This window comes from Rhinichthys klamathensis, unplaced genomic scaffold (assembly GCF_029890125.1).
Source record: "Rhinichthys klamathensis goyatoka isolate OS25496 unplaced genomic scaffold, OSU_Roscu_1.1 h1tg000222l_1, whole genome shotgun sequence".
NCBI lineage: Eukaryota > Metazoa > Chordata > Actinopteri > Cypriniformes > Leuciscidae > Rhinichthys > Rhinichthys klamathensis.
Genome location: NW_026606746.1, coordinates 804,354 through 948,532, shown reverse-complemented (window position 1 = coordinate 948,532; position 144,179 = coordinate 804,354). Strand labels below are relative to the sequence as shown.

Sequence of the window (144,179 nt, the reverse complement as noted above, 5' to 3'; positions counted from 1 at the left end):
GATTTTACAGTACTAAATATTTACCTCCGAGTCATGCACCATTTATCATCTGTAATACTGTCGTGTAACCAGTAGATGGCTGTATAGCCCTATAAACATTTATCCATGGCTGTGTATTCCCTAGTTGCTGGATGTTTTCAGTCATTATTACTTGCATGTATTAGGTTTTGCATTTGGACACATATTAATTATTAAAGACTATTAAAAATTCAACATTTTTCTCCGAATTTTTTTTTGTTGTTGTTGCATTATTATTGCTCAAATATGGACACAGAAAAAGCATTTTGTTGCATTTTGCAGAATAAATATTGCGCAGGGTGATACTTCAAAATAATTGAGTGTTTACATATTATGAATAGAGACGTGAAATGTGGTCAAGTCCTGTCTCTCCTCTTTTAAAAACTCTGCATCGCAAATTAATCAGCAATTGGCTTTACATTGCCAAAGTTGAATCGGGCAGTGATTGACAGCGCTCTTGTACAGATACTGTACAGTACTCTAGCCCAATGTTGTTTGGGGTGGCAGGGGGGAAATATGATCTAATCGAAGACTGTAATGAAACCGTAACGTTAGATAAACAAGTAATTTAATGATTGGGCTAACTTACCAATTAAATCAAGACGACACTGCTGTATAATGTTATGGGCTCTCACTGAGCTCTAATATGCCTCTCCAAAAGCAAGTACTGTATTATAAATAGTATTAGTTTAGTATTAATTCATAAAAAAAAAAAAAATCGGACTTACCACGAGTAACTGTTAGGCTATCCAGTATTCTGATATCGACGATGACAAATTATATCATTCGTCTGTACTATTCCTTCTATAAGAAATCACCTCAACAATATAGTGTAGCAGTAAATAAATACAGATATAAACTTAATATCACCTAAATGAAATAGAAAGCTGCGCTTACAGACGCTCACATCCACACAAGTAAACGCAACACTGACGTCTTCACTTCCAGGTCAAGAAGCTGTCAATCAAAAACTCAGTAGCCAATGAGAACACACTGCTACTAGCCCCGCCCCCACGAGAGAATTGTGTCAGAACAGCGAACGAAAACTCAGGGAGCGTCAACGAAAACTTCAGAAGCGTAAATGAAAACTTCAGAAGCAAAGGAAAACTTCAGAAGTGTAAATGAAAACTCTTGAAGTGCATTTGTAAGTTAAGATCAGTAAAAGAAATATGAGGAATAGTTAGCAAAACATGCAGTGTATTAAAAACAAAGTAAAAAAATTGCCTGCGATTCATTCTTTTTCAGTTTCAAAGATATTTTATTCAGTTTCAATTTACATTTTCATTAATTTCTTGAAAAGTTACGTTCATTTTTATCGGCACAAAAATAATTCCATAGTAGCGGCCATTTGAGGCTTCCGGTGTCATCCGCTTCCAGTAAAAAAAAAAAAGAAGTAACTTGCACTTGTATGTTTAACCACAGATGGCGATAGAGAGCTAGTGCACCTTTATATGACTAACATATGTTTACATACCATTTTAACCGTCATATTGTAACAATTATGTTTTGACATTTTAATAAATAGGCCTACGTTTGAATAAAAAGTTGTGTCCTTAATATTTTTATAAATAAGTTTATAAATGACGTAAAGGCAAATCAAGGACATACTGTAGGCTACTAGTTACCGTTTACTGTAGCATGTTACATGTCATTGTGGTTTGCCATTGCTGTGATGTCATGTGAGTGACAGGTTGTCCCGCCCACGCGCCAGTAAACACGTCATCAGAGAAGAGATGTTGTTGCAAGAGGTAGGGGGACGTTATTTTTGATTAAAGATTACAAGGGCACTTGAATTAAAAAAAAAAAAATGTGCATGGATAAATCATACTGCCCTACCCCTACAATGTGATCTTATGAAGTATCTTCATTTCAAAACATAGACTGTATAAACCAGTTTCAAACCCACACTTTTTTTGCTGTTAAATTATGGCCATACATTTTATGCATATGTGTATATAGAATTTGGTAGTGACTAGTGAGTGAGCAATGCCATGCAATGACATTATGAGACTTCAAAAGACAGTGACCCCTATTGCTGTTCCTTTGGTCCATGGGACAGAAAGACAGAGTGACAGTGCCACTGAGCAGTTACTGTGATACTGAGGCCAGGAGATGAGTTCTAATCCTATTTTAATCGTGGTGGGATTAAGAAGACACAGCAGATCCTAATCTGCTCAGATTACCCATGCTGCTTCCCAAAGGAAGAAGGAGGGTTGTATAAGCAAGTGCAATTAAGGTGATTTAGACATCGCGGTTTCATTTCCCAGCAAGGTCTCGAGGTGGACACACCTCTGAAATTTAGTTAAGTGTGTATTCATAATGTGCATTATGTGTATAGGCTACTAATGTTACAATTCATGTTTCATATTTATACTTTAATATTTGTTGGTGGATTTCAAGGAATAAATTAACTTGTAAAAGGGCATCAGTGAAATACAGCGTTGAATCATACCTTCTGAGATAAAGATCCACGCTTTGTACAAATATTCATAAACCACGAAGACTCAGGCAAAGGTTAATCTGTAGCCTAACCGTGTCACGTGAACCATGACTGGCACATAACAGAATAGTTGTTTGCAATGTTCTGACAGTTGCTGTACAGCTCTCTACTATGAGTAAATATTCATTTCTATGTAATTTTCACAGCTAAATCCAGACCCTCATCAGTTTATCTTTATAGGGCAGTTACCATTACACCTTGGGTAATATGTTCCATGCATATTTTCAAGCCTCTAGCGCCATCTAATGTCCAAACCTAAAACTGCACGAGGAATGTTTAGTCTTCAGATGTACAGGTAGCCACAAATTGACATTATCAAACGCAAAAGCTGTAACTTAAAAGTACATATTTAAATAAATTCCATAAAAATAAAATGTATTAAGTAACATTTAGTGTATTGCTGATGTTTATGATTAAATTGATAAAATGATCACCTTTAAGTAACTAATGAATAAGGTTTGTTATTGTTTTTTTAACACTCCAATGGTATTTTATTTTTTTTAAAGTATAAAACTTTAAAACACATTAAAAACATGCTGCACATGATCCTTATAGGTTGGTGATAATTAAATATTGGAGACAATTAATAACACTTTATTAATGAGTAGGGTCTAGAAAAGAGTCACAGACATAGACAGGCTTACCACACATACAAAAACATATAAAATTTATTGTTTCCAATACCACCATCTTGGAAAACAATGTAAATTGTTATTATTACATTTGTTAAATAAGATAATGTAAAATTAATATTAAGAAATGACACAGAAACATGGGAAAATTAGAATTAAATAATAAAAACAAAATAAAGTTCTGCCCAAATAAGATAAGCAGATCCAGTTAAAAATATTTGTTTTAACCATCCCCCCCAAGTACGCCATTATTAGATACATATTTACTCAGAAAAACTATACTTTCTGGTGATGACAAGATGATTGTGTGATTATGTGAATTTTCATTTTACCATAAAATGTCATTTTTACAACACAGTTTTCTGAGAAAATGCACGAAAATGCATTAAATATTTTTTTATGGCACTACTAGTCAATGATCGACCAAAAGTTTAAGCTATGTTTAAGCTGGGCTAAAATTCAGGCTAAATTACAAGTGCTAGAAAAAAAGGGAATCTTTTAGATCTGCACATTATCAATACTAAAGCTTCCCTGTTCTCCAGTTTCACTGTGCACATACTGCAAAACCAGTGAAAGCCAGTTTAAATGCAGTCTTTTGCTATTCTTTGGACTTCACCTTTCACAAAGACAGTCCAAAACTTAAGCCAACTGAAAACAAACATAATATATTAAGGTTATACACATCAGGAAAGTGTTAAGTGAAAAAGCATTATCACAGCCACATGGATTCATTAAATCAGCTTTCAAATAATCTCACAAACCCTGTTTTTACAAAAGTCACAAAACCACTATGTAACAGGCTGCAGATTCATTTCACAATCAGTCAAAACATTCTCCTCATCTTTCTGACAGACACTATGAGTTCAGAAAGATTTAATGATTCAATATCATAGATACAGGTGAATCTCATAATAACAAGCCCCAATTATAATCAAGCCCATTTACATTTGTGCATATGGCATATGCTTCCATCCAAATCAACCAGTGGTGTAAAGTATATGAATAAATGTAATTAGTTACTGTACTTGAGTATCTTTTCAGCTACTTTTTAGTTGTACTGAGTATCAAAGACATTAGCAACTTTTACTCTCTTCTTGACTGCATTTTTAAATAAGTATATACTTCTTACTCCAATACATTTGTAATTCACCCATATGACCCAGTTTGCTAGGTTTTTTTCTAAACTTGTCTGAGTCAAAGTATTAAATTCCACTGCTAATGTTTTTAAAACATTCTTGTGACACCATTACTTACAGTGGCTATAATTTCAAAATCATAAACAGAGCCATTCACAAAAATATCTTCATATAGCTGAACACACGGGGAAAATGTAGTGTAATTCCAGTAAGCATGCAGTGCATTTTCCTTTAGTTTCAAAAGCAACTGTTTTAATAAAATCCATTAAACAGGTAATATACACATAATTTGACAATGTGAACAAAATTAACAAATAGTCTCAATGAATTCTATACATTTGAGAGTCATAATGAGACTCATGTAGTGTTAAGTAGACAGTAACTCATCATTTAGCACAATCTGCCTCAACAGAATTACAGAAATCTGAAGGCCCAGGTATACTTCATTTTCCGTGAACACGGAAAGACGTGTTTTGCACATGCGCACTATCTATTTCTTAAGCGGTCAAGTCAGTCGCACATGCGCTTTTGGTCCTACTGATGACGAAAATGACATCACAGGGACAGAGTGGAAAGCGGACGGCCAAAGTATACTTTGGGCTTGAGCAGATTTCCACAGGATGCTAGTAATTCACAACATTTTAAACATCCCCCGCAAGTAATTAATATTTTCCCTAATCTGATCATGTTTTCAGCTACCAATATAACTATTCTCTTAGCACTGACAAACACATTTTATAATATTTATATTTCCTTTCAGCACAATTATACAGACCCATATGCAAGTGGCCTATAGTATTTCTTGTTACATTATGGATGGTCTTAAGGAAGACAAATTAGTATGTAGATTCAACATGTTAATACTGTTGAGATTTTCTTTGTGTGATATTTGAAGAAGGATTAAAAATAAATCTAGCATTGGACACACCATTATGATGGAAACGTGAAGATGTCGATGTACAATGTAATAAAGGAGGTATGTGAATGGAATCCCTCACTGGTTGCTAGGAGACTTTGATGACAATGCAAACCCTGTTGCTGAGTGACAGAGAGATGGAGGCTCTGTCTGCAGAACGGCTCAAGTGCTTCAGGTAAACAAACTGGAGGATGAAAAAAAAGAGAGAGAGAGAGAGACCGAAATGTTAGCAAGATGAGACACCCTCTACCTGCCTATTACCATCAAACTGAATGTTTGATTAAGAAAAGATTTCTTCCAGTGCACAACACACCAAAAAAGGTCTGAGAAGGCATTAAACTAAACAGATTTTTGCTGCCAGTCTGAATTAATACAAAAGGTGGTTTTTAGCCATAATTATATAGCCAAATTAGCCGTAATATATCTGCATTAGTCAGTATCATCATTGTTAATGCCCGTTCACACCAAGAACGATAACTATAATAACAAGTATGTTCACACTTGTAGTTCGGTTCTTTTGGTCCGAACCAAAAAAATAAAAATTTCATTTAGTCCTGGTTCGCTTAGTGTCCACACTGTCATTTTTAACACCAAACCTAAAGATACAGAAAAAAAAGAGGCTTTTATGATGTATATTTTGCAACAGAACTTCAAAACAATACTGAGTGCTAGGCTTAACACGCTTGCTGTATGTGCGTACAGTATATATGATGGTATATGATGGAGCTGACACCTCATGAGGAGCTTTTAAAATGTGTAAAAGAGTCATAACAGCGCAAGAAATCCCTCCGGCACACACGAAGATCTGCTGCGTGGAGACGCGGTTCTGATGCCTGAACTGAACCGTGATGGGCAAAATCTAGACTATGACGAAAAAAAACCAGGGTTAAGATGGCAGCGTTCACTTAATAAAATGAACGGCACTAACAGAGCAATCGCACCAAGGTTCGTTTTAATCGAACCAAACCTGCCAAGTGTGAACACACACTATATATTAGTGTCCCCGCCAGCGGATGAATTCATTCTGTTTATTCTAAGTTTTGTCGTCTGCCGCTTTGAATGCTTGAGCTCATTAAAGCAGAATGGATTCTGATTAGCTCTCCATGTTTTTATCGTTCATCAACTGGAAAAATAGCTGTGAAAGTGATTCCAGCAATATCATTTGTCTGTGCCTTTATTGTTATAGTTGTGGTGTGGACTGTGCTATTCTTTCATATATTCCTTGTTTCCCAGCCTTACATTAGGGTGTGTGGTGGCTCTAATCAAAATGCAGAGCTCAAGACAGTGTACTTCTTATATCATTGATGTTTCTTACCAGCTCTCCCTGACCGCTTCAATGTCACTCAGTAGATTCTGTGCCAGACAGATCCCAAATATCTAGTAGAAGCAGAGGATGGGTTAATGTCTCAGGCAACAAGACAACACAGAGTTACACATTACATAGCACAACAATTTATTAGGTGGCTTCCTGGACATTATTAAATCGGATCTAGGCTTAGTGCCTTCTAAAAGCTTTCCTGTAGCTCAAACAGTAGTGTTGGCGCTTGCAATGCCAAGGTCATGGGTTCGTTTCCCAGGGAAAGCAAGAACTGAGAATGTAAAATGAGTACCTTGAAATGCAAAGTCGCTTTGGATAAAAGCGTCTGCCAAATGCATAAATGTAAATGTAAAAGTATTCAATCACCCTAAAGAGCACACAGCTGTCAATAAATCAATAAAATAAGCACACTTGGCAGGTTGTTTAGGTTGTAAATTAGAAGGACAGCAGCTGAAATTAAAAAGCACTCACGAGAAGCTGGAGATAAACTAAAACAATGCATGAAATATAAAAATGGTAATCAACGTTGAAGGGTTTTGACGTTTCTGAAGGCCCCAATTATGTAATTGTCAGAGATTGTAAGTAATATCAAACCAGCTACATTTTTGTTCAAAAGTTTGGGTAGAATTAGTAAGATAAAAAAAAACACAAAAAAGTCTCACCATGGTTGCATTTATTTGATTTGATCAAAAAAATACAGTAAAACAGTAATATTGTGACATATTATTAAATATTTTATGAGTTTCTTTTTGAATATATTTTGAATAATTGTTAGGTTTCAGAACCTAGAATTAATAAATCACTTTGTAGCGTAAATGTAAAATGAGAAAACTGTATATAGGTCTTCATATTCTTGCAGAGCACTGTATCATGTTCAAGGTGCCTGAATTTTCCATTATCAGTTATCCATTATCTCTATTTCTGTTAACAGTGGCACATGCACAACATTAAGACACGTATAAATGCACACTGACTGTGTGTGTGTGTGTGTGTGTGTGTATTTCACTGATTGTCTTTGTTTATTCACCTGCAGAAGTGCAATTCCTATGAAGATTCCGGCAACTACGGTTAGATTCTCCTGTAGCCATTTTTCAAACTGCGGCACACATCCTTTCGTGTGTATAAACATCTTCTGTTCGTTGTCCTTCACACATAAAAACACACATTTACACTGTATCTACACCAACAGCTTGAGGCTGTTTGCACTGGACGCGACAAAATGACCACTGCAAATCTTTGCGTCAGAAGTAGCGCGAGCGCTTGGAGTATGTCAGGAATTTGTCATGTGTGTCGCATCCAGTGTAGACAGCATCAGTGATTATAATGGGTTCTAGTTGCTTTTGTCGCGTCGCTCCACTCGGGTCTGGTTCTGACACAGTGTTAGCCAAAGATAAATTAAATACATGCAAAATATAAAACAATTCTACTTATTAAAACACAATAAGCTGTCATATGGCTTCAGAAAACATGCAATATAGTGCATATGGATCACTTTTCTGTTATTTTTATTGGGATTTTGGGTAATTTTTAAGCTCAACAGTCCCAATATACTTCAATTATATGGAAATGTATATTCTTTAAATCCATTTGCGTTCCACAGAAGAAAGAAAGACAAACAGATTGTAGAGACATGAGTGTAAAGAAGGGTTGACTGAATTTTTGGGTGAATATTATTTTGCAGAAGAGTAGAGTACTTACACCTTTCGCTCGAATGTCATATCCACACTGAGTGTTGATCACATCCTCCTTTGGGAAGAAAAACAGGAAGAAATCTTAGATTTAGTCCTCTGAAAAACATCAACTTAACATTCCACATTAAATCCTAGAGTCTGAGTATTATAAAATAGAGAACTGTTGTTTTGTATGTTTGTGTGTAGGTGTATGTTCCCAGGTCTTCCGGAAGGAGACTATGACACATTCTAGGTGATAAGATGACTGGAAGTCATGTGTCTGTGTGTTTACTTACAGCAGGGTCCTTGGTGCAGCAGGAAAAGGGAACCCCACATTTCTCTCTGCTCAGATTAGTGTCAGTACAATTAAAGTAAATATTCAGATTCCAATCTTCAGGCCCAAAAGCTCCACAACACTCCCACTGCAGAAACATTCATGCAATGAATAGTAACACATACACTCACCTAAAGGATTATTAGGAACACCTGTTCAATTTCTCATTAATGCAATTATCTAATCAACCAATCACATGGCAGTTGCTTCAATGCATTTAGGGGTGTGGTCCTGGTCAAGACAATCTCCTGAACTCCAAACTGAATGTCAGAATGGGAAAGAAAGGTGATTTAAGCAATTTTGAGCGTGGCATGGTTGTTGGTGCCAGACGGGCCGGTCTGAGTATTTCACAATCTGCTCAGTTACTGGGATTTTCACGCACAACCATTTCTAGGGTTTACAAAGAATGGTGTGAAAAGGGAAAAACATCCAGTATGCGGCAGTCCTGTGGGCGAAAATGCCTTGTTGATGCTAGAGGTCAGAGGAGAATGGGCCGACTGATTCAAGCTGATAGAAGAGCAACTTTGACTGAAATAACTACTCGTTACAACCGAGGTATGCAGCAAAGCATTTGTGAAGCCACAACACGCACAACCTTGAGGCGGATGGGCTACAACAGCAGAAGACCCCACCGGGTACCACTCATCTCCTCATAATTGGACAGTTGAAGACTGGAAAAATGTTGCCTGTCTGATGAGTCTCGATTTCTGTTGAGACATTCAGATGGTAGAGTCAGAATTTGGCGTAAACAGAATGAGAACATGGATCCATCATGCCTTGTTACCACTGTGCAGGCTGGTGGTGGTGGTGTAATGGTGTGGGGGATGTTTTCTTGGCACACTTTAGGCCCCTTAGTGCCAATTGGCCATCGTTTAAATGCCACAGCCTACCTGAGCATTGTTTCTGACCATGTCCATCCCTTTATGGCCACCATGTACCCATCCTCTGATGGCTACTTCCAGCAGGATAATGCACCATGTCACAAAGCTCGAATCATTTCAAATTGGTTTCTTTAACATGACAATGAGTTCACTGTACTAAAATGGCCCCCACAGTCACCAGATCTCAACCCAATAGAGAATCTTTGGGATGTGGTGGAACAGGAGCTTCGTGCCCTGGATGTGCATCCCACAAATCTCCATCAACTGCAAGATGCTATCCTATCAATATGGGCCAACATTTCTAAAGAATGCTTTCAGCACCTTGTTGAATCAATGCCACGTAGAATTAAGGCAGTTCTGAAGGCGAAAGAGGGTCAAACACAGTATTAGTATGGTGTTCCTAATAATCCTTTAGGTGAGTGTATATATATATATGTATATATATATATATATACACATATACTGTATGTATACACTTTTCATGGTTTGGTTTTGTGTGCCAGTGTGTCCTTACATAATCTTGCGTGAAATCAATAAGATTCTGTAAGTCAATGTCGTCTCTGTATGCTCGAATATTGTTGTTGATGAAGAACTTGAGCTGGTCTTTAATCCAGTCCTTAAAGACAAACGCCAAGACTCCCGCTGTCAACTCCAGGAAAAATATGATTCCCAGAAAAACGGAAAACTGCAAGAGAGGACAGCAGAGTTTGGGTTACACAACTCATGATGGATAATATCTGCCCTAAGGGTCTCCAATGAATAAAGAACGTGTTACTTTCCCACAACAGATTAAACTAAGTTAATGTTCTCTGTTTTATGATTCCGAACCCTGCCAACATCCCTTGACACATTTACAGGGGAATGTTCCTTTTTTTTTTTTTTAAAGAGATGACGTAGTTCTTATTTCCCGTCTCAAAACATTCACATATTTTCACAACGCTCATCTCCAACTTCACACACAATTTTTTATACAAGAACAGTGAGCGGTGATTTGTCACTGTGACCGCAATGAATACTTCCAGAGTGACATCACAGTTAGTTCATCTGGTGTTTCCAGATGTTTTAAGAACCCTACAGAGGAAATGGGGCCTCTTGTAATACTTTTGCAATACCATTCTTGACATTCCCACAAAGCTCTCACAGCATCCTCTCTCATATTAAAGGAGTAACACAGACGACCAGAACCTGTGGGAGAGGAAGTTCACACACTTTCAAGCTCAGTCTATCCCACCCCTCCACGTAGTTACTCATGTCATATCCAGCCATTCAAAAACACATTTACACACCTGCACTCACTATTCACATTTGTCTGGACAGTAGGTATATTCTATGCAATTGTGTTGATAGAAAAAAAAGGAGATACATTTAGTTTCAACATTATTTGTTGTTCAGATATTCCTCTTTAATTAAATGAAAAAAGTACCTGCTGTAGGCAAAGTAACCCACATTTGGTTTTTGCCCACTGAAAATGTGTACAATTGACCAATTTACTCATGGAGCTGCATTAAGATCTCCATATCTCTGGGATTGAACCATATAGGGCCTTTAAAGTGAAGATACCAAAACAAACGTTTGTTAAAACCCAAAATCTAAAAGGATATTAAGATATATTTAATACTTCTTGAGTTACAAGCATGCTAACTTTGGGCAAAAAAAAAAAGCTTTCCCCCCATTTTTGACCTGTCACCATTGGCATATAATGCAACAAAGATTGCCAAAGTCAATAGATTTTACTAATAGACCCACCAATCTCTGTGTAAAAATAAAATAATGATGCCGCCATCTTTCTAAAGTAATTTTTACCCCCCCCCCCCCTGTAATTTGGCTACAAATCTCTCCAAATAGTCAATTTGACCCCGCTACAAAATTGTGTATTACTTAGTCAATATACATTCATTACATTTAATGTTTTTGGCTTTCATAATCACTATTTATGTGTCTTTCTTCAGAAAAAATATGAACAATAAAAATGAGCCAGGGAAGTTTCTGAAATTTGGTTGATTTGACATGGAATGACCCTGAAGCGTGTGCATAATAAACAGAAAGATATTGTGTGTTGGTGTGGAGGACACTAATATAGTCATTGCTATAGTTATCTTTCTTGCCGTGAAAGGGCCTTTTATCTGACAGGCAGTCATGACGTCAATGTAATAATTGCAATCATCCTACATTCTTGTAAATCTCTGTAACAACTTTCACCACATTACTTTGCAAAATGAGACACAGAAGCTGCATTTGGAGTAGAAAATTTGCACAGCAGACAGATAAAGATTACAAAATATATGCCGAGTGTCATAACAAGGAAATTAATTTATGCCAGCCTGAAAGCCTAAAACCTAACCGTACCTAAAACTTTAACACTTTTCTATAGACTATATAGAAAAGCAGGCTATAAACGAACGAACTCATTGGTAAAAACAAAATATGACATACAAACTTAAGAAGAAAGGAGTTTTCCCTCAGAGCACCGATGCATCCTGCGAAGCCGAGCACGAACATCACCCCTCCAACCACAAGAAACAGCCACACTGGGTCAAACCCACCCAGATCTGTGATGGAGGATATGTTGGAGAGGACACCCTGATGGAAAGACAAACAGGGACAAAACTGAGAACATTAACTTTATTTCACTTTAATTAGACCAAGATCTCACTTGATTTGTTAGATTGATATATGAAGTGCTCGTGAAAAGATGGGCTTCACTCACCTTCTCACTCCAGGCCCACAGAGCCACGGACAGAAATGCCACTCCCAGCAGCTAAAGGGTGTGTATTTGTGTGTCAGACAGAGTGAGAGATCAGGTCAGCACTATAAATTACTTTAGAAAATAAATTTAGTTTGTGGTTACATTCACATTCATTCCTATGGAAGCCCATTTCTGCCACATAAGAAAAGAAAATCTTGCTTTTGTAAATCATAATTATTAGAAATTATGACATACTAAATCTAATTCGGCATGTCGAAATTCTGACTTAAAAAGGCATAATTATGACACGAAGTGATCTTCAATTTTTTATCTCATAATTTTTTTAATCTCATAATTACGACTTACAGTAGTCATAATTATTAATTAGTGTGCCACACTTTTGACATTTTATCTCATAATTAATTATGACTTAGCCACAATTATGAGATATAGTCTTAGTTGACATAAAAAGTCTAATTCATGACATGAGTAGAAATTCTGACTTAAAAAGTCATAATTATGACATAGAAAGTGAATTATGACAGTTATAACTAACTTTTTATCTCGTAATTTTGATTTATTCAATCTCATAATTACAATTTACAGTAGTCATAATTATTACCTAGTATGTTATACTTTTTACATTTTATCTCAGATTTATGACTTAATGTTATAATTATGACATAAGTCAACATTATTTGCATAAGTTATTGCATAAATTGAAATTATGAGAGTCATAATTTAGATTTTTTTTAATCTCATAATTCACAAATCAAGTTTTATGAATGTACAGATGTTATTTACAGGTGTACAATTACGACCAATGTATTACATAATTATGACATAAAATTATGACTTGAATTTTTTTCTTATGTGGTGGAAATAGGCTTCCATAGATTGACCTCTTATACGGACAAAGCACAAACCACCTGTCACATGGGTTGTGTCTCAAAACCTACTGAGCTGCCTGCGTAGACAACATGTTTGGAAAAGTTGACAGCATTTTTGTGTCGATCATAAGCATGTTATGACCTTTAGAGCCGCATTTTTTTTAAGCATCATAGGTGCATATGCAAATTGGAATGCTTTAACAGCTTTTATGAATTACTTTTTATCAAAGAGTGTTTGTAACGTTTGGACATTATTTATATTACAATAAGTGCAGTCGGAGCGTTTTAAAAGCATTTCTGGAGTCATAAGCGGGTTTGGAAGGTCCAAGATAAGCTCCTTTCGAATGTACTTTAGTGTGTCATAGCATTTGAAAGATAAGCTAACGAAAATTCAACACAGGTTTGGGGCTTCATAAGTTAAATCTAGAACGTTTGATTCTGGCTGAAACGTTTGTCAATCCTGTCTAGGTAACAGTTAGACAGCTCACTAGGATTTGAGGTAAAGCCAATGTGTCAAACAGCTGGAGGTTGTTTAATGCAAACCCAGGGCGAAAAAAAAATGAAAAAGGAGCAGCACGCACACAATGTCAAAAATGGATAACTCACCCAAAATATAATATTAAATCCAAATATAAAGTATTTGATGCAACAGCCCACTTCGTGCACGTTAAAGTTTCCTGACATACTTGCGTTTGATAAAACAGAGAAATTCCTCCCGGTTTTACTAATGACGGAGAGAGAAAAATCGCCCACCGACTGGAAACCTGGCTCTGTCCTTTCACTCCATGTTTATGACATTTCTAAAGACTTGTAGGCAATGCCACACGGGGCTTTGCCTGTTTCGCCGGAACAATTAATTTGCCTCGAAAAATCTAAATAATTATTGATGATAATAATAATAACAGCGAATAACGGGACGAGCGCTCGTCTACAAATAAAGACTGGAGAGTCACTTCCGGCTAAATGAATTATGTCATAACACAATTCTTCAAAATAAAGGTTCCATAATTAGCTCTAAATTAAGCGTATGTGGTTGACAATGATGATATGACTTGTAAAATAACGAATTTTTATAATGATAATAGCTGCATGTCTATTATGATGTAAAGAAGTATTATGAAAAAGGAAAAAATAAATACAATATAATATACATATTTAAATGCTTTATGTTATTTATAGTGAAATCATGTAACATTATACATGGTTTCTTTTTATTTATGCTTTTAAATTGTGTGATTAGAAATTTCAAAGTCTAATTCTCGGTTGCAGCAGTATTTATTCAGCACTTCTGAATAAAATATGAAACTCAAAATCACATGGCTTGTTGGTTGAAAAAAAAATCTATGTGGGTAATTGTGCATAGAAAGAATAATCTTCAGAGGTGCATGTAGTTGTATTATCACGTTCTGAACTGTCCTTGTACCATCATGTGAGCATTCAATTAATCACAATTTAATTGTCACTGGCTACCACTGTAGAGATGCAGTTGTCACTACCACACCCATTTGACAAAGGCAAGGGTACAATTTCAAAATAAAAGTCACCAAATCTCGAGACCCAAATATGAAATAAACTGATTAGTATACTGATGCGACATAAACAAAAGCTACATATCAAAACTTAGTTGATGTGCCAATAGTACAGGAAAAGCATTGATTCTGTACTACATTATGTTTTTGGTGTACAAGGTGACTACGCAACAGAATACTTTAGTCAATTTTTGAAGAAGCAAAGTGCTGCCATAAGATGTGCTTTTTGATATAGTCACATTTTGTGGGTCACAAATACTAAATAAAATCACTGCAATGCTCAGCATCTATTTTGATTATGTCAATTCTCAGTGGCTTATAGCCTTTCCTTATCAGTGTGTGGATGAAATGTATATTGAATAAGTGGATTGAATTACAGATTCACTTTGACTTAAAGAGGTGTGTTTGATAAGCTTTGCTTTCTACAATATTTCATGCCATAAAACCTTTAGTTTGCAGAGACACTAAATGCAGGTAAGCTTGGGGGTCTAGTGTGTATTGGTTATTATGGAAGCTTATTTAGAAAGTCTCAGCCAATTAATTGGAATATCAGACAGCTGAGTGCGCTGTCTAGACAGGCTGTATCTGTGTGTCCTTGTGTGAGAGTGAAGCAGGCTGTAATATCCCCAAGGGCGGTGGAAATCCAAGGACCACCTCACTGTTCTGCATTAAGGTCATCCATGCACAATCACCTCATGAGTCAGCAAATCACTGCAGTTATCATACAGATCTCACCCTAAAATTCCCAGACACAGTGATACCAAAGATCACGTCCTTCATTAAATAAAACTCACTACATGCAGTCAATACTCATGATCTACATATAGTCAATTGAGTTCACAATGTTGATCTTTCTCTAAACTACAGACCATAAAAACTAATTTGTACACTGTAAAAAAAATAAAAAATAATTCATGATTTGTTATCACTACTTTTTTTAATTTGTCAAATCAACTTAGATAATTAATGTGGTTCAGATAACATATTATTTCGAATTTCTGTTTATTAAACCAATCTTCTTCATTGTATTACATTTTTAATTTCAATGAACACAAAATTAAGGCAACTTACTTGTTTTAAGTTAAACCAACAATACATTTTTACAGTGTACAAACTATCAACACTTTATAAGGGCCCTGCATGAACAAGATGTAGTGCAAAATGAATACAATTTGTAAATACTATTATGATGAAAAACATGTCAATTTACAGTGCACATTTTGTGTTTTCAAATATTTTGTTACTAACTTGCTCAACTTCAAAATTCTGATATTAAGCAAATAGGTGCAAATGTATAATTGTATATGAATTTAATTTTATCCTCATCAAATAATGAAATATCTACTTTTGAAATGATAATATGAAAATGAACTGCCCTGAGAGACATTTTCATTCATTTTTAACCCATTCAAATTGCAAAAATGTGTTGATAATATAAAATAATATAAAATAATAATAATATAAAATTGCATAAATTATTGTTGAAATGACCAAAGGGAGGTTACACTGCTGTTTTATAATTGTTCAATAGTCTATACAGTATTTAATGCAATTACATCAGCAGTAACTGTAATTAAATTTCAGAAAGATTAAGAGTAATCCCTTACTTTAGTTTTTCAAAGGGAAAAGTCATTAATTCTTTACTTAGTAATACATAAAACCCAACACTGATTATTTCCTTTAGAACTTTTGCTGTAATGATGATAATGCTGCTTGTTTGCAAACTTTTATAGGAGTGTCAATTAACCATGATTCATTTTTTTGATTCCACAAGTTAAGAACCGTATGTTCTTTAATAAAAACAGTTCACAGGACAAATTAAAATGAAATGTCAGTTTAACATATTGTACATCTTTTGCTGAGGCCCCCTAGTGGACGATCGTCCCCTTTGTTGAAGAACCAATGATGTGAATTCATTGTTTGTTTGTTTTTCACCTTAAAAATATACCACAGTATACGTAACATTAAATTAAAATTAATAATATATAAAGATAGTAACTAATTAGGCCTATATTAGATTATTTCATGCTACATTCATTAGTGTAAAGTCTTAGCTACACTTTGTTTAATGTAATGGAAATCGCGAATTGTTATCTTCAATATGCTAACATCAGTAACATCCATAGTTGCCCAGTTTCCCAACAAATAGTTAAATAAATAAAAATATGTAGCCTGCTTATCTGGACGTTTCTGTACTGAGATGATGAACTTGTTCACAATAATCTGCCTTGTTGTTGCTGGGTAAACGATAAATCTGAGTAGCTATGTGTGTGAGACCGTGATGTTTTATATAACGTTAGTAGGCTCTAGGCTTTGCAAATATTGTAAATGCTGACAATCAGATAGAGAGCGAGACTGTTAGGTTACATTCTGGTTGTAAGATGATCCCTCCTCCTCCAGAGCTGACGGTGTAAGCGAGAGCTCGCTCGAGACAGGAAGGACTGCTGAGCACTGAATGCTAACAAGGGGGAGAGAGAGTAACGTTACATGTCCACGGCGAGCGGAAAGGTGGGGGGTTCAACAGCGAGATATGGAGAAATACAATTAACCTGCAATGTGCCAACGCCAAATTCACGCCGATCATAACCATCCTCACCACCGAACATCATCCTCATCATCACCACCACCAACAGCGCGACCGTCCTCGTCTATTTTCTCCTAAGTGAAATGTATCGGGACTGCACGGGATCTTTTTTCTGACAATGGAGATTGAGAATATCGTGGCCAACACCGTGCTGCTGAAGGCGAGGGAAGGTAAGAGACAGGCAATGGCGCAATCAATTATCGATAAACGAATCCCGTATTAACTTCATCATGGACGGGACTGAATCCAGCGTCTTATTGGATCTGACTACATTCGCCACATCTGTATAGCCTACATTCTTAAATGAGTGCTCTCTGTTAAATAGCATCTCATTTAGTATGCTGCTAGTACGCACTTCCTATGCTCAGTCTCCTCTGTCAGACCCCTAATGGAGGTTACTATATAATTTTCCCTGGATTCATAACGCAGAGACCGCAGTGTACACCCATCCCCGTCTCTTCACCTGAGAGGGAGGTTGAACTGCAGCTGTAGGCCGCAAGGTTGCCCCTCTATCTGCGCACAAAGGAGTACACTGTGATATGAGTGAGGTCGGCTTGCTCCTAGCTGGACCTGGTCTTATCTGTGATAAATTGGGTATTATTGGAAGACTCGATTCTGATTGGTCAAACGCATAATTGAGCGGTCAAATGTGTCTTTTTTTTGTTTTGTATAATAACTGGCAAACAGAGTGGCTAAAAAGCGCATACTCTCTTAGTTGGTGCTTATTTTGAATTAGTAATTACTTCGCAACCGCAAAAAAAGTATGTTCTATCTGTGTGTAATCTGGGCGTACTATATTTGCCATATTGTCTTTATACCATCAGCATTCACAAATCCTCTCCCGTGGCCTCATGGGATATTAAAGTGTCTATCATATGCAATCTCGCCAGAAATAGTAAGGTCTTTTGGGTACTTTTTTCCTACTCTTTTATGAATACTGTGAATTCTGACATACTTATTTTGTCGCATACTGTTTTTCGCCTACTACATATAGGAGGGAAGTATGCGATTTCGGATGCAGCCGATATTTCACCATTGTCAATATATGTTTATGTCTTGGGCATAACTCCGTGTACTCGGTCTTCGTGTCAATGCAAGTTTGTGAATCGAAACTTTTATTCGGATGACAGTATTAATTTTAAAGTTGGCATGTAATTAATATTTTTTTTAACGCATGTTATATATGTTATTGTGAACAATTAATATCTGAGGGACACGGCTTCTCGAACAAGAAAAAATGTAGGACGGGACTTGATTTTGTCCGTCATGAATTGATTGGATGGTTGTGGTTTGCTATTGCTGTGATGTCATGTGAGTGACAGGTTGTCCCGCCCTCACGCCAGTAAACACATCATCAGAGAAGAGATTTTGCTGCAAGAGGGAGGGGAAGTTATTTTGATTAAAGATTACGAGGGAACGTGAGCTAAAAAATATTATGTGCACAAATAAATCATTTATAATAAATACTACATTATTCCATAAAAAACAAGAATTGCAAAATTTGATTTCATCGTGACTTTAAACACCTGCAAGTTCATGCTTATGAGTGCAATACCCACATCTCAAAATCCAATCAACAACCGATGCATAGAACTAATTCCCTCCCTACATTTGTTTCTTTTTCAATAATCCGTAATACTCAAATGCACGTCACAGTATGGAAGAAAAGATCTCTCATTACCTCCAATTCATCGCAACTTTATATTATGGTTTGCATACAACTTTTAATAGATGGCTATTAGAAGTGGCTCAGGTGCCCTCAAAATCATCAGTTGGAAGACAAAATTTTGGATAGAAATTAAAATAGAAAGCACTGAGTACTATGAGCTAGGCTAACTATGCCTTTAAATAAGTAACTAATAATATATTTTAATAGTGTTGCAGCCTTTGTCCTGCTGTTAGGACAATTGTTTTCGGTATTTTAATGGACTATTTTTCTTAGCGAAAGGTTTAAAGTTTTAATGAAACCATAGTGTGGCTTCCGACTTGCGACTTGCATCCGAATGTAACATTATCGAAAAATAAAAAAATGTGGGGACTTGGTTTCCATGCATTGCTTGTTGATTGGATGTTGAGTAAAAAAATTGGAACGACGCGATTACGTCGATTACAAAAATACGTAGATTTGAGGGGAATGTGCAGATTTGTCACACTGTTCACATTAATCCCTAATCCCCTGTTTCACACAAAACAAAACTCTTGAGCAGATGCTTATAACTCTTGCCAAAATTGAACCTAGGCTCTTTTTGTTAATCTACCCGAGTCAAACTTTCTCATATAATAATGAAATGATTCAGTGATACAGATCGACTATTTTTGACTGACGAAATGTCGGCGGCCGGGAAGGACAACAGCTAGTGAGTTGTTCAAAACCTTTCTTTTTAGTAAACTTTGTGTACACAAACAATGTAGCCAATGCTCAAGTTCATGTGTAGAGCCCCTGGTGATACTTTGAGCACAGTTTTATGTTGTGTCGCACCTTTTTGTGTTTTAAAAATAGCGATTTTGATGCTATCATAGAAGTGCCCCATGCACTCCCATTCAAAAGGCAATTTGACCTAAAACGAAAATACGCTCAATCTTAAAAGTGGCGTATCTATTCTAATTATGCTTTTACATGAAAGTTTGACTCGGGTAGATTAACAAAAAGAGCCTAGGTTCAATTTTGGCAAGAGTTACCCTTTAATACGGTTGCGTTCATACAGCCTTTTGACAAGCACATTAACCAAACTGACACCTGCACATTTTCAGGACTCACGAACGCATTCTCGACAAACCTGCGCTGAATGAACAGAACCGCACTGGACAACTAGTTGTCTGCCACGACATATATAGCCTAATGTGAGAGCCACACTGAACTGTAGAATCATGACGGGTTTAGTCTACTTAAAATATATCGATTTTTTTAAATATCTGATGGTGATCTGACGGCTTGATTGGACTCGTTTATTTAATAGCACTCTGTCAATTGTGATAAAACTTCCTGGTATTATGGACATAGCCATTTTTGATACTGTCACTGCTCTTTGTTCATACATGAACGAAACATTTCAAGACTCACACCTTGTTGTCAACTCTAAACAGTGACTATGAATGCAGCCATCATGGACATTTATTACTGATAGATGCCTTTTAATTCTTGGCATTTCGTTATTTTTTATATTAGTATTTTTCATTTTTTTGGTATTTTATGAGAAAATGTTTGAATAAAACATTGAAAGATTTATGGCAGAAGTTATGGTTATTATTTATTGGTAAGTTAACCTAAAGGATTAATCGACTGATCAGAAAATAATTAGATAATAATAACAATAACCGATAGATTAATCGACTAATCGTAAAAAATAATCATCAAAAATAATCGTTAGTTACAGCCCTACATGAAACATGGATGAATCATTCACAGTAAGATCTATAACGTGCATTTGGAATTTTCATTTTTTTTATGCCATCTTTAAGATAATCTACTCAATATTTCTGGTGTTTATTTTAACAAGCTAAAGCTATGAAATACTCCACTGGGAATTAGGGGGCCTCAGCAAACTTCTAAGGGGCCTGCAAGACTAAAAAACATACTTAATCACTTAAAATGCTAAAAGACTTCATGCTAAATGCTAAAATCAACATATAAACTGACATCATATCGTTTTAATTTGTCCTTAGAATAACTGTTGTTGTTATTTCTGCCGAACATACAGTTCTGAACAGAAAGTTCTGAAATCACAATGTTAATTGCAGTTAATTATTTTAATTAACTGACACTCATAGTTTCTGTTAATAAAAGGATGGAAAAACAAACAGTATTGTAATCAATACAGCAGAAGTACCTAATTGACTATCTTAGCCTATACACGAGAATGGGGGCTTTATATGGTCTGGACAATGGTGGTCTTGGAGTTTAAAAGATTGAGAACCACAGTTTCTTTATAAGGCCTTTTTTGTTCACAGTTTCGTCAGTAGCTTTCTCTTTTCTTTGAGTGTGTTAGTTGATTAGATGTTCTTCACTACTTGTTTTGTAGAGCAAGTAAAAGGTCGTGCACAGTTTTCTTAGATAGGGCTCAGTATTTTTTTCTCCAAGATAAAGCTATTCTTTAGGTGTTCTGCATTTCTGTGGTCATCTAAGCTTATTACATTAATAAAGCTTACAAATGGAGTGGTTTCATGAATTGATTTAGGTATTTAGCATTTGCTGGTATTGTTTCAATTTAGATTATTATTGGTTAAAATGTATAATTTATATTATTTTAGGTTTATAATTCATACGAATGTACAAAGGAAAGGGTCATGTATCTGGACATTTTTACTCTTAAGATTTTCCACTGTTTTTAAACAACTCGTTGCTGTAATCTCACAATTAATATCAGCTCATAAATGCTGAATTTTTATTAAAAACACAATGCTGTTTAAAATAGTTTTAGATGGAGTACAGTAGGACATGCCAACTTTCCGAATGCATTTCATGTCAACTTCCCAAATACATTTTGAGGAATGCTGAAACAGCATAAACATTGTGTTTCTTTTTAAGGTGTGTGTTTGTGTCGAATAATGAGGAAAAAGGATTTGTTGGACTTAAATTTGTCTGCAGGCAAATTGATTCAGAGTGAAAGAGTGTTTTTCTTGTTTTCAGCCAGTCATCTTGCTCTTCTTCCTGTTTATCTTGTTGTGACTTTATGTAAATACAGAAAATATGCTTGTCTAGCTTTACATTAGCTGTTCCAAAAACTACTACCAGTCTTACACAGACATTTGACTTGTGGAATGAAGTCTTCTTGACCAGGATGTTTATTATTGTCTCTTTCTTTGTCACTTCAGCAGTTGCTCATATCTGTCCTTGTAGATTTTAGAGTAGATTGAACAGATGTGTATTATCTGTGAGGGTTTGACCGGTCAAACAGCTCAGTGGTTGTGTGTGCGTGTGTGTGTGTGTGTGTGTGTGTGTGCATGTTATTGCATTAGTATTGAGTGAGTGATATGTTGTCAATGTATAATCAAATGCAAGAATGCACATCTGGACTAGGTGCATCTGTGCTGTGCGAATTAACATGTTAGATTATTTTTAGGAGAGACTGTTGTTTATATTAAATAAATAGATGATTGTAATAATCACAATGCATTAAATAACAACTAGTTAGTGGTTAAACAGATCACAAAACACACGGTTAGGATCATATTGCGTTTTTTTGAGTCACGGATCGGATCATTTTTCACATTTTAGGGGTGGGGGTGGTAACTTTGCTATCCATTTATTACTTAAAGCACACTTTAAGTACTCCGATACCACATCAAAAACGTCTAGCCTAACTAATACAATTCAGACATTATTAAAGGCAAGTGAACAGTCAGTAAAAAATAAGAACAAAACAAATACACAAATCACAAGCATAGATAAATAGAATATACTAATTGAATCATAATTACAAATAAAGTATTCATTTCAGGTACAGAAATGTAATAATTAAATGTAAAATAACACTATGTTCACTGTATAAATTTAATATAGATTAATCTTTGTTAAAGCTGTGTTTTGTAGTTTGATTACCATGACACAGACAACAGCAGGTATTTATAGGCTGCGGTCACTTTAATATCCATTATAATGACGTACATCCTTCTCTTGTTCCTTTTTCTTAAGACATAACTGACTGTGTTTACAAGAATAGCCTACTTGCCGAGACCTAATTTTGCGTGTATGTGTCCATCCAGGTGCAAGGAGAAGCGAAAGAGGAATCAATTTGGAGTTTGCACGCTATCTGAAACGCGCCTCTCTCTATGTGCACGTGCTTTGGGTGTGTGCGGCTGTGCGCACAGATAACAGTTTGCGAGTACAGAATTAAATTCCCTTTTGCTTCTTCTAGCACTGGAATGGTTTAAAATATACTGAATGTGTAATGTAGCAAGACAAAACACGTGCAAATTATAAACTTTCAGTCTATGGCGGTTAAACTTGAAAAGAATCTGCGAATCACATGCGTGCTGAACCGTGGGGCCTCGTCCATACGGATCACGGATCCGCAATGATACGTTTAACCCCTAGTTGCATAATAATTAATTTAGTTAATTATGTAAACAAAACTATTGGTTTTATTGAAGAACATACGGTTCTTGAAACCTCTAAAATAGCTAAATTAATCGTGGTTACTTAACTTTAAGGGATAGTTCAGGTCACACAAAAATGTCAATTCTGTCATCATTTACTCACCCTCAAGTTGTTCCTGTATGTATTTCTTTCTTCTGCTGAACACAAAAGAAGATATTTTGAAGAATGTCGGTAACCAAACAGTTTCTGGTCCCCATTGACTTCCATAGTATTTTTTTTCAATGGGGACCAGCAACTGTTTGGTTACCAAAATTCTTCAAAATATCTTCTTTTGTGTTCAACAGAACAAAGAAACTCAGACAGGTTTAGAACAACTTAAGGGTAGGTCCATACCGTTCTCATCCCAAGGCGTCATATACTGACGCTTTTGACATTTCGTCTACATCCAACGCACATGGGCCAGATATGGGCCAGAAGGCGCCTCCTAGCGGTCTAACCCTAACCCTACCCCAGACCTAAACCTACCCATATCTATCTGCGTCTCATATTGACGCTAAAGGGTGCCATGTGCGTTGGATGTAGACGAAATGTCAAAATATGACGCCCTAGGATGAGAATGCGTTGGTAGGTCAGGGTACGTTTACATGACAACAATGTACTAAAAAAGGAAAAGTTTTTCCTTTCCTTTTTTTCGTGTTCAGACGATAACATTGTCAAAACGATCCCTGTTCACAAGAATTCGCGAAAACCAGTAGTTGGCGATGTCACTTTGTAAAGGAACACTACGCGGCTATAGACTGAACCGAACACATAATACGCATGCATGACGTCACCGTTTTCACATATTTACGTTTTTGTAGTTTACACGGAGAGATAGCCTAACAGTAGTTTTCAAAAACTTGCACTTTGAAACCCTATTTCAAAAGCTTGCATTTTCATGCTGCCAAAGCGCCATTGTCGTGTATATGAACAGCCAAAATGCATAAAAAGCTCTCCGTTTTTAGTTGAAAACGGTGTAAACGGGCCCTAAATGATGACAGAATTTTCATTTTTGAGTGAACTATCCCTGTAACACTTTAACATTCAGTCAAGCCAGTCACGCTTTAGACGCGGCCGAGAACGCGTATATTCAGATCATTCAAACCAGTTATCCGTTCTGGTTTCAGAGTACTATAACATCAAATCGATTTTTTTTTTTAAATAATCTCAAATTGCTGCTGTAAGCCCGTCTAAATCTGCCTTTCTTAGTTACTGTCTTTCCGCGTGGCAAAGTAATTTAATTCCATTTAAGCTTTTATCTGACTCCATTTTATCACGACCCCGAATTTACCGGTAGGCTAGATTGCCCAGTTGGTTATTGGTCAATTATATAATAGTTTAGCAATACATTTGATTATTCTATTTAACTCTTTTACTTTATATTTTACTTGTTTATTAGGAATCTATGTCTCAGAGAGTCTCGCGCCGGCCGTATTTATACCAGAGGTTATGGCTAAAGCAGTTCAACAATGCCGCCGCACACGCTTGCTATATTGTTAAAAAGTACCCATGTAGCCACCTACAGTCGCCCATATAACAACTTAGTTAAAGCCCAAACAATAACCAGAGGTTATGGCTAGTACATTAAGATAATGCCGCTCCAAACGCTGCTATTATCTCAATAGTATTTTTATCTAGCCACCTATTTGTGACTGCATAACAACTTAAAGTCAAGCAGTTCGTCAGGAATCTAGAATCCCACCAGATGTGCCTCACGCTCCATCTAAACTGGGGTCTAGTATGTACTTAACCCTGGACGCAGATTTGCGGAAACATAAGACTTCGCTTAATCTACTTGAGAAAGTAATTCAGAATAAAATCAAATGTTTACAATTTATTATGTCAGGTAAATGTATCATGCCAATTTCTTAATCAATTCAAAGATAAGAAATATACAAAACATCAAATACTCTGGAATAAAGAGAGAAGATGCGAACCTGCATACACTCCGCATCACAGGCTAATTTGAGTTACAAATCGCCCTGAGTGAGCCTCGTGTTGCATTTCTTTATATAGACAGAAACTTCTTTCACACGGAAACATTTGCTGACAATGGGAATTTGCATTCAGAGTTTACACCTTTTGGGAGCAGAATGCCATTTGCTTGGAAGAAACACCCTCGTCTGTGTGCAAGTTATCTCTAAACCCTTAAGAACTTTATTACCTTTTGGTTTACTTCTTTGGGGATGAGACATTTGCACCAGTCGCACTGAGACATTTCAAATGATACCAAACATGTATAATACTGTATGATAATTATTCACATTAAACCATGAATTTTGGTGATCTCAGCATGAGAGAGAAGGATTGGGGGAAGAGGGAAAGAGATGTATTCTGAGGTGAGACTTCACAAGAGAGAGTTCAAATGTTAATTTCCTTTGTTTTCTCAGAGAGTTGCCATCTCTTCCAGTTCTTCCAGTTTTTCCAGTCTTACACTGCTAATTATTTTCTTTCTCAGAGGCATATGCAGCTGTAACCTAAACATAAATGGTCTACATCTGCCATATTTACAATTCTTAAATTGGTTTAGAGCTTTTTGGATTCAACCCACTTTATTTTCCTAATTTGTTTGAGATAAAATGATATTACATATTAATAAATTGTATTTATACAATTATTTTATTAACAAGTGTCATGTTTGTGATTTTCATTTGTCAAGTAGCCAGCTTCTGCCCATGAAATGCTGATTTTATTAAATTCATTTTATTTATTCAGGTACAGAATTAACATGTTGTGTATTTTACATTTTTTTTTCGTCAGCATTGGAAATTCCAACAGCCTTCCTTCGTTTGACAGACGGCACATTTTTATACGAGCTTCAGAGATTTTCAAGGCATTATATTTTATATTTATTATATTTATTAAAAAGTGTCATGTTTTTTTGTACTTCGTTATAAAGACTTTTTAGATCGATACTTGATCAGCAAGCAATATTCAGAAATGTGTGCAGTTGTAGGCCAGCTATTATTTTTCTGATGAACTTTTATTGGTGAAGACAAAATTACAAAAATAAGGATGAATGATGTTTGAGAGGTAACACGTCTTATTCTTACCAATAGTAATTTAATAATATGAATATAATAGATTTAATGCACCTTTTTGAACAACAGCGAAACGGTGCTTTAACGGGAGCAACGCCATGAACACAGAAGTTGACAGAACATATGAATTTTTTTCAATTCTGTCATGTGTGATATAGGGGTGTGAATCGTCACTGGTCTCACGATTCAATTCGATTACGATTATTGTGTCAACGATTTGATTCGTTATCACAATGCAGTACAATGCATCACGATGCGTTGTATTTCTGCAAATTTTCGGCGATGAATACAAGCAGTCAGATATATGAACACCCTTTTTATTTGATCTGCTCCAAGAATGTACACTTCCTGAATGTACTATAGTCAAACAAAACATACAGTAAGTCTGAACACAGCAGCATGAAACTGTCAAGTAGTGTGTTTACAATAACGCTCACACCCGCACGCACGCACATGCTCACACACACACTCGCAGGCTGTCCCCTATTGCCAAATCATACACAACCATACAGCCTGCGCATACTCACACACTCACACACACACACACACATACATACACACTCTAGTTGTTTCTGTTGAAAGGAAAGGTTACTGTTTTTCGCGATATTTGAAGTATTGACATATAATTTTTACGCTAAAGTTAGGTTAAAGATTGTGTCGACATTTGCAAAAAATTATCGATAATTGGCATTTCCATCTGCTATATTGGTAAACATTTTAATGCGCTAAACCTTCTCTTTTTTTGTTGCCAAAAAGTCCTAGGATGGAAACACGGATAATAAGACCCTAAATAATCACCCTAAATGTTTTCTACCCCCAAGGGTAATTTCAGAGGCCAGTAGTTCTCTCTCTCTTTGTGTGTGTGTGTGTGTGTGTATTTTCAAGAGCATGACTTGTAAGTCTGTCTGTAATGTGGCTGGAATTTGCAGTCACTGAAATTACAGTAAATCCTGGAGGATAAACTCTTCTCATTCCTCAGTTTGAGGAAAACTGTTTTCCTGGGTACGACGAATGCTTTCTCTACATTTTTGGCCTCAAGACGGCAAGCTTTTGATTACTCTCTTGTACGCTCCTTTTGTGTTTTTCCATTAAACAATTATATGAAAACAAGGTATGATTACTTCATATTATCTTACAGGTTCAAAGTTTTCCAGCTGTCATGATCTCTCGAAGGCAATGTGCATTCAGGAATAATAGCATTGATTACCAGATGTATGGAAGAATGAAAAGTGATTGGAGACTAAAAAAAAGGATTTCTGGAAAACAGTTGTTATTGTTGTTTGACTTTGTCTGTAGTTTGTTAAAATGCCTTTTCTCTTATGTCATCCTCATGTTTCTTTTCTCTCTTTCTCCTAAATATTATTGTGTTTTGACAGGTTATTACTAGGGCTTATTCATTTAATATTACATAGGCTGCTATATTATGAAAATGCTATAATATTTAATAATTAATATATAGAGTGGATTTTTTTCACACTCATGTGGAATGTGTGCCAAAAAATTCTGTGTTTATGTGTTTTAACCATGGATAGAGACTGAAAAATAAAAGTAAATAGCCAAATTACAATGGTTGTAATTTGCATTGAGTTTATCTTATTTGTTTCTCTCTTTATCTCTCATAGGAGGAGGAGGGAAACGGAATGGGCGGAGCAAGAAATGGAAGGAGATGCTCAAACTGCCTCATATCAGTCAGTGTGAGGAACTTAGACGCACTATTGGTAAGATAGATGTATGAAAGAGTGCATACAGAAATGAGCTTTGGCAGAATATATATTTCAAGTAGGGCTGGCAATCAATAAAACTACATAACTAACTACATAAATATTTGATGAGATATTCAATCAATTCAAACACATTAGCCTACATTATTGTGGCAAGTGTGTAAATCATTGAACAGACATTACAAAACAGTGTTAAAAGTCAAAATATAGTTGGTTTTATTTCTGCATCATTGAACATAAGCCTATCACTGGCCTATGCAGGCACATTGCATGTGGACTCACAAAAACGTGGGACTTTAATGTTGAATTGATCTGATGGTTGGAAAATCCCTCAAAACAGAATTTAGATAGGGGTTAGGGGGGCATGAATAATTCACTTTTTTTATTTAGTTAATTGCACTAAATTGACAGCCCCAGTTTCAAGGTATTAAAAATACCAATTTGTTTGTAATTGTATACATACAAACATTCCTAGTCATGCAAGGACCAGGTGCAGTCTGGACACCCTCTGATCACGTTTTTTTTTTTTTTTGGTGGTTAAAATCAAATTATGCAAGCTAAATCCTCTCTCATTAGTGCTGTTTGATGTTATTTAAGCATTGCCCTGATAGGCTGGCTGATACCTAGAAACCTTTTTTAGCATAAATGTTAGATTTATCTACATCAACTTGAGGAACTTGAGTTCTAATATATATTTTTTTTAAAACGCATATCAGATTTATAATGTTGGCCATTATCAGCCAATAAAATTCTGTCATCCTTTTTTATATTAATGCACTGATTTAAATAATTAATTGATTCCATTAAATTAAGTTAAATATTTAGTTGCAGATGCAATTGTTCGGTAAGTGTCATCCATAAGTAATTAATTCACAATACTTGTTGCCAATATTTACTTGTTGCTTGTACCTTAAATGTAGTACATATTAAAATATTTATTTATTATTATTTTGTGGTTCTCTAAACAAAGCATACTTACTAGTGTATTCCTCGTTAAAAGGTTTACATGGTTTAGAATGTTTCTGTCAGTTAAAAATGCATGCTGGTGTGTGGGCAGGTGTGTGTGTATGTGTTTGCGTCAGACAGCTGTAGACCTTGGCTCACTGAGGAAGTCCTGGCTGTTTCCTCTTGGCCCAGAATGCACCAGGCCTATAACGTTCCAGAGAGTCCTGCAGCAAAGGGCTCAGCTTGAGCGCTCTGCTCAGCATCACTGTGATTTAGTGCTGTGGCTGTATGCTGAGTTTTGCACTTTTTGTGTGTATATAGAGGAAATATTTCATAAAAGGGGTCATATATCATGTATTAAAACATTTTATTTTTTCCCTAAGGTCTACAAAAATGTAATTGAAGGGCTTTGCACCTCAATCAGTCAGAATTATGTTTTTCAGGATTTTCCATCCTGCCTGGCACATTCCATGAATGCAGTACAGTTTTGTGTCTGGTGTCTTTATTTCTAAATTAGAGGCACAAATGTCATGTTTAATCTGAGACCTATTAGATATGTCGAGAAATTATTATCTAACATAAGATTTACATAGTATTAAAAGTATCTAATTTCAAATATATATGATAAATGTCAAATGAGGTTTCTGTTTTCTTCCTTTACTGAGTCCGTGGCCATGTTTACACCTGGTATTTAGATGCATTTTGGTCGATCCGATCATAAGTGAACGACGCTAAATACAGGCGTAAACAGGGTCTAAAACGTTTGAGCTTGTCCCTTTCAACCACTTCCAAAGGTAGTCAAAAGCACATTTGATTGCACACCGGATTGTTTTTGTAGTGTCGATGCTCATGTGGTAGAATGCGTCCGAACCTGCGGGCCCGCGTCAGGGGGGGCCCCGCTTGTTGGAGGGCCCCGCGAAAACCCCCGTGCCAGGTTGTGCCGATAGACGATGATCAGCTGATAGACGCGATAGACGATGATCATAAGATGATCAGCATCAGCTGACCTAATAAATTAGGCCTATTATTATTACTTTTATTATAAAATTAATAGGCTATTAGCTACAATTCAATTTTTATAGCACATCACCCCATAACCGATGAGCTGCGAGGAAAATGATTAGTTAGATTAGCTTACTCCTCATTTCAAAAACAACTACTTCTCTTCAAAAAATGTTCACTACTTATGGGCCACAAGAGAAATATTAAGAAAACAAATTAAGACAGTTATAGGCCTACTGTTATCAGCACGTTAAAGCAACACCAAGTAACTTTTCCTCTGCGGTCGCCCTACAGGTTGGAAGCGGAATTGTCCTCATTAGAACTACAGAAACGCGACCCGATCTGGCAATTTCACATAGCGTGGATATACCAGATAAAGGACCGCAATGCGGTGGCATAAGTGCATTTCACCATGTCACGACTTGATGAACCACTGAAACGATTTTGGAAACATTATTTGAAGGTAAAAAAAACTTACTTAGTGTTGCTTTAAAGTAGATTCAGCTCTCATCGCCTCTGAGAGCATATGAACCATTGATGCAGCGTCATAATTGACTGGGGTTTCAGACTTCTCCACCGCCATAACTCTAGAGCAAAGTTTACACATTGCTTGTGTGATATCCACTGACTCGCCTTCATGGTTTACACTGTAAATATTTCCAACATTGTGCAAAAAATTCCTTTATTAACAATTGCTCGCAAAATGACAGACAGAGATTTCGATTTTGCATGCGTCATTACGCTAAATTAAGGATTTTAACGATAATTAACTCCCAAACCTAACTGAGAAAATAGAGAAATAGTCCTCAGATGCCATGTCTGTAATTTATATGAAAACATCTAGCGTTAATTCGACCTCAAACAGTTTAATTAAAATAAGTTATTACTCCAACACCTGCGTGACATCATTAACCAGCATGGTTAAACGACCACTTTGCGACAATATGGTTTTGAGAAACAGTTGTGACTAGCTGGTTGATTTCTTCAACGATGCATTGTACTATGGTAGAGAAGCAGCGAGTTAGGTCGTTGTACGGGAAACACACCCCTGGTTGATGTTTCAGACTGCAGTTTAGGCAGTGGTCACATGGTCAGTCTGATGTTGAGATGACATATGAGTTACATGTCAAAACATCTCAAGGGCCCCAAAAACACCTCAGACCCCAGAGAGTTAAATCGCTTACGGTGCGTGTCCACTGGCGCAGAGCGAGCGTTTTCAGTTCATTCCTATGGAAGCTCCTGTAAGGTTTTCCTGACGGACAAAATCAAGACATTTTTTCTTGTTCAAGAAGCCGTTTCCCTCAGATATACATCACAATAGGGAAGAAAAGACTATCGCAACTACCCATCTCATGCTGACTTTAAAGATTATAGATGAGGAAAATCATGTGACGATGATAGGTTTAACTGTCTTTCTCTTGTCTCTCTGCTTATTTAATGCTCTCAGAGAGGGATTACACTAGCCTTTGTGAAAAGCAACCAATCGGTCGTCTGTTGTTTCGGCAGTTCTGTGACACTCAGCCCAAATTACAACGGTGCATAGAGTTCCAGGATTCTGTGGTATGAAATCTCTTCACAAACATACACATACTCACTCTGCACCTCTCTTTAACCTCTCTATCTTTGTCTTTTTCTCTCAGACTGCCTTTGACATACACATACAATCGAAATCTATGTCAAAGATCGAATTGTTCTCTCACCTTCTCTTTAATGGAACACATATTTTGTGCACCCTTACTGATTGTCATATGTGGTTTTCAGCAAATTCATTTCAGCATTATTTGTGTGTGTTTGTTTAGGCAATATATCAGTTGGCTGCGGATGAGAAGAGGAGAGACGTCGGTTTAAATATTTTAGACACATATTTTATTAATGGGGTAAATATTTGTTCAAATTTTTGCTCGCACGCACCTGTTCTTACACTCTCCTATGTGCACGTGTTCATTGAAAGAATTGCTGAATTAATGATTGAACTTTAAACTTCTCTTTTTTTTAATGACGCACTATCAACCCCTCTTCCTGTTTACTCTCCCTCTTTTTCATTCTGTCTTCCTCATGTAGTCAGCAGCTCATCTACCAGAGATCGCTCAGGATGTTGTTGGGGAATGCAGGCAGAAACTAGAACAGACTCCATGTAGAGAGCTGTTCCAGGAGTGTACCAGGTAAATAACACATTTATTTAATAATAAGTAAAAGAAGTTCACTTGGCAGTCATCTACAGTAGGCGACAGCTATTTTGCAGGAAACAGCATTCTAAAAACGCAGCACTCAAAATGAGCAGCAGCTCATTTGCATTTTAAAGATACACACGAAAACGGCGTGTTTTTGCTTCCAAACAAAAAGAGGTGTTTTGGGTGTGGTATAACAAATGATCTGTGGGGTATTTTGAGCTGAAACACTTTCTGGGGACACCTAAGACTTAAATTACATCCTGTAAAAGGGGGCATAATATGTCCGCTTTATTACATTTTAAAATGTAATTTAGTCCTGTGATGGCAAAGCTGAATTTTCAGCAGCCATTACTCCAGTCTTCAGTGTCGCATGATCCTTTTTAATATGCTGATTTTGTGCTCAAGAAACTTCTTATTATCAGTGTTGAAACATTTGTGCTACCTAATATTTTTTCTGGAATCCGTGATACACTTTTTCAGAATTGTTTTGATAAAAAGAAAGTTCAACAGCATTTATTTGAAACAGAAATTTTTTTTGTAACATTATAAATGTTACTTTTTTAATCAATTTAATGCATCGTTTTTGAATAAAAATACTAATTTCCTTTCTGACCCCAAAAAGGGTAGTGTGTATTCCAAATCAGCTAGCTCAAATCATTCTTAATAAATAGTATTTTATTAATACTATTTAGTAATAATTAAGGATTAAGATATTTCCAGCTATGCTGGAATACTAACATACAGCTTACTACCTACTGCACTGTTCACATTACCGTTCAAATGTTAAGACATGCTTTTACTTTATTCTGCTCATGATCTTAAAAAATTGCTACTAAATAACTTGGTCTGTTTGTCACACAAAGCTGTTCTGACTTCAGAAGATACAGCACACAATGGTGCTTTCATGGATTTTTTTTTTTTTAGCACAAAAGCACCCGTCCACATTCGCTTTAATTATATTCAATTGAGTGTCCAAATTATTATTTAAAAAGACTACCTTTTGTATTTTATGAAAGAAGGGATGTGTTAAAGGCTAATCAATGGCCTGACTTTTCATTTTTGGTTGAACTATTCCTTTAAGTTTAATCAATAGGCTGGTCCATTTTTTAATGGTTTATTTGGTTTATGTAAAGCCTGAAGTGGAATCAATAGTTTATCCACCTCACTTTTAGTTGTGGATCTCAGTTTGTGGTTTTCACTGGTGTTAGTGTGAAGACCTACGGTATTAGAATGAACCATTCGCTGTAGCCACGCTGTTTGTCTGAGTAACGTAAACACGTGACTTTAAATCTAAACAGAGTTTTGTGTGTTTGTGTTTAGCCTCAGTCAGTCTTTTAGTTCTGTTTAGTTTAAGCTTCCTTTCTGTTTGAGAGGGGGTGAGGTGGAGTACTTTAACCCTTCCTGTTAAATCTCTATGGGCACAGAGTTTGTTAAAGTATGTGTTGCTGTATGTAAGTGTGATAGCGTGTGTGTTACATTAGAGGGGAAAATGGTATGGGCTGCATGAAAAATATCCGGCTCATCTCCAATAACACTTGTACACGTCATCATTCGAGATGCTACTAAGGTCCCATTAGTTAACATCACTTAATGCATTAGTTAACAATGAGCAACACATTTTTTACAGTATTTTTTGTTCATCTTTGTTGATGTTAGTTAATCAAAATATAATTAAGTATTATATTAAGTATTATTATTTTTCCGTGTTGTGTCATGTTAACTAATGTAGTTAATGTTAACAAATGGAACCTTATTGTAAAGTTTAAAGTATTGTAATTTAAAAGTGCCTCAGTTTTCAAAACATGGCCTCTCAGGACCAAGTTGTCTTGTTTGGACTGTTCATTTCAATTAACAAGTTCTTGCATGACGTTGCATTTTTTTAGCAAAATAAATATTTAATTTATTGCTGTTTTGAGTTCTGTTATTTATTTATTTATTTATTTAAGTAGCTTTACTGTCATTTAACTACTTGAAATAATGAACAGTTTGTAGCAACACAAAAAAGTATTATGGCAGTACTAGGTACATGATGGTTACAGAGGGTAGATACTGTATAATTGCCATATTCATGTATCATGGCATTTGTACTTATCTACATTTTCTCAAACATCCCTTCTCTTTTTTCAGGATAGTTCGTGAATATTTAAGTGGAGGTCCATTCTCAGCATATCAGGAGACAATGTACTTTTCCCGTTTTCTTCAATGGAAGTGGATGGAGAGGTGAGTAACATCTCCATCGGCCTTTGTGATTGGTGGAGCTGTTCAGACTTCCTGTCCAGTCAGGACTAATAATTAACACACGCAACTAAACAATCTTGCTCTAACAAAAGGACATTTGAAATCATTCATTCATATTTTTTCATGGATTTTCATATTTTTACAGTAAAATATACAAGTTTCCATGTTTTAACATGACCTTCATACAACAAAACAAAATGTTTGCTTTAATAAAAATCATCCTTAGTTGTGAAGAAATGTCCTTATGTTGCATCATGTTCGATTTCTGAAATTGTTTTGTGCAGTGAATTGACTTGAACTGTATTTCATTTGCAGGCAACCAGTAACCAAAAACACATTTAGACACTACAGGGTATTGGGCAAGGGCGGATTTGGTGAGGTGAGTAATTTCATTCAGTCACTGTCAGATCAGTTTTTAAAGAATTTAACATGACTTAATAAGTCTATATATTTTTTTAAGAAATTATGTGTGCAGTATTTAGGACCTTTTTAATTGAGAGACTCAATGGAAGAATTTTCCAGTTACAGTTAAAAAAAATACTTTGTTACACAGCATGACTATTAAAAGGTGCACTCAGTTATTTTTTGCTAATTGAAAATGTTTTACATATGTAGAGATGAATAGCACTTTAGAGAAATAACGTTGACAGGGCTGAACACTATGGATTTTTCCTAGTGGACAGTGGTTAAAATTGGCCCCACCACACAATACATTAATACATTAAAATAGTTTTTTTTTTTATCTTGTTGCAGTTGACTCATGCAACATATAAATAAGGTTATGACACCAGATTTTAGTGAAATTTCACAATTCTAGATTTCAATTTTATTACTACAGCTAAAACTACAAGTAAACATTCAGTAATAAAATAAGAACAAATTATCAAATTTTAAGCAATAGCACAAAAATAAATACAATAGATACAAATGAAATAAAGGTTAAGCTTTTTCAGGAAGGTCTAACAGTCGTTTTCAAGTACAGAAATTGAATAAAGTAATCAAATGCAAAAGTCTTCACAGTATAATTTAATACTTTATTAAAGTTATATTTTCTTATTAAAGTTAAAGTTATATTCAGTCAAGAGCAATGAGTGATTTTTTTCTTTGCCTTTTGTTTGATTAACATAAAAAAAAACCCAGAAAACACCAGGAATATTAGGCTGCTGTCACTTTAAGACCTAATATCTGGATCCAATATAGTGTTACACATGCGTTTTTTTTTCTCAACTGTTAACGATCACTTAAGACATATTTACGAGGATACTCACCAAGGCGGCTTTTTGACATAATTTTAAAGAGAACTCAATTCAGTATCGGCACGCTGTCTGGCGCGCTTTTTTTTACACACATCCGAATGCCGCGTCAGACAGCATGTCACACACATTTTGCGAGAACCGAATTTAGTTCTTTTTCTTGTCTTCTTGCGCTTGAATATTTAAATCGGCAAGACTTAAACACATGCAAATGATACACTTTCATGACGATGCAGCACTGGCCCGATTGGGCAAGTGACATGTCCGCCTACTGTCCCGAGCGTCGTTCATGCTGCCCCCAGGCCCCAGTCTGTATTGTCGAGTCGAAGTGTTACTTTCAATAAAAGTGCAGTTATTTTATTTTATTGGCTTGTATTTTTTTAAGTTCAGTATCATTAAAATGATTGAATTTCATTAAAAAGACTAATATTATTAAAAAGCAATTTCGATTTCGGTTTTTGGCCAAGTGCATACAGAATTTTTGGTTTCGGTTTGGGCCTAGAATTTTAATTTCGGTGCATCACTAAAAATAATAAGAATGTGTGCACATTTAAGTGAACTGTAAAAGGTGATTAAAAATAATAAATGTCTTTTTCTGTGCCATTTTGCTTTCTCCATCCTTTCAACCAGGTTTGTGCCTGCCAGGTTCGTGCCACTGGTAAGATGTACGCCTGTAAAAAGCTGGAGAAGAAACGGGTGAAGAAAAGAAAAGGTGAAGCAATGGCATTAAATGAAAAACGCATTTTAGAAAAAGTTAACAGTAGTTTTGTAGTAAGTACTACTTTCTTTTTATTCCTCATTTTTTACTTTTCTCTTAACCTGACGTCTCAGTTGCATGTTGGTCTTGTCTGTATTGTTTGTGCAATAAACGTTTGACTCACTCTCTCTGTGATTCAGTTTCCGTGAACTTCTCAACAGAGTTTTAGGGAAAATCTGCTATATTTTCCAGCTTAATGGCAAATCTCGACTCCATTTGCATTTATCATGGGTAGTTGAGCTAAATCTGGTCCAGAGTAGTAGTTCACAACCAATTGCTCTGAATTGAATCATTTACCTCCTGACTAGCTAAATCACAGAGAGATGGTTTAAAACAGCTTTAATTTGGCTGTGGTTCCAAATATCAGCCATAAAAATTATTTTAATATTTGCTGTGTAAAAAGAAGAATTTAAGCTATTTTCATGGTAAACAGATATTCAAACTAAGGATATCTCACAAAGCAGTCCAATTTCTCCATTTAAAATGTCTTAAATAAAGATGTCTACGGTTTGAACCAAACCAGTCCGCTCCAAGATGATTTTAATATTGACTTTTGATTCAAAATAAAATAGTATTTAAAAGTGTGGAAAACCATTCCTTTAAGCCTTTTTACATAATCTTTTTGAATTTGGTCACGCAGTAAACATTCTAGGAACTCAAAAAATGAACCATTCTAGCACCTCAAAAACGATATTGAAAAGAGAACAGCCAGCCGAACATGTGTACAGACAAAGCACACAGTGCCTGCAGTGTAATGTCGGCCTCTGATTCATTCCACTACAGCTGTAGAGCACCTGAGCCTCTGTCCACCCACCCACACACTAACACACAAGCTTGCACACACACACACACACACACACACACACACACACACACACACACACACACACACACACACACACACACACACACACACTACGCCACATACAGGTGAGTTGTGCTTAGCATTGCAGCTAGTGCAAGTGTCTTTTAGGTATGTAAAGTACATCTAAATTTAAAAGAAAGATGGTATATGTGTGTGTATGTGTGCGCAAGAGTATGCGTCTGTGTGAGTCTTTGTGCGTATTCATGCTACAGGCAGGCACGATTGCTCCTCATGAACTACTTCACAAATGAGAACATCTCTGTTGCCTAGCAATGCTGACCAAACAGCAGCTTTAGAGAGCAGAGTCAAGTGCTCTAAACCCTAAACCCACACACACACTCTCTCTCTCTCTCTCTCTCTCTCTCTCTCTCTCTCTCTCTCTCTCTCTCTCTCTCTCTCTCTCTCTCTCTCTCTCTCTCTCTCTCTCTCTCTCTCTCTCTCTCTCTCTCTCTCTCTCTCTCTCTCTCTCTCTCTCTCTCTCTCTCTCTCTCTCTCTCTCTCTCCTCCCTCCCTCCCTCCAGCCCCAGAGTTCATTCAGTATGTATAAACAGACTCATGTTTAAAAGTTGGGGACGACAAGTAAACTCTAACAGAATAAAGTGACATAATACCGTGACTAATATGAGCTGCGTGTGATGGGAAACAGCTTTTATTCTATTCACCGTTTTTCTGACTGCGTCACCATGCTATTAATATGTACACTTTAAGCAGTAAGGCTACTGATTACTATTTATGAATAATATATAGATCAATATTCATGTAGTTATTTTATATATTGTTTAAAATTCTTTTGTATATATTTGATAAAAAATACAGTAAAAAAATGTCAATATTTTATTTTATAAAATGATATATAAATGGGTAAAACTTTACAAAAAAGTTTAATTTACAATAAGGGTAAAAACTTTACAATAAGGTTTCATTTGTTAACATTAGTTAACTACATTAATTAACATACGATAAACTATTTTGTATTATGTTGTAACTTCTTAATTGTCACTTCTGGTCAATTTAATGCATCATTTATATATGCATCATATATATATTTACAGAGCTCGAAGTGGGCCGGTATTTTATTATTTAGCGTACCTTCACTTTTTCTTGCGTACCGGCACTTTAATACTTATATAGTGTGTGGCAGTACCATTGTACAGTTATGGTATTGTCATGGTGTTGATATATTATCATGCTGTATACATGGTACAGTATTTACATGGGAGTCCAAAGTAGTTGGTGATACCAATGTACAACGTTTTTTGATGACTCATTTTTTTATTTCAGATTTAAAATCAGCACTATTTACATGATAATTGAGCAGATTGCTTTACATTGTAGTTTGTAACCATTCAGATATGCTCCCATGGGGGTTATGTTTCATGTAATGATGTAAAGGGTTATTTGATTGTCCTTGTGGTCTCATTGAGTAGCAGGTTTTCACAGTAACATCAGCTTGTTGGTCTTAATTCACAGCCCTTTCCCGCATCTGTCTACATTTGAAACCTAACCACCCACAATGTTGGGTGTAACCGCTGAGATATGAGAACCCCTCCTTAACACAGCGGTTTTCAACTTCTGCAGTGGTTCTCCTCACACGTCACTCAACAGATCACAGAGGATGTGCTGGTGTAAAATGATAATTCACTGCAATAGATGGACTGTAGCCCTTCTAGACAGGCTTGCTAAGTTAACATAAACTACAAACTCCATTTGTAGTTTATACTGGCATAACCTTGTGGAGTTTTGAAATGTGCTGTATTACAGGTGCCAGTCACCAGATGATTTATGTGAAAGTGCTTGAAAAACATTCTAATGAGCTACATGGGCCTGTTTCACATGCACCTCAAAGTTTCATGTATCCTTTCTTTATGCATAGATAACAATGCACCTCTTTTTCTCTCTTTTATTTCCCCTAGGTTTGTTTGGCATATGCATATGAGACTAAGGACGCTCTATGTTTAGTGTTGACTATAATGAATGGCGGTGACTTGAAGTTTCATATCTATAACATGGGAAACTCTGGTTTTGATGAACAGCGTGCCATCTTTTATGCAGCAGAGATCTGCTGTGGCTTAGAGGACCTGCATCGAGAGAGGATCGTCTACAGGTGTGTTTAGTTTTCTCAACGCTCACATTCTAACATATTTACATCCGTTTTGCAAAATTCTGCCGATTTTCCACAAATTTTCCAGCATATACATGATAAAGTCCACAGATTCTGTCTAGTGATAACTTTTTGGGACTTTTTTCCTAGTGTTTTGCATGATAAATATAGCTAATTTTGAATGGTCAGGCATAGCAATGTTAGGCTGCGAGATTTGAATATATTTAAATTGTGATTATTTTTTTTTAAAAAAGAAAAAAAGTAAGGCCTTACTTTCCATCAATATTGGCAGGCATCATTTTCTATGCAAAATATATAAACAAATTTCTTCTTTTTTTTATGCCTTTTTTTAAAAGCAGGCAGATTGAGGAGACAGTTCGTATGGAATTACCTGGTCAGTGCTAGAAATAGAGCAGGATTATTATGCAAGCTTTCTGTCAAGTTACTTGGTCAATTACATCCGGATTTAAACCATGTATTAGCTGGCCAGATTATTAAACATAAGGCTACCGCTCCCCATATTCACTACTGTTCAAAAGTTTGAGGTCAGTACGATTTTTTTCAGAAGAAATTAGCATTTTTATTCAGCAAGGACACATTAAATTTATCAAAAGTGACAGTAAAAACATTTATAATGTTCGTTAAGATGCTGTAAATGCTGTTCTTTTGAACTTTATATTTATGAAAGAATCCTCATAAAAATATATCATGGTTTCCAGAATACATTAAAGGGATAGTTCACCCAAAAATGAAAATTAGCCCATGATTTACTCACCCTGAAGCCATCCTAGGTGTATATGACATTTTTCTTTCAGACGAATACAATCAGAGTTATATTAAAAAATGTCCTGGCTCTTCCAAGCTTCATAATGGTAGTGAATGGTGCTCCACACGGCTCTGACGGCATAATAAAGGCCTTCTGAAGTGAAGCGATGCGTTCGTGTAAGAAAAATATCCATATTTAAGACTTTTTCGGCTAAAATAACTAGCTTCCGGCAGACGGCCTATGCAAGTCGACTTACGGCAAAACAGGAACACTTGAGGATGTATGACGTAGGATGTAGGAGTAGCGTAATCTTTGACGCCTCTCGCGGTTCAAACAAACAGGGCTTGGCAACCGCGTTCGTCATTACGTTGTGCGGCAAGTTCAAGGGTTCGTTTTTCGCCGTAAATCGATGCGTACGGCCGTCTGCCGGAAGCTAGTTATTTTAATCGATAAAGTCGATAAACACGAACGCATCGCTTCACTTCAGAAGGCCTTTATTATCCCGCCAGAGCCGTGTGGAGCACTTTTATCATGGGTGGATGCGCTTTGATGGACTTCCAAAAAGCTTTATGAAGCTTGGAAGAGCCAGGACATTTTTTAATATAACTCTGGTTTCTTGAGCAGCAAATCAGCATATTGATTTCTGAAGGATCATGTGACACTAAAGACTGGTGTAATGATGCTGAAAATTCAGCTTTGCCATCACAGGGATAAATTACATTTTAAAAAATATATATCAATTGAAAACCTTTTTTTTTATTATTGTAATAATAATATAGTATATATTACTATATTTTCTATTAAATAAATGCAGTCTTGGTGAGCATAAGAGACTCGTTTCAGTAATATCTTACTGACCCCAAACTTTTGAATGGTAGTGTAAACAAAAACAAAAAGGTTAACTAATAACTATAGTTATTAGAATTCTGCTTTTTAAAATACATTTTTTTCTCTATTTTTGCAGAGACTTGAAACCTGAGAATATTCTCCTAGATGACCGTGGTAAGCCATTTTTATATTTACCACTGCGTATTAAAGGGGTCCTATTATGCTTTTCCACTTTTTCAACTTTAGTTAGTATGTAATGTTGCTGTTTGAGCATTAAAAAGATCTGCAAGGTTACAAAGCTCAAAGTCCACTCCAAAGGGAGATATTTTATTTAACAGAATTCACTTTCCAAGAAGTACAACGAATGGCTATAACACTATTTTTCTGGATCTTATGAAGTCACAATATTCCTCATTTAAATAATATACGCCCATGGAAAACACAAAAAAGGGGACGAGGCCTGCATTAGAGAAGAAAGTGCTGTTGCTATGTCAAAGAGACTGTAAAATCTGTGCTTGCAAAGTCTGGACATGAAATCCGTTCTGCACAGTCCTCTTGATCGTTAACATTGTCAGGGTCTGAATTGGTTTGAAATTGACGCCATCATTAATATTTACACTAGAGAAGAACTCGCCGTTGTGGAGGGGAGTTCTTCTCTCATTTCATCTCGAGTGTTCGAGCCAGACTGGAGATAGAGGTGCTGTAATAATGTAAAATATGTGAAAAATAATGTGTTTTTGAACAATCAAGCATGAAAACATATTCTAGTAATACCTCATAAACTAAATTAAGACTTGGTAAAAGGCCATAATAGGACCCCTTTAAGGTCTGTTTTTGTTATGTTTTTTTCTCCTGTTTATCTTATTCATGCATATCTACCCTTGAGGGTGGTCTATTTAGAAATTTGCCACCCAGAACACCCTAGCAACCACATAGCAATGTCTTGCCATTCTACCAGAACACTCTTGCATTGTGGTGACGCATTTTGCACAAACAAACACTACTCGCGTTTTCTTCAGAAAACGTAAAAATCTAGTTTTTCTTGTTAAGCTTCTTTAATTAGAGTATTTACCTCTAAGGAGAACATTCTTTTTACCTGTAGCTGTTTTGAAGCATGTCATGTTTGGGCATGATAGGAATGAAAAAACTGCAGGACCTATTAAGGCTCAATTTGAAGTGGAATTTTTGCTTTGCAGACCTTTGAGCAACATTACGCACTAAAGAAAGTTGAAAAATGTAAAATAGTATAATAGGTAATCTTTATGAGATGCTGTTCTTCAGGGCACATCCGTATTTCTGACCTGGGACTGGCCGTCCAAATTCCAGAGGCTGAGACGATACGAGGGCGTGTTGGCACGGTGGGATACATGGGTAAGAGCCAAACGCATTCCGGATCTCTTCAGCGGTTCTTGTCATAGAGTGTTTAAACTCATTCTTCTCCGTATGTGTTTTTAGCACCAGAGGTCATTCAGAATGAGAGCTACACCTTCTGTCCCGACTGGTGGGGTTTGGGATGCCTAATATACGAAATGATTCAGGGTCAGTCTCCTTTCCGTCGCCGCAAAGAGCGAGTGAAGAGAGAGGAGGTGGACCGTCGTGTATGTGAGGACCAGGAAGAATACACTGAAAAGTTCGCTGAAGAAGCTAAAGACATTTGCCGACAGGTGAGCACTTAATGCTCTTTTGTTTTTTTTGGTGATGTTGCTTATTAGAATGATCATAGTCATGAGATGGGAACAAACGAACAAAGCCACAGTAAGTTGGGATGATCGTGTCAACTAAACTATTGTCAACATAAATTGGTATTGGGGTCAATGACATAATGATCATATTTTGTACGAATGTATTAGTTTATAGAAATATACATAAAAATGCAATGCACAAATGTCCCTTCTGATTAACATGTTTTTAATTTATTTCTGTGTTAAAATTAATTTATATATTTTTAGTATTCATGTTTTTGTATTATTTTCTTATTTATTTATTTATTATTTATTTATCTATCAGTAAAAATAAGTAGTTATGTTAAAATATATTATTAGTAATTTTCTTTTTCTTTTTGAAAATAATGATTAAGACGTGTACGTTCACATGTATTTAAGGTGCAAGGGAAATGTTATTTTGCTTGACTACACCACATCAGTGTAATTTTAGTATTATTTATATACTATTATAGTATTTAATATGATTTTGTTTTTATTTTTATTTTAGTTCAGGTGATGTTCTTTTGTCATTTTTTTATTTTTTAATATATCTATTTAGCTTTCATTTATTTTTGTTTCAGGTTTAACAATTTTAGTACTTCAACTTATTTTATTTCAGTTAGTTGCAAAGTTTGATTTTTTTCCATCTAATATTTCAATTTTTATTCTTACATTTTAGAGTCATTAAATTTAAACTTTTATTGAAAACGCTATAAAAAGAAATTCGAAAGCAATATGAGTACTAGAGCTGCACAATTAATCGTTAAAAGATCGCGATCTCGATTCAAACTCCCACGCGGTCTCACTCCTAAAAATGACAACGGTTAGCCTGTGTCTATTAAACCTTTGACAAAATCATACCAGAACATCCAGAGAGAGCAGATGTCGTGTATGAAACCGCTTCACAAACAGTCTTTTCAGCCACACAGTATCGCTATTTCTGTGCTACAAATATTCATATATCACAAAACAACTGGGATAAACGTTTATAGTTCGGTTTTGGATATAAACACTGATGTCTACGGTAGCGATCAAAATAGAGCAAATCATCTTTTTAAAGTAATATGGCGCTTCAAATAACGATTGTATCGATTACATCATTATCCCAGTAGGTGGCGACAAGTGACTGTTAAAAAAATGTATTTGTCATTAAATCATTTATTCAAACCGATTATTTTAAATAATTAATTCAGATTCATTAAACATTTTAAATAGACTACAGAAATTATAATTTTGCCAGAACCTCTAGTACATTACATGTTATTTTGTTTTAGTCGTCTGTTCAGAATCGTAGGAGAATCGTGATCTACTAAGTACTAAGTGTAGGTGTATAAAAACTTGTGTCCTTTTCTTTATCATGGACATGTTTATTAGTCAGAAATATGAATGTCAGAATGTTGGCTATAATATGTAAGATTTTTTACATGGAAAAGAGTTCATGCGTAGTAGTGGAGGAGTGAGTGTTGTTTAGTCCTCTCTCACGGTGTCATGGAAGACTGTGACCTCAAGGTCAGTTTTACTTCCACTGGGATTTCTCCTCTTCTGTGTCAGCCTTACTTCTTTCCCTCCCTGACTCAGTTCCTGTTTCTGACAGCACTTTCCCTCTCTTTTCCTGGGCTCCCACAGTTGCTATGTAAAGATCCAAAGGAGCGGTTGGGGTGTCGAGGTAACGGAGGGGCCGAAGTCAAACTGCATCCCATTTTCCGCAACATCAATTTCAAGCGATTGGAAGCCAACATGCTAGACCCACCGTTCTGTCCTGATGTGAGTTATTGATTGGCTGTTTTCATGTTTTTATCTGCTTGACTCTTGAGCACCTATTAGACTAAACATATAGGATTTCCAGATGAATGTTTGCCATATCTAATTTTTTTTTTTTTAGCCACGTGCGGTGTACTGCAAGGATGTTCTGGACATAGAGCAGTTTTCTACAGTCAAAGGTGTAAATCTGGACCCTACAGATGATGACTTCTACCACAAGTTTGTAACAGGAAGTGTCTCCATCCCATGGCAAAATGAGGTACAGCACTCTGGTCACTTCAGAACAGTAACATGTCCATACATTACTATTCAAACGTTTGTTTATTTTTTTATGCTCACCAAAGCTGCATTTATTTCATAAAAAAAAATTAAAATTAAATGTGAAAATTGTGAAATTAAATGATCTTTTTTAATATATTTAATGTAATTTATTCCTGTGATGGTAAAACTGAATTTTCAGAATCATTACTCCAGTCTTCAGTGTCACATGAATCATTTTCTAAAATGCTGATTTGGTGCTCAAGAAACATTTCTTATTGTTATCAATGTTGAAAACAGTCGTGCTACTTCATATTTTTGTGGAATCCATGATAAAAAAAAATCCAGGATTCTTTGATGGATAGAAAGTTCAAAAGAACAGCATTTATATAAAATACAAATCTTGTAAGATTCTAAATGTCTTTGCTGTCATTTAAAATATAATTTATAACTTTTAAAACAATTTTATACAGTATGTAGTTAATTGTCATTTTTTTCATGTCTCTTAGGATATTTAGGCGAAACATCTGAGATAAAGTTAAATAAAACAACTCCATTAAGTCAATAAAAAAGTAACTTCTGAGCAATAAAATGTCCTTCCAGAAATTCACGATAGACCATTGAATTATTGAAAATCCTATATGGAAATGCGGCCAGGATGTGAAATAGAGGACTGGCGTGGAACGTTTTAAGTGTGTACAGTAGTACGCGTGTGTGTGTGTGTCCATATTTCAGATGATTGAGATGGAGTGCTTTAAGGAGATTAATGTGTTCGAGATGGATGGTGCACTGTGTTCTGATCTGGATGTAAACAGGCCAAATCCACCGCCCAAGCGAGGATTCTTCTACCGGTTATTCCGACGAGAGGCAAGTTCTAGCGTGCCGCCCGCTGTGGTCAGAGGGGGTGGGGCTTGAGGTATTTTCTGGCTCTTTCCAAACAGAATTTCCCACCTTCATCTTTAGTTTTTTTTTTTTTTTTGCCAAAACATTTTTGTTTGCCATTTATGATCTTGAATGGTAAAACCATCTCTGCATGGCCAGACTTCTCATTTCTATCTCTATGTTCATACTACAGGGCTGAATGTGTTTATTTTGGTTTACATATATATATATATATATATACATTATATTATATATATATTGATTTCATGTTGACTTTAAGCCCTGCAATATGAAAATCCAGACTATCTGTGTGTGTTTACTCTGACTAACTCTAACCAGAGTAATGCAAACCTCAAAGCTGATTAGTAAATGACTAGACTTTTTAATTTATGTGGTTTACCACTTATTGCAAAGTTTTGTTGGTTAAATGACAGCTGATCCCAGTTCAAACTTTTAACTGTGTAGTGTTTGCTCTGAGGTGAAAAAACTATCATTGGTTACAAATAATTTGATCTCCAATAATAAAATGTATCAGAAAATTAGTGGTCTTCTAAAATACATTTAACAAAAAGTTAAAATACAAAGTAAGAGATGTTATGACATGATTACACACTCAATGCAAATTACAAATTAATGAAAACTGAAAGCAATCTAGTGATTACAAATTCATAATGAAGAGAAATTACATAATAAGGTTGATATAAGATTAACGTATTGATTCTTGGTTAATTTGGGTAATATGTTGCTAAATGTATACAAAAATTCTTCAAAAGTGGCCAATAATTATATATTATGCACGTAATCACATGTAAAAAGTAATTTATCAGTACATGTAGGTTGTTTTGGTAAATTATTTCAATAAAAACTATATTTGGTCCGCCAAAAATGAATTTTTGGTTCATCGTTATGTTTAGCTTTATTATGTCAGTCACTTTGCAGATGATCACATTTCATACATCCTATTGTTGTGGGTTTTTGGTCAAACCTTTATTGACTGTGACCTCAGCTTTATACATCAGAAACACTACAAAACACTAAAAACACTAAACACTAATGTTTGTCTTCACTGCATTTGATATATTGTCACTGTGTTCTTCATCATTTACAGGTTTGTTTTAGGAGTGCTAGCAATGAGGAGGAGGAGCCATCTTGACTTAAAACCACTCCCACTTCCCATCAGCTGCCAATCAGAATGCTAAACGTATGAATGTTCAACTGTATTTATGAACTGTATTAAACTGTATCATAATTAAAGAAAAGGGTATGAGTTTAAAGAATTTTGTACATTTGTACTTGAATTATGTGTAGATGTATATTTTCACTAAAGGTTGTATTGTACAAAAAGCCATAGAAATACCACTTGAATGCATATATAATGTTTTTATTGTTATTATTTTTCATCTGTACTGAATATGAAATGTGTATTTCTTTTTAAGCACAATTTAAACACTCACTTTTATTTCTTAATGCTAACATCCTGTTAGCACAGCCTTTGTTTGTATGTTAGATGGCTGAACAGATTTGGTGCACTTGTTTTGCACAGTGGGGTAAGATAAACCAAGATAAAAGAGCAGTACAAATGTACAGATGGTCAAATGCAGATGTAGATGGTATAGCCTACGTATGGGGTCCAAAAGTCGGAGAACAACAAGTAAAATGCTTACATATTTCTAATTCGATTCAACTTTTTAATTTCAAATTATCATCTTAAGGGGCTATATGTAGAAATCAGAAACCTTTGTTATTAGCGACACCGGTGGCCGTTAAGTGAACTGCAGCCAGCAACTTATTGCTCGCACACGTAACGTAGGCTACACAAGACTGAACGAGATTGAAGTCCCCGATATACTCACAAAGTTCTTTTTCGTTCTTTGATTAGAAATAAAAAAAGTTGGAAATGCTGCAGTGATATTCTTTTAACGAACATCCCGACGCCGTCCATGCTGCTGAGAGCAACGTTTAGATGAATATGTAAATAGCCTATGTGCTGCGCGCTTTCAACTCAATAACAAACACTAATAAACACAACAAAAATGACAGAGGTGAGAAAACAGCAGTTGAGAAAGCATCTGTTCATAGCGATGTGGATATGTTTGCACAAGCTCTGCAATTCACCCGATTTTTAAATAGCATTCACTTCATGTCTCATTCTGAAGAGAGGCTCTCGGGAGCGCGCGGAAACTTCCCATCCTTTCCATTTTCCCGGCAAAAACGCCCCGAGTCCTTCACATAAAAATCTACAAAAAGTCTACAGGCTTTCTTAGACAACTTACAAATTCGGGGAAGGTCTCATTTTTAAGTTGTTCATACATAGTCAATAAAAAAAGCGATTAATACATGAAAGTTTTTACATATAGCCCATTTTACATTTGAGTAAAAGTTGAATTGAAAAAAACAAACAAACCTGAAAATCAAAATGTCTAGATTTTGGTTTGTCTTTTTTAATTTAATGACAGAAGCACTCAAGCTGCATGAACTCCACATGTTTGTGTAAAACCTGATGATTTTAGAATGACGAGTCTCTTATGCTTCAACAAGATATTTCATATTAGTTTTATGTAATAACTTTTCTTTGTTTTAAATGTTTTTTTTTTTTTTTGCTAAACATTGTTTATTTAGTCTCCTCGGACTTTTGAATCCATTGTATATTTATATTTTTAAAACACGAAATGGGCACAGATCTTTGACAAATCTGTCAATGGGTTTTTACTAACACAAGGAATTAACATTTATGCTCATGATAAACAGTGTGCCAAATAACTTGTGCCAATAGCCTCAAAATGACCAAATATTGGACGATTAATTAGCCTGATCGTTATAAACATCAGTCAATCACTAGTCATGATAATTCCCCCATGCCATTCATTGAATTCATGCAGATGTTATGAACTGCATGAAACAAGTAATCATTTTGTATCTCTGTGCATCAGGTGATTAATCCCTGTTTTGGCCATGTGCATATACAAGACATAAACCCACATTTTTTTTTCTTGTTTCTAAACTGCTCTGTGTATGTGAAATACTGTGACCTCCACATAGCTTTCAGACGACAGGGAAAACATCGGGCATGTTGAGCAATTTTCAACTGAAATGGGTTTTCAGTGGCAGAGAACTGGTGCCGATATCTGGAAAGCAGGGTGGCTGATGTAATGTGGATATATACATTAATGACGGCATATTACACTATATTTACTCAAAATCCACATATGATTGAAAATAGGAAATGTTTAATATCATTTAAAAAAGGCTGTTCGAATTTGGACCTGAAACGAGGGAGTGATAGTGAGTGGCTGGTACTGATAATCTCAAAATCAGCCAATATATTGACAGATTAATACATTTTGTTGACTGTTTGCGAATCTCCATTCAGTTCAGCTTTCTGCCTCCGTTCTCATTGTTACCTTTAGTGCCATCAGGTGTCTTTACAGTGGTTTTAACCAGGCCAGTGTAAAATACCTAAATAAGCTTCATCTTTAAATTTGCTCAAATGACGGCTCTTGGACGAGCTGTTGATTTTGCCTTAGGTGTCATAGGTTCAGTTAATATTCCAAAAGGAGTATTGATTGATCGGTTACTGATAATCATATAGTGTAACTAATGAGTGTGCACTATCAGAACTGTGCAATTTGTTTATCATACACGTGCACTTGTCTTTGTTGCTCATTGTTTATTATTTAGTTGAACTTTTTGTGTGCATATGGCATTATCACAATTCAGAGATGGGAATTTGTCACAAATTCATTACACTTAAATATGTACACAATTCTTACTATTTCCCCCCAAATGTCTTTATATACGACATTGTATTTTGTGTCATTTTTTTTTTTTATCTTGAAAATATTTTCTCCTTCCCCATCTTAACATGCATAGACAAAATAAACCATCCGTACGTTGATTCCGTCTCTGGCACTGCTCTGATTGTTGGAGAATCTCGACCAATTAGGAACCTTTGTTTTACCTTGCACCATTGCCCACATTTGTTTCTCTCTTTATGAGGATCTTTATGGTCCCTTTTGCAAAGCTGTGAACTTAAACTCTTAAACTTCTGTTATTCCCATATGTGTGCATGTTCTACTGTATTCACAAGAGGAAGAGCACTCACTTTAGTTGACAATAAAATTATGAGTTGACATATGGCCATTAAAATGTACTTTGCATTCTCTTGTAAAAACATTATTAAAACATGCAAGTTTGTTTTAACTTGTGAAGATTACACTGCCTTTCCCCCCATGTGGTCATATTATTGATTACAATATTCTATATATATATAATGATAATAATATTGAAAAATAATTCAATAAGAAATGAACTAAACATTTTGTGGCTGAACAGAAACACCAAAACAGGCCAATTTCTGTGTATTTGATGTGTTTGGCACCCTGTTAAGAGTTTAGAGACTATAATGTGTGTCTAAAGAGTTGAATTTTTAGACAGGAGGTTCAAAATGTAAAGACTGAATCTAATGTACTCACGAACATAACTGTAGAAACTGTTCAGATTAACACCACTGGTAAAAATGATGAACATTTCATCTTAACCTGTTTCTTCTCATTATTATTATTTTTGTTTTGTTTCTCTCTTTTCGGTGGAGAGTAATCCAGTGCAATTGACTGGATTGACGTATATTTGAAATCATTTTTCAAAAATCATCAATTTATTCACTGATAACTTTTAACATAAATGCTTTAGTTGACAAAGCATCTATTAGCTGCAAGCTTAAATTTCATGCTAACTGCCTGGTGTGAAAATGTCAGATCAAAACAATGACAACAGACCTCCTGTGCTGTACCATACTTGACATCTGGAATTATTAAATGATACTCTGCCATTTGTATAAAACTTAGCGGTCTTGTCCTTTGTATGTGTGATGGTCAGTGTTGGGAAAAGTTACTTTTAAAAGCAATGCGTTACAATATTGCGTTACTCCCTAATAAAGTAACTAATTGCATTACTTAGTTACCTAATTGCATTACTTTTTCTCCACTGTCCTGGGTTTGCTTGTTTGTTTTTTAATAACAAAAAATCTATTTTGGGAAATATAAAGGCCTCTTCACAGCAAATGAGAAATGAATAAGTCTTAGGCTGAAGGAAATGCAATTGAACGCCTGTATAGTAGAGATCAATAAATGGGAAGGCAAAGTAACTTGCGTTACATAATTGAAAATGTAACTTGTTTTGTTGTAAATTTAAAAGTAATGTGTTACTTTACTTGTTACCTTAAAAATAATCTGATTACATAACTGAAGTTATTTGTAATGCATTACCCCCCAACACTGCTGATGGCTGTGGATAGGTTTTCGAGGACAGATTATATCACATTACATCAGCTAGTCTTGCTTAAAAAATATTTTTCCAGAATAACGTTAGTCTTTCTTTGAATTTCTGCAAAGGGCCGTTTCTGATTAACCTTTTCATCCATACTCAAAATGTGGCCTTATCTTAAGGACAACACATGTAATCTTTGAATATTATGTAAATTCTTGCCTAAATGAAATATTATTTTGGGTTACCTGGAAAAAAATATGAGATGAGCAGGTTTTGGAAGATGTGGGATTATTTATTTGAATGTGTAACCCCGTATTGCATCAAACATATGTGGTTCAAGTATTAAAAGAAAAAGGGAAATTGGGAATTAAATGAAAAAGTCAAAAGTGAAGACATCATCATGTTAGTCCCAAAGGGTGTTTTTCAACGATAGTTTTTTTTTTTTAATAAATATTTTCTATATTCTCTGAATATATAGTGGCCTCAAAAAGTATTTGGATGCTTAAGGCGCAATTAAAAATGTTTGACATTCCTTCAGATAACAAAAGTAAAACAAATTCACCAATTCAACTTAAAAATCTTAAGTTCAGTTGCTGCCTTACATTTTTTACATAAACAAATTGGATGTCATTTCAACTTAAATTATATTTCCATTAAAAAAAGAGTTGAATCTCATAACTTTAAAAAAGTTGAAATTGCTTAAATTATTTTTATGATCTTAAGTAATGTAAAAACATATGTTGCCATGACCTAATGATCATAATTGTTTTTAACAGTTAACTTTATTATAAATGGTTAACAAAAATGAAGTTAGTTTTGATTGCACATTTGGTTAGCAGAGAGTTTGATATTTAGTCTCTAATGACATTTTTATGTGACCTTAAGTGTTCAAATATGTTTTAGGGCCACTGTGTTTTCTGTATTTACATATTTGGAAAAGTAATGAAGAGAAGTGTTAAAGTATGTACAGTCAAGAGAAAGGAAACACATTGCATGAAGCAGTATACTGAGTTCTTGGGTTTCGAGAAAAGGCTGGGAGTTTCCCTCATATTTACTGTCCTGGACTGGTTATGCAGGGCCAATGACAGCGCAGGTCTTCTGTCCTCTGGAGGTGTGTGTTTGAGAAGAGGAGCGAGACGAGGGTTCATTAGCGCTCTCAAACAGATCCTTCAGTTTCGGATGAAGTTCACCCCACACATCACCCATCTGAGGAATGAAAATGCACAGTTCACACAGTGTAACCAGTGTTGAAATGCTAAAATAATCAGTTAATAGAGTTGTTGTGTTATTGGAAATGTACCTCTTTGTGCCCTTGTAATTGTGAGTGGACAAATGTCCCCAGTATTGAAGTCACAAGGGGCAAATGGGTGAAGACCATCTGGGTTTCTTGATGCAGACACAAAAGGGAGAAATAACTCCTCATCTCCATGGTGATAATCGTGTTTTCCTGCTGTAGGAAGACAGAATTATAGTATTTAGTTCACCTGTCAGTGCTGTGGATTTTTTCTGCAGGTTACATTGTTATGCCACTAGGCAACAAAGTGAATCATTCACTCGTTTCGTTCAAACGATGATTCACTACTGTGTGCTCGACGCTCAGTTGATCCTGCTTTGGCTTTGTTTGATCTTTTTCCATTGGCAGAGCAAAATTGGACAAAGCAATTGGAAGAATTGTGTCTAAAATGTAAGTTACTCAATATTAACGTCATTATTGTATGAAAGCAATATCACAATATCAGTTAAATTATAAGAAATAATTAGAAAATAAAACACTAACTAAAAAAAGGTTAAATATTTGACTTGTTTGTGCTGAGCGGCCTCTCGATTTTCCATGTCATAGTCGCGTGACTAGTGGCGGGTCTGTGTGAGCAATTTCAGAAACATTTTGAGAAAGAAAAAATGCAAAAGATAAAAAGGAGAAGGATTAGGGAGAATTACCCTGCCATTTTGTAAATATTAAGTAATCATGCAATCAATAACAATGTTATATGACTAATTTAAGTAATAATCTAATTACAAGTATTTAATTTTTGGAATCTGATTATGTAATCTAGATTACATATAATAATATAACCCAGGACAATATTGCCTGTAATATAGTAAAACTTCTAAAAAGGCTTCTCAAATAAGAAAAAAACAAAAACATAACAAGTAGAACGGGACTTGATTTTGTCCATCGCTCAAGGAGTTGTACTTTTTTTTTTAAAACACATATTTATAGCTTGCTTTTTTCCATTCCTCTGCCTTTTTTTTTTTTTTTGCAATAAAGCTAAATTTGTTGTGTGTGAATCACCCCTAATGAATCTTTTGGACTGATTCATGAGCCGTTTTGAGTGATACATTCTAAAGATCCAACAAGGACCAAGAACAATTTGCTCACAAGTCAGACATCATTATGAGCATGTTTCATAAGCAAGTTTCACTGTACCCATATGTGTGCACATTAATATTTAAAATGGATATTTAATATAGAAATTTCTATTCCATTCTCCATGCCAGATATTCCCAGGCTGTAAATGAGTGAACCCTGCTGAATTACTGTAATGTTTTTCCTGTGAACAATGCAATTTTACTATGTCAATAGGAGACCTGTATACCTCAGTTTGGTTAAGTAGATTGTATGTTGGTGGTGGTGCAATACTGTATGTGTTACCTGTGTGAGTCGAGACTGCTCAATGTTGCTCTGGTATTTTAAGTGTGTAGCCACAGGCCCGCTGCGCTTTTCAAACGCTCTCTGATGCTCTAATAACACACCGCTTTCATGCCGATCACACAAGTCCTATACACACACACACACACACACATGCAAATATATTAACATCGGAATGTCGTTACAGTTGAATTGTTTAATTGTAAAATGACCATCCTTTCACAGATATTGATTACTTTAAGTACTCCATCTTACACCAGCTGCATATGCCCCTTTAACATCCATACTATTTTGTGGCACAAATTGAAATGAAAAGATTTCTAGAGACAGAACTCACTTTATACGACTGCAGCTGTTCGAGGAGAAGGTTCAGTTTCTCCACCACTTCATCCTCTTCTCTGCTGCCCTGGAGTATTAAAAGGGGTTGGAAATATTCTGTTTAATTTCTGTTCAACCAAAGCAAACTGAAAAAACTGTAGCGAGAGTCATAATATTGTGGGTGTATATTATAATAACACTTTTGTTCAGTGCAGATCAGTGATCTGCATCATTTTTGTAGTGGTGTTTGTGATCAGAGTAATGCTCAATAATGATCTGTTTAAATACCTGGTGTGCAGCTTTGTCTGCGAGAAGACCAAATTCTCCTGACAGCTCTACGAGTGACTTCCTCTGTGTTTTCCATGCTTTGCTCATTGTAGCGTTCACTGGCAGGTCTGGTGTGTCCGAGCCCAGTTCACTGTTGAGGAATCAAGTGATAACCTCTGACATGTCCACACAGATGTCTTACTTATCAGGGTTATTATCGTTAAATAAAACTAAAACCATTAATGACTTTTCCGTTACTTGAAAAAAACAAAAAAAACATTAATTGAAATAAAATAAACTGTAAACATTTTAAACTTTTTTTAATTACAACTAGTTGCCAAGGCAAAATTACCTATTTTCATTTGATTTAACTTGAAGTTCTAACTAAAATAAAAATTAATAAAAACTACATCAAATTACTCTACAAAAAAATGACATAAAATCCCTTTAACTTAAATTAAAAAAAAAAAAAAGATTAACTATAATATTTTATTATAATACAATAATATTATATTAATGATAATAAAATAACACATCATAATCATTGAATATTTATCATTCTATAAGTGTTAGAAACCACACCATGATCTAAACAATGATAGAAAAATGAACACTTTGAAAAGGTTAAACACTTTTAAATATTAATTAATAATTTAATGTTAACATTGATATCAAGTTGTACAATTGTACAATTTAGCTACATACATTTTTAGATATTTTATGATATTATATCATAAATATATCATTATTAAATATCTTATTATATCACTACATTCATTATCTTGATTCTAAACATTTTTTTTTTTTTTCTATTAAAATGAGACAGATGGATGGATGGATGGATAATGATGAATTGGTTCACCTCAGGTCTTTTCCAAACATAAGCAGATCCGTTGAGTTTTCTCTTGAGCGCTGAGCCATCCGCTCAGCCACATCTCTGAGTTTATTGAAACTGCTGTGGAGACTTGCAATGACCTCTCGATTAGCAGCAGCCTGGCTCTGCATGCCCTCGGGTAGGTTCACCTTAAAAATGACAATATTCATTTTGTGTGTTCATTTCCCTTTCAAGAAGTACTGTGGTACACAGTGTTTTTTTGATATATACCAATGTCCCAGACAGCAACATAGTGTCGGCCCACATCTGGTACGTACACGTTGAACCCACATGTGCCAGATGTGGCCCAGATCGAATTTGAACAGAGGAAACTCTTTACACGACACCGTCTTCAACTAAAAACGTTCAACTTTGTATGCGCTTTGGCCGTTCGTTTTTATACGACAACGGAGTTTTGGGGTGCCTGAAAACCCTGAAAACACAAACTTTTGAAAATGGGATTCAAAGTGCAATTTTTTGAAAACGGTCTCCGTGTAAACAACAAAAACGCAAATCTCTGAAAACAATGACGTCATGCACATACGTAGCCTATGTTGAGTTCAGTCATCGCTAATGGCCTGGCAGCATAAAACATCATTTTTCGTTTTCGCGGATCCGTGTGAATGGGATCGTTTTGACAATGGCGGAAACCTTCTCTGTTTTAAGCATCGTTGTCGTGCAAACGTAGCCTAGCCTCAGTGCTTAATGTGGAAAGTATCGGTAATTAAGATAAAACAGAAGAACAGTTGTGTAGGATTAATTACCAACAAGGGCACACAGGCAAACCAGAACCGAGAAAACAGAAATAGCCGTTACAATTACTTCTGATTTGCATTAAATACTGTATAGACTATAGAACAATTCTGTATAAAACAATAGTGGATTTAACATCAAAATGTAACGTCTAATGTTAAAATGTATGTTTAAATACTTTGGTCACTTCAAGAATAATTTATGCAATTTTATATTATTTATTTGAAATAATTTAAACTGGTTGAGGTTGAAATGGGATTTAGAAAGTAATTAGTAATTAGAAAGAGTGAGTATCTAAATACACTGTTGAAGATGCTAGTAGTAACTAGCAATTAACTACTTTTTAGAGTAACTTACCCAACACTGTATACCAATACCATGATTTTTACATGGAATATCAATTTTTATTTCATGTCTTTGTTATTTTTTACCCACCTTGCCGTGCAACGCTATTTGGGAGGTCAGAAACTCGTCCCCTGTCTTTTTATATGCATCACGCATCTTGTTTAGAACATCCTGTAACAAAAAAGGACGAAACCTGATCAAACTAGTCCTCCTGAATAGATGAATTAGTTTTGCTGCCATCTGCTGGTTTGCAGGACTTACTGCGCTGCTTACTGACAGAAAGATGTTGACCAACTCATCTCCTGCTAGGACTGGATGTCTGATCACCAAGGTCATGAATCTTTGTAGACCACGGCGGCGACTATCGTTAAACTCTCGGTCTGATACTGAGTTCAAAACTGAGAGTTAATGGGAGAGATAGAAAAAATAGAGAGTTTTAATGGCATAATAGGAGCGCACTCATTTGAGGACAGTTAGTTGAAATCTCACCTCCTTTAAGGATACGCTTTGGGGGCAGAGACGGGACCATCCTGTAGATGAACTTTTGCAGCAGTAGACCGTGGAACATCTCAAAATCACTGTATCTGCGTTGAACCGGGATCTGGAAACACTATGTAAATAATTGATTAATTCAAATTCATTAAATAGTTTTAGTTAGACTGCAGCAATTAACATTTTATCAGAAGGAGAATTGTGATCTCTATTTAAAAAAAAAAAAATCCTGATTGAACTTATCCAGAATTGTGCAGCTCTAGTGTGTGTGTGTGTGTGTCTAGGCCTATTTTTTCCAGTCTATGGTCTAGGCCTATATAGAAAATTGAGTTTACCTTGCTAACAATACGGTACTCCACATGTTTGAGGAAGGACAGTCCTTTCCTTCGGGGCTCTATCTCCACCAGCACACTGTCCCCCAGCTCTTTTAGCGACAGCCCATCCACCAGGGCGCTTTGTTGACCCAGATGCATTTTCTTTGCACCTGACAACAAATGCACAAAAGGTCCAATTAACAGTGTGCAAATTATGTAGTGACTTCCAGGAGGGTAAAATTGTTGAAAAGCTCTGTAGAAAATTTGAATGGCATAATTTCTTGAGGTTCATATTGTTCAACCCAGATTGCCTTTTTTTTTGCGCGCTTTTTTAGCCCAACGTTAACTTACACAAAACACTAATATTTTTTGTTTTTATGTTTGTTTTATGTTTATTATACCATTCAAAATTTGGGGTCAGTGCAAGTTTTTTTCTGTTATTTAAATGAATACTTTTATTCAGCCATGACAGTGAAGACATTTATAATATTACAAAAGATTGCTAATTTCAGTCACATTTAGTTAACATGAACTAACAAATAAACAATATACATCATTTATTAAAAAGAATCCTGAAATAAAATGTATCATGTTTTCCACAAAAATATTAAGCAGCAATAATAACAAATGTTGCACCAAATCATCATATTAGAATGATTTCTGAAGGATCATGTGACACTGAGTAAAGTGGAGTAATGATGCTGAAAATTCAGCCTTCCCATCACAGGAATAATTTACATTATAGATTAAAATAGAAATCAGTTAGCCTATTTTAAATGGTAACGATATGTCACAATATTATAGTTTTTACTGTATGTTTGATGTTTGTTATTTTGTCAGTTAGATAAGGATGATTTCGCATTTGAAATAATTGTGGTTGATTAATTGAAAATTCAATATCCATTTTGTATTATATAATACTCATGCAAATGACTAAAAACAGGGAATATGGTGATTGATTTAGATTCATCCCAATATGGTTTAAGTGAAGCGTTTTAATCCTCTGTAGAACAAAGTGACCTATTTCACATCAGATAACACAAGCTATGCTTCAAACGAGTATCCATGACTATTTTTTCGTGTAAATAACAGTGGGGTGGTTTATATTTATGGGGCATAAGGTTTGCTGAGGCTCATGTAAATGCATGAGTTGTGGTTTTGTTTTAATTATGAATGTTTCTGTGTTTCAACATAGGTATCTTAAATATAAATACAATCTCCTAATGCTGTCTGTCCGTCTCTTATGTCTCAGTGTGTACTTAGGTCTATAAGCTCTTTGTGAAAATAGGATTTGTTACCTTAACACTGGGGCAATAGGTGGTTTCAGGTGATCCTGGAGGAGAGCAATGCACTGGCCTTCGAAATAAAGATGAGAACTTGCCATTATAATTCCCATATAGCTACATGACATGTATGACAAAACACATTAACATTGTTTTAAACACTGTCATATAATACAAAAAGGCACTTCTCTTGAACGTTCACAGCAATGAAATCAATATATGCCTTGAACTATAAATATAGCTCTTTGCACTTTTGATTAAAAAAGTGTATCCAATGAAACAGTCATTTTAAGAGGCAATATCATTTAAAATACATCTCTAATACCTTATCCTAGTAATTTTTGTAGACATGAATGCACAATTTCTTCATCAAATGCACAACCTCTCATGAAAAGTTTGTTTAGTTTTTTTGAGTGAAATTGTTTTAAAGGAATAGTTCACCTGAAAATTCTGTCATCATTTACTACAGAATTTTAATTTTTAAGTGAACTATTCCTTTAAGATTGTTTCCTCATATCCTTACCAGATTGCTGATGTGTACGAAGTTGGCTTCGCTTTGCAATCCCCAAGAGACCTTCGTTTGCACCTCGACTGCCCTCTTCACGCTTAATGCCTGACTGACTGTAAAGACCAACAACACCAACAGATCAGATAACAGTCTTTTCTCTCCCTCCCTCCCTCCCTCCCTCCCTCCCTCCCTCCCTCCCTCCCTCTCTCCCTCTCTCTCTCTCGCTTTGCTCTTTCCCTCCTCTTTGCATCCCTCAACACATACATTTTACCATTAATCATCTTAAGAGGATAGGAGCTCTTTAAAAAAAAACATCACAGCCTCTTGGTAGGCAATCTGGAATTAAAGCTTATGTAACGGTTATAATAATGATAGTGGCAGCAGGCAAAAGATTTAGTTTTTTTGTATAGGTTTGCAACAGAACTGCTTGATAACTATAGAGACAAGCAGAGAGTTTGTCTCAGGTTACCCACACATTCATATACCTCTGTTTCCATTTCATTGAAAGAATAACCTCTTATTTTAATAAATAGTCATAGATTTAGATGAATTATTAGAGAGCAACAGGTGGCTTTTTATACACACATGTAATCCCCAAACCAAATCCATCTATGAGATGTCTATTATCACTGTGTCGTGGTAGTACTAAATTACCAATGCAAGGTCATAACTGTTTTTACCCCACAGTTACAGTAAATATCAAATGATAGCAGCAGAGCGGGATTATGTCCCCTGTAGAGCTGCAGCTGTTCACTGTTTCCGGTTCCTGTAACATTATTTTAATGACTGTCATCTTCAAGCATCTCACTTTCTATTTGATAAACTAGTAGAATGTTGTATATATAAATACAGTTTTCAAGTAGCTAAATTTTTTTTACATTAGTGACACATAAAACCCAGCATGTTTCTACTTCTAATATAAGCAATTACATATTTAAAGATCTAAACCAACATCAAAATAAACACATACAGCCCTACATAAATAGGCTAGTAGGCTACGCGGTATACATATACACATGTGCATGCATACACATAGGCTACATACGTAGCCTACATATAAAGAGTGATTGGGTGATTAACAAAAAAGAAGGAATTATGGAAAGAACAAAATGGTGCTTTAAGAAATCCCATATTTTAAGCTGTATTTCAAACAGGCGACCGCTCACAGTGTGCGCAGGTATTGCGCAGTGCTGACGCACATGAACACGTTTGGTTTGCTGTTTATTGTCATGTTAAACATTTTCGGTTGCTAGACGACAATAATGCACATTACATCCGTACAGCGAAGAGAGACGCGAAACGACGCTGTGCAACATTATTGCGTTAAATCTGTAGCTTTCACACACAATATCGACGTAGGATCACGTTGCTTTTCTTAACGGCGACATCAGGAAACAGCTGCATCTTGGTAACTTCTTAACAGCCCCTAAACACTTCAACTGCTCGTTTATGCGGTTTTATAGTAGGATTTACACATCTTTTAAATGAAAAAAAAAATACGATTTCCTGATGCATCATAAAACTCGGACATTACAGGTCGTACCTCCATAGATAATACTGGATGAGAAAGGGTTATGGTCCTGTTGTTTGTAAAAGGTGATGATTAAATAACAGGCCATCACAGGCTATAATGTCTGTAGCTGGAGAACTTGTCACAGAAGAGGAGGTGGAGGATCTGGTAAGTAACAATTCATGATGCTTAATTCGTATAGATCTCCTGGACTGTAACACTAGCGAAAAGTATCATGCAATAATACCATGTGTTTTGGAGATGGTAAAAAATACATTGGGGATACCACGCTATAAAAAAGTTATCTAAATACTAGTACCATGTCATATGAACATGTCATGGTAGAGTATCGATAGTAGGCTACTTTATTTATATTTATATTAATGTTTCATATAAATATATACATATGTATTTTTATTAGGGCTGTCAAATGATTAATCGTGATTAATCACATCCAAAATAAAAGTTTGTGTTTACATAATATATGTAGGTGCACTGTGTTGTGTATAATTATTTTGTATATATATAAATACACACACATGCATGTATATTTAAGAAAAAAAATATTATTTATATATAAAATATTTATATATAATATAAATTATATATAAATCTATATACAGTATAGGCTATACATGAAAATATTTCTTAAATATATACAAGCATGTGTGTGTATTTATATATATAAAATAATTATACACAGTGCACCCACATATATTATGTAAACACAAACTTTTAATTTGGATGTGATTAATCACGATTAATCATTTGACAGCCCTAATTTTTATTAATGTTTCATGTCTGTGTATGTTTTTTTAAGGCAGAGGACAGTCTCTGTAGCAGCTATGTGTCTGACACTGAAAAGGTAAGATAGTCTTTAAAGACAAAGTTGCGATATACTTTTTTTTCTCTATTGTGATGTATGTCTGAGTGAAATGGCTTCTCGAACAAGAAAGAATGTAGGACGGACTTGATTTTGTCTCCATTGAATTATTATGGTTTGCTATTGGTCGGTCTCATGTGACAGTTTGCCCCGCCCTCGCGCCAGTAAACACGTCATCAGAGAAGAGAAGATACGTTGCTGCAAGAGGGATGGAAAAATTACGATTGCACATGAATAAATAATAATAATAATAATAATGTGCATGGATCAATAATTTGTAAAAAATACAGCAATATTGCATTAAAAACAAGAATTGTCGATTTTGATTACATGGGGATATGGTGATTTTAGGCTAATCGGTTTCCTTAGTTCAACTGTTGCTCTTTCATTCTTGGATCTTTGCGCCAATATGGTATCACATTTATGTGTCTGATTGTTGGATTTATTTTCAGAAGTCAAGAAAAAAGAAAGTTTCAGGCAGACCACCTCCTTCTCCTAGTAAGTTTAAGACTGCCACACAAATGCCACCACCTTTTTCTGCACATCAACACAGTATTGTAAAAATGTGAAATTAGCTTGTTTCATTGTGATTACTTAATGCAGCTACACTGCAAATATGCCTATACAATAATACATATTTCTTTATTTAAATATAGAGTCACCGTACCTGAACAGTGCAAACTTGAATTTGAAGAAAACTCCAGTAACATCATGGAGGACGGTGAAAGGGACTCTGCTCCAAAACTGTAAAACCCATCCGGCTGGTACACCCAGGGACGTCTGGCTGCACTTACAGAATGATGGACAAGGTCTGTTACTATTTTTAAATAACTCTACATTTAATGTTTGGTAACACTTTATTTTACAGTGTCATTGTGACATATGTTACATGTAGTTACTGTAGTAATAACTATAAATTATGCATAATTACATGCAACTAACCCTAAACCAAACCCTAATCCTCCTTACCCTATAGTAAGTAGTAGTACATGTAGTTACTTAATATTTCTCAGTACTTAAATGTATAATTACAGTGTAACAAAGACACCTTAAAATAAAGTGTAACCTTATATTTCTTTTACCAAAAAAAAAAAGATTTTTCAGACACGTTTACGTTCTAAGAACCAACCAAAGTTCAGATCGGCACCTTAACATAAAAATGCAATTTTGCTTCTCAGATAAAAACAGATAAACTTGTTCAAACATTTTCTGGAAAACTAGACAAAACAGATTGTCATCACAGAAATCACATTCATAGCCAACCTGTGTGCTCTATCATAGCTATGCATTTGAAAGACATGCAAATGTAATATATTTAACTCTATAAACCATATTGCTTCATATTGATGCATTTTTTTCTAAGGCCTCTAAATTAACATGAATAAAATTTTGCTAAAATTACTACATGCTTTCTGCCCTCTGATTAATAGCATATACCTTTTTAGCAAGTAAAAGTCCTTTTAGTATAATTCTAAAAATGTCCACCTTCAGGTTGTGGTACACATGTCTTTTTGCTGTAAAATAGTTGCTGATTTGTATTAAGTCATTTTAAATAATTTTTTATATTGTTCGTAATATTTCAAGATGAACATTTACTGGACTGAAGCAAGCAACTTAGGCTTACTTGATTGTCCATAAATCATGTTTCTTTAGGAAAATCATGTTAAAATGCTTTTAAAGGAACGTTTATTTGTACGTCTTCATTGTATTGTAATATGTGCTTTATAAGTTCTAGTAAACAGCCAATATCCTAGTAATATGCATGCTAATAAGAAACTAATTAATATTGAGAATTGGAGCCTAAACTAAAGTGTTACCGTCAGGCTTTACAGGGTTACATTTTGTTTATTTCAGGGAAGTCTTCAAAAGGAGCAGATTATAGTGTCACACAAACCAGCATTTCCATGACCAGCACACCTGAATACTTGAAGGAGGCTTTAGAAATGAAAAAGACGAAATATTCCCGGTCTCCATCTAACGGTGAGATAAAACTAAATATATCAACCTTAAATTGTTCATATAACAGGTTTTATTTTTCTAATTTTGTCACCATGTTATTTGTACAATTCTTTATCAGGTTATGTTCCAGGGACCCCAGTCTACAAAGAAAAGGAAGAAATGTATGATGAAATAATTGATCTAAAAAAGGTGATGCTCACCTCTCACACACTCACTCGCTGACGTAATACTGCAAGTGTTTTTCAGGATGTGTATTTAGAATTTTGATTACATCAGATGGCATGTTTTCAACGAATTGGGATTTATGTAAACTCTCAATACTATCAGTCCTATATGCATACCAGGGATTAGTGGTTAGGATTAGTGTGTCCCAAATCATAGTTTGTTAAAAATAGCATGCCAAATGTTCCTGGATGGTGTATTATTTCCACTGGATTTCAGGAAATATCAATGCAAACTTCAAGGAAATGGTTTTTGAGATTTATTTCAGTACTGCGTAATTTTGTCTAAGATTTCCAATCACCAGCCTAGAATGTTGCTGTCTATGAACTAGGAGTGTGCACACTGAAATTGCATGTACACACATATTTTCTCTCCCTTTTCTCAGACCATCCAGTCGCTAAAGGCTGAATCTGACAAGATGAAAGCCAAGCTCCGCCGTCTTGAAGAAGACAACACGAAGAAAGACAGACAAATCGAACAGCTGCTGGATCCAGCGAAGGTGATGAGCAATTGTCAGTAAATCCAGCAGCAGAGATGAGCTTGAATAGTTTATATGAGTGTTAACATCCACTTTATTGTGTAAATTAGTAGCTTAGTGTGCGGCCTGTTTTACACCACATGCGTAACTGCAACTGCCATTATTCTTTCAAACTGTTCAAACTGAAAATAATATGATTTATATTTTATTATTAACATTATTTACAGAGCAGATAACTGCCAGACATACAGTACACTACCATGCACATGTTTGGGATCAGATTTTTTTAATACTACTGTAAAAAAAAATATTTTAAATTTTTAGAAATTAATACTTTATTCATCAAAAAGGCATTTAATTGATCAAAGGTGAACGTAAAGACTTTTACATCGATTGTTCCCAAAAAAAAAATTCTGTTTAAAGTAAATGCTGTTCATCAAAGAATCCTGAAAAAAGTTATTTTCACCATAATAATAAGAATTGTTACTTGAGCTGCAAATCAGCATATTAAAATGATTTCTGAAGGATCATTTGACAATGAAGACTGAAGTAATGATGCTGAAAATTCAGCTTTGATATCACAGGAATACAATTACATTTTAATATATGTATAATATATAATCATTTTTAAATGATTATTTTTGCGTTGATCATATAGGACCCAGATTATGCAAGGGGTTTAGTGGACAGAAAGACAGATCCTAGATCGGTGAGTATGCCATTATAAAAACAATCTCGTTTCTTCAGAACAAGGTTTCTTAATTTGATGAATGATATAAAATAAAAACTGAATTTTTCTCTTTTTAAACACACCAGATCATTAATGGACTGAAACAGAGGATTCTACGATTGGAGCAGCAGTGCAAAGAAAAGGAGAATGCCTTGAGGTCTGATGCCAAATCATGTATATTATACAATCATGCAATTAATCAGGTTATGGTGAATCAAAACAGTATGAATGAACTTAACAGAACTTCAACATGAGAGTTGTAGGCTAATGGAGTCAAAAAAAGCGTTTTGTAGTTTACATGGAGACGATAACAGTATCGTTTTCAAAAACTTGCACTTTGATACCCGTTTTCAAAAGTTTGCATTTTCACGCCCCTAAAACACAGTTGTTGTGTAAATGTGGCAAAAACGCATGAAAAGTTTTCAGTTTTTAGTTGAAAACAATGTCGTGTAAACACCCCCTTAGACAGTAATAATAATAATATGATAAGACTATAGACATAAAGATGTTCTGAAACTCTTGCATTTTCCATTTAATTTTCACTCAGTATTTAAAATATTATGTTGACTTACACTGGGGTCCAATACATTGGAGTCTCTAGTTTATGTTGTACTGTACCTAAACTGATGAATTGTGTATTTGCCATCACAGTCAGCTTCAGAGTGACCTCAAAACTACCAACATGCAGGAAATGAAGATCACTGTAGAAACCTACTTTGAGGAGGTAGCTTATATTATTTTATATAAACTAAATGTATTTCACTATATATTAACTTCTGTTTTTTTTTTTTTTTTTTAGTAATACATTCTTTATTTTTCATGCTTAGGTTCAAAGATTGCGAACACTGCTGGAGTCAGCTGAGAGAAGGTACAAACTTTGTTAATTTTACGCATAGTTTGATGGTTCCTCTTGATTCCATGTTTTGTATAAGTCTTTCTCTCACTCTTTTTTACTCTCTTTAGTAATAAGATGGAGAGCAAAGACATCAGGCGGCAGAACAAGACCCTTAGTGCGACAGTTCTGAAACTCACAAAGACTGTTCAACAACTGGAGGACGAGAACCAAGAACTCAAAAAAGAATTGACACAGGAAGAGATGAGCATGATGGACAGCCCTGTTTGCCGTGCCAAGGGTACTTACATTTACAAAGGCGCATCTTAACTTAGATGCACAGCAGAACTGGAAACACTATTATACCAAACATTGTTTTCTATGAACAAAGATACTGGCTTAAGCCAGCCTAAGATCCTTAACTGGTCTTTGCTGGTCTGTTGACCTTGCCAATTTGGTGTTTAACTGGTTTAGTTGACTGGACTGTTCTCCTAGCATGACAAGCTGAAATGTGCACAACATTTTTTATTTATTTAAAATTATTCTCACACCCAGGGCTGAATTCAGTCAAATGATGTATCATGTTTGAATGTTTACAGGTTATATGGATTGGAGTAAACAGAGACTTGTGCGACGAATCCTGGAACTTGAAAAGGTATATATACAAAGTTTCTTCATGAAACTGTAGATGGCGCAGGCTAATAGGTCCTTAACTCAAACTACTTCCAATCATATCATTCTGTATAGGGCACAGTTGATTGTTTTCTGCTGTATCAGTAGCCAATGAGCTGGCGTGCTAAACCTTCAAATACTTAGCTTTTGCCTTTAGCAGTGCAGTGTGCTTTCAGAAACCCTCCACCTTCCCCAGCTCCACCTGTATAGATCTGCTACGGGTAATTCATGTACGCTATATTGTACAGCAGCAGCATGTCTTACTTGCTCACAGCAGCATGTCGTGTTTGTATTGGCAGTAGCAAGTCCTGTTCAAATAACCAACAGCAGAAGCAGCGTAGTAGATCTATTCTGCCAAGGCCAAATATATCACCATATATACAATAGTGTGTGTATATATTAAGCATTACTTGTAGAAAGTAATGATCAATGTCCATCATGTGAATGTAGTTTGTCTCATTTTTTCAGAGAGTCGAGCAGATGAAGAATCTTCATATTACTAAAGCATCAGACTCACAGAAGAGCTCAGTGGAGAAAGGTACTGAGTCAGAATCGCCCAATCAGAGTGATTCTGTCAACACAGAGATGGAGCCGTCTGTGATTCCAGAGAATGATGTGCATTTGAGGGAAGCATTTAAGAAACTGGCAGAAGAGAATAAGAAACTACAGGAAAAACTAACCCAGAGAGAGTGAGTGTACTCACAGCACACACACTAGCATTAAACAAAATTGGGGTCGGTAAGATTTTTTGATTGTTTTTGAAAGAAATCTCTTGTGCTCACCAATGTTGCATTTATTTGATTAAAAAAGGAATATTGTAAAATGTTATTAAAATGAAAAATATATTTTAAAAAGTCATTACCAAAAAAAGACATTACTTCCAGTCTTCTTCAGTATCACATGATCCTTCAAAAATCATTCTAATATGCTGATTTGGTGCTCAAGTATAATTTTATATTATTATCAATGCTAAAAATAGTAAAAAAAAATATGTCCCATTTATTATATTTATATTCCTGAAATGTTTAACATAGTTGAGAGTAATTCTAATTGAAAGTATTTGTCTTGTCTTCTCAGTAAAGAGATAAAGCAGTTGTCTGCTGAGAAGGATGACGGACTGAAAGAGGTAGAAAACGCACTGAAGGAGCGAATTAGAGAGCACGAGGGACTGATGCAAACACACAGGTTTGTAATATAAACATAATGAAGGAATCAAGAACTAAAACTATTTTGGTGGTGTTTTGGAAGACGCTGAATTCTCACAAGATTAAATTATATGTGATTTTACTGTTATGCGAGATAAACTTATTAAAGCCTGATTTATATTTCCAATGCTTTAAACAGTTATTTATTATGTTGAAAGCATTTGTGCTCCTTTAGAGATGTTTAGAGAAATTATTTACTGTGGTTATTGTTGGAATATTGTCACATTTCTGTGACATTTTTCTGAGTGGAACACCTTGGTTACGTGTGCAGAAAGAAAAGTCATTTTAAAGGTATTATATAGGAAGTTATTACATTTCTATGATTTTTTTTTATTTCTGTAGAATAACATGGATTGAATCATGAACAAGGAAATTTAATAAGAAAGTATGTAATGTCAGTTTAGATTTCATGTTGTTTTATTTGCAGGCAGGAGATGGGTGCACTGACTGTAGAAATCAACTGTTTAAAAGAGAAATTAGAGGAGGAGAGAAAACTCAGATTAGTACAAGATCCAAATCAGGTAATACTTTCAAAATACTTATTAGCTACACACACAAACTCATGAAAATGAAACTGTCACAGTCTATATATTTTCTCATCTCATAGGTTCGGAACGGTTCTTTATCATTAACACTCACAGAACCATTGTCGTCATCAGCGGTTGCTTCAATGGAGAAGAACAAAGCAGCTAAGATCATCCAGACACACTGGCTCTCACACCGAACACGGGTTGGTACAACACGTCGACATGAACTGTACTCCCACAGTGAATGCAGATTATTCATCTCTTCCTTTATTCTTCTGCTCCTTTGCTTAGGATCTAGTTCTCTTGCAATCCTGTCTCAGAGGGCATGTAATCAGGCAGAGGCAGATAGATGGACCTCGGCAAGCAGATCCAACAACCGTCCTTGTTGCCATGGTAATTCTTTTGATGGGATGTTTTATTATACACTGTTTGTTTACAGATATATATAGTTCTGTCATGAAACTCTAGAGGGTATGATAGGTCCTTTACATGCAATCTGCTAGCAATCACATCATTACCAGGTGGCACACACGCCACTTTTCCACTGTCGGGCCAGTGCGAGCCAGGGCTAACAGCGTGTTGGGTGAGGCCAATAGCCTCGGACATCAAGCCATGAGGCCAAAATAAAGCTGCGTTTCCACTGTCGGGCAAGTTGCCCCATAGCGCTACTCTTAAACCCTCCCTATAAAAATGTCACCACACCCTACCATTTCACCAGCTGACTGAAAACGAGCCGAATTGCAAAATGAGCATGACAGAAGCGAACATTTGTTCTTCACTTAAAGGTGAACTAAGTAACTTTTTTACCTTAACTGAACAGCTTTGGAGTCATTGTAATGTTTATATTACTGATTTTGTGTTGAATGGTGGTCGTCTCGCCCCCCCCTGTTGGCTGTGAGCGGAAAAAATGCACTTGCAACTTTGAGCTGGCGGTCCGCCGGCCGCTGCATCAGGAAGTGTCGCGTGATATCAGGTCTCGCGATGTAACGAATTGCTTTACGGCAAGAAAGATCTGCTAAAATAAGCATCAAACAGAAATAACCCGGCGCCGTATACATGTGGTGTTCGAGGCGCACATACAATACAGACTGCCGACAGTTAAACAGGGCGCGCACAGCTCTTAAAGGGGCCACACCTTATTTCCACTCGTTACAGCTTCTATCCTACTGAACAGGTACCGGTGTACAGGGGGAGGGGATCCGGCCGTGAGTGCAGAGCCATCTCTGCGTGAGTGCTATTTACGACAGTACAAGTACTCCACAGCGACTCTAGGGGTCACTGTTTGACAAAAACGGAAATCCTGCATAGTGCTGCTTTAAAGACTTAAGATTTCAGCATTGATATATGACCACTGATTTAAAACTTCTTGACCATATATTTCAGAGCCAATCAGGTTTTAACACTCAGGCTGTACAGGAAGAGGAAGTGACTCTGCTGCAGGCTGTCTTTAGGGCTCATCTCAAACGCAGCACTCTGAGGATGGACAGGTGATTTAGATACATAGTGTATACACTAAATTACAACTCCACTACACTGAAATACTACATACAGTCAAACCAAAAATGATTCAGACACCAGATATTATTATTTATTTATTTTTACTAGTGGGTGCAGGACACTATAGTTCATTTATAGTGAGGCTAGCTAAATAAAGTAAACTTTGACAAATTATGCCCAAATATTCTTCATACAGTGGACTACCAGTAAAATTAGTAAAAATTGGGGACCAAAGATTATTCAGACACTTTGACCCGACCATGTTTTGCTTAAAGGAGAACTCCGGCGCAAAATGAACCTTAGGTCTAATTACACATTGTTACCTAGTCAACCGTTATCTGAGATTTGTTTTCATGATTATCGAATGTAAATAGTGCAAACAGCAGGCTTGGATCGGCGTTCGTAGATCGACTGGTAGAGACTGTTTTTCAAAGATGGCTTCTGCCTGTATACGCGAAGTTGACTGTATGTATAAAATATCTTCTTATTAAACTGTCTGGACACTGACAAAGTTCTCAATGCTTCGGTTTGAAGGTAGGGACCCTCATTATGCTACCGTGTTAGTGTGGGGCTATTTTCAGCCTTGTTAGTGGTATTAACAAGCGATTTTTATTTGTCATTACACTATGCCCAATATACTAGCGTTATACTAGCTTTATAGGCTAAACTGTTTTTAGAGATAAAACTATTTACATTCGATAATCATGAAAACAAATCTCAGATAACGGTTGACTAGGTAACAATGTGTAATTAGACCTAAGGTTCATTTTGCGCCGGAGTTCTCCTTTAAGTGTTTTTCTTTAATTCCCAATGCGACCTTTTTACACCACAGACTGAACAAAATTAAGCATTGCTTGGTAATTGGTTGACCTAAATTGGTATTATCTAACTGTGTATTTAAATTTAACAGCTGACAGCTATTCAACCTAATTCATTTGTGAGACAGTCTAACAGAAGGATGTCCAAAACTAGTGAAATATCAACTGATTTGATAAATTATCTTGTCATACTTTATTACCATTTTCTAAACTATAGCGAATAAACTGTGATAATGTGAAAAAAATGTAATGTGTCTGAATCAATTTTGTCTTGACTGTATACTACACAGGTTTTGCATATTTCCATATTTATGCACATTTATATTATATCAATTCCATTAAAAAAAATAAACCTTGCACAGATGTGCTGAGTAGAGAATGCAAGAATGCAGTCAGAACAGTTGGTTTGAGTGAATATGTTTTCATGCATGGCCAGGTGGTCTCCTGACAGACATACGTTGACTTGACTTTGCAGGGCGTCTACAGTGACACAGTCTGAATCTTTCATTCATCAGAAAAAGCGGTATCTCTCCACCCCTCCACTACCGCCCACAGGGTCCCCACAGGCCATGTTTACCAACAAAACGCAAACCTCAGGTGATTATTAATCTTTAATAATGTGATTTGTTCTCACTGAAGAGATTGATACGACCTCATGTTAGTATTCTTATTTGTTAATCTAAGATCAATAAGACGTTTAATGAACCATAAATACGTATTGTAAACAAAGATATAAACCTGGCCATCCCGGCCAAATCTGTTATACTGACCTCTCTTTAAAACCACTGTAACTTGTATTGGATGTTTTTTGATTATATTCTTTTAGGTGTAACTCAGAATAATAGCGAGGAGACTGAAGAGAAACTAAATCCTGCTTATAATGATGAGCTACATGACAAGAGATCAATACCAGGTTAGAATATATATAACTCATTCCTATTACACTGCCACAAGGTGTGGGTCAGTGAGATTTTTTTTAAAGAAATGAATACTTTTATTCAGCAAGGATGTTTAAAAGTGACTCTAAAGGTATTTAATAATGTTCCAAAAGATTTCTGTTTCAAATAAATGCTGTTCTATTCATCAAAGATTCCTGAAAAAATGTTTTATGATTTCTTTAAAAATAATAATAAAAGACACTAAATAAGATCATATGAAATATTTCTTCAGCATATTCAAATGATTTCTGAAGCATCATGTGACACTGAAGAGTTATTATTCTGAAAATTCAGCTTTGCCATCACAAGAATCAATTACATTTTAAAATACAAAAGTGGTATTTTAAATTTTAATAATATTTCACAATAGTACTCTTTTCGCTGTAAATAAATGCAGCCTTGACTTACTGACCTCAAACTTTTTAATGCTAGTGTATGTCGGAAAACACCAATATAATAATAATGAATAATCTGTGATAAACTACAATTAAGCTTACAGTATAATCATTCATCTATTTAATGTAATGCATGACATATACGATTTTGTTTTGTTGGTAATAAGAAGACCGGAAGATCCACCAACAGCAACCAGCCACTGCGATTCCAAAGACCACTGATTCAGACGACTCTGATGACATCATCGTGTCTCCTTCAAGGCCACTGAGAAAAAGAGAAAAATGCTTAAGTCCTTTCAATGCTAATGACTTGATTTAGCTCTTTGTTGTTGTTTTTTTACAGTTTGGACCTCAGATGGTTTCATTAATAATGCTTTTTCTCTCTTAACTTGGAACACACATTATTACATGAACAATTTAAAAGGGAATTAAAACAAACAAACTGTCATTTATATGGGCAATAATAACTGTACATAGAAGAACACATCATGGATGATAGATCATTATGGCTTTGTGATTTTACACTTTATTGTTTTGCTACGGTCACATTCTTTAGACTTCTAGGAACTGAACCTTCAAATAAGGTAGACATTTCAGAAGTCGTGTCTTCATCTCCAAAAGTGCCTTGTGTTGGAAGATCATCTTTAAACGAGGATCAGGGATTTAATATGCTTCATATACTTTTCATTTCGGATAAATATACACATGACACTAAGCAACATGTCTTATAAAGTATATTTAAGCCATTGTGTGCATTTAAGGTACATCTCTGATCTATACAAAAGTACTGTGAATCTCCACAAACACATTGCTGTATAAGAGAACTTCAAGTTCAGATTGGGGAAAAATGACAGTAAATGCTGTTAAATGTTGTTAGTGTGATTCATGTTATTACAGACGAATCTGTATTGAACCAATAATGGCACTGAAAAAAATTGATGCTGTTTTCTCTTTTCATTGTCTCTTTAAGACTGACTTTGCTCTAAGAGCTCATTATTTTTGTGCCATTGCCATTTTCCTTTATTAAAGATTTGTTTTCCTGAACTTTTGTCCTTTGTGCTAAGAATGTAAAAATACAATTTCCTCATTTAGTCTAACTTCCTATCTAGCAATGGCTACCTGATTGTTAAATTTAAGAAATTAACATAAATACAGTACAATTATGTGATCTATTTTGTTTTTTAATACATTGGAGGCACAAACCCCAGTATATCATATATCAGTGGTTTTCAACATTTGTCCCCAACAAGATTTGAATGTCTGATATTCCTAGTTTCTTTGAATTAAATTTCAGGACTCCTGAAGCTTTAAGAGCTGAATGTTCCTCAAGCATCCCAATCTTTTTAAACAATGATTCTTTCCCAGTTGTAGTGTACTGGATAAGGTTTAAGGATGATGATTTTTAAAACAATTTTTTTATTCAAAATGACAGATAATTCATTGCTTCATTCATTGCATAGGTTGGAGAAGTTTTTATTGAAGTGTTTGTAAAGCTTTAACATAAGATTTATTATGAAATCTCAACTCATTTATTTTTTGACCAGTGAGCATCTATTAGAAATGCATATTAGTGTTAAGTGTGCTATTATTGTACAATAAATAGGCCTACCAGAAATACAACTACAATTGTACAGTAAAAATAATCTTACTTAGAATGGGCCATTTCTACAGTTGTACTGTAAAATTACAGTAGAAATAATATGTATGTTTACTATAAATATGTGACTAAAATGACATGTCCGTATGAAACATTTTACAGTAAATTAGAGTATTTCCTGTGAAATTCAATTAAAAAAGAATTACAGGTAGGATTTTTCAGTGCTGTGATATAGTAGATTTGTATAAACCTTCTTTTGCTGTAAATTCAATAGTCACACACTGCATTAGTCTTTTCCTTTGTCTTTTGGGTTGCGATTAATCGATTTGATAGCACTAAATAGAACCTAAAAGTAGCCTACTCTTGTATATAACAATCTTGCTAGCAACTAAAATTGCCAGTTAGTTACTGTAAATTTTACAGCTGACATGGATCAGCTAAATCTCGAACCACCGGGAATCACCCGGACAGAGGAGAGTCTTCTGGCAAAGAGAGAGCACGCTTGTAATAAAACATTGACATTGGCTTGGCTTTTTGGAGATAGCTAGAACTGAGGGATTTGAAATGTAAAAGCGACGCAGAGATGGCGGCGGTTTTAATTCTCAACAGGTAAGCTATTTTATTGAACAGATAAATTCCCTAATGTAGCTCTATAACAGAGTTCATTGTAAAATATCAGGCTATCTATCTATTGTGAAGGGTCATATTCCGCACAGTTATGCACCCAACCAAACAATGTTCTTCTGCAAAATACATGCAGTTTTGTCTTTTAACCGCTAGAGGGCCAAAAGTTAAATGTACAGGAGTGCACATGAATAAAAAATACTTCATAATTAGCCTACATAAAAATATGAATGGTCAATTTTGATTTCATGGTGACTTTAAACAGTTATTAATACAAATTTTAATGATTTTTTTTTAGGTGTTTAAAAATCGAAATCAATCAGGTAAACTGCATTTAGAGGTGAAGTTGTCTAAGGGGTTGCAAAAAAAGAAAACATATAATATAATATTTTGTTAAACCTCCTGGACGTTTTGTTGACCATTTGTTGAAAAGACACAAAAAATAACACATTGTGCTATTTGGAAGATCATTTTGAACATGTCTTTGCCCAATAAAATATGTTAAAAAGACCAATCACAAATTAACATATGCAAATAATTGCTAGAAGCTGCGCCCAATTGGATCTTGGATCAACTGATAATGCAAATTTAGAATCGCATCATTGTAGTCGGGGAAATTTTCAGACTATAACAATAACATATAGCCTAACGTATAATTTGTATGTATATATTTAAGTATAAAAGTATTCGTTTATACTTATTACGTTTATAATACGTATAACGTTTATAAAAAAAACGTACTTTTACTTAATAAAAGTTTTAGACGTTACCCTTTTTATAACGTAAACAGCTAACGTATTTAAACGTTTATAATACTTATATAATACTTATGTAGCATAATTAGTATAATTAGCATTCGCATAACCTTTGAGTTAAGAAAAACGAATTATTAAAAATCAGTAAAATGGCCAAAAATTGTGGATAAGAACAATAAAAATACAGTATTGCTAAGTAAGTGATGATTTGAATTTGCATCATTTGGCCACCAGAGGTCTGTAAGCACACTGATCCATTTGAGGATTGAAATAGCTGGACGTGGATGATTGACAATCACGCCCGTTTGTAGTCTTCTCACAAATCACTTTCATCCTTGTAATGCGTGATATCATCGAGTATTTTATACATCTCAATTTTAACGCAACAGAAATGAACAAGCGCTGAACACAGGCGTTAACTGGAAGAAAGCAGTGCGGGACAGCCTTAAACAAAAGCGCATTGGACATGAAAGGCGTTTAAAGCTCTGGCTTCAGTTCCTGTGAGCGTATCGCTGGATAACATGCAGACGGCAGTGACGCAGGGGCAGCGTTCGTTCGTTCGGTTCATGCTGACTGACTGACTGACTGCTGAGCCCAGATAAACCTGCTGTTGTTGCTTTTCGCCCAAAACATCGAAGGACAGGAGCCATTTGTCTGTTGTTGAGATCATCGGAGGTATTTTTTCTGGAACTATGGTTTAGGCTGATAAAGGGTAAGAATGGATTCCCTATAACAAAAGCCTGTCTGTGCAAATTGCGGTTTAAATCCTAGTATATAAACAATGTATGTTAATTATTAAATTTAAGAGCAAATCTGTATTATCTAATTAAGAACAATGGGTGAGTGTTAATCACAAAATTCTAGGGAAATCTAGCCATTTGTTTGCTTGGTTGTCTTTGGTGCAGATTTTAACCCCTGCATAACTGCAGGTAACGTTAGCTTGTAAAGAGACACTTTAAATGCATGTGATGCAATGCGACGTGATGAAACAGTCGAAGTCTAGAATCGGCTGCTGAATGCATCATTGTGTCTTTTACAGTCCGAGATCTGGATGAACACTATGGCTGCAGTGGTGAATTATTCTCCGCCGTGGTGGGTTAACCTTTTCCATCGCCTTCCACACTTAAACCTACAGTTTCAGCTGACCAGCAGCGATTTTCGCCCGGAGGACACGGAATATCAAAAGGTAGGTCGAGTTCAAGGGCTACATGATTTGGAAATATTATGAGACATCATCAAAATCGACGTGTGCGTGCGGAGCGGCAACATCAAAGGTTTTTCTCAATCATGACGTCACCCTCTGAAGGCTTTTACTGCAGTGTGTCAACTAGTACTTTTGAGGTACTAGATTGTGAGTTGTGCCATTCAGAGTGTCACATATTTGACAGATAGTTATAAATAATAAACACAAAATGTGCAATTCATACGTAATTATGATAAAACATCACAGAGTTGTCCAAGAATAGACAATGGTAATGCAGTAAGACAATACTTGTCTATTTAAACCAGTACAAATACTTTATTTAAATAAAGCACTCCAGCTGATTCCCTACCAGGCTCAACATTTTTGCCCAGTCTTTTTTTTACTGATGGCTTTGTTGATTAGGTAGCTTGATCAGTACTAACCAGTTTAAACTACGATGGAAATTCCTGCTGGTGAAGCTGGGACATCTTTTACGCCTAAAGAGTGGCATTGATTTGCAATCGGTTTGAATGACTTCATCTTACTGAGCTTCTCGTGTTGCACATGAGAACAGACTGTCCAATCACTGAGCAGTTACTGTTCAGAAATGATGTTATGCTTAGGAGCTGTGTGGAGTCAGTGTTTGTCTATTTACCCGCCCACAGAAATAGATATCAACACCCAGTAGGAGACATTATGAGGATGTGCATAGGATATATAATGCATTTCTACATGCATATGCAACATTTGGTCATATGTAGAGGCATTTAAGGTTACTGTATCTCAGTCACAGCAATATTAAGGGAATGCTGCCAAAAAATGGTACAAGTATAACTGTGCATGCAGTTTCCCTTTCAGATGCAAAATTTATAAGGGGAGAGTATTTAAATGAATCATGCAAGGTGATTTACTTAGGTTTGCGCTTGTCAATTTACTGATATTTGCGCCATTATTTACACAGCCCCAAAAAAGCACGTTTTAAACCAGATGCTAATTTGCGCTGCTCTTGGTAGATTGCGTTGGTCATCATGGAAATGATCCGGCTGAGTCTTTGTGTTCTTTAATTTGCGCGTTGTGAGTAGATCACGCGCAGAACTTTTCACTCCCATCTGAGTTTTTATGGTATTGCACTCACGCTAATTTATAGTTTAGTAAATCTGGCCCATAGACTTTTTTCAGACAGAGATGAAGGTCACAGAGACACTTTTCAAGTTCAAATGTCATGAAGGTTTGTTTACTGTCCACTTCATAAAATGACGTTATTTTGTCAAAGCAGCCATTCTCCAGAGGACCAGTAGGAAATAGCATCCAGCTGCGTGAAATTGCAGCCATGGTTGCCTTTGCTCACCAGCTATAGCTGTCAGTGACCTCATCCAGAGCACTCCCATGCTGTATGGTAAAATGGCCAAACAATAGTCACTTGTTCCCAAAAAGAAATATCTGCAATTAAAAAGATACTCAGGGCTGCAGTTATAGAAATTGATCTCTCAGGTTCAAACGTTGTTTGGAGAAATCGGATGAATGCAATACAGTGCTGCCATGTACCATCAACTATCGTTTAAGAGAAATGGGCTCACTTACCAGTATCACTGCATATTCAGTTGAATACAAATACAGTTTCTGCTGTGAATAATTTTCCAAGGTCAAGACATATTATATGTGATTACATTTAACTCAGTGCTGAAAGACGGGTGAAACTTGTACTGCGCTTGAATGTGAAGGTACTAACATCGTGGAAAGCATCAATAAGGCCTGGTTTTCCTGGGATGTTTGTAGATGAGATTGGCCTAGTTGGTTGGCTTGGTAGGTACGAGGTCACAGGAAAGCCACGGGGTATGTGGGGGTAAATCTGTATGAGATGAGGTCATGACAAGCCCTTGGGTCTGTCTGGCCTGGCAGAGCAGAAGGGAAGAGAGCGAGGGAGGGAGGGAGGGAGGGAGGGAGAGGAGAGGAGAGGAAGAGCAAGGGGGGTTGGGTGTTGTTATTCTCTTTTTTTATAAAAGATGAATGCACCCCTTTCTGTGGGCTTCTGTGAAAATGGGGTTTAATCCCTAATGTATCCCAGAGTGCTTTGCCGGCATCCTTTTGTCAAATGGACACACAGTCTTTATGCCAGTACCCCTTCGCTCTCATTCTCACACTCTTACACATGCATGCTGGGACATATGGGGGTCTGCACTCGTTCACACCGACACATAGGGAGAGCGAGCAAACTACTTGATTTGAATATCACATGCCAGTACAACAGTTCTAAATGGAGAAATATACCCTGTAAATATCTTCTATGGAAGTTGCGCCCCTTTTTTCTTTCTTTTCTTGTGTAGAAACTGATAAATTTTTTCAGGATTCTTTGATGAATAGAAAATTCAAGAGAAAACAGCATTTATTTGAAAAATAATGAAATCCACTTTTTGTAACATTGCAAAAAAATGTTTTTACAGTCATTTTTGATCACTTTAATGTGTCTTTGGTGAATAAAAGCATTAACTTGTGTAAAAAAAAAAAAAAAAAAATCTTACTGACCCCAATATTTTTCAACGGTGGTGTGTAATATACTGTATATTATAGACTGATCATTAGCAGATCACTCGTTTATTTATTAGTCACCCATTTGGTGATTTGAGTGCACACAGAGAAAGAGGTGTCTCATTTCTGTACCTAAAGGTACATTTGCCACAAAACTGCTAATTTTTTGACCCCCAGTTTTTCACCTTTTTATTCACCTTTTTGCAGTTCACATAAATAGTCCTGCATTGTGAAATATTAATTTTAAAAGTACAAATATTCTACCTAGTCTTTCATAGTTATTAATATGAGGTCATTACTGAATGTAATACTGTAATACAGTATTTTTTTTAAATTAATTTTTAAAATGTTTAAAATTAAAGTTTTAGGTGGAATATAGCATTTTTTCCCTAAACATACACCTTTCTAAACCAGTTTTTTCAACATGCCTAACTTCCTTTTAAATGGGAAAGGGACAAAGAGGGCAAACATGCACCCATATGAACTCGGGCACACACATAGCCAGTGCCATTTCAACATTATTCAGCCTTCAAGGCCTCCCTTCAACCACCTTTAAAACGGAGCTTACATCCTGGCACTGAGAAGACGACATATTTGCACTTTTGGATGGAAACCATCTCTGTGGCGGAGGGTTCGCTTGGATCTCAGGGCACTCAGTACAATTGTTTGTTTGGGTCTGGCCCGCCAGTAGCTGCCAAAACATGTCAGCACTTTGTCCTCTTTTCTCGGTACTTTAATGCCTCATGGACCTTATCCACAACCACACTGGGTTTTCTTATGTCTTTCTATTCAAAAGATCATCGTGATTGTCCGATTCGCTAATGATGAATTATTCATTTGAATCAGTTCTTTGTAATGATTTGGTCAAATCTATTCACAAAGTGCTTGTAGTTCACTTGACTTCAAGAGTTGTTACAATTTGTGTAACTTTATTGAGAACATGAATATAAACACTAGTATTTGACTAAATATTTAGGACTGTTTCACAACAACACAATAACATCACCACACAGGGACTTCTGGGAATGCCGTTAAAGGGATAATTCACCCAAAAACAAAAATGTACTCTCATGTCACTCTAAACTTGTATGATACTTTATGGTCTGTGAGGATATTTTCCAAGAACTGTTTTTGTTCATTCAATGAAAGATAATGAGATCAGACACTGGCCTTCACTGGCTGCAGTGCCGCTGCTAGCCATTTTGGTGCCCTAAGCATAATTCCTTTATGATGCCCCCCCGCCCCCCCTAAAAAAAAAAAAAAACATTTTAATTTAGGATTTTCATTTAGGGGGGCTAAGCCCCCAATGAGGGTATGATTTATAAAAAAAATGCAAACATTAAAAAGTAACACTTTAGTTTAGGGTCTAATGCTTACTATTAACTAGTTTCATTACCATGCAATGGCATGGTTTTATAATCACTGGGGTTCCGAATTTGAGGCAGGTTAGTTAGGGGTGTTCGGGGGAAATTTTGGATTTTTCTGAACTACAGATGTGCATTTTAAGATGTTGTGAAGGCAAAAAAAAAAAAATATCGATAACAACAGCTTTAAAACCATGTCAGTGGGCAGCTGATTATTTTTCTCTCCTCATCAGCATCACACTCTTTTTCTCTTTGTTTTTATCTTGCCCTGTCTCTTCCCCTCCTAAAGTTGGCTTTTTTTTAATTTTCTAAAGGTTACAATTTGTATTTTATTCTCAATATGTACACATTCATTATTAATCCTGTGGCTAACATGATGAAAACGGCTTTGTTCATGTTTCTTGTCCCCTCACAATGACAATAGCCTAAACTATTACACTAGGCTACATGTTACATAGGCCTATTTTCAGTTCAAAATAGCGAAATTAGACAAAACTATATTAGTTTGCCTAATTATTTTTTGTCATTCGTTTAACATTTATGACCTAAAAAAAACTGTCAAATAAAGTTAAGTTTAGCTACTTACATCTTATCTCGCACTTGACCGTACACTGAAGCGTCGAGTTGCACTGTTAAAATTCGCGCTCAGCGTCTGTGAACATAAAGCCCGCCTACTTTGATTTGATTGGTCATCTCAAATATTCTGACATTGACGAGCAGTGACAGACCAATGAGGCTCAGATGAACACACACATGACACACACACACACACACACCCTGTCCTGTGTTTCTGACGTGCTCTCTGTCTCTGCTCGGCGCCGCTGCGGAATGAAGAGGAAGAACGCGCTGAATCTGATTATAACAAGAAGTTTGATGATTGGTTTTTCATTAGGCTATTTTTGGTGCCCCCTCAGCACTTGGTGCCCTACGCACAGCGCGTGATGCGCGTGGTGGGAGCGGCGGCGCTGACTGGCTGTTATTTGTATTTACAAAAAAACCCACAAAAAAAACATAGCTATTTAAATTGGTTTATTTATCTAAATTATGATATTAAATCATATTTTTTCTTTCTTTTTTGTAAACCAAAATTTCAACCACATTGTTGCCAGGTAGATTGAAAAAGTGTAAACAATCAAGTTTTTCACTAAAACAAGGGTATTTAATCTTTCATAGACCTTTTTCACATTATTTTAGTTGTATTCAGTTGAATATATATATATATATATATATATTGAGGGTGTCAATAATGACTATCTTCATTGTTGGGTGAAGTAGCTGAACTAAATATGTACATTTTCCTGTATTTTACCATTATTTGTGTCCTAAAAAATCCCTTTGTTCCCCTTGGGCTAGCTGTCTTCCTCCTGAATATGGGAATAGCAGATGCTGTACATATGTTTTAATTGGTATCAGGCTTCTGTTTTCTCAGCGTTACTGTAATAAAGGTGTCGGCACAACTTTTGTATGTTCCGTGTCCAAAATGAGAGGTATTTACGACTCTTTCTAACTCTGCAGTAGTTTGAGGATTTCTGTTTGCTGAAGACGGCTCGTACAGCTGTGTTGCTGTTCTAGTTTGACATGTGGAAAAAGCACTAAGGTTTTTTCTCAGCAGGGAATGCTGGGATAATTAAAAGCATATTGGGCAGGAAAGGGGCCCAGCTGGCAGGAAGTCGCGAGTAGTGCTGATGAAACGATTTACACCAGAACACTGTGCTGTACACACAAAAACGCACGTACTAATGACACATAAACACTGTGCTGAGAGGTAAATGTCATTGCGCTTAAATGACTGTGATTACAGTTTTAGCTTAACTATTATTCTCTTAGCACAGATTGAGGTAATATGGTGATTTACGTGTTCTGTGGTTTTGTCAATAGCAGTGTGTGCTACAGTGTATTACTGAGTAAAATTGTGCTGTCATAGACCAGATACTAAAGATCTGTCCTGTAATTTTACATGCACAGGAATTACATTATCTGGGTTTACTTTCTGATTCAATTGAAACACTGAGGTGCACAATTAATCGTTAAAAGATTGCAATCTTGCAAACACCCTTGCGATCTTATTCCAAAATGACAACGATTCGGCTCTGTCTATTAAACCTGTCTATTGACAAGTACGATCACAGCAGAACATTAAAATCTGCGTTCATGCTATCGCTGGGATAAACGTTTATAGTTTGGATATAAACGCTAGTATTCAAAATGGAGTAAGCCACCATTTTAAAGTAACCAGACTCTTCAAATAAATATTGTATCAATTACATCGTTACAACAGTAGGTAGCGACAAGTGACTGGTAAAAATGTATAGCTTATTTGCCATTGAATCATTCATTCATGTTTCGTTTAATAACACTGATTCATCCAGTAACGAAATTAGTCTTAATGAGTGAGTCATTGAATCATTCATTCAAACCGATTAAATGAAATATTTTTAGATAAAAAATTTACATTTTGTCAGAGCCTCTAGTAAATTACATATTATTTTGTTTAGTTGTCTATTCAGAATTGTGGGAGAATTCTGATTCTATTTTAAACAAAAAATTGTGATAATAATATATACTTGAAATTCACATTTGAGTTTTTGTTATTAGTTTTTTATTATTTGTATAAACAAATATTTTTATTTTATACTATTAGTTTACACAATGTATACTGGAAATTCACATTTGAGTTATGTTATGTTTTCCTATTTTACACTATTTTAGACAGTATACACTTAATTCACTTTTAATTAAACATTGTGAACAAAAATGAAAGCAAATAGAATTTAACAAATAAAAAAATATTTTATTATACATTTATCCAAACTTGTGGTATAGGCATATTGGTGCAATGTCTATTAGCCTCCTAGGTAAGAATAAGCTAAAGGAACAAATGTATCATTTCTGACAGTATTGTTAATAATGCATATCCGCTTATATTTACCAATTTTGGCTTCATAATGATTATAGAAGAAATTCGACTTTAAAAACATATTGGATTCCTGCGTTCACATTCATGAACTATTTGGGTTTGGTTTTAAGGCATTCCTGTAATTAGATAGTGCCAACTTCCTGCCATCCTGCTCTTTATTACTACTGAGTTACCCAATACAAACTTAAGTTCAGCCTCTCCCTCCCTGTGTGTGTCTCTGAGGGCTGCTAATAAAGATAATTACATTTGAGAGTTTTAGACTCCCTCCCCCACTCTCATCTTCTCCTGGATTATTTATATAATCTTTTCTCTTTGGTCTTGATCACTGGTTGTAGTCTCCTTTTGTGATCACATTTTCTGTTGCCTAAACTTCATCATTTTTCCAATAAATCTCAGCTTCATAAACTTGGGTTTGAGTTAGTGTTAGGCTATAGTTATTTATAATAAGCTTTATATAAAAACAATAAAAGTCTATGATATATCCTCATTTAGATTAGCTAAGTGTGTGTGTGAGGGGGAGAGAGAGAGCTGATAATTAATTCTCTCTAATCTCTTTACAAACGCTGTCAGTGGTGACTGACTCAAATGAGCTTTGACACCTCAACAGATAGAAGCTGACATCAACTCGCTCATAGGTCCCTCAATCTCACAGATGACCAGGATCGAATATTAATGTTGTAAAAATCTCATGTCGCCAGCTCTAAGCCATAACACTAACAATAAAGCATTTAAATGTAGCTTTAAGGGTGTAAATGAGGGCATTGTGTCAGCGCTGTTTCAGTGACACACACTGGTGATCCTGCCATGATGAGCGTCTGCACTGGGCGGAATCGTTTGGCAAACCTGGGCTTGTGATTATCAACTGTTTGGAGATCTTGCTTTTTACTTTTATTCCCTGAACTGTCTTTTTAGTAAGGTTTTTAGAGCAGAGGTTATCAATCTTTTTGACTCGAAGGCCCCTGACTGTCCAACACAATATTAAAAGTCCCCCTATATACAAATTTTTTTAAATATATATATTAGTGCTGTCAAATCGAATAATCGCGATTAAGCGCATCTAACATAATTTTTTGTTGACATGATATATGTGTGTATATATTGTATATACTGTATATATTCTATATGTGTGTGTCTGTATATATACACACACACACACACACACACACACACACACACACACACATATACATACTGACTTCTATATATTATAATATAATTATATATATTCACACATATTATGTAAACAAAGACTTTTGTTAGATTCTTAGATGCGCTTAATCGATTTGATATATATTTATATAATATTGTTTTTGTATGTACGAGCTATATTATATTATTTACAGAAACAAATGATATTCATAAATTAATTAACCCACAATTTATTTTGTTTGAAGAACTGTATGTATATCAATAAAAAAGAAGGGGTTTTAGTTGATTTCAATCTTGATTTGAATGTTGTTTTTTGTAAAGCTACATTATGTAATTGTTTTCGCCGCTAGGGGTCGCTAACCTCTTGCAATAACAAAGGCGTAGGTTGATGACACAGTGAATAAGCGGAATCATGGAACTTGTCGTCATGCTGATGGATTTAATAATGTTTATGGATGAGTGAAAACATTGATGTTTTTAAAGGAGAACTCTGGCGCAAAATGAACCTTTGGTCTAATTACACATTGTTACCTAGTCAACCGTTATCTGAGATTTGTTTTCATGATTATCGAATGTAAATAGTTTTATCTCTAAAAACAGTTTAGCCTATAAAGCTAGTATAACGCTAGTATATTGGGCATAGTGTAATGACAAATAAAAATCGCTTGTTAATACCACTAACAAGGCTGAAAATAGCCCCACACTAACACGGTAGCATAATGAGGGTCCCTACCTTCAAACCGAAGCATTGAGAACTTTGTCAGTGTCCAGACAGTTTAATAAGAAGATATTTTAAACATACAGTCAACTTCGCGTATACAGACAGGAGCCATCTTTGAAATACAGTCTTTACCAGTCGATCTACGAACGCCGATCCAAGTGCGCTGGTGAGAATGTGAACGAGCTATAAGTTGTGATAAGGTGAGCGCGAACAGCAGGCTTGGATCGGCGTTCGTAGATCGACTGGTAAAGACTGTATTTCAAAGATGGCTCCTGTCCTGTCTGTATACGCGAAGTTGACTGTATGTTTAAAATATCTTCTTATTAAACTGTCTGGACACTGACAAAGTTCTCAATGCTTCGGTTTGAAGGTAGGGACCCTAGATAACGGTTGACTAGGTAACAATGTGTAATTAGACCAAAGGTTCATTTTGCGCCGGAGTTCTCCTTTAACATGACTGTGGTATGAAGCAGGGCGCGATTGCTAATGAGAGACAGATATCAGCTCTTTCAAGTCGAAGTTTGTCGCGGACGTGGAGCTCTCGGCATCTCGAAAACGCCACGCCAAAATTGATCCTCATTTTATTTCCCCTTTTGTCCCAAAGTCTGCTTGCCATGACCCATAATGTTTGAACGAACAAAAACAGCATTCGTGTGCCGCTAGACGTAACGCAGTTGTCCACATCTGTCGCCGTCATGGTTACTATGTCAGAACAAGCTGAAACCAGGGATAACGCGGATATTACGTCATTGACAGGCGAAGTTACAAGGGACGGGCACTATTTAAAATTGTGAATTTCTCTGAATTTACAAATTCTTGGAAACATTTAGGATAATGTAAGCACACAATTGAAAGAAATATATAACACTGTGCAAGTGGTTTTTGGATATTTTGATACACAATTCTTAAATATTGTGCCTTTTTAAGTTTTTTTTTATTTTTTATTTTTATTATGACAACAAAAAACATAAACATAAAAAACATAATGTCTCATACATAGACATTAACATGTAAACATGAAAATAACATACATAAACGTGTGTGTGTGTGTGCATGTATTACTGGGTGTGTAAGTGGAAATAGCTTAACAGAAGAAAATCTTACAGATACAACAGACATGATAAAAATGAACTAAATAGTAATAATAATAATAATAAAAAAAATAATATTTTTTTTTTTTTTTTTTTTTATAATATAAGATTTTAATAATATAAATATTAATTATATTAGTACTAATAATTCATTCAAATAAATTTAAGTCATCATATGGGCACCTTGAATGGTTTCAGTAGTTTGTCATCTGGTTGAGATCCACTGTTTTAAAAGATATACTTTTTGTAATTAGTGGTAGAAGAAACTCAGGGATAGGATGTTGACTTCAGCCAGTAAGCTCCTACCTAGCAACCTCTCAAAACACCCTAGCAACCACTTAGCAACTATTGCAATGTCCTGGCAACCACCCTAACATATTTTCCTTGAGCAAGCACCTCTCGATTTGACTTAAAAAATGAAGAACTATAGTAAGAATTGTTTTGATATGAAAATTGTACTGCAAGAATAATAATTAAAAAAAGATATCCCCATTGTATTCCATTAAACAAATGGTCCTATTTGTATTTCACTGTTGGAATGCTGGAAAATGCAACAAAAGATGTATTATTACGTTGGAAAACGCAAAGAAAAAGTCTGAAGCCAAACCTTTGTGGCTGTATTTTTAAAATGATTTACTCAAGTATGACATGCTTCTGGATCAGCATCGTTGTTAGTGCTGGATGAACATTCAGAAGATCATTTCTCTGTGATCTTAAATTATGGTTGGGAATACCTTTCGGACTGATTTTGATAGGAACGTTGTTCCAGGACTAACAAGGGATGTTGATTCAGTATCATGTCCTAGAAGAACTTGGCACCATGTTGTTGTTGTGTGTGTGTGTGGTTATGCAGACGTGTATACAGTAGAACTTCTGAGCTCTTACGTCACAGCTCTGAGACCAAAAGAAGTCTCCCGTGTTCAGCCTGACCTACATTTGCTGCATATGGAGATTTTCATGGTACACAGTAGCCATGGATGTAAAAAAAAAAAAATATCTAGATAATTCATGACACTTCTGGTGCAGTGGAAGAACCTGTGAATGTAGATCTGGCTTAAAAATGCAGGACTCCTTCTGAAAAGATCTTCTAGAAGAGCATATCACACAATCAATCAATAAATAAAATATTCTTAAAATGATGTTACTCCAGATTCCAGTAAAAGAAAACGTCACACCGTACAATAACAAAAGATTGTGATTGGAAGACCCAGCCTTCAATGGCCTCATTGTATTCTTTATTGTTGTCGGTACATTTAGCGGTCTAAATTACTCTTTTTCTCTCTCTCTCTCTCTCTCTCTCTGCAGTCTGTGTTGTTGCTAGGTGCGGCAGCATTGGTGTGTTTGGCACTGGACCTCCTCTTCCTCCTTTTCTACTCTTTTTGGCTGTGCTGCCGTCGCAGGAAGAACCAGGACTCTCCCAATGCGGACTGCTGCTGCACCGCTTGGTGTGTGATCATCGCCACGCTCGTGTGCAGGTCTGTGAGTTGCACTCTTACACACTTCAACACAAAACACTCATCACCTCATAATGTGGCAATTCACATCATACATTCCAGTTAATCGGGCATCATAAATTTTACACACAAATAAAACTGATTGCAATCCATTCATCTGGGTCTGTTCCAAACAGCTCCCTTGCTGTCAAAATAGGCAGCAAACTGAAATGGAAGCTCGTAGTTGGCTAATCTTAAAAGCTCTTCAAGTGCACGAGAGACTAAGTGCGTGTTAACACTTGGCAGGTTTGGTTTGATTAAAATTAAATCTGGTGCAATAGCCCTGTTAGTGCAGTTCATCTGAATAAGTGTGAACGCTGCCATCCGAACCCTGGTGCGCACCAAACAAGCGGACAGAGACCCCTGAACACGAACTCTGGTGCGGTGTAATATCACAAGATGCAACCCTAAAAAGGACATAATGCTCAAGCATACCTGTTTTTCTCATCATATGAGCTACGTTACTCATTACAGTTTGGTGCAGGCATTGGAAACGCGTCTCCTTGCAGCAGATCTTCGTTTGTGTGTAATGGAGGAATTCTTGGTGCTATTTTGACTCCTTTACACATTTTTATAAGCTCTTTGTGAGTTCTCAGCTGGTAAAAATACCATCATATGTACGCACATATACACACATTTGTATTTTTATGTTTGGTGTTAAAAATGACAGTGTGAACGTAAAGTGAACTAGGACAAAATGTATCATTTTCTTTTTTGGTCTGGACCAATAGAACCAAGAGGACCAAATTACAAGTGTGAACACACTGACAAAGGGTTAGTTCACCCAAAATTAAAATTGCTGTTCCACAGAAGAAAGTCATACAGGTTTGTAATGACATGAGGAAATTTAGGGTACGGTTACAAGACAACGATGTGCTAAAAACAGAAAAGTTTTGTCTTTCTACAGATAACAACGTTATCAAAATGATCCCCGTTCACACGGATCTGCAAAAACGACTAACAATGAAAAGACTTCGCTCTTGCGCACATATGCATACCACAGTGCCTTTGAGCCGAACACACATGCGTATTGACACAAATTACATAATCTATCATTTTTTTTTGTCCAATTTTCATTCTAAGGATGTTCAATTCTATAATGCTGTATTATTACTTTGTCTTCTGGGTAAATTTCGTCTTTGCAAAGCCAGAAACATTCACTGTAATCCCAATTTTAGAATGTTCTCCTCTAATATAAAAAGTCCCTTTTTACTTGCTTTAAGAAAATGTCAAAATCTTTGAACACAAAGGCTTCGAAAAAGTATATATCATCTTTGAGTCTGTTGTAAGGAAACTTTAATTTTTCATGATGACCTAATGTTATACTGTGTTGATTTTGTGTATTTCTTATAACCACTTGTGATTATGACCGTATGCCCCCCCCCCACCCACCCTATTTCTTACTGTTAATATCTGTATCATTTTATTTGCAAAAAAGGTTTAAAAATAAAAGCCTAAGACTAAACACGTAATAGGCCTACACATGTGCATGCCGTCACCATGGTCACCGATTCGCGTTTTGTAGTTTACATGGAGATGATCATTTAAGAAGTTGCTCTGTTTGTTCTTTTGATATATTGCATGTTCAGATATTCATACAACAAAATAATCTGGGGGCCATGTAAGATTTGTGAAAATGACCAAAAATGCTGGCGGTGGCTGGGAAAAATTCTGACGGGGAAAGAGTTAACAAAAGCCAAAAACTAAGAACAAAAGAGCTCTCAAGTAATAGCTGTATGACACATAATTCATGCAACGCATATGGCAGCTTATTAAACGCCTAACCCACGCTGATGAGCGCCGGTGGCCATGATTCATATGAAATAGTAGGTGTGTGTTTCTCCTTGCACAGTGTGGATTGGATGGTAACTCATCTGTATTTTTAGTAATAATCCATGTCTGCATCTCAATGTACAACTGACAGCATCCTGCACACACATTCTTGCTTAGGATAGTTAGGACATTGTTGGATCATTTTTCACAATCCACATGCTGTCACATCTGACAGTTGACCTTGACAATTAACCTCAACATTTTAAACCAGATTTCTTTAGTTTGACATGGTACTGAATTTCATCTTCCTTTTAAACTTGTTCAATCCAGTAAATAGTGAGGTGTTTATGTGCAGTTCTCTAATTATTCCTGTCAGATCTCTTTAAATATAGAGAGAATCCATGCATTTTGGGTGTCCCCCATGCAGATTTTGCTCATCATCAAGTAATCTACAAGTCTTTGATTTTGTACATCAACGGCTTTTGGAAGTAATCATAATCTTATCAAGTTATGTAGCTATTGAAGGGAAAACTCTTTTAAATCAAAGAAAGTTACTCTAATTTTCTATAAATAATAAGCCATCATTTTGCATATGAATTTTACATAGTTTTGTTTTCGTTAACTGTTACTCGTTATTGTTCTAACTGCTTTTGGGTTTTTGCTTTCTTTGTCTTCTGTTCTGATTATTTTCTGGGCTCTCCTCCCATTTATCCCCCCACAAAGGGTCATCAGACGATCTCCTCCTCCCCTCTGTTCCACCCCTTCTGTCTTCCCTCCCTCCTCCTTTCCTCTTCAGCTCATGTCTGTCCTATATCTGACTTCATGCTCTGCCGTTCATGCTGTGATTGACAAACAAAGAAGAGATTATTTCCCTAAGAGAGAGATGGACGCAGAAGAACCAGAGAAAAGGACAATGACGTCTGATTGATTGAGCGAGCGAGATGCAGATAAAGCTTAACGGAGAAAAGAGAGCGAGTTACGGATCAGACTGAGTGATGGGTCCAGGGCAGAGATGAGAGATGTCATGCTGATATGATGGTTCAGATGAAACACATTGTGCCTCATGCATCATTAAGCACATCAAATAGTGCACACGCTCATGGTGTGACCTAAAACACTGTAGCGCTCTCCTAAAAGCTCACTAATGTTTTGTCTTTGAGCTTTAGTAGCCCAATGAATTTACTGTAAACAAATTATTTTCATAACATTCAGTTCCACTAAAGGAATATTCCGGCTTCAGTACAAGTTAAGCTTTAACAACAGTTAGGGTAATGTTAATCACCACAAAAATGATTGTGACTGGTCCCTTTTTATTTAGCTTCCCCAAAAGAATTAAAAGAATTTATTTAGTGAAATATCTCACCATTCACTGATGTATCCAGGTTGCACTCACTCACCATTATATGTTTGGTCTAAAGCGCAGCTGCTCTCATGTTTTGCCGTAGGACAGCAAATGCGAGTAAATTATCTTAGAAATTAATTGTGAGTGTGCGAAGGAACATTTTAGCAACTGTGTGAAAGTGAATAGCATATAACAGGCACAATAGCAGTATAAAGATACATATCTATAGGTTTAATATGCGTCATGTGACTAAACATGCGGCATCTTTTTCAAATACCTCCGTTTTCACAGTTCACACTACTACGCGACAATGGCGTTTTCAAATTTATCGACTTTGGAGAACCTTTTCAAAAAGCTTTGTTTTCGGTAAAAAGGGAGGGAAGGCCAAAAACGTATTAGTGTGGACAAGGCCTGAAAAGGCAAACTTTTGAAAGTGGGTTTTAAAGTGAAGGTTTTTGAAAATGAGACCGTTATCGTCTCCATGTTAACAACACAACCACGAATTTGTGAAATAAGTGAGGGCAAGCACATGCGTATTACTTGTTCAATCTATAGGCACGTAGTTTCTTTATAAAGGGACATCGCCAACTACTGGCCTGGCAGCAGAATACAGCGTTTTTCGTCGTTTTCGCGGATCCGTGTGAACGAGGATCGTTTTGACAACTTTGTCGTCTGTACGTGAAAAACGCAAAGGAAAAAGTTTTCCAATTTTAGTACATCGTCGTCGTGTAAACTTACCCTTAATTTGGATATTTATTTTATTTTAATTCCATTCATTTATTTATTCTTTTCATTTTTGTGTTTTTCAAATTTTTACAGCTTGGACATTTTTGATATATTGTTGTACACTGCAAAAAATAAGATTTTTTTTTTTTTTACATTTAGTGAGGTTTATGCTTCAAACTAATTAAAAATATATTTAAGAAATATTCAAAAACATCTTGTGAAAACAAGAAGTTAATATAAAATAAGTTTTATGCACTATTGCTTCACGAATGAGGATGTTTTGACATGTTTACTGGAAAGAATTAGCCTGGAAATCTAGACGCACCCTAGCAGCAGCGAAAATTATTTCGCAGCCAGTGTGGTCTAGCAACTCTCCATAGGCTTTTGAGCTGGAAAAACCAAAAACTGGTCGGGCCAATCACATCGTGTATAGAGTCGGCGGGCGGGCTTAACACAATGACGGCACAGTTCATGACGTTCCGCGTGATTTCCATAGGTGATTTCCCTGCTACTTGAAAACAATGAAGATGCAGCGGTCTTTCGAATCGGCTTTGGCCGCGACTCTGGAGGACTTGGAGTTAGGAGAACGTCATTTAAGTCATTCTTAAAAAAGGAAGATGTGTTCGGATTTTTGCCGTCCTGATACGGCAAAAGTTTAATATATCAATTAGCTCCGCTGGTGGAAAAACGCATGGGACTCACTCATCCACAACCGTTCGTTGCTCTGGTTGGTTGTAGCGTTATCCTATTGCGTGCAGAGGGATTTTGAAAGGTAACCGTTTATCCCGCCACTCGGATTGAGGCATGTCAATGGAGAGTTCCCAGACCTAACATCTTGATGTAGGTCTGGCATGCCAGGCTAGGAAAGAATAAGACAAAGCTAGTGATGATAAGAATAGGGTTTTTAGCTGTGTGTGTGTGTGGGTGGATTTGTCCTGGGCTAAAGCGACCCGTTTCGGATAAAAATATTTTCTTCCTCTCTGCATTACATTCTCTATTTTTCCCTCTGTCGCCCTTACGTCAGTTTTTTTCCCCTTCTCTCCCTGCCGCTGCCCCCTCGGTGCCTTGGAGATGTTGCCATAGCAACAGAATCAGATTTTGAACATTGAAGCTGCGAGATGAATAATGCACTGCAGGTCTCTGCCAGTGTGTGTGTGTGGGGAGGCTCTGCGTATGTGCCATAGCCGCATAGCCATTATTCAATATCTCTTATCTAACAGTGCCAGATTCTCACGAAGATGTGTCTGGTTGTATCTTTAGGTATTTGTGTTCACTGTTTAATTATTTTAAGTAATTTTGCCTAGGTTTATGAATAACACTTTGGCTCAGTAATTGACCCATCAAGCCAGAATCGATTCTTTTTAAAGCAGCCAGGACAAAAAAAAGAAAAAATTAATGGCTTATTTTCCACAACAATGAAATTTACCTGAGTTGATCTTGTTGTGGTTGAAAGTCTAAGGTGGTTTGTCCTGACTTTTCACATTTATGTTTGAAAATGACCCATATATGTCTGTGCCAACTGCGTCTCTGAATGAACCCACACGAACATCACAAAATTCTGTACTGAATTTCATGGATCATTGTGTTTTATATGGTACTTAAAACAAATGTATACTGCTAGTACCTTTGCTGTTTTTGGTGCTTTTGTTTTTTTTAAGTGTGTTAAGTGTGATTAATAATTCAATATCACATTACCGTCTTAAACCAACACTGTAGCACTTGTGAATCAAATATTTTCATACGCATTATACTTTAACAATTAGCTTTGGTAATAGTTACTATTATCCTCCAAACAGAACTGTTAACATATGCCCACTCACACGATCTAACAGATAAACAAACAAGCCAGTGATTGTGGTCAGTGGTGTTAGAGTGAGGGTTTCTGGGTAAAAGAGGGAAAGCCTAGTCGAGCCACGTGACTCCTGACCTTAACAAAGGATGACAGCTTGACCTCTCTCTCGATATCTCTCGGTCTCACACACTCTTAAGCTTATAAGAGCTCTCTCCTGCGCACGTGGCATCAGATAAAACCCTCACGCATGCACAATAAAACTGCCCTGACAATAATAATCTTGAAATAAATGCGTCATTATCTCACATTAATTCCATTGTGTTAAAGCGGTCATGAATTGAGATCAAATTTGCCTTGATCTTTTGTAAGAGGTCATTGTAATATAAAAACATCCTGTAAGTTTCAGAACTCCAAACTTCCTTGTTAGTCCAAAAACGGCTTTTATTGAAACCAAGCTCTGAAAACGACTTGTTTGGAATTGTCACATTATGATTGAATAGTGCGACGAAAGACCGCCTCCGCAGAATCAAACCAACGCCTACCTCTACCTCGTGTCTTTGTCACGCCCACTGGCACGTTATGAGAAGAGAAGAGGAGAGATGCAGGATCACTGGACTAAAAATAACATTAACTTCCAAAGGATCCTAATGCTAGGAAAGTGGTTACCGTATATACCCGAATATAAGACGACCCTGAATATAAGACGACCCCCCCCCATTTTCCAGACTTATTTTTGGGGAAAAATAGATTTTTGAATAGAAAAATCTGGTTTTCAACAGAAAATAATTTTAAGAACAAATTTCCGAGGCGTTTTTCCAAATGCCTCGCATCACCTGTGCCTCGTGTAGAGGCCCGCTCGTCGCCAGAGACCGGCACATATGCGCTTCCTGATTGGCCATGACTGCGGCTGCCCTGAGTGCGACGGGATGGATTTAACCACCCTGCGGGGTCGTCTGGCCGTTTTCGACATAGACAGTAAAAGAAATGGACACAACGACCCCATAGACTTCAACGGAGAAAAGTGAAGTCAATTAGAAGCACTCACTTCCTGATTGCCAAGCGCACTGCGCAGGCTCACACTGAGCTTGATGACGTAGATGTGACGTGAGCAACCTGTCTCACAGCTGTACGTCTTCTAGTAGCGGTGCCAAGAGGAATCTGAATCATTCCCTTCCGAATCTTTCAGAGCCAGAGATGGTGAGTATTAGCTGTCCATGAGCTCGTAGAAGGAGCAACGGGCTTCTCCCTTGACTTTATGCCTCCACGTCCCCCCGATTGCCTGTGAGCTTCTACTTCTGTCTATACGGTCATTTCTCTACTGTGCGACAGAGAGTCGCGTGTTATGACGCAATCGTTAACCTATTTTTACAAAAACTGCTTCTACGGGGCCATAACGTAAGATACAAGGTAATGGAGCCTTTTATACATTGTCGTGTTTCTTTAGAAATAAACAATGGACAAATGGAGTCTTTAAACGCCTCAGATGTAAAGTTATTCGCTGTCAAAGTGACTCCAAAATGAATGGGAGTCAATGGAATGCTAACAGCAGGTGAAGGCTTGTTAGCCAATGGCGGCCCCCGGGGAGACTTCAGTTTCCGGCTGGTGGATTACCCCCTTGGTTTTCGACGACGATCCGGCTCCCGCTCTCTCTCTCTCCCTCTGCTCGAGCCGCGCAAGAAAAAGCGTTAATTTTAATGCCTAATCTGTGATCAGAGATTTCTGATATGTAATTGTTTATGTACAGTCAGACGTTCTTTGTCTCAAAATCGTTTATTGCTGTTTATCAGTAAATCAAGCCAGTGAAAAACAGTCATCTTCACATTGTTTCTCTTAGTAGCATGGATAATCTGTTATTTAAATTGTATTTAAATTATGAACAGAAAGCAATCAAAGAGCCCTCCCTTTATAATAGCTGGAGCTGTCAATCACACAGCCGTTATTATCAATGACGATGTCTACACTGCACAATGGATTTCTTATGTACATTGTGTTTGCACCGTTAGTTATGATGAAAGCGTTCGTGAGAGTGCAGAAATGGAGTTGCATTGACGAGATGGCAGATATATCTTTTGAGCGCATGAATGCAGTCATCAGCTCAATGCTCATCACTGCAACCTTTCATGACACCGGAATAGATCTGAATATAATGCTATAATCAACACTTTTCACGATTAATCAATCTCGACAGCTGTAACTGTAAAAACTTAAAATATTTATATGTATGTGTGTTTATTTTTTATATATGTATATATATATATATATATATATATATATATATATATATATATATATATATATATATATATATATATGTGTGTGTGTGTGTGTGTTTTATTATAATACATGGTAGCAGGGGCGTAGAATTTAGTAGGGACGCTAGGGACGTGTCCCTACCAATATCCAGTGACACTGATATATCCCTAGCAATATTTTCGATCAAAACTTTAAATATATTAAATATTGATGTCCCCGTCCCCACCAATTTCAAAATCAAACCTACGCCACTGCATGGTAGTCAAGTCAATAAAATAATTGTATTTTATTTGTGCACGCAAAATAAAGTGGCTATAGTTGTTGTCCAGCATGTTAAAATCCAGTGTTAGAGCTGCATTGATTGTAAACAATGTGTTATACTTTACTGATGCAAGCCGATAATTTTAGGGAAAGCCCATGGTTCTGTGTTTTAATGTCTTTGTAAAAGCAAAAACCACACCGTTGATTCAGTTAAGTTCAGATCTGCTATCCTGGTCATTTTCAGGGTCTTCAAGAGTTTGTTGTAGTCTTAAGATTCCAGAATAAAGACATTGCTTGTGTGAGAGAGTTATTACATTCTATATAAAAGAGTCTGTCACAGTCACATGAGCTAATTCCTATTTTGATGACTTTCCCGCAGTGCTGGCATTGCAGTCGGTTTCTATGGAAACGGCGAAACGTGCGATGGCGTGACACGACTGACATATTCCTTGCGCCATGCTAACCAAACAGTGGCAGGCATCGACAAACTGGTGAGTCATTCACTATTTTGTTTGTTCTGAGCTGTGGACAATTTGCTGTATCCAAGTGTTTAAAAGAGACTTAAATGCCCTTCCGTTACCAGTGCTAAACACTTTGCTTAACACTCTCTACATATTTTATTTTCGTATTCTATTTTACAGCCCTAACTAATAAGTGCATGGCATACCAATACTAAAGTACTACTGTTGTACCAAAAATCTACCACCGCCTCTACTGAACATCCCACTGCTGTTGCTAGAGAGTTCATTGCCCTTTGATGAACACTTTAACTTGAATAAACACTACTTCTCTTGCCAAATACTTCACTGCACCTCCATGGCCACAGCTACAATCCCCACCATGCATGGTTGTTAAATGGTAATTATTTCATAAGGTCATGAGCGCAGACAGATGCGTTTGGCGAGTGCGCACCATCTAGGGAACTTTGTTTTGAAGTGCTCAAGTCACTCGCACATGCGCTGTTGAATTTTACGAAAATTACGACAGAAGACAAAGTTGGGCTTTAGAGAACCAGAGAGATAATTGAGACTAGTGATGCACTGCAATGAATTTTTTGCTGAAAAACTGAAATAGTTTCCATTTAGCCACAAACCAAAATAGTTTATTTAATATAATTGAATAATTAGTTGTATATAAGCATTTAAATTGCTCATATATTTAGCAAAATGCTTCTCTCTAGAGTTATTTTTTTCTAGCTGACTAATGAGCTATGGACATTGAAGGGCTTTCCTGAGGTAAATGTAACATGATGGGACATAGCCTATTGTTTACAATATATGTTATTTTATTTCTTTGAAACACTGAGGGATTACCTGAGACATTTATTTATGCATCAAATGAAAACAGCATAGACTAAGAGCATTTTTAGACCTGAAGATCATTTGCTTTGTTTCCGAAACAGGGACTCAAATTGTTACAATGTTGCATTTTCTTCTGGGTTCTGATCGATTTCACAAGGCAAAATTTCAAAGCATACCAAAATGTGCTTATGCAAGTCACATGAGAGTAAAACGGTCCTCTTATTGGTCAGTTTCCTCTGCGTCATCCATCAAGATGGATTGACTCAGCGGTTCTCAAAGTGTGGGGCGCGCCCCACTGGTGGGGAATAGAGACGTGACAGGTGGGGACTGGGGCGCGCCAAACGGGAGGAAATTTTCCTTTTTATGCCTTTATATCTTTATCCAGACATCCCAAATGTCCCGGAAGTTCCGGGAGTCTCCCGCATATTGATAGCGGCTGCTTGACGCCCGCAAATGAGATCCAATCTCCCGGAATCTGGAGCAAGACCGCGCACTAGAGTAGAGAGTGACTGCGCGTGTGTGTGTGTGTGTGTGTGACTATTAATGCAGCGCGTGTGAGAGCAAACCGTCCTTATAGCTGTGTCTTGCCGCTTATTAGACCGATCACCCCCGGGGGCGACAACAAGTAACAGGAATTCCCCACCCCCAAAATAATGATTGACGTGACGTCGGCAAATTAATTGTAGCGGAACAAACTTTTGCGCCCATAGATATGTACCCTATGTTTCGCGCCGATGGGTAGCCAGGCGCGCTGGAAGCTGTTTCATGCGTAAGTGGGGGCTGAGGGCTGGGTTGGAAAATATGTGACGTCATTATGTTGTGGCTTACGACAAGACATGAAATTTCTCTGAACATTGAAAATGATTTGAGAGTGGCAGTATCAAGCCTGCAACCCTGCTTTGATAAATTGTGCAATGCAAAACAGGCTCATTGCAGTCACTAATGCAGGGATAAATAGACCTGTCTTGCCAAATGGATTTCTCTTCTTTTCTTTTTTTAACAGATTGCAAAGTGGCACTTTTATTTCTTTTCTATTTTTGAGGCACTTTTATTTTCTCTATTTTTGAATTTCATGCAAGTTATGACACAGATGCACTTCATTTTCTTTATTTTTAAACTTGCTGTTATTTGATGTAGATAGTTAGTTTGTATTTAGATACAACTTGTTACTATACTGATTACTGAACTACTTGTTACTTCAATAAATTGGAACATTTTAAGCTTGTTACGTATTTCATTAGCATTGTGTCGGGGCGATGGGGGCAGTGGGGCTTGAAAATCCCCCCTTGTTCAAAGTGGGGAATGACCGAAAAAGTTTGAGAACCACTGGATTGACTAGTTCACTCAACAAGCTTCTTGGGGCTTCATCTGTAACTGTTGAGACACATGCAAACACTTATACGAATGTAGCCATCATTCCCGCTCTAACTGATAAATGATATATACTGTATATATATTTTAAGATGAAGAGGCACTCTTTGCTTTTCAACTGCGATAACTAATGTTCTCACTCATAGAATCAGACACTACTGCTTTTTATATTAATTATAGTATATTTTAATATACCACATGGTTCTTTGGCCCATTGGGTTGGATTGCTTTCTCATGTCAACCGCCCTAGTTTGTTTTCAATTGGTCCGAGACCACCTTGTTCTGGTAATCTAGAAGCGATTTGTTTTGGTGCGGATCCGAGCGCTATTGCTGTGTTCATGTATGCCTAAATGAACCGAACTAAGGGAGAAAACCACCAGGTTCTGAAACAAACGTTTCAAACGAACCAGGTGTGAAAATGCCCTAAAAGATAAGTTCATCAAAATGAAGATTGATTAAAAACCTCAATATCGATATTGTCAACCCATCCCTAATGCCCATGACACTGACACAGCCAAAACATGTCATCGGAGAAGTGCTAATTAAACTTCACTGAATGCAAATGGGATTTTGGTCCCTCCGAACATAGCTATTTTTAGGCTTTTTGCCTTTTATTTAGATAGGACAGAAGGTAGACAGACAGGAAATCACGGCAGATGAGAGAGGGGAATTGGACCGGGACAGGACCTCACGCCAGGACTCAAACTTGGGTCGCTAGAGTGCAACCGTACCATATGTCAGAGCACTTGCCCACATGGCTATGGCTCCAACTGTTTTAACATAGGTCAACAACCAGGTCCTGGTCTAACACTAATGATATCATTGTAATCTTCCTATTTGATTCAGGTGGCAGAAAAAAATATGGATCTGATGAATTGAGCCTAACGTATTTCCTTTTACGCTTTTTTTTTAATTTTAGGTATCAGAGAGCAGCAGCAGTCTGAATGAAACCCTGCAGGAGGGTTTGGTGCAGCTGGAGACTGTGTACTCCAAGCAGACAGACTACCTGTCCATCGTCCAGAAACTGCAGGGTCAGCTGGATGAGCTGATCAATCTGATGGTGGACGTGCCTTTCTGGAGCACTACGGATCTCTCTTTGGATCACCTGGCATCCCTCACTGAGCAGTTTGACTGGTACAGGTAATTATAAAGTCCAGTCAAATCATCTTGATCTGTCTAAATTTGTTTCAAAGGTATTACAGCAGAGAGTGGTGGTTTCTTAAATCCTGTCGATTTTTACAAAAATGTAGTCTAGTGTGATTTGTTTGCAGATGACACATGCTTTTCTTTTTTTTTCTTTTTTTTATCTAATTCAATGGCTTTCAGGCATAAGTATGACTTAAATGTCCAGAGACGTTAATAATGTAGAGTACACAATAGAGTTATTCAGTAATAAAGTCCAGACCTGTTCTTACTTTTGGATAGTTCTAAAGAAATGTCCAGCCACCTGGAAGTGATCGTGTGTGTGTGTGTGTTTTGTAGGTGGTTGGGTTATCTGAGCCTGCTGCTCTTTGATGTTGTTATCTGCCTGCTCGTTTTGGTTGGTCTCATACGCAACTCTAGAAGCATCTTGATCAGGTGAGTGCAAAAATGATTAACACATGTTATTATTTAATATCACACACAATAGCCACCCATGTAATCTATCACAAAAAAATGCCTAATGAACTAACTAATTTCAGTTGAGTATTTCAGTTCTAATTTTATTTTTCAAGTATTAAAATGATTTTGAAAACTCGATAAATAAAAGCTAAATAGAAATATTTACAAAAAACCAAAGCTAATAAAAATAACAAGCACCTAACAAAATGACTAACTTAAAGTTGAAATAAATATACTATAATAGGATATAAATGCTACTAAAATAACACTTTGTTTTTTAATTATGTTTGTGGGCATTATTGAATTGAGCAGGGCGGTTTGAGATGTGACATGACAGTGTAGGAAAATGACCCGGATTTGAACTCGCGTCTGTAGAACTTGAATAAATGTAACTGACTTTGACTATCACAACAAATGAAAGTGTAAGAAAAAAGAAAACTGGATGTCAATGTTGCAATGCAAGATCACATGATATTTCAAGATAAATCATAAGGGCCTTTCTTGTTTTCCTGGTGCATTGCGGGAGGTTGCCTCAGGATAAAATCCAATCCCTGACTTTACAGTTTCAGTTTGGAAATTTCCAGGTTTAAAATCGTTGTGTGAAAATGCCTATTTTTAGCGTGTAACTATGCAAAATTGAAATCCATTCTCTGAAAGCCTTTAGAAATAGAGAGAGAGAGAGAGAGAGAGAGAGAGAGAGAGAGAGAGCACGAATCAGAGAGAGTTGTCAGTGGAGAGATGGATTCAGGCAAAATAAAATCTATTTAGTATACAAGGGAGGGTGAAGATCTCCCCTTGATTCACTCTGACTCACTTTCTCACTCCTTCTGCTGCAATAAGACACCTCTTCTGCCGTGTGTTGTGTACGTGTGTTTGTTTGTGGTTATATTAGTGTTTGAGGGTGCATGTGTATCTAGAAGCACATTTGGTCAGTGGGAGGTTGTTTTAATCCCCAGAGATGTTTACTAACTGGGTTACTCACTATGACCCTAAACGAGTTTAAAAAGAAACCAACCAGAAAATATCCATAAACAACACGGATGCATTTAGGCTGTTGACAGTAATAGCATTAAAAGAAACCTCAAATAACACCCATTTTTGTACAGGTTTGTGCATTTAAAGAAGCCATATTATGCCCTTGATTTTGTTTTTGGGGTCTACTAGAATAGGATTTCATGCTTGAATGTTAAAAAAAACACTTTTTAACAATTCTTTTTAACATATTTTACATTGTTGCAGAACCTCTCTAACGCTCTGTTTAGTTCCGGTCTCTATGAAGCCCCTCCTTCTGAAAAGTACAAGGTGCTCTGATTGGTCGGCTGGACCAGTGTGTTGTGATTGGTCAACCACCTTTGAGCATGTTTCGGAAATGTCATGCCCCTTTACCAGAACCCTGAGTTTCAACACACTGCTGTACTGAGCGTCCAAAGTCTTCTAATGTATATGTATAAGTATGATTGTAAAGACTGAGGGATGAGTGCAGTTTATTAATTTTTGTGGTAATTTATAATCTTACTCTATTTCTATCCTTTAGTGTTTGTTTGCTAGGTGTGCTGACGCTGGTGATCAGCTGGGCTTCACTTGGGCTGGAGTTTTCTGTTGCTGTGGTGCGTAAATTAGCAGAAACATCTTCAATTCTCTTCACCTTTATGCTGATATTTCTGTTTGGCTCTATAGCAGTCTAAAGAGAGTTTGAATCATAAAGTAGAGCCAAATTATGTGGAGATTGTTTTAATCAGGAAAATATTGGCATTCTATGTAATAAAATAAGTATATACACTACAATTCAAAAGTGTGGGTTCGGTAAGATTTTTATTGTAAAATATTTAATAAGATTTAAAATAACTGATTTCTATTTTAATATAATTTTCAAATGCAATTTATTCTTGTAATGGCACAATTTTCAGCAGCCATCATGCCATTCTTCAGTGTAACATGATCAGGGTTTGAAATTAACTTTTTCACCAATCTGGCTACTAAATTTAAACATTTTCACTATTGCTTCAATGCAATTGAACAAGCTTGCTTTTATTTGTTGCGTAGTGACGTGTATGTTCAAGTAAGCCAGATATGCGCAGATTCTGCGCAATATGCTGTATTTAATATATATAATGATGATTCACAAGTTGAGTGTTTGCACTAAATCAGCGCAGATTTGTCTTACACGAACTTCCCCAGCACAGTGAGTAAACATCATAAGTAACACGCCACATTGGCTAGTGATTTGACAGCATTACCCGGCCGCCACAGTTGATTTTTACCTGCGTTTGGCGGGTGTTCATTTCAAACGCTGAGCACGATCCTTCAGAAATCATTCTCATATGCTGATTCGGTGCTCAAGAAACATTTCTTATTAATAATAATTTTGAAGACAGATTTTGATGAATAGAAAGATAGCATTTATTATAATTTTTGTTGTTGTTGTAAAAATGTTAATTAATTAATTGTCCATTTTCATCAATTTAATGCCTACTTGCTAAATAAAAGTATTAATTGCTTAAAATAATCGTACTGACCACAAACTTTTGAATGGTAGTGTATGTTTGAAATGAGAATTATAAATAACTTAACAATCAAGTATGTGGCTTTAGTCATTTAAATATCCATAAACATTTGAAAGTTTGTGTCTTTGTACCTGTATTTGAGTGCTTGTGTCCTTGTGTTTGAGGGTATGTAGACGTGCTTCATGTCTTGGTCTCTTCCCTAGACTGCCAGTGATTTTTGTGTTGCCCCTGACTCTTTCATCACCAAAGTGACGCGTGAGAACGCCGTTATCAACCAAGGTGTGTACTCCCAAGTCAAGTCCAGTTTATTTGTCTTTTGCACAGTTTACACTGGGTTCACATTGAAATGCTTGTGACTAGGCTCAGATCACACAAAAGAAAGTACTAAATACTGGACTCAAAAACTCAAATGCCATTCATTTTAATCGTTTATTTATGTATTTGATTTGTGTTTTATTTACATCATATACTGATAATTCAGTGCATATCGATGTGTATCAAGTCTTGAAGTCAATACTCCTCACAGAAAATGTGTTTGCTGACAATCGCTCTCATTCATTCATTCATTGCTTTAAATGTTCTGAAGCATTGCTATGCAGAGGAGGCTTTCTTAAAGGGTGTTAATGTACAAAGCAGGTTTTGTATCCTGCACTCAGACCTTGGCTTTACTGGATAGACATGGATGTCATTGCTAATTAGTTCCCACAAGCTAAAAAAAAAATCAGCTTTGCATCACAGGAATACATTACATTTTAAAATATATAAAAATAGAAAACTGTTATTTAAAAAAATATATGATATCAATATTTTTATATCATGTAATAATAGCAAATGATAAATACACAACATTTCTGAAATTAAAATTAGTTTACACTATTTATTAATTCACTCAAACTTATTTTAAAGTAAAAATGATGTTATTATATTGTTGTTATATTGGGATTTCTTACAGTGACTTTTCATGATTTATTTTTTACATCTGCTCCTACTAAGAGTGTGATGATTTAGATCCTGAGGTTAATTAATCATTAAACCTCCGCCTGAGGTCAATCCACTGCTGCTCCTCTAATTCTCTTCTTTTTCTAGCACACAAACATGCAGTCTTATGGTTCAGATGAATCCAGTGTCTTTACAGTCATCTCTCTCATACACTCGTACTCACATTCACACTGCCAACTGGCTTCATTTGTTATGACATTAAGTTTGTTTTCTTTGTCAGTAATCTCAACCAGCTGGCTTAGTAAATAATAAACTAGTGGGTCACAGTGACTCATGAGAGGCAGATGCATGTACTGCTACCAACAGATTTTTGTTAGTTTGCATTACCTGTTTTCTTTGCAGAGCGATTTCAACAATAATTCCTTATCTAATCTAGAATTATCTGTTTGTTGACCAACGGAAGATGAGAGGAATGATGCGGAAACCTGTCATTATGTGATGATGAGTAAAAGAATGATCATATTTATTGGATTTCATATGTATTTATTATTATTTATGCTCTGTGTGTGTTAGATATCCTGCAGTATTATCTGAAGTGCAGCATGGGACAGACCAACCCATTTCAGCAGGTACTTAATTACTCTCGCTCTCTCTGTTCTCTTTCAAATGATCTCGTTCTCTTTCATGAATTATACATTATTCTTCTGATTTGCAGAAACTCTCCGGGAGCCATAAAGCTCTTGTGGAGATGCAGGATGATGTTTCTGAGCTCTTGCGTTCCGCTATCAGAGAATTCCCCAAGACAAAGGTGTGAGATTGCGGATGTCTTTAAGAGTAAAACTGTGCGTGGCTTTACTCCGTTTTCCGAATGTTTATCTGTTTATGTTCTTCGTCTCTCTCTGGGTTGGTTATCAGAGTAACCTGGAGGAGATGCAGGCGGTGTTAAACTCCACTGAAGTTAGCCTCCACCACCTCACTGCCCTGGTCGATTGTCGGAGCCTGCACATGGTATGCGTGTTTTGTGTAGAGATTTTTTATGACTCATCTCGGTTTACAAAATGTAGTGACAAAGTGATATGATTGTGAATGTTAAAATATGTCGCCTCTACCCCCAGTGTCTTACAAAAAACTTTTAGATGCACAATTTTACATTTATTTATTTATTTCACGATTATTATATTTTGTTTAGATTATCATAGTTATTGTAAAGCATGATTTTTATGATGGATTTTAATACTATAAAAGTGATAATATGGGTGTGGGACAAGGGTAAAACAAAGACAATACATAAAATGCTTTTTGAAAAATAGCACAAATAAATGATGGTAAAATGTTTAAGACATACACTACCGTTCCAAAGGTTGGGGTCATTAAGATTATTTATTTATTTTATTTTTTTGAGAGAGAGAGAGAGAGAGAAAAAGAAATTAATACTTTAATTCAGGACGCATTAAATTGTTCAAAAGTGACAATAAAGACATTTATAACTTTACAAAAGATTTCCATTTCAAATAAATGCTGTTCTTTTAAACTTTCCATTCATCAACGAATCCTGAAAACCAAAGCAGCATATTAGAGTGATTTCTGAAGGATCATGTGACACTGAAGACTGCCGTAACGATGCTGAAAATTCAGCTTTGCCATCACAGGAATAATTTACATTTATAAATACATTCAAAAAGAAAAGTAACTTTCACAATATTACAGTTTTGACTGATTTCTTGATCAAATAAATACTTTTGTGAGCTTGAGACTTTTTTCAAAAACCATTCAAATATCTTGCTGACCCCAAAATATTTGATATGGGTAGTGTATAAGTAAAAGAAAAAGCGTTAGTTTTAATAAAAATCAACCCCTTGAAGGAACACCCATATATTGCTTCCCACGATTGTGTTTGTACTTCCTTTACAGTGTGCAAAGACTTCTAAAACAAGAACAGACTGTTCATTTGACTCTTCATCTTTTTCTTTGTCTCACAGGACTATGTCCAGGCTCTGACTGGACTGTGTTACGATGGAGTTGAGGGTCTCATTTATCTGGTCCTTTTCTCATTCGTCACTGCGCTAATGTTTAGCTCCATCGTTTGCAGTGTGCCTCACACCTGGCAGAGCAAGAGGTGAGCGGGCAAGGGTCAAAAGAGAGGGAGGGAGGGGTGCAGGAGGGCAAAGTACCTTAAACTCAACTCCAGTAGATAGACAAGGACTTCATTTCATGGACATAGAATTGACTGCCAGTCACGTGTGTTTAATGCTTTTTTCACATCTGCTCCTTCTGTTTTCACATATTAATCATCTTCTCATGACCGTGTAGTTTATGTTGTCTTGTCGTTCATTCCTTTTTGTGTCATAGATTTGGAAAACCCACTGCCCCATAGTATGTGTAAGCGACACGCTTTTGTATTGCTCAATGGGTTACCTAAACATAGCTTGCATATGAAAGAAAAATAGTAGTATATTTTGAACGGAGTAATTTGAATTAAGGCGATGGAGGTATTTGCTTTTTGACTCACGGTGTAGCATCTGTCTGCGTCAGTGCGTGTGTTTCTCTGCAAAGGGAAAGAACAAAGAGACCCTATTCCAAATTCTGTGCAAAGGCAGACTGATATTTCTGTGGAAGATGTTGCCTCCCTTTGGACTTATGAAATTGCAAGCAAGGCTGATGTGCATTTGTGAAGAGTATCATCATCATTGAAACTATGTTGGTGATGTGAAACTGTTCATTTGTCTAGATTACACACTCGGCAAGGTGGTTTGGAAAAGGTCTGTTAAGAGTTACACGAACAATATGTCGATCAAAGTGGCATCCAAATCTACACCTTCACAGATCCACTTTTTCTTTTTTTAATTTCTTTCCTTTAAAATGCGTTCCTCCCCTCCCCCCTTTGTTACGTTTCAAATCCGATTCATAGTGGGTGTTTGTTGATTTAATGCATGACTCAAATCACTGAGAGAACGTTCAGTGGTTACTGAGGACAATCCATTGGACATGCAATGGACATCCACAGTAGTTTTTGTGAGTTTTAAGTTCTCTTGAATTGCTTCTGACTAGCATCATTTTAGTACTTTTACTTTCTCTATGGCTGTAGGATTGTTTTGACTTTTATTTTACTTATTTATTTTTTACATTGACTATGCACATGTATTAAAGCAAAGACATACAAAAAATGAATGGAGACGTTTTTTGTTTGCTTTAGCATCCTGACTGCCAATTTTACACTTAATCTAAAAATGCCCTGATGACTCTGATTGGTTTGTAATAGGTTGTAATGAGCCTAGATTTTCCATTAGTTGGCAGATAAACCATTTCCTAATTAGTTCAACCACAACATTCAGTAAGCCATTAAAAATCATGAATAAAAAAATCACTTGAGAGCATCAAGACTTCATGTACATTAGATTTTTCAGTAAAGAGTCAAATTATTTGAAATGATTTTAATTCAACATTTATTTTAATATAAATAATATCTAAAATATAATAATGTACACTACCACTCAAAAGTTTGGACTGTTTTAAACATTCTCTTATGCTCACTAAGGCAGCATTTATTTGATTAAAAACAAGGTAAAAACAGTAATATTGTGAAATATTACAATTTAAAAAAACTGTTTTCTATTTGAATATTTTGAAAGTTTAAAATGTATTTTAATTTAATACTTTTTTTATAGCCATTACTAAGATATGCAATATATCTCTAAAAGCACATTGCTTGGCTAAAAGGTGTTGAGAGGATTTTATTTGTTCTACTCATTGTAAGTGTGGAGTTGAATGAGATAAAATTGAATCTGAATGCATGCAATTCATATAAAACATGCAGTGACTCTAGCTTGAATAAGTTGGAGTGGGGGGGTGGGTTCTAAAAAAAAAAATAGGCCTATATATATTCCCACATAGTCATTAAATACGCTCTCAACAGAACTTTCCCTTTTGTCATGTTAACCGACAGAGATGAAACTGAGAAAACAAAAGCATTTGGCGTGAAAACTGGTTTTAAAGTTGTATTATTCACCAAGTCTAGTGAGAGGAGAGACTTTTGCCTTGCCCTGCCCTCCCCTCCGACCCAGGGGCACGTGTTTGACCTGTGCTAATTTGTCTGAAGGTCTGAGGAGGAGGATGGCGATGAGACTACGGCCACACTCGGGCCGCGAGCACCGCACGATAACCTGTACCGCGTGCACATGCCCAGCCTGTACAGCTGTGGCAGCAGCACCTACGGCAGCGAGGCTAGTCTCCCCGCTGCGGCACACACTGTCAGCAACGCACCAGTCACTGAGTACATGTGAGTGTAGCCACGCTAAACTCATCCTAATGCATGGGCTGGATCTGAAGGACCGTACCGGTATGACAGGTCCTGTAGTATAGGTTCGCAAGCATAGATTACTGCATGGGCTTTGCTGTATTTACCGTAGGTTTTCAGATTTCAGTTGTTAATACTGCATGGGTTTTACTTATTAAAGTTATTATAAATATAGAGCTGTAAACAGCGTGTAGAAACAAACATATTATGGCATGGGAAGTATAAGCAGATTAGGGCTGCACCATATTGGAAAAAAATGATATTGCAATATTTCGTTTTTCTGCCGTATATATTGCGCGACATAAACTATTTCACCAGATGACTTGAATAGCTCTTTTTGGATAGAATTAATAATTCTAGAATGATTGGGATGATTTTGTAGGGCAGTAAAACTGCATAGAATATAATAAACAAATTACAAGCATGGATAAATACAATAGAACAAAGATACAAATGAAATAAACGGTGCTTCGTTTTTCAGGTGAGTCTAACAGTATTCAGGTACAGAAATGTAAAATAAAACTGCTTAGTCTTAACTGTATAAATTAAATATAATTAATCTTTGTTAAAGCTGCAAAAGTGATTTTCTTTTTGTATTTTGGTGTTTAATTAACAGCAGCGGGTATATTAGGCTGCTGTCACTTTAAGATGGAATGCACAGATCCAATATAATGATACGCATCTGTTTTCTTTCTAAGTTGTTTTATGTTCACGTAAGCCGTAAGTGACTATTTACGAGGATACTCGGCGAGACAGGCATGTCCGCTCAAGCACAAATAGATGTGAAAGAGAACTAAATTCGGTGTTCAAGTGTGTGCGCAGCACAGAAAACAGTGCGCGAGTTTCAAATTGAGTTCTCTTTCGCATCTCCTTGCACTCGAATGGTTTAAAATGGCTTAAATGTTTTAACTGACAGGACCTAAAACAAGTGCACATAATAAACCTGCGCTCTATGATGGTTAAACTTCGCAATTAATCTGAGAATCACATGCCTGGTCCGTATGGATCGACTACGATCCCTATACTTTACATAGGGATGCACAAATCGATGCTAAAACAATATATCGTGCAGCCCTAAAGTAGATAATTCAGCTTGTGCAATTAGGTTTACCCTGTAAATATAGATGATGTTTCACACATCCTAAGCGATATCTATAATGTACCTCTACATATATAGTGGATATGACTTAATATAGTGCATAGTGGTATCACCCAATGGCTTTGCGCATTACTCCTACCCTGCAGTTCAAAGCTTTGTCAGATTTGTAAAGTTTAGTGCATCGCGGTGTGGAAATCCCTCCCATGAAGAGGGAGTCAGAGTAACTGGTGTCTCGTTTGTGACGCAGGAGCCAGAATGCTAACTTTCAGACCCCTCGGTGCGAGAACACGCCACTCATTGGCAGAGAATCCCCCCCGCCGTCAGTAAGTGCACAAGCACATTTACACAAACACACATGTCTGTAGATGTACAGTCGCTATTTAGCGTACTGTCACACATTCAGTTACTCTTTTATTAGATAGCATGGATCTTCCTGCAACCCTGCCCCATGATTGACACAACTGATTTGTAGTTGCCCTAAATTGCTTAGATAATCCAGACAACAGGATGTTAGAGTGGTAGTATTTATGCCTGTCTCTTACTGATAAGTATGTAATTACCAGCTTTGACAACTGTCAAACTTCGATTTTACCATAGTTATATTATATTGGTGAACACTGTCAACCCAAACACATACATAAAGAGTCTGGAAGGTCATTTTGGCAGCCTGTATGCAACACTAATTACAAGTCGTCTTTGCATAACCGCCACAAAAAAGTCCTCACAAAGAACAAGGTGAGATGGCACGAGCCAAATTTCTGTCATCATTTGTTTATTTTCTACCTTCGAATTTGATTGATAGGTTCTCTTTTCCATACAATAAAAGAAAACGCCAATGGAAATGACGTGGTCCAAACATGACAAAAAAGCACTGTAAAAGCTATTTATACAACCAGTCTAGTCTTAGATAGCTTTATGTGAGGAACAGACCTAAATTGTCATTTTTAGATGTAGTGTTTTTACAATACCTTGAAAAATATTGATATTCAATACCATGGGTAATTATTATCATTATTATTATTATTATTATTATGGCAGAAATATATTACTTTTATAATACAACTGAACTGTACAAAAACCCACTTTATATTTAGTATATTATTTTACTTCACAAATGCAAATGGTTTACAAACACTTCTCATTGCAAATCTGCTTGAAAGTATGAAATTCTGTAATCATGCCCACAAAAATCTGAGAGAAGAGAGAGCGTGGTACAAGTGCAAGGTACCAGTGTATCAGTGCTGCGGAAAAGGAGTATTTTTAATAACATTAGGGAAGATTCTCTGCAAATAACTTGCATTTCAGTCCGTTCCTCACACAAAGCTTTTGTATGGCTTCTGAAGACTTGGAATATAATGTATGGTTTGTATAGACTACTTTAAGGGTATTTCTATGGTGCCTTTTTGCCATTTTTCTTTAATTTGGTCCATTTCCATTCATCTGCATTGTATGAAAAAGGGGCTGCATGAACATTTTGCTAACTTTCTCCTTTTGTGTTCTATGGAAGAACATTGTATGGGTTTGGAGTAAATGGTAATAGATTATGCATTTTTGGGTAAACCATTCCTTTAAAGCATATTCTGAGACGGCATTCATTTTTCTTCTTCAAGTCAAGGCCCCTCATTGAGTGGAAGTGGGTTTTGCAATGCTTTTCAGAATCCTGGAGTTTGCATGATTGCATGTATAGTCAATGACGAGACCAGAGAATGCCTCTCTTGGTTCAAGTGCGGTGAATAGGGGAGCATGGTACTCTTTTTGAAGTAACAGCGCAGCTCTTTTAACCAGACTTGGCATGCAAGGGCATCCTTCATCCTCCGATTAGTTAGTTCAGAAAACTCCGACTTCTAAGCGGCGCTCTCACTCCGTTTTACTTTCTAGGTGTTTTTTTCCTTTTGAATCTGTGTTCATGGGCCCTGGACGTGACGCATGCGTATTCAAACTCCAGACTGGAGAGACCACCCAAGAAACCATGTTTCTTTGAAAGGATTTTATCTTATTCTCAATAATGTCATGGTCCAGGTCCAGGATGCTGCTTTTTGGTGCCTGTTCATGCAGGAATTGGAATAGCCGATATATTACGGAATAGTCTCTCCTTCTCTGGATTTTATGATTCAAAATATGCATGAATTTTGTCTCTTTCTCACCCACCTGAAAAACATAGCTCATGCATGTCTGTTTTGTAAACTGTCTCACATTATAACCCAAGTTGTTAATATTCCCCCACATATTTCTGTATATATGTGTCATTCTCATTCACTGCCGTTTTCTTTTCCTATTTGTTAGTGTCAATTTCTTCTTTTCTATTTATTTTCACATTAATTGCACTCTTTTTAAATCAATTTGCACTCAAAAGTCGAGCTCGAGGAGAAAAGTATCTTATCGCTTAATGTTAATGTGCATCATCACAGTAACCTTTGGCTTTAAAAAACCATCAGGCTGTCCAAATGGCTGTCAGTTTGTCTGTAACGCATGTGAGTGAGTTAGCAAGAGCGACAGAATGAGGTTCATATTTATATGTGCTTCATGTTTGTAAGACTCTATGGCTATAATCTGTCCTAATGGCCATGTAGAAATTGTAACCTTTCCTTACTTTGACTGACTAAATAATTTTATGATCCATATTCTGAAAAAAAGTTTTGTATTGTACTGTTAAAAACCTCTTCAGAATGATGTGATGGTGTTTTCCCTCCCCTTTTCCTTGTTTTCTCACCCTGTTTTGCAGTACACCTCAAGCATGAGGGCCAAATATCTGGCAACCAGCCACCCAGACCAGTCCAGGCCATCAGAATCCCAGAACGGTCTGGAGCCCAACATGCGACCAGACTTGATCAGCCGCTCAGCTCCCAATAGCCGACCAAATTCAGCTATCCACCGACCCCACTCCGCCATCCATTAACCATCCTCAAATGCGTAACCAATATTCATCTACCCGTCAAGTCCACCAGTACAAAGTTTGTCTCCACCTCGATGTTCAGACATTTGCTAGTAAAGAAATTCACCCTAACATCTTTATCCGATTGGAATCAGCCATCCATGCTTATATACTCTGGCTTTTTAAAGACTCCATTCAACCAAACTTTTGTTAAAACTGCCCTTTTTTTTACTCCTCTAATCGCACACAATGCATCACAGCAACTACACTGCCCTCTTCTGGAGGACTCCTCTCAGTCGTCTGCACAGTAATTCCCATACTACCCTCACAGAGAGTCTCTCAGGGCAGCCATATTGGCAAGGACTGCAGGACCACATTACCACAGCAGGATAATGGTTTACACCACTGTCATTTTTAAGAGTCTTGCCGTGCTGTGCAAGAAATGTCACCTATGACATTTGATTTTATGATGGAGTTCTATTTTTAAGTATTTCGCAAATTACACTTGTCGATATAGTTTAACAAGGTTTTAACGATGCAGCTTTTGCGCTTTCTCTGCAGTTCCTGACAATATGGCAGTGTTCTACTAGTACAGCCACAATCCAAGGTATCCATCATTGCAATTTAATGTAAACGGAGATCTTTACAAGTGTTTATGGGTTCACTGCATACTTGTGACTCTGTGGATTAACAAATGTTTCTGTCATTGAAGGCCATTCTTTGTATTTACAGTACAGTGTAATCTATGGTGTTCTACAGTGTGAATTGACAGCCATCAAGCCTTTGAGCCATTATGCACATTCAGTATCTTATTCTAGAAGGGAAACAATTGCACAGCACACTAACAGTGTGTTTGCGTGCGTGGCATGTTTGCCTTGTGCATTAGTGAGTGTGTTTTAACTCGGCACAACTCGCGAGCTTTGCTCTTTGTAAATAGTAAGTGTTTTTGTACTTAAAAATGTCTAAATGATCAACACTACAAACTTGGTGCACTAATCTTCTGTGTAACAGTGCAGTGCAACATTTGCCGTGGCTTAAAGCTGCAGTGAAGAATACCTGTAAAAAAAAATTGTCAATGAACTCTGTGATGAAATAATAGTACATGTTTTGTAGACATATCACTTGAATTTGTGAATACACTTGTGGGTGCTTGTGTGTATGTGCACACTTTAAATGTGAATATTTCTAACGGAGGAAAATTTGCTCAGTGGAAAAGGAGAAGGGATACCTGGACATAAAGAGAAATGCCTCCCCACTGCCCCACATGTAAATCTTTTTTTTTTCTTTTTTTTTTCTCTCTCTTCGTTGTCCAGGCTTCACATTCTTTAGAAGGAGATTTTTCTTTGTCTTTTGTTTTGTAGTGAATCAGATTTGATTTTCACCATGGTCAGCCTTTTTCTTTATTTCTGTTTTACATCAATGGGGAAACACTTCTCTGTGGTGTTGATGAATCTGCAATATGGACACTGGACGTGTGCCACCAACAGGACTTTTGTGGTTTCGCCTCCTTTCCACCACAGGATTATTTTTTTTTTTTAAATGGATAGGGGAAAAAACTGATGGGACAATGAAACTGTGGAAAGTTCCTCCTTGTCATGCAGTCACTAAGTAAGACTTGTGTGGATGTAGTGTAAGATAACCTAGCTGTCTTTACCAGTGCAGTATTGTTGGTTTCATTTACTTGCATCCAGTGTCATAACGCTGACATTAGTGTTTAGACATTGTCATGACGCCAATCAACCGCTAATGTTATCATGCGTAAAATGTGGCATCTAATGCCACTCTCGAGACATCGCGATTCTTGAACGTAGGTGTTTATGGATTCTTTTAATTTGAATAAATATCATAAATTACATTAGCAGGTAGAAATGTCATTTTAAACTGGAAGATGCTATAATGCTCTATCTTTTCTGACTTTGTGACACCCTCAGTCGATTGAGGTTGCGTGTTGTTTGAATTAATCTTTTTGTGTAACAAAAGTGGATGCTGTGTTTGGATGCAAACAGGAAAGGGCTTGTATCCCTAACCCTTAAAACTCATGCACAGATATGCTTTGACCATGTAGTGTCAGGCAACCACGGTTACAATCCTAGAAAAACACTCATGCACAAAAAGCAACACTAAACGTTTCACATAAACACAGAATATTACAGAAAAAGTCATAGTGGACAAAAATGCACCTTAACACTCAATAGACACAATGTAAAAATGCTCTAAAATATGTGAGTCTTTTTGCAGTATTTACATGTATTCAACCACTAACCATTATATAGAGACAATCCAAATGTTCAGATCTATGATTCTGTACCATATGATGCAGTTGCACGACTGAAGGAAAAATATTAGGAAGAAATATTCTGCCTTTCGTAACATTTTCATACAGTAACCTTTCTTTCTGTAAATGTACACATTTTTTTTCTAGCGTATTGTTAGCTTTCAATTGTATAGACCATAACAAATGAGCCTACTCACTCCTTTCTAAATGTGAATAATGATTTGTCATAAATTGATGTTTTGATAACAATTCTTATGGATTTTTCATGTTTTTTATTTTTATTTTTTTCATTTGTGATTTAAGATGTTGTACATGTCAGGAAAATTGATTTTCTGAGCCTGGATTTAATGTTTTAATAATATATTAAAATGAACTTATCTGGTGCAGGGTGTTGAGCATCAGTGCCTGAAGACAGAAAAAGACTTTATCGAGGTATGCATTTATCAAGGTATGCTCTTAAAAAAAATCTTGGCCCTGGAATTTTGATGCTTAAAATGGAAAGATAAGCTATGAACGTATGCCAAAGTACTTGAATAGAGAATTTGTACACTTGTTTGTTTGAAAACTGCATGAAGTATGTGAGCAGGTGTACATTTAAAATTAGATCATGTTGTAGTAGAACAACAAAAAAATGCAGTTGGGCTGTTAATAAACTGCTATCTTTAAATGCCATATAGAAAAGTAGTCTAAACTTGTGTGTTGTTCCTGGGATGGCTGCTATCCAAAGCCATTATTATAACATGCACTAGACACGTGTAAAGTAGGCTACATTGGTATTGCTTGTATAGACATTGATTTAGTATTAAAGGGATGGTTCGCACTAAACGGAAAATTCTTTTTTCATATTCACCCTCATGTCGTTTCCAGGATTCCAGAATTTCCAGGGCCCAGACTGCTCTTTTTCATATCTCACCTACTACCGCAATGGGGAGTTGGGTTTACAAGCAACAAAAGTTGCCACCAAATATATTTATATTTTTGTGAATTTAAACAAGTCTATAATAGGCCTACATATCTGTTCAATACTTGTCTGTATTAAGTTCCGTTGTCACGTCTTATTTTCGCCACACGTTTTCTGGCACCAGGATTCGTTCGTTGGAGAGACGCATTTTTAATATTGCTACAACTAGTAGACATGCAGCCAGCTATACAACAGCCTAATTTTCATAAAATAAAAAAAAGACATCTAGGTTATTTTCAGGTAATGTTACAGAGGCTGTGTAAAAACAATTTAATTGTCAAAAAAAAAGAAAGAAAAGATTTTCTCTTTAAATCGTTTAAAAGACCATTGTGTGAAGTTGGTGAGTTGATCAGTTTAGCGCGCGCGGCAGTTTTGTCCACAGTTTTAAAGTCCACATGACACCAAAATTTAACTTATTTGGCTTTTAGTATGAATATGTTAGCCTAATTGTTATTTATAAGCTAGTGTGCTCCAAAACAATGACAAAATTCGCATGATTTGGAAGATAAACATTCAATTTTGATGACATCACTCTGCACTTCAGCTTCTCATCAGATTTACTGTCCAATCAAATGCTCTCTAGAATCTGACGTGTCCCGCCCTACATTATAAATCGCTCATTTGTTCAGAGTCACACGTTTACTATTTTCTACGTGGTAAATGGCCTATAGTAGGCTACATTAAAAGCGAAAGCGAGAATGGGAGTATATTTGGATCAATATAACTTTGATTTTATAGTTATCACCAATCACCGCACTGCCACTCCTCAGAGTAGCCTTTGTTGACATTCATGAATAGGCTATTTAACAAATAATCAATATCTTGATATTTCGTTTTCATATAAAAGGGTCAGGAGACCAAATTTGTTTGAACTTTTGTCTGCTTAGGCTTATTCAAGTCTTGGTTGTTTAACCCTTGTGCGTCCATAAGGACATTTATGGACATTTTTGTCTTTTTCAGTTTTTGCCTGTGTTAACGCTGACTGCATAAATTTTGGCACAAGTGAGTATTTTTTGGGGGGAATTTTACTATTTCACCCCCATTTCCTTTAATAAATCTATTTTGCACTAGGTACACAAAACAGTTTCACTAGGATCTTAAGAACAAAAATGTCCCGATTGAAACCCATTAAAACTGCCATTTTTAATCCCATGATACAGTCTTTGTTAATAGGCTTTCAATCTGTTGGCAAGGCTTCAAAATAAACATGTTTACTATTTTTTACCAGATGGTGCCTTTTTCTCAGATTTGGCCTAAAGCAAATCGCTTTATTCCTGTTTTCTGCTTCTGCAGAGCCAATTGGATAAATTATAAAGCTATAATGTTTTAGCGGCCAAGGGTCTTTTTTAAAAATGAGACCAAACTTTAGTCTGTGCTCCAAAGCTTACAATTTTTATGACAGTTTTTTGTTGTTGACATTTTTGTCCTCTAGGACCTAACTTTTTCAAATTGATGCACAAGGGTTAAATTATGATATGGTGTATTGTAATTGCATCTATATCACAGGGCTTATACGAATAATGCTCCAGAGTAATTGCAGTAGGCACAGACGTAGAACAGAAATTCTGCACAGATGGTGTGCCAGAAAATGGGAAACTCTTACTTAGCCTATAATGAATTCAGAAAAAGGAGAAATATATCACATGAAATGTGCTGACAGGTGAAAGTAACATTGTGGTCCAGAACAGAGTGTGAGTTAATTAAGGGATGAACGGGTGCAGATCTACAGTAGCTATACACATGTGAGCTTGGTTTCTCTCTCAATCATATGCTATTATTGCATAAAGAAATTATTCTTTTTTGGCCCCTTAACATGTTGCAACGTGCAATTGTTTTCATAACAATATTATTTTTTATATGTGTAATGATGAAAAGAATAGTTTATATTTATTTTTTAAATTGCAATTTATTTAAGGAAGTTCTGATTTAAATTTTGTTTATTTATTTTTTTAAATCGTGTCCACTCCAGACTGATGTATTTCAGTATAGTCTAATGAGAGTGAGATTTTTATGGTAGAGCAGAAAATGACTAGGGTGGGCTTCTATTATTAATTTCATTCTATTTACTACATTTCATCACTTTACAACTTAAATATTTAAATGATTGTACCTGGCTGGACGTGCTCTTCTTGCCACAGGGTTGCTCAGGAGGAAAGCACAGCTGGTGACCGGCGGCTGTCAGTGTCTTCATCTGCCGCGAGGGGGCGCATGTGCGCAGCGATCGCACACAGTTAAAGACAAAGCTTCAGCTTGCCTTGAACCTCAACCGATAACTCACTCATCTCCTTTACCAGAGGTCGTGAACAGGTAACTGACGCCTCAACGCGCTGGATTTAATGGAAGTCTGTTGGAAAATGTACGTTGATATTTACCTGGAGGACATATATTAACTTTTGACCTATTGGAAGATACATCAGAGCGTTATGATCGTTTGAGTAAGTAGCCATCCATTTCAAATCCATCTGTGTGTAAAATTAGCTGTGTTCTGTGTCGACTGCTGAATATGTTTCGTCTTTTTAAAATATATATTTTATCTACAATTATTATTGATAGCAATAACATTTATATCGAGGGCATAGTGTTTTAATAAGTTATGAAGATATTTCTGCTTTTTTAATCTTAAATTATTTAACTTCATCGGCATGTAGGCCTATATTATTATTATAAAATATTATGTTTTATGTTATTTTATATTCATAAAATAAAAATGGTAACCAATAAGTACAAGCGTTTTTATGAATGGATTAAAACATTTGCAACACCATTCATGATTATACATCAGCATGACTGCAAATCAGTTTGACAGGTGAATTGGGGAAAACAAAGCTATTTATTGATACAAAGTAAAAACCTTTCTGTCTTATTTACTGCTGTAAGCACTTTAAATTTAATATGGGAATCTCAGCTTCCCTTATACACACACTATGCAGCGTGAGACTGAAAGTATGAATAAATCAAAGGATTTGGAAAGCTTTTACTTGTTCGCGGCTTTTCTACATTCTTTTAAGGGGTATGTGAATAAATGTGTATGTCCGTGGCGTGTCATGTGCATCTATGTGTGTAACTGTCTCTGTCCTTTTTCAGGTCATACATGAAGATACATATGACCTCAAGATGTGAAGGAAGAAAACAAAGGAATGAAGACGAGGTATACATATTAGATAAAGAAGAGGGTCTTGTTTGCTTTTGTTGTCATCTATATTGTCTGGGGAGTTAAAAGTGAATGGTGTAGTCAATACTTTGTGGAAGAAGAGATGCATTGGCTTTGAGTTAGTGAAACGACAAAAGGAAAGAATGGATTTCACATCATCTGCTTTTTGCTGTCATGGCCTTCGAGCTTTTTTGTGCATGAATGGAAACGTTAGTACCTGCAAAGTAAAGTAAAAACTTCAAACTGTTACCATGTAGTTTAGTCATGATGTAGTTCTGTCATAGTTGACCCACTCAACATCACGGGAAAACCACTATGAATCTGACCCCAGATCAGCCACCAACCCAGTTCTACGCCCTTCCCAGGGCATTGGACCTTCAACGTGAACCTCAAAACAAGAGCAGGTCGACTCCAGCCAGCTTCTTCAACAGCTCCTTCTTCTTCCAGGATAATGCTGCTTTAGAATGGCAGCTGTTCCTCACCATCCGAGAGCCTGGCACCATTATATTGACTGTCCTTTACTCTATTTCCTTCCTTGTGGGTTTCTTAGGAAATGTCATGTCCCTCAAAGTCCTTCTTGGCCAGCATGGAAGCATGCGTCTGTCGGGTGCGAGCGCCACCCGCTGCCTGCTGATAAACCTAGCGGTGTGCGATCTAGCAGTTGTTTGCGTGTGCATGCCCGTCACCCTCGGCCACCGCATCTACACACCATGGGTGTACGGAGACTTTCTGTGCCGCGCGGTGCCATTCACGCAAGCGGTGTCAGTTTCGGCCAGCGTCCTGAGCATCACTGTCATCAGCATCAGCCGGTACTATGCTGTTCACTCGCCGCTACAATCCCGAGCCTACTTCACTCGTCGACGCATCCTCGCCTCCGTCACAATCGTGTGGATCGTCTCCTCAGTGATCTGCATGCCCGTTGCAATAGTTACCAGGCGTGATGAAGTAGCTTTGATCGAAGGGCTGGCCATCGTGCTGCCCGTGTGTGCAGAGGTGTGGCCTCAGCCACGCTTGCGACAGGCGTACAACGTCCTGCTGTTCAGCGCACTCTACTGCCTACCTGTCGCGTTCAATCTTACTCTAGCCTTCCTCACGTGTCGCCGGCTGCGCAGCACTGGCACCGAGGGTCATTTCACAGAGCTGGACCCCCGTTCTCAGGCGCTTCATGAAACGAGGTTGCAGGGGCGCAAGCAGATCGCACGTATGGTCGCAGCTTTGGTGCTGCTCTTCGCTCTGTCATGGTTGCCTATGTACGTGACTGATATTTGGCTGGACCGTGAGCTCCGCCATCCACCGGACTGGCTCTTACAGACCAGACCCTTTGCACAATGGTTAGGCCTCACCAACTCTTCTCTCAACCCATTTTGCTACTGCTTCATTGGTGACCTCCACCGCTCAGCCAAGGCTTTGCGTTTGCGCCTCTGTGGCCCGTCCCCAGCCTCAGCGCTGGCTCTGGCCTCCCTCCCAAAAATATTCAACCTACAGAATCAAGACAAACCTCCAGGGAGCGCCGCTCTCAACACAACCAACTCCTGTGGAGAGGATAATGGAAATCTGAATCTGTCGATGTGGTGGACTCAATCTCGCACGTGTGAGTCGGTGAGCTTACCTTACCACTTAGGAATGAGCGAGGCGATTGCACTGGATACATAGCAGCCCTGATGCACCGCTGTGGACATTCGCTCACAGATGTGTTGTGCTTTGTGCTTCTATAAACCCTTCATTTCAAACCTCTTTGACTTTCTTTCTTTTTCAAACAGCATTGGACCCCATTGACTTTCATTGTATGGACAAAAAATGCACTTTTCGGAATAAATTATTTTGGATTCCACAGAAAACAAACAAAGTCATACCGGTTTGGCTGACTCCTATGGAAGCTTGTTTCCGCCACAGAATAAAAAATAAAAAAGGTAATGGCGACTTTTTATCTCACAATTCTGACTTTTGTTTTTTTTTTAAATGGCGAGTTTACATCTTGCATTTCTGAGTTTTTATCTCTGAATTGCTTGATACAACGTCGCAAATGGGTTATGATGAAGTCAGAATTGCATGCTATAAAGTCGCAATTGCGTGTTATAAGGTCAGAATCGTGAGATATAAACTCGCAATTGCATGAAAGAAAGTCGCAATTATCTTTCAAAATGTTTTATTCTGTGAAAAATAGCTTTCAGTTTGAGGGAAAATTGTCAAACAATTATTTTGCGGAATATTCTCAAGTGGGAATGGGACAGTCATGTGTGAGCATCTTTTTAATCATACATTAATTGTTTAACTGCATAGTGACGAAACCATTCATATTCCAGTTGGAGTAGATGTAACTCTTAGCCATGTTTAGATCTTCTGTAAATGTACTAATAATATGTAGCTAATAAATGTCTTGCCATTTACAACTTAAGTACCATGTAAGAAATCCATATCGTGAAGGAATAAAGTGGTTTAATGCAGAATGTATAAGGTTATGCTGCTAAGTTTAGCTTAGAGCAGTGTCTTAAAATAAACCAAACGTCATTAATGCTGCTCCTACGTCTAGCAGAGCAGCAATTAAAATGATCATCCGAGTGAAACCGAGACATATACATAAGCACTCACACCTACAATCTCTGGTGAAGAAACGTCATGGAAAGTCTTTCTGTGAACACAGCTTCTCACCTTCCCTACTAAATGTGGAAACCATCTGCATCTCGTCATCGCCCTCTTCTTAGTGTTATCTTTCTGAAGTCAGAGCAGAAACTTAGTTTCTAAACTACACTACACCGTCCAAAAGTTTAGGGTCAGTAGGAAAGAAATTGATACTTTTATTCAGAAAGGACTAACTGTCAAAAGTGGCAGTAAAGACATGTATGATGTCACAAACCATTTCTATTTCTTTTGAACTTTATATTCCTCAAAGAATCCTAAAAAAAAAAGGTAAGCAGCAAATGTGTTCAGTATTGATAATAATAAGACATTTTTTCTTGAGCACCAAATCAGCACATTAGAATTAGGGATGCACGATATATTTGCCACCATATCGGTATCGGCCGATATATGTACATTTTTAATGTTATTGTTATCGGCCTGATAAGAAAATTTAGCCGATATATTAAAGCCGATAAATAATGGATTATTTCCGCACTGCTCGCCATGATGGTTTTGAATTGCTTGAAATATGATTAGAATCACTTCCAAAAAGGAAAATACAGCAACATGTGCGGCACAAGTCTGTCATATAGGCTACATAAAATTATAATGAGAACATTATAATTGTATGCTTGAGACATGGATTTTAATGGTGAGACCTTTGTTTTTGTAATCAGGCTCTCAAAAAGTACATACAAAATTGGATATAGATTTATCGGCCAATATATCGGTTATCAGCTTTCAAATATAAAGAATTATTGGTTATCAGTATCTGCCAAAATTTTCATATGGGTGCATCCCTAATTAGAATGTGACACTGAAGATGGGAGAAGTGATGCTGAAATTCAGCTTTGCATCACATGAATCAATTACATTTTAAAATATATTATAATTTTTGTGATAATAATTCACATTATACTGCTTTACTGTATTATTGATTAAGTAAATGCAGCCTTGGAATGAGCATAAGAGACTTATTTAAAAAAAATTACTGGTAGTGTATGTAGAAATTACAGTGACTGCAACTTCAACCTAATGAGACAAAAATGATGTTTGGATAATATCTTTGGTTTAAAGGTTCTCTAAGCGATCCTGGGTGACGTCACTTCTTGTTGACGTTCGAACTATTGTCAAACAAAACGGAGGCTAGCTAGACCCTCCCTCCTCCTCATCCGCACACTAACCCCCCAAACCCTTCTTGTCGGTCATTGGCTGGAACAGTTTGTTATGTTTTGGGGAGCGGGTCGCTGCAGTTTGTTTTTGGTGCTGTTTGTGAAGCATGGGCTGTCTACAGAGATCGCGTTTCTTTACAGTGTGTTCAGGGGACAGGCAGCCAGCGGATAGTGAGGAGATGTTTGCTGTATGTGACAAAAAATGTTTTGGCCTAAAAAACACATGACATCGCTTAGAGCACCTTTAATAATAAATAAAAAAAGCTGTGTAATGTCTGTCACTATGTCTTAAACATATTCTGAGGAGGAATGCCTTCTGGTGAAAATGCTCAATATTTTATTGACTTGGAAATATTATAGAAGCAGTTGCATAAGAAGCTACAGTAACTGAAAAGAAATTTGACAGGTATGATGGAGGGAGACCATAGTCAAATATTTTTAAATATATATATTTCAGTCATTAGCTTACAAAAAATACACTATGGCATTATAGTGTATGCTGTTATATAGGTTATACTTCTCTGTCCTATTTTGTTTTTTTTACACACATTTATACGGGTACATATTTTCCCATGAGTTCTGCAAATATGAAGTTTTCTGCAATATAGACGTGGTAGGTGTCTTGTAAAGTTCCACTATCTTGGCATTGCTATCTATGTTCAATTTCGATTAAGCAATCAATATAAAAGCATTATGTCTCAGAGAGGACATGACCTCAGATTTGTAAATATAATTTATAATTATAACTGCATTTCATTTTGTACCAACTGCTCTTGCTCTTTGTACCCACCATCTCCCTCTCCTGCTCAACTAATCAGCCAGAAGCTTTCAAGTGACCTGTAGTGGAGTCAGTGCACAATTGATTCTGACCAATTGAATGTGGGTACCTGATAACATGATCGCATAGAGACCAAACTGTTCTGCTGCTGTTTCTCTACACATGTACATGCCTTATCTAGTTGGAGGAAAGTGCTACATCAAAAGCATTGCATTTATAAGACGCTGTGCCGGCTTCTTGAGATGTACATTCTGTTCCATTCTGTTGCGCTCCATCCACCTCTTAGCAGTTTAGACAACCCACCGACTAGGTCATTTTCAAAAGAATCTTCCTTAGGCCCTCAATACATTCAGCCATGAAACTGCATTAGGGATTTTTCTGCATCTGTTTTCATCACGCTTACATTATGTAATTATACAAACCTATAAATAACTGCATCTCTGTTGCCCAAGTGGTGTACAATAATGTTTTCAAAACTTGAAATGTTTTAACTCAGTACTAAGGTAACAATTTAAGTAAACAATTTTAAGTACCGGTACTAAGAGCACTAGACTATGGGCGTTCACACTGGGCAGGTTTGACTCGATTAAAACTAACCCTGGAAAGGTGGGTCTCTGTCCGCTTCCAAACGAACTCTGGTGCGGTTTGACTGAAATATGAACGCAACACAGGCCGAAGACATATAAATGAACCGAAAACAGGATATGATGTCACAAGATGCGGCCCTAAAAAGGACAGAATGCTGAAGCAAACCCTTTTTTCCCCAACCCGATCTCACGGCAATTCGTACGTATTTAACGAGTTGGCTAATTTGTACGAATTCATACGACCTCACTCGCACGAATTCGTACGATTTTTGCTAAATCGTACATATTTTACGAGTTGCCCAATTCGTATGAATTAGTACGAATGACATACCCCTGACCCCGCCCCTAAACCTACCCATCACTGGGGTGTAGACAAATCGTACGAATTCGTAAGAGTGAGTTTGTACGAATTAGTCACCTCGTAGCCTACTCACTCGTACGAATTGGTTGTGAGATAGCTTCTCCTTGCAGCATATCTCCATTTGTGTGTGTAACAGAGGATTTCCTGCCGCTGTTTTGACCCCTTTACACATTTTGTAAGTTCTTTGTGAGTTCTCAGCTGGTCAAAATACCATCATATGTACGCACATACAACGGGCCCATTAGGCCCAGTACACAGCCTTGTATTGGATGATTGATCATTTCTGTTGTAAACAATACTTCATAAAAGCTGTTTGTCATTTTGTATCTGTCAGTGTTAATAATGACAGTGTGAACACTAAACGAACCAGGACTAAATATATAATTTTCTTTTTTGGTCCTCCTGACCAAAAGAACCAAGAGAACCGAACTACAAATATGAACAGACCCTAAAAATACTCAAAGAAGCATAAGGAGTTTGTAAATACACCAGTATTCAGACAAATCCCTGAAGTGATTTTGTAAACTTTGGAGTGTTTTCTTTCTCATCAAGCAAATTCTTTGATGAAGCATGCGCATACATATTGCATCTTAAAATTAATAATGACTGTCTGTGAATTCTGCAGTCCTGGCTTTCTCATACATTATTAATGAGTTCATCTTCATCAGCACAATCTGTGTAGATTGATAGTGACATTTTGCCCGAGGGATATGTGGGTAAATTTAGTAGTTGTGTGTGTATTCTACATGCACCTGTCATGGAGGTGTAACTACATGCACTACATGGCCAAAAGTATGTGTACACCCAAACACTACACCCATATGAGCTTGAAAACATTTAAATTGAAAAATCATGGATGTTAATCAGGAGCGCATTGAAGGGTTAGTTCACCCAAAAATGATAATTCTGTCAGTAATTACTCACCCTCATGTTGTTCCAACCCCGTAAGACTTTCGTTCATCTTCGGAACACAAATTAAGATATTTTTTATTAAATCTGAGAGCTGGATCATTCCTCCATAGGCTTCTTAAGGGATCGAAACTGGCCGGGCCAAAAATTATGAAAGACATCGTTAAAATAGTCCGAGTGACTACAGTGGCTCAATCTTAAGTTTATCAAGCGACGAGAATGCGCAAAAAAACAAACAAAAATAACGACTTTATTCAACTAATCATTTCCTTCTCTGTGGGCCGTGAGATTTCACGTAGTGATATTGCGCAAAGCTTCTAGGTTGTACGTCACACGTAGGCTCACTATTGGCCGACGCTGGTCACGTGTGTGATGCGTGACGTACAACCTAGAAGAAAAGTCGTTATTTTTGTTTGTTTTTTTGCGCACAAAAAGTATTCTCGTCGCTTGATAATTGCTGGAGGTAGAGGTAATTGATGGAGGATTGATCCAGCTCTCAGATTTAATCAAAAATATCTTCATTTGTGTTCCGAAGATGAACAAAAGTCTTACGGGGTTGGAACAACATGAGGGTGAGTAATTACTGACAGAATTTTCATTTTTGGGTGAACTAACCCTTTAACACACTCAAGCACAGGGGCCTAGGCTGCTAGATGCACAAAAATAATATTTTTCAAATAATAATTTTTATATATGGGAGTTTACAGCAGTGACAACCACATTCTATGAACAAACTCACACACCCATACAGTACATTTTTAGGACTCACAATCATATTTTCGGCAAAGCCTGGACTGGACAGCTAGTTTTCTGTAACGACACACTGTGCGATCTGAAGGTTTTATACATCTCTGTCTTCAATTGCTGCTTTAAAGTCTTAATTTTCATTTCAAGAGGTCTTAAAATTGCTTAACGTGATAAACTTCAAAAGGCTATGATTTAATTAAATAAACGTGAGCACTGCATGTTTCAAAGTAAAAACGAGGTGCTGTTGCGCGTTCTACATATACTCACACTTTCGGAGCAGTTTGCAATAGCCCACCGTAATGTTGTAACCAGGGCTCTCTGGTTATCTTCAGTTTCCATTCTTCTGGGAAGGTTTGACACTAAATGTTGGATGTTTTGCCAAAAGAGATTTGCTCCCATTTGTACACACAAGCATCAGTGAGTTCAAGCACTGATGTTGGGTGACTGGTCCTGACTCGCAGTTTGTATTTCATTCCAAAGGTCTTCAGTGGGGTTCTAATCTGAACTTTATGCAGGAGACATGATTTTGTTCTTGTCTAAGAACATTATTTGGCAGTATACATTATTATAGGTGCATTTTTTAAATGTATATGCAAGTATCTGTGTATGCACATACTGTAAGTCTGACAAATGTGATGTAACGTACCAACGTGTGTGTTGTGTGTGTGTGTTTGTGTGTGTGGTGTACCTGCTGTGGTCCTAATTCTGCCTTCCAGTCTCACCATCAAACAGTCGGTGTTGTGTAACTGTGAGGTTTGAGCAGCAGTGTTGGGGTAGCTAGTTACACAGGCTACTGATAATTCAAGGTAGTAAGTAACTATACACTGGCTCAACGTAGGGTAAAATGGGTGCAATCTTTTAAAATATATTACTATCAGATTGTATTTTTCACCTCTGCAATCAAATCTTTGTTTATATGGCACAAGTTATCTACTCAACAGAATTATGGCAGATTAAATATGAATAAATACAACTGTTTAGAACAATCAAATAAATTATACATGAAATGAGCAGCTTGACAGTGCATCATTTAAAATGAGTGACTGCAAATAGATCATATAAAAATGTAACTGATTAAAAACAACTAGCAAACTGGTACGTGAATTATTGTGTTCATGTAGTTCTAAATTGTTTAGTTCCAGACTTTTTCAAATTATAATACAATTAAACTAAGTTAACTAAAATGTGAAAATAATAGGCTTATTTGAAATGTACATAAATAATTGCTTAGCTCCTATACTTAGACAATGTTTAAACATTTAACAATGTTTAGCACATCTGAGTTGGATAAGTTTGGTAACAACTGAGCAGATCTGAGTTTATATATATATATGATTTAACATAAAATTATGGATATTTAAGTTTATACAGTACATGAATGTAAAAGAAAACATGTATTACTTTTGGATATACAGAGACATGTTAGAGGATACACGACTACAACATCAACTGAGATTCTAAGGCTTATAGTATTCACATCAAGAGAAAAAGCTGCAATGCCGTTTAAAGGTGCACTATGCAGGAATTCCGTTTTTGTCAAACAGCGACCCCTAGAGTCGCTGTGGAGTACTTGTAGGCTACTGTCGTAAATAGCACTCACGCAGAGATGGCTCTGCACTCACGGCCTGATCCCCTCCCCCTGTACACCGGTACCTGTTCAGTAGGATGGAAGCTGTAACGAGTTGAAATAAGGTGTGGCCCTTTTAAGAGCTGCGCGCCCTGTTTAACTGTCGGCAGTCGAACACCATATGTATACGGCGCCGGGTTATTTCTGTTTGATGCTTATTTTATCAGAATTTTATCAGATCTTTTTTGCCGTAAAGCAATTCGTTACATCGCGAGACCTGATATCACGCGACACTTCCTGATGCTGCGGCCGGCGGCCCGCCGGCTCAAAGTTGCATGTGTGTTTTTTCCGCTCACATGCGATAGGGGGGTGCGAAACGACCACCATTCAACCCGAAAAGAGTAATATAACCATTCCAATTAGAGATGCGCGGATGGGCTATTATTTCATCCGCAACCGCATCACAAAACTCATCATCCGTCCGCCATCCATCCGCACCAACGTTTTTGACCAATTTTCAAAACCGCACCCGCGGTTCCGCATCCGCTGATTGGGCGATACAAGGCGCTGCTGATGACAGCCGCGAGACTAGAAAGCTCTCAGAATATCAGCTGTGAACTCCTCTCCGATCGGCGCGCAGGGACAAAAATAAATAAATAGCCTAAATTAAACGCACTTCCGCAAACCTGACCTTATCTGATAGGCTACTGTACAATATTTTCATTGTAGCCTAATAGAAAACGCATTTTGGCACATAATTTCAACATGCTGCTATTGTATGGGGCCAGGGCCGTCGCCAGAACATATAGAATGGGGGGGCATTTCATTTTCATGGGGGGGGGCACACTTTTTATGATCTACAAAACAGACAGTCACAAAAACAATGACATCCCCTATTTAGTCTAATATAACTGAAATAGACCAAATTCTATATTTAAACAACACCAAAACACAAAATATTAAGTTTCTGATCATAGGCGGAGGCTCCGCCTATGATCAGAAAATCATGGGCAGAGAAATGAAGGTTTGCTCAGAGACACGCTGGCACATTCACACGATCATTCACACGCTTGCTGAGGATCAGGAGGGTGAACCAACACGCGCTTCCCCTTTAAAAACATTTACTAGGCTATATGCAGGATTTGGCATGGCAGAAAGCTCGCAAAGAGCGCCAATTTTATTATCTTTAAAAAGCGGTTATACAACTTCATCGCGATCTCACAAAGTTCCTAGGCTATCAGTAAAGCTGATACACAATAATGCCTTATTTGCATAGCCTATCTGCTTATTATAACGAGAGGATTTGCACGCGCGTAGAACTAATCCACTCACCGCTCAAAACACCGGAGTTTAGCCAATATTATTTTATTACGGAGAAAACTGATCCTAGACCAGCATTTATGGACAGCTTTTCCCTCTAAAAGCAATCAGAAGTATATGGAAGCTTGTTTTCGCCACGGCATAAAAAAAAATTAAAAGATAATTGCGACTTTTTATCTCACAATTCTCACATGGATTTCTCTCAATTCTGACTTTATGACACGCAAATGTGACTGTATATCACTCAACTCTGAGTTTATAACTTGCCATTTTGATTTTATATCACGCAATTCTGAGAAAAAATTACCTTTTTTTAACGTGGAAACAGTAGGCTGTTTTTAGCAGGCAAATTAATCAGAAAATTCGACAAGCCCACTTGGCCAGGGGAAGGTAGGCTAAGCCTTGCGCAGAGCCTTACACGCTCCGACTAATTTTCATATTTCTGAAGACAATGTCGTGTTATTTAAAGTTACAGAGATTAGTGCACCTGTGTGCTAAATGCTGCTGACGACATTTCGTTATGGAATAGGCCTACGATACGTTTTTTTGCTCCCAATAGTAAGTTTGCTCAATGACCTGACCATATGATTAGGGGGGCACGTTGTGTCATCTGGGGGGGCACGGCCCCCTAATGCCCCCCCTTGGCGACGGGCCTGTATGGGGCGCCAACAATGTTACGTGACAGTTCTCCATTACGGACACGAACACTCAAAGCGGCACTAAAAGACTTTCAAACTTTCACAGAGGCCTCAAAAAAGCACAAAGCCTTTCTTTAAAGCGAATTTCGTTTTGTATTAATTGTATCTTCATTTTAATCCATGTTTCATTAACCAATTTCCTGGATTTAATAAATAGGCTAAAAAGTAGGCCTAAATAGTCTATCTTGATTGTGTAGGCTATTTTTCATTATAAAATATTATACCGACATGGATCAATTATTAATATTAGATTTCATCTGTCTTTTGTAGGCATAGCTGATGGCGCACCAACGAAAAAGCCTATGAGTGACTTCGGCGTTTCTTTAATATCGAGGCTCTATAGTTTATTATATGATTGTTAGGCCTGTTGATGGTATAAAATGAATTGCACTGTGCCTGAAAAAGACGCGCTCTCCGCTCTCTTCCCATGCATTCAAAATTAACGGGAGTCTTCAGAACAGGCTCGTCCAGCGTCAACAGCACCGAACTTAGCTCCAATGTCAATCAACGTCTGGGCCACGTGGAATCCTTTACCAGAAACAATATCAAACGGGCGCATATCAAGAGAGCGCACAACTTATTCCATGCAACACTTTTCTGACCTTCTATTTCCTTTGTTTTTAATTCTCCTTTTTTTGAGTTTGTCACTACCTCCTTCGCCGGTGTTGTGCCTAATTTCGACCCCCTGCCAAATTATTACCCCCCTCGTTGAAGTCAGTACCTGATTGCCTAATCCCAACCCCGCCCCTAATCCTACCCCCTCCCCCACAACTAACCCTAAACCTACCAATGCTAGGGGGGTAATAATTTGGCGGGGGTCGAAATTCGGCACAACACCGGCGTTACCATCTCTGATAACAACAAGCAGTCTCTGCATAGACTCGACTAGCTGATGAAAATTTGACTATTTCAAAGTGTGCTCAATTTTTTTTAATTTTTTTTTTGGATGTAGGTATATAGTCAGATAACAATATTTAACAATGTATATTTTTTCATTTGATTGGTTCAACCGCCCGCCACCGGCCCGAATTTAATTAAAATTAGGGCTGTCAAATGATTAATCGTGATTAATCACATCCAAAATAAAAGTTTTTTTTACATAATATATGTGGGTGCACTGTGTATAATTATTTTATATATATATAAATACACACACATGCTTGTATATATTTAAGAAATATTTTCATGTATATACTGTATATAGATTTATATATAATTTATATTATATATAAATATAAATATTTTATATATAAATAATATTTTTTTCTAAAATATACATGCATGTGTGTGTATTTATATATATACAAAATAATTATACACAGTGCACCCACATATATTATGTAAAAAAAACTTTTATTTTGGATGTGATTAATCGTGATTAATCATTTGACAGCCCTAATTAAAATATTTTTTTTCGTCCCGTCATCCGCCCGATCCGCGGTTTATCCGCGGCTGTAACCGCCAACCGCGCATCTCTAATTCCAATGACTCCGAAGCTGTTCGGTTGAGGTAAAAAACCTGCATAGTTCACCTTTAAAGGTTAAGGTGTCATGAGTCTTGAGTGAGAATGAAAGTTGAAAGTTGCCTCCGCACTTTCAAACACAGGCTGGCATCAGATATACAGCAATAATATTACTCGAATCAGCCTATTTAAAATCAACTGTATACCCAAAGAGAGCAGAAAGTTTGATAGTTTATAATGCATTCAATAATATCGACGTCACACATTACTTTAACAGATTGTCTCGAGACTCTAGAGGCTTCTTGTATTCTTTCAGTCTGTCTAGACCATGAAAGAGAGTGAGAGAAGAGAACGTGTGATCATCTATGAGTCCATATCCCCCATAAATGCCACAGCTGTGAAATCTGTCACAACTAATCGTATGGCTGCCAATCTCACTATACAATACATCAGCGCTGTATCTGAAAATGATGCACACAAGATGCAGTCTGATTACATCTGAAAAATCCAGCAAATCGATGATGATGATGATGGTGGTGATGCGAGTGCTGAAGGCTGCACTGTTCTCTATATTGATCTGTGACTGGCGACTCAATATTTCTCTTTAAGGAGCTTTCAAAGTGGAATGAAGTCACTTTGGACTGATTAAACTGTTCCGTCTTGTGAAGTTAGAAATGTAATTAAGATTATTACGCTTCAAACTTTTGTTTTATTCTTCTATTCAGCAAAAACATTTATTTACTGTTACAAAAGATTTTTATTTCAAATAAATACTGTTCTTTTGAATTTACTCTTCATCAAAGAATCCAGAAAAAGTGTGTACTGGTTTCCACAAAGATATTAAGCTGCGGTTTTCAACATTGATAAAAATAAGAAATGTTTCTTGAGAACCAAATCAGCATATCCGAATGATTTCTGAAGGATTGTGTGAGACTGAAGACTGGAGTGATGATGCTGAAAATTCAGCTTTGCCATCACAGAAATTTTAATAAAATATATTAAAATCGAAACAAATATTTTAATTGCAGTAATATTTCACAATTTTATTCTATTTTTGATGGAATACATGTAGCTTTGGTAAGTATTTTTTTTTTTTCAAAAACATTTAAAAATCTTACCGACCCCAAGTGTGTGTTTAGAAAAGCCCACAAATGAAGATAATTTAAAGACATGACAATATTATCATAAAAACAAAGCGCAGAGGGACCATTAAAAGCTTGCAAGTTAGAGCAAAATTACTGAACTGTTAATTAAAGTTTTCTAAATTCCTCTGGGCATGCTGTGTGATCTCAGCATTTCTCACTTTTTAAAAATCTGATGAATAATGATCAAATTGGCATCCAGCAGCATTTTGATTAGGTAAAAAAAAAAAAAAAAAAAAAAAAAACTTCACCTATTTTGAGATAATTACTGATCCGTAGGAGTACTTGGCTCAGCTAAAACAGAGTTCTTCTATGGGCAAGAAAAGAAAAAGTGTCCACAGGACCTCTCTGTGTCTCAAACATAAAATATAAGTATTTCATAAACAATCAGTAAAATGATAAAGTGAATCTGAATGGTAAAGTAAATCTGAAAATATAGTCAATTTAAGTGATGTCTTGAATGACAGACACTTTTTATTTATTAAAGGTATACGTTTTTACTCACCCTCATGTCGTATTAAACCTGTATGACTCTTTTATCTGCAGAACACACATTTTGAAGAATGTTGCTAGCAGCCAAACAGAGTTGGTGACCATTGATTGACACTGAATGGACAAAAAAGACACAGAGACATTTAGCCTATATACAACTACTTCTTTTGTGTTCCACAGAAGAAAGAAAGTCATACAGGTTTGGAACGAATCTTGGGATGAAGAATTTCATTTTTGGATGAACTAGCCTATCATCATTGTGATCACATATAATCATCGTGAAACATATAGGCCCTTTTACAGCAATACAGGCAAATTACTGTAAAATGAGCAGAATGACTTTTCCGGTAAATACACAATGCTGTTCACACAAGCCATGTGTTCTGTCTGTGGTATGATTGTACTGAAGTGTGAATAGCCTATGTGATCCAAATCATCAGAAATGATTGTAAAATGCTGGGCCGTTTTCTTCATCCACCTGGATGAGGAGGAGAAGTGCTTTAGTTTCACCATCTGTCCAATTTGACTACATTTTTTACATCCGAGTATGACCACAAACCAAAACCGATTTACTTGTATTTTTAAGTCTTGTTCACACTTGATCCAGTGGCATGCAGTGGTGTTCTGAAATGAGTGTTTTTTTGTTTTTGTTTTAAATAAATCAAATGTAAATTCATGTCCCAGTTCAATTTAATGTTGTCACATTTTCCTGGTTAAATAAACATTACATCAAAAAAGAAACCAAATACAATTTTAGTTTTAGTATTATTTTTTTATTGTTCACCAAGTATTTAATCTCAAGTTAGTGTTTTAATCATTTTTACATTTATTCCAAAAGAATAACTGAAGGCCTTAACTAACATTTTAAACAATATTTTATTTGTGTATTGATGTTCAGCTGTTCTGTTTTTAGTGCTCAACCTATTTTCCGATCATCATTCATGCTTGGTAAACGAAGATGTATCTTTAATTTCACCAAGCTGATTGCTCATTAAGTCATTAACGGTAATTTACCATTAAAGACTGTATGAATGAAAGGGGCTATATATAGACATGGCATATTCCATCATTCTTTCTTTGAATTTCAATTGACAAAATGTCAGTGTAGTGAATATGGCACCACAGTTCAAACATACTTCATCAGGTCTGTTGACGGGGGAAGGAAACCTGAACCTGTATTCCACACTGTGTCTCGCTTTAGTGCTTTTTAAAGAAAGTCTTGCCATTTCAAACCTGTGAAGAGGAAGCACTGAGCCAGTCACATGAGGCGCTCCTGCCATCTCTGTCGGCTTGGCCCTTTTGATGAGGTGACATCAACCAGCTCTGCCTCCTCAGGGTGTAAACTTTATCTGGATGTGTCTGCCATCGTGATCACAGCTCCTGCAGGGAAGTCTCACGAGTTTAAGGGTGTAAGATTGGCTATTGTTGAACACTGTTGTTGTGCGTCACTAAAGCAGAAAGTTATTCTCTGTAAACTATATCACAAAATATTCTTCTTGCTCATAAGAGAGTGGAGATGATGATCAAAGGCTTCTGAATATGCTTTTATTTAACAGGTGCATCAATTTTTATTGCAAGAGGGTTTGATTTTTTTAACATTATTGGATTGTTAGATTTTGATTAGCTAAATAAATACATTTTTAAGGTTAATTTCGAAGATTGTTCCAAAAACAACCCATGTAAATGTATCTAATTCATTGTTTATATTGTAAAGGTAAAGTCAATGTTTATCCATATAGTATATTTCAAAACAACAGAAGCTGACGTTGACCCAAATTCAAAAAAGTAAAATGAGGGAATAAATGGTAAAAATAAACAACCAGTAAAATAACTAGATGGCCTATGTTCATTCTTAAAATTATAATAATAGTTTTCTTATATACAAATATTATTTATAACTTCATAATTGCAATTATTAATACTAATTAATTGCAACCAAAAAAGAAGCATGCTACAGTCATAGTATCAGATGGTAATTCAATAGTGATTTGATATACATGTACATAGTATAGTACTCCAAAGATTCATGGTTCTACCATGGTACCATATTCAAAACCAGGTGTAAATGTGTAATTTGTTCTCTGTGGTTGTCCTTAGATTTTTGTGATACTTCCTGTTTTCTGTCCCATGTGCCATTTTGTAGTCAGTTTGTAGTTTTTCCCCTAAATCGTCTTCCCCACTTGTTGCTTGGTCAGTCGTTGTTTTGCTGTGGCTGTCTTTAGATGGTTCTTGTTTCAGTTTCCCTGGTTCTTGTGTGTATTGGTTTTATTTTTGCTTGTTTGTTTATTTCAATATAACCTCTGCAATTAGAACTACATCTTCATCTGCCATCTATTCAACCCCCTGCATCATTACAAAATGAGAGACAATTTTTTGTCCAAAGTAATTATCATTATTATTATTGCGCGTTAATGTAACACGCTTGTTAATGTAATAAATCTGACATGTTTCTCTTTATTTTAGATGTTTTATTAAAAAAATGCTATCATTAATGACTAGGTGGTGTATTTCAACAGTCAATAGAACTATTAAACTGCATGGATGATAAGGTGACGTATGAGTCTAAACAGGTGTGACCTTCAAACACTGGCTGCATTAGAAATTGCATACTTCCCTACTATATAGTACCTATGTGTAGTATGCAACGAAAGAAGTATGTCTGAATTCACAGTACTCATAAAAGAGTATAGGCAAAAAGTACATGGATGTCCTACTTCTTCCGGAGAGATTCTGAAGTGTGCATACGATGGACACTTTACTATCCCATGAGGCCACAGGAGAAGATTTATGAATGGCAGTGAAGCGACGCAACTGACGCTGGTAAGTCACATGATAATGACAACATGGCGGATAGATTCCATTCATACTATACACATTCATACTATATAGAACATACCCTTTTAGCAGTCATTATGTAATTACTCATTCAAAATAAGTACTCACTGTAGAGAGTATGTGTTTTCAGATGCAGCCACTGTCACATCGGATGGATCTGCCTCCTTACACTTTCAAATGAGACACCTTCCCACCTGTTCAACCATTCATTCATTGATTGCTTGGAGACCCCAGACTTCCTCTTCAAAGATCATCATGGATATGCGTGAGTGGTGTCCACTTTTGGGTAATCAATAGAAGTCAATAGAACTGAATCACAGCAAATATTGCAATTCACTTTATGACATACGACTGATAAACACACCTGCAATGATACGAAATGATCTTGATTAAATGTGAGCTGTGCTTCCCCTTTTGCAGGACAGAAAATGAAGCCATTGATAGACAGATTCGTTAGGGAATGTTTTTTCACTCACTTCTATAGGAAATGTATGTAGATTACCTGTGACAGATGATGTGTGGAAGGAAATCCAGAGAGGAAAGAGCAGGAATATTTCACCCGAAGACTCAGATTCACACGCAGTCTTCATTCATTTCACATTGACAGGAACAGTTCAATTCGAAGGTATATTTGTGTCGGGGATATTGAGTTATGTTTGTTGTTAGTTTCACTTTCATGGACTTTTAGTTAGTATGCATTGTTTCCTGTTTTCCATTGTCCAGCTCCGCTTCTTGTTTGTGAAAGGAAATCCAGACAGGAAAGAGCAGGAAGATTTCACCTGAAGACAGATATACACACAGTCTTCATACATTTCACTGAACATTCAAAGGTATATTTGGAAGCAACAGTGAGTGTTTTATATACACACTACCATTCAAAAGTTTGGGGTCAGTTAACTGAAATTAATGATTTTATTCAGCATGGACACATTATCAAAAATGACAGAAAAGACATTTAACATTTTACAAATGATTTCTATTTCAAATAAATGCTGATCTTTTGAACTGTCTGAATCCTGAATAAATGTATCAGAGTTTCCACAAAAATATGAAGCGGCACAGTTGTTTTCAACATTGACAATAATAAGAAATGTTTCTTAAACTCCAAATCAGCATATTAGAAAGATTTCTGAAGGATCATGTGAAACTTAAGACTGGAGCTAAAAATTCAGCTTTGCCACAAAAGGAATAAATAATATTTGAAAATTAAAAAAAAAATGTTAAACTGTAATAATATTTTATTGTAATTTTGATCTAATAAAAGCAGCATTGCTGAGCATAAGAGACTTTTTTCAAAAACATTAAAAAAAATCTTGCTGACCCCAGCTTTTTATACATTCTCGACATGTAACTGGGAGTAGTTTCCTTGGCATGCCATGAAAAGAGTTCTTTCTTTGATTCATTAAAAAATATTTCGGTGTGTTTTGAGAATAATTTGATAAACACCATGATTTCCCTTATTTTCTTTCCTCTCAGCAATCTGTTTTCCTTCCTGCCTGTTAAAACACAAAGATTTACCCCACATACTCACCAGGTCTACCTTTCCTTGATTCCACATTTTCCTCTCTCTCTTTCCTGCCTCACTGGTTGTTTGTTTAGGAAGGCGCCAACAGCTCTGTCCGCACTGGTGTTAAAGCATGCTAAGAGGGTGAGCATCTACTCGCAGCCTAAAGAAACATGACAACAAACTCACACAGCCTAAAGACATCACTTCCCACACATTTCAAGACGCATATACACTTACCCAAAATAAGCCCGAGACACATTGGGTCACCACAGTCACCCGACTCACTAGTGATAACATTTAAGGACAGGAAGCAGTGAGAACCACCCAATGATCATCCAGAGCCCCCAGGCTTTGTCTGGGACGGTGTGCTGCCCTTATCTTCTTCATGACCGCTCAAGTGAAGCATTCCCTGGCATGCAGGTCTCTAAATCTTATAAAATACAATCAAAATGTCAGTGTTTATATTGTCTTTTATTCGCTTATCTTCATTCACAGTTCTGGTTTATTGGTGGATTTATTTCTCAATATCACCACTTAAAATGGATGTGAACAATCTTCATGGTAATTCTAAATAAGACTGTTCACATCCATTTTAAGTGCTGATATTGAGAAATAAATCCACATCCACAAGTGTGCATCCAGGAAATGCACACTTTAGAAGCATTTTAAACACTACATCGAGACCCAACTGTGTCATCTTCTCAGTTCTCGCGCATGCGTCGTGGCGCTCTCGTGATCTCACTCAGAGGCCCAAACGGAAGGAAATGAATAAAGTCGTTATTTTGGGGGGGTTTTCGCACAGAAAAAGTATTCTCGTCGCTTGATAAACTTAAGATTGAGCCACTGTAGTCACTCGGACTATTTTAACAATGTCTTTACTAACTTTTCTGGACCGGCAGAATGAAATTACCTAGTAGCCATGAAGGAGTGAGCCAGCTCTCAGATTTCATCAAAAATATCTTAATTTGTGTTCCGAAGATGAACGAAAGTCTTACGGGGTTGGAACAACATGAGGGTGAGTAATTACTGACAGAATTTTCATTTTTGGGTGAACTAACCCTTTAACCCATCCAAGTTAAAGCACACACAATAGGAGCAGTGAGTAGTGAACACACACACACACACACACACACACACACATACCCTGAGCAATGATATTTGCCGCTGGCTCTGATGTCCCTGTTGTGGTTACATGAGATGTAATTCGCTTTGAGTAGCCTAATATCAAACGAGTAATCTCTGGTCTCAAAAATCTATTATTTGTTAACGGGCAAATCGTTTTGGCTGAGGGCAAAGTTAGTTCATATTTCACCTGATATTTAGAGCACTAGGCTACCTTTGTACTTTTCACCAACTTGTTTGCTTGTCTTTATTTCCTATTCTAAAAGCTTCTTATAGGTTACATATAGCCTAGGCATACTCTTAGTTATTATTGTTCATTAAAATATATATTTTTTAAATGAAAACAAAAAGAAGCAGGGTTGTTTTATATAATACTTCGTTTTATTGTAAATATACATTACAAGATTACTAAAGTAGGCACGTATATGGAAGCTTGTGTCCGCCACAGAATAAAAATAAGTAATTGTGACTTTTTGTCTCGCAATTCTGACTTTTTATCTTAGAATTGCATGATATAAACTCGCAATTTCGAGAAAAAAGTCAGAGTTGCGTGATCTAAACTCGCAATTTCGTGAAAAAAGTCAGAATTGCGTGATATAAACTCGCAATTTCGTGAAAAAAGTCAGAATTGCGTGATATAAACTTGCAATTGCGGGAAAAAAGTCAGAATTGCGGGATATAAACTTTTTAAATAGCCTATAAATGTCAAAATTAGCACAATGAAAACTACATCATGACAATATCTTTATAGAAAAAACCTAACACTGAAAATGTTATTGCATTATTATGACTCATATTTTTGTTGTTGTCTGCCCTATAGCTCCCTCCAAACCTAATGTATGTAAATATCTCTCTGCTAAATTACTACTGTAACTTTACAATAGAATAATAATGTCCTTTAGCATACAGTATTGATGCTGCGTTCCAGGCAGGTTTTTGAGCACGTAAATCACGACTTCAAACCACGACTCACGACTTTGTAGCATTCCAGGCCAGTCACGCCAAACTACCTGAGCGCAATATACATACTTATTTTTTCAGACACATAACATTGTAATACATAATCGTGTGTGTATATACATACTTATTGTTTCAGACACATAACATAGTAATACATAATCTTGTGTGTATTATTATCATTATTATTATATTATTATTAATTTGACTGCAACGTTATATTGTCCTAAAGTGTATTCTCACTGTGTACCGCCTGCAGAAACACTGCATCCGTAGGGGCTGCCATTGTTGTTTTGTATGGTTTTGCGGGCTATGTGACGTCAGAACTCGTAACTGGGAGTACATCGATCTAGTACGAGTTCACGGGTGGGAAGTCACGGGTTTGACTGCCGTTCCAGTGCACTTTCACGGGTATAAGGTTGGAAAAACACGGGTTACAGGTTGCCTGGAACGCGGCATTAGACCATAGTAGAGTGACTATAGTAATGGGGTGTTACTGCTAACATGAACTAGCATGTTGCTAACATGTTCTAACACTTTTTTAACATTTATTAGCATATTACTAACACGTTGTTAACATGAATTAGCATGTTACTAACATGTTGCTAACTCGAATTAGCATGTTGCTTGCATGTTTTAGCACGTTGCTAGCATGAATTAGCATGTTTTAACACACTACTAACATGAATTTGCATGTTGCTAGCATGTTTAAATTTTGGCTCAGAAGAATAATAATACGCTTAAAAATAGTAAATCAGTATGTTGGCATTGTCAAGCCAAAACAACAACAACAACAACAACAATTGTCCTATGTAATACTTTGAATATAACTAAAATACATTTAGGTTATGTGCAAAAAATTACAATGAGGTGGTTGTTTTGCAACAAGGTGGAGCAACTTCTGTTCATAGCAGTAGACCTGCTGATGAAGAAGTGACAGACACAGACACACACAACAGGGAGAGAGACAGAGAGATATCAGGGAACATGAAGAGAAGGAAAATGGAAGTTAAGGTGCAGTTCAAGAGAGAACCTTTCATTATTTTGCACAGCCTAAGGATTTAACCCTTTTTTATGTGATGGCCATACAAAAAATAGGGTTGTCCATGGTTCCAAAATCTGTTGTGGGTATATGGGATGGCCTGGATGATTATGAGATTTCTCTGTCTGAAATTGTGTCCCAGTCTGGCCCTGGAGATATAGACATGAGATATGTGTGTGTGTGTGTGTGTGTGTGATTTTAGCCCATATAGCCTATATGTGGAAGAACATAAATGTATGCCGCTTATGTAAATTACTTGGGACACCACTACTTCTAGCCATGGGATTTCTGCTTCCTGTTTTTCAAATAATTAAAATGCTTTATAGAAAAAAGGAAAGGCCCTGAGGCACACAAAGCACACTTGTTCTATAACTGTTGCTGACACATAAGCAGGAAAGCACAAGAAATGTACGTCACTATGTTGAAGAGGTAAAAGAGCAAGGTATTGATTCTGTCAGTGCACATTTAGTTGCCCTGAAATCAGGTCTGAGTGGCTTGTTTCTTTAAATGGTTTAAGGAAGAGCAAATCTCTTTAGGTTGGACTAACAAGACCCTCATTTAATACTTCCTCTCACAGACACAAAGTAACATCAATATGTTTCAATGTTTTATATTGAAAAACATAATTTTCTTTAATTCTCCTCATCTAATAGTAGCATTTAATGTTTTTATAAGTTAGCCTATAGATAGCTACACAATATCATTTGAAACAATTGTCACTGTACCACACACATAGCCTAGCTACATGTTCCTGTTATTGCTCTCTGTGTAGGAAAGTACTTGGCAAGACATGAAATGAAAATCTAATTTAAATTGAGCTAACGTTATCCGAATATGTAAATGTTAAAACCTTTAGGCTTTTTTGTTTGGTTCCAAGAACAGCCCTGCTTTTTTCCTAACACATTAAATATTTAGCCTATTTGTGCTTTATATTTGCAAATGACTTATGGCATTTGTTTTAAGTGTTTGATTACGTTTTAATCAATGTTTCATCGCACTACACGTAAGGCAAGGCGCTAGTTCTCATGACGGAGCAGGAGCGTGGGCGCGCAGTCTGAAGGTGCGTTCACGCCATGTTGAAATTACCGTGATTACGAGATTTTAACCAAAAAAAAATGGATTTAAAGGATTAGTTCACTTCAGAATTAAAATTTCCTGATAATTTACTCACCCTCACGTCATCCAAGGTGTTCATGTCTTTCTTCAGTCGAAAATAAATTAAGGTTTTTGAGGTCAATGGGGTACAACCAGGGTACAATGGTTTGAAGGTCAAAATGGCAGTTTCAGTGCAGCTTCAATGGGCTCTACACGATCCCAGCCGAGGAATAGCGAAACGATCGTCCATTTTCTAAAATAAATAAACATAGGCTAGCTAACCTTTTAACCACAAATAGCCATACTCGTCTTCTGCACGAGCTGCCATGCGCAGGCATTACGTAATCACGTTGAAAGGTGATAGGTAAATATAATTGTACATATACCATATAATTCTTTTGTGTGTGTGTGTGTGTGTGTGTGTGTGTGTGTGTGTGTGTGTGTGTGTGTGTGTGTGTGTGTGTGTGTGTGTGTGTGTGTGTGTGTGTGTGTGTGTGTGTGTGTGTGTGTGTGTGTGTGTGTGTGTGTGTGTGTGTGAAAAATGCATTAAGTGATGTTTGGGTATAGTGGTCTATTATAATATCTGTATATAAAAACAAAGGTCATGGGATATCAGTTTATTTAGATAGTTTGACCTCTTGAGATGGATGAAGGTCAAGCAGTTCCTTGGAAAAGAACATCAATGTATCTTTTTAGGTCCTATTTTGTTCACCGTTAATAGAAAGTGCAACCATACTTTCTCTAAAGTCCCTTTTTTTTTGCCTATTCTGTTTTCAGTTCATTTACTGATCTACATTTTAGCAACAAGTAGGATCCCTCTTGAGGGGGACCAAAGAATGTGCTGAACTAAAGTAAGATATAATGGGCATGAGTCAGCATGGACAGGGGTCACAGGAAGCAAAAATGTACTTGCATCCTGTTCTTGTGGGCGACTACAGTAGGCCATTAGTATTGACCTTTACTCAAAAGCATCTCATAGAGGGGACAACATTAAAAGGACCTGCCACACAACCTTTCAAGCTGTCATACAGCAGAAGCGCAAGCAAGCTGAAGAGGACGGTAGTTCAGAAGATTTTACTTGGCGGTGAATTCGCCCTTGACCTTTCAGAGTAGACCATCCAGTTATAGTCAGTTTGATAGAGAACTAAAGAGAGATGGAGAAAGAGGACAAGACAAAACAGTTTTTTTTTTTGCTTGATGGAATTTACAGTGACCTTTTCATCTCCTGTAATGAATATGACTGAACAAAACACCCAGTACCATTACTTATCATATCTTAATTAACTAAAGAACAGATTATAACAACAAATAAAACTACTGATACTTATTAAAATAACATTTATTATTTCTTTTTATAGTAACATTTAGCAATGACTCGCACCGGTTTTCAGCAGATAGTCCCATCCAAAACTCTTTCGGAATTTATAATCTACATATTATGTTTAAAAGTATTTTAACATCACAAATGAGAACATAGCCTTAGGAATCTGGTAAAGTTGGTAAAAAATCTGGTAAAATAAAGTGGTTTTCAGGTTTGTGATTTTCAGTGAAGGTAATATATTCAACTGCTTTTTTTTTTTTTTTCAAACAGGAGCCCCTATTTCACATATTCCACTGGAATATTTCCATATTCCTAGGAGAGCTGTCAAATAGGCCTCTTTTCATAAATTCTAAATTTAGCTTTTTTTAGCATCAAAGATTAATAATAATAATAATAATTCATTACATTTATATAGCGCTTTTCTAGGCACTCAAAGCGCTTCACATAGAAGGGGGGATCTCCTCAACCACCACCAATGTGCAGCATCCACTTGGATGATGCGACGGCAGCCATATTGCGCCAGAACGCCCACCGCACACCAGCTTACTGGTGGAGAGGAGACAGAGTGATAAAGCCAATTAGTATATAGGGATGATTAGGTGGCCACGATGGACAGAGGCCACTGGGCAAATTTGGCCAGGATGCCGGGGTTACACCCCTACTCTTTCGAAAGACATCCTGGGATTTTTAATGACCACAGAGAGTCAGGGCCTCGGTTTAACGTCTCATCCGAAGGACGGTGCTCTTTGACAGTATAGTGTCCCCGTCACTATACTGGGGCGTTAGGACCCACACAGACCACAGGGAGAGCACAGCTGGCCTCACTAACACCTCTTATAGATTAATACTTTCTGTCAAATTTCAGAACTTCATCAGAGCGCTGCTCACATAGCTGTAGTATATTGCACTGTCTGCAACAAATCAATTGAGAAACACTGTACCCTTGTGGCCAAAACAAATCAATGCACGGGTTTGGTCATTTCCAACCAGTTAAATTTCACCAACCAGAATTTCACTACATGTACATGCAACAGTGTTTGTACGAACAATGAAATATTACTGAAATTTTCTATGAGGGCAACATGAAAACCTAATCAATGAGCAAAGCAATACAAAACATCAACAATTTAACAACAAATATCAAGGTTTTAGTCAAACAAATTAGAATTATGTTTAAGTATCTGTACAATTTTATATTATATAATCCCTTTTACTCTCATGTCACTTATGCAGAAGAGTCTCAGGTTTGCCATATCCAAATAATCTAAAGTCTGCTTCATAAAGATTGTAAAGTTTTCTCCTGTCAGCTACTGAAATGTTTGCAAACCAGTCTCGCTCCCAGTTTACAGCTGTCCTATTGCGGTACCCTGGGGGAAAGTGAATCTGATTATCCAGACCAAGAATCCTCAACAAATGTTCTGTATCCTCATCAAGAGTTTCCAGCTTCCCAACAAAATCATAGTCAATTTGGCACGGATGGCAGAGTCTGTTCATCTGCTGCCAGTGTTCATTGAATGGTTTTACTTTCTCAGTCTGTGGATCTAACAGGTACTGAATAAAGTGAGTAAAGGACAGTCTGATACCTGCGGCGAAGGCCTCTTGAGCAGAGTCAGGGGGGGATGAAATATTAGCATAACGCTGAAGCATTGTGGAGGCATACTGCCTATAGAACTCCTCATTTGGCAAAGCAAATTTGTTCCGGAAAGCAGAAATAAGGCGTACAAAAGGATCCCGTACAAAAAGGAACTTAGTGTAATTCTTTAGTTTGTGATGCATCAATGGACGTGAGAAACGACCAAAGAGTCTCCAAAACTTGTTAAACGTCAGATGCAGAGTAGCATTGTGGGATAATGCTGATGGTATGTCAAGAGGATCCAGATATGGAGCTCCATTAGGTGCCTTCAGGTTCTGGCTGAGCACAATCATGACTCGTTTCCAGTTCGTACATGCTACCTTCGGTACAAAACAGTAAATAACACCATGATGATCATCCACAATGAGATGGTCCAGGGCTTTTCTTGGAATCTGGTCAAATGTCTTAAATTTCCCTGGGAAGTTCAAGCTACTATTGGCTGAGCAAAGTTCTCTTATATTACGTCTACGATGTGCTTGACGCAGTTTGAGTTGTGTGGGAGAAGTCTGCATGAATGTGTGCATTAGGTTGTTTGGACCCTGATCATGTTTTAGGTGAGGTGTGATGATCGTCAGGTTTGGTTTCACTGACCTGCTTGACTGTTTCCAGATAAATGAATCTTCACTTGTTCTACGTTCAGAGGACGTCATGCTTGTGGGGACTTTAGGTAATGATGATGATGATGCCACGTGCAGATAAAAAGTCCCATCTCTCACGTCATCCCAGTGAAGTATTGCGAAGAATATGATGAATACTGTTCCCAGCAGAAGGAAACACTGGAGCTTCCTCAGCATTTTCACTGAAAACAAGTCTGTAACAGATCCCGACTTGAATGCATATCATTATCATCTCTGGAATGAGTCAAGTTGGGACTTCTGGAGAAAAACATAAACATTTAGGACATTCATGTTGAAGTTTCAATTCAAAATTTCTCCCACAAAAGATGATCCATCACTCACCCATATTTTGTCCTCGTGTGCTCTATATTTCAGAATGTTCCACATGAAAACTTTGAAGAGGGCAGGAATGCTTGAAGTTGCATATGTAAACTCACACTAGGGTGTGACTGTGAACGCAGGAGAGAAACACTCCGCCTTTCAGCCAGAACTAAATCATATGCTGTTTTTCCAGAGGGTTCAGCTAAAACTACCACAACCATTCACAGGAAACCACAGCTGAAAATAAACCAACACGCTTGCAGAGTCAACTCCAGAAATGACAAAAAATATGACCAAAAACAAAATACCTTTTACTAGTTATTTCATTTCAAAATAAATTCAAAGGTTTACCCGTGTACTAGGTTATAAAAATAGCTGAACCCCTGAGATCGAGTGGCCTCTCGTGGGATTTCAGAGGGATTGTTTTTATGTGCAGGAGAAGGGACACAGACACAATCTACACACAGAGATATTACTCTTGATTGTTACAAATGATTGATTTATTACTTTATATTTGATTAAAAACCCCATTTAATTTTCTTTTATTTACACTTTCATTTATTTTCATAATTCATGTTATTTATATTCTGTCAGTGATTTTTCCTTTTCTTTGACCATCAATTTTTATTTAACCTTTCATTTCTTGATGTCATCTTGATGTTAATGTCATCTTATTTGTCTTAAAGGGATAGTTCACTTTGGAATTAATTTTTGGTATGTTTTAGCTTACCTCAAGGGCATC

At 36.5% G+C, this 144,179-nt stretch overlaps 7 protein-coding genes and 1 long non-coding RNA gene across 12 annotated transcripts in view; 4 read left to right on the top strand and 4 right to left on the bottom strand.

Moving 5' to 3' along the window:
- Positions 1–675, bottom strand: part of LOC130097608 (uncharacterized) — a 1,156-nt gene extending 481 nt beyond the window's left edge. Inside the window, exon 1 of the long non-coding RNA XR_008808319.1 lies at positions 608–675. This is a non-coding gene — a long non-coding RNA (uncharacterized LOC130097608). The remainder of the gene's footprint in view (positions 1–607) is intronic.
- Positions 676–4,349: 3,674 nt separating this feature from the next.
- tspan5b (tetraspanin 5b) lies at positions 4,350–13,952 on the bottom strand. The gene is made up of 9 exons (XM_056264574.1): positions 13,588–13,952; positions 12,113–12,163; positions 11,839–11,985; positions 9,920–10,090; positions 8,487–8,612; positions 8,219–8,266; positions 7,548–7,664; positions 6,518–6,579; positions 4,350–5,386 (listed from the first exon to the last, which is right to left on the bottom strand). Exons 1-9 carry the CDS (start codon positions 13,663–13,665, stop codon positions 5,374–5,376), a joined length of 813 nt encoding a protein of 270 aa, XP_056120549.1. The 5' UTR covers positions 13,666–13,952; the 3' UTR covers positions 4,350–5,373.
- A 2,954-nt stretch (positions 13,953–16,906) lies between these two features.
- grk4 (G protein-coupled receptor kinase 4) lies at positions 16,907–46,739 on the top strand. Of its 2 annotated transcripts, none has more exons than XM_056264573.1 (16): positions 16,907–17,264; positions 27,834–27,929; positions 31,327–31,439; positions 31,679–31,756; positions 31,941–32,041; positions 34,178–34,270; positions 34,604–34,667; positions 36,172–36,312; positions 39,077–39,267; positions 40,995–41,032; positions 42,140–42,229; positions 42,314–42,522; positions 44,188–44,325; positions 44,444–44,581; positions 45,316–45,447; positions 46,571–46,739. In XM_056264573.1, the coding sequence occupies exons 1-16, from the start codon at positions 17,213–17,215 to the stop codon at positions 46,613–46,615; spliced, it is 1,719 nt and encodes a 572-aa protein (XP_056120548.1). In that variant the 5' UTR covers positions 16,907–17,212; the 3' UTR covers positions 46,616–46,739. The 2 variants fall into 2 exon arrangements, with proteins under 2 accessions (XP_056120548.1, XP_056120547.1); XM_056264572.1 differs by having other exon boundaries at positions 16,908–17,264; positions 45,316–45,496.
- A 4,779-nt stretch (positions 46,740–51,518) lies between these two features.
- Positions 51,519–58,689, bottom strand: snx8b (sorting nexin 8b). Its single transcript, XM_056264571.1, has 12 exons — positions 58,547–58,689; positions 58,039–58,096; positions 56,762–56,910; positions 56,424–56,544; positions 56,196–56,332; positions 56,025–56,105; positions 54,825–54,985; positions 53,984–54,113; positions 53,715–53,783; positions 53,381–53,506; positions 52,028–52,177; positions 51,519–51,933 (listed from the first exon to the last, which is right to left on the bottom strand). The coding sequence occupies exons 3-12, from the start codon at positions 56,897–56,899 to the stop codon at positions 51,796–51,798; spliced, it is 1,251 nt and encodes a 416-aa protein (XP_056120546.1). The 5' UTR covers positions 56,900–56,910; positions 58,039–58,096; positions 58,547–58,689; the 3' UTR covers positions 51,519–51,795.
- A 1,148-nt stretch (positions 58,690–59,837) lies between these two features.
- On the top strand, positions 59,838–71,568 carry iqce (IQ motif containing E). Of its 4 annotated transcripts, XM_056264567.1 has the most exons (23): positions 59,879–59,939; positions 60,068–60,209; positions 60,862–60,906; positions 61,377–61,422; positions 61,581–61,733; positions 62,779–62,904; positions 63,002–63,072; positions 63,491–63,604; positions 64,242–64,292; positions 64,400–64,470; positions 64,965–65,037; positions 65,141–65,181; positions 65,277–65,446; positions 65,745–65,800; positions 66,286–66,506; positions 66,895–67,002; positions 67,450–67,543; positions 67,630–67,752; positions 67,841–67,942; positions 68,933–69,036; positions 70,340–70,461; positions 70,691–70,777; positions 71,365–71,568. In XM_056264567.1, the coding sequence occupies exons 2-23, from the start codon at positions 60,162–60,164 to the stop codon at positions 71,514–71,516; spliced, it is 2,178 nt and encodes a 725-aa protein (XP_056120542.1). In that variant the 5' UTR covers positions 59,879–59,939; positions 60,068–60,161; the 3' UTR covers positions 71,517–71,568. The 4 variants fall into 4 exon arrangements, with proteins under 4 accessions (XP_056120543.1, XP_056120544.1, XP_056120545.1 ...); XM_056264568.1 differs by having other exon boundaries at positions 59,838–60,209; positions 61,380–61,422; XM_056264569.1 differs by having other exon boundaries at positions 59,838–60,209; positions 71,368–71,568.
- Positions 71,569–74,740: 3,172 nt separating this feature from the next.
- On the top strand, positions 74,741–112,004 carry ttyh3b (tweety family member 3b). The gene is made up of 15 exons (XM_056264566.1): positions 74,741–74,885; positions 75,213–75,359; positions 86,430–86,599; positions 95,144–95,255; positions 98,356–98,576; positions 98,919–99,014; positions 100,573–100,645; positions 101,746–101,821; positions 103,055–103,110; positions 103,197–103,289; positions 103,397–103,489; positions 104,461–104,597; positions 106,578–106,757; positions 108,122–108,197; positions 110,597–112,004. The coding sequence occupies exons 2-15, from the start codon at positions 75,225–75,227 to the stop codon at positions 110,768–110,770; spliced, it is 1,692 nt and encodes a 563-aa protein (XP_056120541.1). The 5' UTR covers positions 74,741–74,885; positions 75,213–75,224; the 3' UTR covers positions 110,771–112,004.
- A 5,225-nt stretch (positions 112,005–117,229) lies between these two features.
- On the top strand, positions 117,230–119,128 carry zmp:0000001069 (QRFP-like peptide receptor). The gene has a single exon (XM_056264523.1). It carries the CDS (start codon positions 117,449–117,451, stop codon positions 118,784–118,786), a length of 1,338 nt encoding a protein of 445 aa, XP_056120498.1. The 5' UTR covers positions 117,230–117,448; the 3' UTR covers positions 118,787–119,128.
- Positions 119,129–142,060: 22,932 nt separating this feature from the next.
- On the bottom strand, positions 142,061–143,580 carry LOC130097634 (carbohydrate sulfotransferase 12-like). The gene is made up of 2 exons (XM_056264565.1): positions 143,459–143,580; positions 142,061–143,371 (listed from the first exon to the last, which is right to left on the bottom strand). The coding sequence occupies exon 2, from the start codon at positions 143,291–143,293 to the stop codon at positions 142,088–142,090; it is 1,206 nt and encodes a 401-aa protein (XP_056120540.1). The 5' UTR covers positions 143,294–143,371; positions 143,459–143,580; the 3' UTR covers positions 142,061–142,087.
- Positions 143,581–144,179: the final 599 nt, after the last annotated feature.

Bases quoted from the DNA above. Each gene is read 5' to 3' on its own strand.
- ttyh3b (XM_056264566.1), top strand. From the start codon at position 75,225: ATGAACACTATGGCTGCAGTGGTGAATTATTCTCCGCCGTGGTGGGTT. The intron at 99,015-100,572 runs GTGAGTGCAAAA...TCTATCCTTTAG, and splicing joins TCTAGAAGCATCTTGATCAG to TGTTTGTTTGCTAGGTGTGC. The intron at 104,598-106,577 runs GTGAGCGGGCAA...ATTTGTCTGAAG, and splicing joins CACACCTGGCAGAGCAAGAG to GTCTGAGGAGGAGGATGGCG.
- snx8b (XM_056264571.1), bottom strand. From the start codon at position 56,899: ATGCATCTGGGTCAACAAAGCGCCCTGGTGGATGGGCTGTCGCTAAAA. The intron at 56,106-56,195 runs GTAAGTCCTGCA...TTTTTGTTACAG, and splicing joins TTCTGTCAGTAAGCAGCGCA to GATGTTCTAAACAAGATGCG. The intron at 51,934-52,027 runs GTACATTTCCAA...TTCATTCCTCAG, and splicing joins AATTACAAGGGCACAAAGAG to ATGGGTGATGTGTGGGGTGA.
- iqce (XM_056264567.1), top strand. From the start codon at position 60,162: ATGTCTGTAGCTGGAGAACTTGTCACAGAAGAGGAGGTGGAGGATCTG. The intron at 62,905-63,001 runs GTGAGATAAAAC...ATTCTTTATCAG, and splicing joins TTCCCGGTCTCCATCTAACG to GTTATGTTCCAGGGACCCCA. The intron at 64,293-64,399 runs GTGAGTATGCCA...TAAACACACCAG, and splicing joins GAAAGACAGATCCTAGATCG to ATCATTAATGGACTGAAACA.
- zmp:0000001069 (XM_056264523.1), top strand. From the start codon at position 117,449: ATGAATCTGACCCCAGATCAGCCACCAACCCAGTTCTACGCCCTTCCC.
- tspan5b (XM_056264574.1), bottom strand. From the start codon at position 13,665: ATGTCAGGAAACTTTAACGTGCACGAAGTGGGCTGTTGCATCAAATAC. The intron at 12,164-13,587 runs GTGAGTTATCCA...CACACCCTTTAG, and splicing joins GATTTAATATTATATTTTGG to CTGCTGGGAGTGGCATTTCT. The intron at 10,091-11,838 runs GTATGTCATATT...CCTCTCTTGCAG, and splicing joins ACTCCTTTCTTCTTAAGTTT to TTTTCCGTTTTTCTGGGAAT.
- LOC130097634 (XM_056264565.1), bottom strand. From the start codon at position 143,293: ATGCTGAGGAAGCTCCAGTGTTTCCTTCTGCTGGGAACAGTATTCATC.
- grk4 (XM_056264572.1), top strand. From the start codon at position 17,213: ATGGAGATTGAGAATATCGTGGCCAACACCGTGCTGCTGAAGGCGAGG. The intron at 27,930-31,326 runs GTAAGATAGATG...TAATGCTCTCAG, and splicing joins GGAACTTAGACGCACTATTG to AGAGGGATTACACTAGCCTT. The intron at 42,230-42,313 runs GTAAGAGCCAAA...ATGTGTTTTTAG, and splicing joins TGGCACGGTGGGATACATGG to CACCAGAGGTCATTCAGAAT.